The 121240-nt window shown below is 42.1% G+C and overlaps 4 protein-coding genes across 31 annotated transcripts in view; all 4 read right to left on the bottom strand.

The window, feature by feature from the left end:
* Positions 1-2874: 2874 nt before the first annotated feature.
* On the bottom strand, positions 2875-76888 carry LOC105022927 (sodium channel protein type 4 subunit alpha). 4 transcript variants are annotated; one of them, XM_034291479.1, is made up of 29 exons: positions 76349-76888; positions 63111-63417; positions 60115-60233; positions 53318-53407; positions 51545-51673; positions 47260-47351; positions 46700-46942; positions 43351-43414; positions 37340-37481; positions 35947-36144; positions 35622-35630; positions 35275-35454; positions 34542-34952; positions 34184-34328; positions 33404-33642; positions 31457-31630; positions 30640-30996; positions 24565-24999; positions 17732-17849; positions 17391-17545; positions 16765-16938; positions 9004-9126; positions 7901-8173; positions 7694-7747; positions 7453-7590; positions 7129-7233; positions 6846-6998; positions 5531-5648; positions 2875-5308 (listed from the first exon to the last, which is right to left on the bottom strand). In XM_034291479.1, exons 2-29 carry the CDS (start codon positions 63375-63377, stop codon positions 3996-3998), a joined length of 6018 nt encoding a protein of 2005 aa, XP_034147370.1. In that variant the 5' UTR covers positions 63378-63417; positions 76349-76888; the 3' UTR covers positions 2875-3995. The 4 variants fall into 4 exon arrangements, with proteins under 4 accessions (XP_034147370.1, XP_034147371.1, XP_034147373.1 ...); XM_034291480.1 differs by having other exon boundaries at positions 34202-34328; XM_034291482.1 differs by having other exon boundaries at positions 34202-34328; positions 34563-34952.
* Positions 76889-77997: 1109 nt separating this feature from the next.
* capsla (calcyphosine-like a) lies at positions 77998-80310 on the bottom strand. Of its 3 annotated transcripts, none has more exons than XM_010891684.4 (5): positions 80222-80310; positions 79646-79747; positions 79179-79356; positions 78689-78898; positions 77998-78301 (listed from the first exon to the last, which is right to left on the bottom strand). In XM_010891684.4, the coding sequence occupies exons 2-5, from the start codon at positions 79732-79734 to the stop codon at positions 78200-78202; spliced, it is 579 nt and encodes a 192-aa protein (XP_010889986.3). In that variant the 5' UTR covers positions 79735-79747; positions 80222-80310; the 3' UTR covers positions 77998-78199. The 3 variants fall into 3 exon arrangements, with proteins under 3 accessions (XP_010889986.3, XP_034147402.1, XP_034147401.1); XM_034291511.1 differs by lacking the exon at positions 80222-80310 and adding an exon at positions 80178-80201 and having other exon boundaries at positions 79272-79356; XM_034291510.1 differs by lacking the exon at positions 80222-80310 and adding an exon at positions 80178-80200.
* A 520-nt stretch (positions 80311-80830) lies between these two features.
* On the bottom strand, positions 80831-94176 carry LOC105023692 (neurturin). The gene is made up of 5 exons (XM_034289705.1): positions 94022-94176; positions 93787-93941; positions 91122-91176; positions 84176-84485; positions 80831-82878 (listed from the first exon to the last, which is right to left on the bottom strand). The coding sequence occupies exons 4-5, from the start codon at positions 84453-84455 to the stop codon at positions 82397-82399; spliced, it is 762 nt and encodes a 253-aa protein (XP_034145596.1). The 5' UTR covers positions 84456-84485; positions 91122-91176; positions 93787-93941; positions 94022-94176; the 3' UTR covers positions 80831-82396.
* Positions 94177-103483: 9307 nt separating this feature from the next.
* The window catches only part of LOC105022906 (receptor-type tyrosine-protein phosphatase F), a 205079-nt gene continuing 187322 nt past the window's right edge, over positions 103484-121240 (bottom strand). For 9 of the 23 annotated variants that reach the window (XM_034291382.1, XM_034291381.1, XM_034291383.1 and 6 more), the window contains 14 exons: positions 119451-119483; positions 116579-116676; positions 114015-114138; positions 113721-113896; positions 109341-109460; positions 109131-109142; positions 108835-108989; positions 108314-108599; positions 107711-107889; positions 106134-106260; positions 105279-105404; positions 104937-105091; positions 104655-104790; positions 103484-104430 (listed from right to left, as the gene is read on the bottom strand). In XM_034291382.1, the coding sequence (XP_034147273.1) occupies positions 104362-104430; positions 104655-104790; positions 104937-105091; positions 105279-105404; positions 106134-106260; positions 107711-107889; positions 108314-108599; positions 108835-108989; positions 109131-109142; positions 109341-109460; positions 113721-113896; positions 114015-114138; positions 116579-116676; positions 119451-119483 (1796 nt within the window). In that variant the 3' untranslated portion in view covers positions 103484-104361. The remainder of the gene's footprint in view (positions 104431-104654; positions 104791-104936; positions 105092-105278; positions 105405-106133; positions 106261-107710; positions 107890-108313; positions 108600-108834; positions 108990-109130; positions 109143-109340; positions 109461-113720; positions 113897-114014; positions 114139-116578; positions 116677-119450; positions 119484-121240) is intronic. The other 14 variants (XM_029118703.2, XM_029118704.2, XM_034291391.1 and 11 more) reach the window with 3 other exon arrangements.

The following is a 121240-nucleotide window of genomic DNA, read 5'->3' as shown; positions in this document are numbered from 1 at the left end:
CTCCTCCTCCCACAGAGGGCGGGATACTTTTTGTTTCAATCAACATCAAGAGACCCCATTAGGACCAGGTTGCGTCGACAAACTGGATAAAACAATGACAGATCTGCCCTGACTATTTGCAAACAGTTGGATTGAGGTCAGCTTCAGGTAAGCGTTAAGGTTAGTGTAAGGTTAGGGGTTAGTGTTTTGGTTAGGGTTTAGGGTGGGGACAAGCACAGACTCTGGTCCTCTCAGAGCCTTAGGTTTAAAATCTAAGGTCTGCCCTCTCCACTGAGTCAACAAATCACATTAATTTCTGCCTTTAGGGCAGATCTGTCTCAAAGACATGAGCAAATAATCTCCCACATGCTTTCCTGAATATGGCTTATGTGGCTACACTACAGTTTACAGAACAACTTAGAATGATGATCCACAACACATTAGTATTAGATGTAAATGTTCCACCTGCTACTGTGCCATTTTAGAGACAATAATCTGTAGGGAGTAGACCCACAATTGATCCAAATGAAATGAATAGAACGAAACATTTAAATAACAGGGCTTATAGTACCATTATTCAAATGAAATGTTCACAGCCCTTTACACTTACAGCTTAGAGTACAACTGTACTCACTTGAAAACAATAATGCAAAAATGAATTACATTCTAGTGTTGTAGGCTATGTAGGATCATGTTATTGTTGCTAAACAATAAAAAGGCAGAGCTTATTGTGCTGCGAGTCTTCTGTACCTGGCCTCTCCATTGCCAGTTTGCACCTCCTCTATGTGCATTTATATGAAATAAATACTGATATATTTGGATTAACCCTTTGCAAGTGTAGGATACAACAATGCCTCGTTTCCCCTGGCAGGGAAGAAGGCAGACTGGTATACTAACAGACAGAAAAGCGTAGCGCCTTAGGGGAGTTGCATGCAAGCAGATGAGGACATTTCCCTAGGATAAAAAAAAAAGTATATAATCAAAACTGCAAACCTGCAAACTAGTGAAACACTAATTTCACTGTGTCCAATAATACTAAGAAAAAACAATCAAGCATAGAAACATTGGCGTCATTATGATATGATGTGATGGTGGGTCAGTGGTCTGGGGTGGGTCAGTGGTCTGGGGGGGGGGTCAGAGGTCTGGGGTGGGTCAGTGGTCTGGGGTGGGTCAGTGGTCTGGGATGGGTCAGTGACCAGGGGTGGGTCAGTGGTCTGGGGTGGGTCAGTGGTCTGGGGTGGGTCAGTGGTCTGGGGTGGGTCAGAGGTCTGGGGTGGGTCAGTGACCAGGGGTGGGTCAGTGACCAGGGGTGGGTCAGAGGTCTGGGGTGGATCAGTGGTCTGGACCCCTGCCTTGGGTGCACATATACTGCTCCAGACCACTGTTGGTTCAGCAAAAACTCCTCCATCTTTTCCCACTGTCAAATAAAGCATAACAACTCCCCCACGAAAAGTATAGAACTAGAATGAATATGATCCAACATGTCATTGAATTCCATTGAATTAAATTCCATTTGCTTTAGATCCAATTAAATATAGGAATTGGAATGAAAGTGCAATTAGCAATTAATTTCAGAATTGAACTCCACACTATAAAGCGTTCTAGAAATATTTTAGAATAGTAAGAGGCCAAGGCTGGATGACATTGTTTTGTGACTGGCTTTAAAACCAAATGACTTTCATTCATCCATGTATCATAGATTAGTAATAACCCAATACAATATATATTAAAATATACATAGATACAAAAATAAACACAAAAGGCTTAAAATTATTTAAGATTCATAAATGTCTGTTTTGTTCTTGAGGGGAATATTTCTTAATGCATTACAGTGACATTGTATTTGAATGTTTTACAATGTGCCCTAGCTGGTGCATTTGAGTAATTAGAAGTGCATTTTTAATCTTTTTTTAAATGTTTTCTCTCTGATGAACAGATTAATCCCTGCCACATGTCCAAATGCTTAAATATCAGATCAATTACCAAGTCACATCCATTCAAGGCACATCATTTTTCTGCATTTTCTGCACAAACAAATTAAATCAAAGCATCTGCCTGTAATGAGGCTTGATGAAAAAGTATGTGTGTGTGTGTGTGTGTTGCTAGAAATGTGTGTGTGTGCCCATTCACAGCTGAGTGGATGTTTGTGTGTCTGTACGTGTTGCTGGAAGTGTGTTTGAGGTGTGTGTGTGTTGCTATACGTGTATGTGTGTTTACATTCACAGCTGTGTGTGTGTGTGTAATTAAAACAAGTGATTTTTTTTACACACAGATTATCCCTTTTTCCCAGCTGGTGCTGCTGGATTTGACCATCCTAACTCGACCACAGAGGAAATCTCTTTGGGGATAAATCCAAATTGGCTCCCCTGTTGACTGTTTTTTTTTCTAAAACCAAATATTTTGGAGGGTTAATCTAATAACTCAGTTTCAACCTTCAAATCAAAATACAGTATGCATAACATTTCTTTCTACATAACACTGTGCTAAATTGTGCATGATAAGAATGACAAAAAGAGTCTGAACCTAACCTAGAAAGATTTTAAATAACCTAAGTGGTTCCAGAGATTCAGTGGGAGCCATGGGAAAATCAACAACTCATTTTAAATTGCCTGCCTATATTTCCTACATAATTTCATAATTGTTCCTGGAACACTAGTTTGTACAGATGTAGTACCTCAACTTGAACCATTTAGCTACACCACAAAAATAATCCTGCATTCACAGGAATTATAATGTCTGGATATTTTTGTGGGAATTTATAGATTTTCCTTAAGTATGAATTGACCAGTCATTCACTGTAGATCTATCTAACTGAAAAGTAATTAAAAAAACTAGCAAACAACATCTACCATTTGTTAACCAGCAGTGTCTGTACATTCACTTTCTTTTTTGGAAAAACATTTTTATTATCTTTTGATATAGTGAACCATAAAATGATCTACTTAATTACGGAAAACAGGTTTTCAAGGAAATATTGTATAATCTTTCATACAAAAAGATTGAATACATTTGTATACACATAATTTGATTGCTCTGGCTATGATCCATGTACTGTATTTTTGGATTGTCATGGAAATAACTTTAACATATAAATACATTATAAAGGACTGATACACATTTGCTTGATGTGCATGATCCCTTAAGTCTTTACACATAACCTTATAAAATATGTTTGTACTGGGGACTTACACATCCACAAGTCAAATTAACCGCCTAAAAGGGATTCCAAACATACAGTAAGTGTGTAGGAGACAGAAAACCAATATTAGGCACATTATGCTGTAGTTAGTACTGAACAGTCCTTTGTCTTGTACTAATTGTACATTTTGAATTATTAAACAACATCAGTTTGACAGGGAATGTTGACAGTCATAATTCCTATTAACCCCACTTTGCAATAACTCAATTTAGTGCATTTAAATAGTATAGGTTAATTGGTTAAAAAACGCACATTAATATAGTGCTGATGTATTTATAAAATATGAAAATATACTGCATTTACTATATTTTTCATAAATATAATTTTAACAAATTAACTTGTTTTTATATTAAAGATGATTATTTATCATCCTTCGTGAAGCATCAGTATCAAAACGAGAACCATGACTAAACTCTCCATATTTGCTCCATAACACTGTGTAAACAAAATGTAACAATCTAACTCCAAACGTCATTCAAATCTGATTGATTGTCATATACAGTTCTTGCTGAATTGCAGACATCAGAGAATAAATTAAATCAAGCATTTAATTGGACTTTCTTATACTTTGGATACAGCTTAATATATATTTAAAGTGGTGCCTGTATGGGATTCTAAACATTATGCATATGATTGTTCAATTGACAATGAGGGTCTGTTATAAATAATGTAAAAAATCCATACTTGCATTTTACCATGAAACACCTGGATATTTCCTGCTATAAAATGTTATATCGTGTACTGAGAGAGTTGTTTGAGCTATGATACTGTAATGCTGTAAACAATAACAAAAAACATATTTCCTAAAAATATTACCTCAAAGAAATGTCTCTTCATATGTTTGTGAGGGGCTTGGATCCCCATATGTTTGTGCTGTTGAGGGGCCAGACTCCCCAAGGTCTAACATTAAGTCCTTTGGCCTTTCTAATCGTTCTTTCGGAACAAGGTGACTAGCCACTTCCACCATGGTCACACAGTCATAAGATGGAGGTGAGGAGAACAGAGTACTTTCTGTGACTTCCATGACCTCCAGCAGCTCCTCTGGTCCGTAGTGTTCCTTGATCATGGAGGCGATGAGGCCCTCCCTCTCCGGGGCCATCTCTATGTCCACTATGTGTTCCTGAAGGTTCAGGTCGATCTGAGGGTTCATCTGTCTGTAAAGGAAGGAGGCCTGCTTCATCTGCCGTTTAACCAGGTGGCGTCTGTAACAGCGCTGGATGATGGTGGCTGAAACGTCTTCTTGCTTGCGACGTAGGGTCGTAGTGATTGGCTCGTGTGAGATCTTGGAAGGGTTGGCCATCATGAACTTTTCCTCCATTTGCTGTTTGAGGGCATCCATCTCGCCCGTCTCCCCCAGCACTCGCTTGGTGAAGGCGAACAAGATGTCCAGACAGTGGATCTTGTCTCCGCTCACCATTGGCAAGTCCATGGATATCAACTTGATCTTGTTCGGCTTGGCAATGCGCAGCGGCTCAGACAGGTTGTCCGCGAAACTCGACAGCTTAGAGAACTCAATGAACTGCGTGGCCTCCACATCAAACTTCTCCCACACCTCATAGAACATCTCAAAGTCGTCCTCGCTCAGCGGCTCGGTGCTCTCCTCAGTGGCCACGCTGAAGTTCTCCAGGATGATGGCGATGTACATGTTCACCACAATGAGGAAGGAGATGATGATGTAACTGACGCAGAAGGCTATCGCCACCGACGGGTTCCCACAGTTGCCCCTGACATTGGTGCCGGTGTTGGCCACATGCGCTTCACACTCCTCCGGGGAGTTCGACATGATGGGCTCCAGGATGTTATCCCACCCGGCTGACGTGCTGATCTGGAACAGACAGATCATACTGTTCCCAAAGGTCTCAAAGTTGAACATGTCGTCTATCCCTTCCTTTTTCTTCACGTAGGCGAAGTTGGCCATTCCAAAGATGGCGTAGATGAACATGACGAGGAAGAGCAGGAGGCCAATGTTGAACAACGCAGGCATGGACATCATTAAGGCAAACAGTAAAGTCCTTATCCCTTTGGCTCCACGTATAAGTCGGAGTACGCGTCCTATCCTTGCCAGTCTGATGACACGAAACAGAGTCGGAGACACAAAGTACTTCTCGATGATGTCAGCGAGAACGATACCTGCGAGTATTTTCCGAAAAAAGAAAGGTCAACAGCAAATTTAATACTAAAAATGTTAAAACCTTTACATTAAATGTAACTTTTAGAAGACCATCAGAATCAGGCTCTAATTAATATAATTGATGGAAAGATTAAGTTAGTGGTAGACAATGTGCAGTATACAGTGTATGACTTGACAGAAATATGGGTTTTGAGGGTTGGGGGTTGTATTGTTCCACCCACCTACGATGGAGAGAATGATGACAACAAAGTCAAATATGTTCCATCCGACGGTGAAGAAGTAGCAGCGCAGGGCAACGATCTTGATGAGGCATTCAGTGGTGAAGATGACGATGAAAATCTGTATGGGTTAGGGGACAGGACACTGTTATGTCATCTTCAGGACATTATTTATTTGAAGAAAACAGGATTGGACTCATGAATGTTTACTAAAAACATTGGTTCAAACGATTTTCTGAAATGGCTATCTATTAGCTTTTCTCATAGGCCAAACTGGCAACAAAATACTGAAATGAAGATTCAGCCAGTTCATCTTGCGCGTGTTTCATTGAGAACATCCCTGTTGCAGTATTGTCAGCCTCAATGATAAATCACACCAATTAGCCTTGGTATGTTTGGAATGTTAGCAACTGGCAAGCTTACTAAATCAGCAGTTCACAATGTTATTTTCTACCCACAAACTTGTCGTAAATTCGTGAAGCAGCAGCCCTCCTTGTAGAAGTAGCTGAGATAACCTATGAAAATTACAACATCAAAAAATACAAAATATTTTTTTATTATTGACCAGCTGGTCATCATAAAAAAATGCATACATCTTTATTGCGAGGTACCAATTTGCTGGGCAAAGTTTGTTACTCTTTAAGGCTACTGTATCGTGTTATATCTTTGTGAAAGTTTATCTGTAACTAAAAACCATATATTAATGATGAATGTGAATCCAATAATATTTTTCAACAAGATGGTTTCAGTCCCATACACATAATAATTAATATTAAAATGTTATGTAAAAAAATGTATAAACATATTCAAAGTATAATGACCACTGCAATTCCCTGTGGCTCCAACTTTTAATACATCTGGAACAATCTTACATCGAGTTTGTGAGTTTCAAACCAGTTTGGGGCAGGATCATTTTAAAAAACAAAAAACTGCTGGTCCTCGAGTTAAACGCAACCTATAACTCCAGACAGAAGAGCTTCGATGATCACTGCAAGAGTAAGCTTCTTCCAGGTTTGCTAATGAGAAAAGCTAGCAGCTAGTAGTTTCAGAAGCATAGTTTAAACCAATGATTTTAAACCAAAGTTGCATAGTTTAAACCAAAGTTGTACAGAATATTGTGAGTATTGCAGTTATACTGTAGTAGAACATGATGTGAGATGTTGTACAGAGAATGATGGGTCCTGTAGCAGAACATTAAGCTAGAGACCATATTGTTGAACATTATTTGTACTGTAGTGGATCATATACAGAGCACTGTTGTTACTGTAGTATATGAAATAAAGGGCATTAAATGTACTGTAGCAAATGAGATACAGACCAGGTTGATCTTGTTAAGGATGGATTCCATGCGGGCGGACTGATCGTTTGTCTCCACCATCATGGTCACCATGTTGACAATGATCAGCATCATGATTGTGATGTCAAAGGCTTGCTGTGAAACCAGGTCAAATAAGAAGCCTTGCAGGATATTCTGTAAAGAAAATGAATGGAAATAATGCATGAATCCAACTAGTGATCAACTTATTGTCTTAATTGGATTTTTTTTTAAATATTAGATTCACGATCATGTTTGTCACGGTTCATCAGGGTTTGTTTTGTACCATAGGTCTTGGAATTGGCTTTTGTGGCTTTTTAGAGCCTAACTTCTTCATTGCGTTGTAGTACTTCCTCTGCTCATCTGTCATGAAAATGTCTTGTCCACCTAAGTATAACAACAATGCATTCAGCGTTATTCTTCACTGTAAATGTCACACACAGACACCTGAAATACAACAGTGACAAATGACCAGGAGGAAAAAACAAGAACGTTAAAAAACATGAAAGAACATGAACAAACATGAAAGAACGTGAAACAACATGAAAGAACATGAACGAACATGAAAGCACATGGAAAAAACATGAAAGAGCGTGCTACATGTACTTATCTTTCTTTTTTGCTGGTTAAAATTGTCAATGATGACTCCAATGAAGAGATTGAGGGTGAAGAAGGAGCCAAAGATGATGAAAATGACAAAGTATAAGTACATGTAGAGGTTGATCTCTCTAATTGGTTGCTCTTCCACCTGTAATCAAACAAACGTATTTTAGTTGATCCCATTTTCATAAACGACCATTTAAAATATTCAGTCAACACAACTCTCTAAATTTGTAGAGATAGATACTTACGCCACGGGAATCAACAGCTGCGTGCATAACTTCCATCCACCCCTTGAATGTGGCCTTACGGACAGAAAATACACAAATTTGACAGTTATATAAAATGAATAGAAATTATAACAACATAACATAATTTATTCATAATGACATGCTTTCCACAGTTCATATAAGAAAAACAGTAAAACAGTAAGAAATAGTACGATCTGAAAAACTCACAACTTGGAGTAACGAGAGATAACCCAGTCCCACGTTGTCAAAGTTGACCTTGACTTTAGTCCAGTAAAACTGTGTGTCGTTCATTGCCAGGCATTCAGACTTGTTGTTAACAATAGATGCATTGTGGATGAACCCTGTCCGGTTCACGCATTTACCAAACTTCCCTGCGAATAGGTTGACACCCATGATGCTAAAGATGAGCCAGAAGATCAGACAAACCAGCAAAACGTTCATGATGGATGGGATAGCTCCAATCAGCGCATTTACCACCACCTGAGTAACACAAAACACAGGCCAGATATCATTTCAGACAGTGTAGAAGCATAATGCGCTGCTTGATTTGATTTAGAAGACAATCATTTGTAGAGTCACAGTTAACATGGAACAGGTATGTGAAGGTGGACTAACTGTTAACATGGAACAGGTATATTGAGGTGGAGTAACTGCTAACATGGAACAGGTATGTGGAGGTGGAGTCACTGTTAACATGAAACAGGTATGTGGAGGTGGAGTCACTGTTAACATGGAACAGGTATGTGGAGGTGGACTAACTGTTAACATGGAACAGGTATATGGAGGTGGAGTAACTGCTAACATGGAACAGGTATGTGGAGGTGGAGTCACTGTTAACATGAAACAGGTATGTGGATGTGGAGTAACTGTTAACATGGAACAGGTATGTGGAGGTGGAGTCACTGTTAACATGGAACAGGTATGTGGAGGTGGACTAACTGTTAACATGGAACAGGTATGTGGAGGTGGACTAACTGTTAACATGGAACAGGTATGTGGAGGTGGACTAACTGCTAACATGGAACAGGTATGTGGAGGTGGACTAACTGTTAACATGGAACAGGTATGTGGAGGTGGACTAACTGTTAACATGGAACAGGTATGTGGAGGTGGACTAACTGTTAACATGGAACAGGTATGTGGAGGTGGACTAACTGTTAACATGGAACAGGTATGTGGAGGTGGACTAACTGTTAACATGGAACAGGTATACAGTGCAAAGGGAAAACATTGTGAAAACATAAGGCACCTATGACTGAAAACACAAGACACCTATAACAGAAAGAGTGCACGGTGTAAGAACATCTCACCCTCATGCCCTCGAATCTGGACAGGGCCCTCAGGGGCCTCAGGGCTCGGAGGGTCCTTAGTGATTTGATGGCAGCAAAATCTGAGTAGCCAAGAGAGTTAGCTACCAGGCTCACCAACGAGACCTTGAAAGGGCACAGAGAGACATACAGTCAGCTAAGACCTCGGGATCACTCTTAATAACATTTGGGGATGTGGATTTTGCCATTCATGTACTTAAGTACAAAATCGAGATCATCTTTCTGTTAGACCACACCTAGCCCAAATCCCCGCCATTATCCTCAGGCTGATCTGGAGAATGCACATACGCACACACACACATATACACACACATATATAGACATACGTCTGTTTTTCTACCTAACCCAGAAGTCCATGTTCCCAAGTCCTAAACCCCATCTTAACTTTAATAGCCTAAACTTTATGCCTGAACCTAACCTAGCCCTAACAACTATGCCTAAACCTAAAAGGAACCCAGTAATTTCATTATGCCTAATGGTAGGTTATATCCTAAACCTAACACAGAAATCACATTGTTTGTAGAAGGGACCTACCAAAAAACCTTGTAGGGACCAATTTTTGGCAGGTTATACTATGTTTGTGAGGACTTCCACAAGTACACATGCACCTGGATCACATACAAACACAGACACATATCCACGGGCACATACATACACACATTTTCTAATTGAAATCCTTGTGGGGAGACGGCAATGTATTTTCCTTCAAAACCCTATTTGGCATAACCTAAACTTAACCCCAGAAAAATAAGAGACCTAACCCTAATTCTAACCACTAACTCTAACTGTAAGTCTAATCCCTTAAAAGGTGTTACTGTACCCTGGGGTAACTATTCAAAAAGGCTCAGTGGCTCAATAGTATCCTCTACTGATTGCCTAACATCTTGTTAAACGTGTAAGCAAAACATTTTGCAGATATCAATCTGTCTTCAGAGACAAAAAATACATTTGCAATTAAACCTCCTACTGGGATCACTCTAGACCACTTTCACTCATTATTTTGTCTGTAAAGACAGCTTTTTATCCTGAAAAGTAGAAGAGTGGATGATGTCTGCTCCTTTTTTGTCTACACGTTGACAAGATGTTTGGCAATAACTTTAGGGGACTAAAGTAGTCCCCACAGGGTACAGAAAAACACTATGTTTCTTAGCCCACTGCAGTAACAGCTTAAACACAACCCCTGAGATGAATAGAGCATTTCCCTCATGAGGAGAGGTGAAATGTACAAACAAGATTACATTTTGCTCATTTTCCAATCCTTCTGAGTATTTGTGGTTCTCACCAGCATAGTAAAGTATAGTAAAGCGTGGACACGCGCACATGCATACAACACAAATGGATCTAAAATGTATTATACATAATATTTTCAGGTAAATACAGTTACAACTGAGTAAATAAAATGTATCAAAACTTCCTAAATCAAGAATAATTGCTGAAAACAAAATCATGAAAGAGTGACAAACAGCGAGCCAAGAATATCAGCGCCAACATTTTAGACTGTAGCAGTGCTTTACATTGGGACATTCCACAGTTAGGAACACAATAAATTAACTTGTAGTCATTTTGAATTTTGATTTTGTGGCATCTTTTTAAATAAACGTTTGAGACTTCCACTCTATTCTACATCCAAAACGGACAAAACAGTATGGTATTCCGCTGTCGAATGGCCCGAGGGTGATAGCTATGATTCAAAATGGCATGATTGATGATCTGTGGATAATAGATTTACTGACAGAATGACTGGGATGGAATAGGGATAAAACACTGACAAGGACGAACATACTGTATGTACAGTCAATGCACATGCGTACATACTCAGCTATATATGCATAATAAATATGCATATATGTGAAATAGAGTGAGGTTTTATAAAGAAGCATAACAAAATATTCTATTCTTCTTTTTGTTAAATCAATGGTTTAGCCAAATCTGATTGTCCAATTTGCACTTCATTCTAGTTAAGTGCTATTATGGTCCCAAACATTGTTTTTTAAATAAAAGTATATTTTAAGGGATTTTGTTGAACATATCTAAAAAAGATACAGGGAAAATCAAATACACTAATAAAACTACTTGGCTCCAAGTACACAGAAAAAAAACGATACAATAGGCTGAAGAGTTGAACAATAAACAACAAAATAAGGAATAGTGTTGAAACAGTCATTATCCTGTAATTCCTTCACCCATCACAATCTTAACCAAGCCCATTATTGAATGATTAATTGATTGGATCTTGTGAAGTTATCATTCCTGAAGCCATCACAGTCTTATCCTAACCCAGCCACATGTTGATAAACAATAGAGACGATAGACAGACAGACAGACAAACAAACAGACAGACAGATGAACCTCCTCAGTTTTAGCTTTTACTACTACTGACTACTGTCTGCATACAGAGCCAAACATCAGACAGCTTTGGTTTCTGCTGACATTCTACATACACTACAAATGATTTAAACCTTTTGAATTCAGTCTGTTGATAAACAATGACAACCTATGAAACAATGTGTAAAGTAGTTCAGTAACATTGGGTCTTCTATAGACAAACCTCAGAATACATGGCAGTGCATTTGTATGATATAAAAGCCAAGGTCCGGTGTGAATTCTAAGTGGGTTGTGGCTTGGACTTTTTCGGGATCTTTTGTCTGCCAGAACATCATTTTTGTCAAAATGATATATTTGGCCTTGAAGATTCAAACTTGAAAGGGTCCCCTTGGATCCCCTTGAGATTACATAAATATTATTTTCAGCAGTTTTCTTAAGGGCTGAGTTTTATTTAAATGTCATATAAGACTTAATCTGACAGCCAAATCTATTTTTGCCATAGTTTACAGTATACTTGCCAGCCCAGCCATGAAGCCAAACTGAATAGGGGCCAACAGTTTTTGCATCTTACATTTTAATCCAGCAAATTATTATCATTTTCTATCTTTCTATTGGCCCTAAAAAGACCACTCAACCCAGAGCCAGCAGTATAAAAAATTTACTTGGCAAATGCTCAAAATCCGGCTACCCATTTTACCAAAGAATATATATTTTTATGGCAGATTTATGGGTGCAATTTAGAAAACAGGTAGTAACTTAGCTTGCTGAAAAGATAACAAAAGAAAAAACAAAAGTCAGAAATCTGACTCAGTTTCAGTGGAATTTGAGTCCGTGGAACAAGAGTCAGACAAAAATCACAGACGGTGATGGAAGTTTCCCTTAATAAACATGTCCTGGAGGCAGACCTTCCCTGAAGGCAGAAATTAATGTGAATAAATGTATATGATTGGTTGACTCAATGGCGAGGATGGAGCTTACATTTCAACTCAAAAATTACATTTAAAAATGTTTTTAATGGTTTGGGTAAGGGTCAGAGTTAAGGTTAGGGTGGGTTAGATTTAGGGTTTAGGGTAGGGACAAGCAGTAACCTTGTTCAAATGTCTACCTAGACCATTCAGCCTATTTCAAAGTCTCGCCCCCTCCATTGAGCCGACCAATCATATTAATTTCCGCCTTCAGGGCAGATCTACCTCCAAGTCATGTTTGAATAAGTGAAACTCCAATGTGCACCTGAGACACATCTCTCAACATGTAATTTTATCTTTCGTCTTTCAACATGCCATCCACGTGGGCAGCAAGACCTTCCCACCTCAGTTTGTAAATATTGATTAGAAACCTGCATCGGTCTTCCGAGGTGGAAATGTAACAAGAACCTCTGCTCTAAGGCGGACGGAAATAGGTAAAATATGGGCGTAAATGAACTCTGGTGTGGGACAATATTAAAGTAAATTGAATCTATGTCTGTAAGATCACATACTGTATCAGTATTCTACATAACAGAACCTAATATAATAGCATAGTATTACGTTAATGCGAGACAAAAATACTTCATTCAATAATGAATGATTATTATTGAAAAAGAAAATAAATGATTACTGGCTGAATTGTAACCCAGGAGACGTTAAATCATTTTCATGGGGCCATGCATTTAGACATTCTTTAGTTATTGAGTGTTGTTATGAATGATGTACAGCGAACACAGATGGTTTAAATAAACAGTAGAATAGCCTACCTGTATAATCTCCCTATCGGCGGATGTTGTTGGACTGATGGCCACGTGAGAGAATTTTTAGTGTTTGTCTTATAGTAAAAATATAGTATGCTATTATACACTCACCTAAAGGATTATTAGGAACACCATGCTAATACTGTGTTTGACCCCCTTTCGCCTTCAGAACTGCCTTAATTCTACGTGGCATTGATTCAACAAGTGCTGAAAGCATTCTTTAGAAATGTTGGCCCATATTGATAGAATAGCATCTTGCAGTTGATGGAGATTTGTGGGATGCACATCCAGGTCACGATGCTCCCGTTCCACCACATCCCAAAGATGCTATATTGGGTTGAGATCTGGTGACTGTGGGGGCCATTTCAGTACAGTGAACTCATTGTCATGTTCAAGAAACCAATTTGAAATGATTCGAGCTTTGTGACATGGTGCATTATCCTGCTGGAAGTAGCCATCAGAGGATGGGTACATGGTGGTCATAAAGGGATGGACATGGTCAGAAACAATGCTCAGGTAGGCTGTGGCATTTAAACGATGCCCAATTGGCACTAAGGGGCCTAAAGTGTGCCAAGAAAACATCCCCCACACCATTACACCACCACCACCAGCCTGCACAGTGGTAACAAGGCATGATGGATCCATGTTCTCATTCTGTTTACGCCAAATTCTAGCTCTACCATCTGAATGTCTCAACAGAAATCGAGACTCATCAGACCAGGCAACATTCTTCCAGTCTTCAACTGTCCAATTTTGTTGAGCTCGTGCAAATTGCAGCCTCTTTTCCCTATTTGTAGTGGAGATGAGTGGTACCCGGTGGGGTCTTCTGCTGTTGTAGCCCATCCGCCTCAAGGTTGTGCATGTGGTGGCTTCACAAATGCTTTGCTGCATACCTCGGTTATAACGAGTGGTTATTTCAGTCAAAGTTGCTCTTCTATCAGCTTGAATCAGTCGGCCCATTCTCCTCTGACCTCTAGCATCAACAAGGCATTTTCGCCCACAGGACTGCCGCATATTGGATGTTTTTCCCTTTTCACACCATTCTTTGTAAACCCTAGAAATGGTTGTGCGTGAAAATCCCAGTAACTGAGCAGATTGTGAAATACTCAGACCGGCCCGTCTGGCACCAACAACCATGCCACGCTCAGAATTGCTTAAATCACCTTTCTTTCCCATTCTGACATTCAGTTTGGAGTTCAGGAGATTGTCTTGACCAGGACCACACCCCTAAATGCATTGAAGCAACTGCCATGCGATTGGTTGATTAGATAATTGCATTCATGAGAAATTGAACATGTGTTCCTAATAATCCTTTAGGTGAGTGTATTTGTTGCAGTTATGTAGAAAACTGTGATCCTTTATATGATCTTGTAGATTCAGATTTGATCAAACTTTATTAAAGGGTTTTCCTCACTACAGCATAATGAATTATACACATGTACAGAATGTGATATACACAAGCGCAAAAGCCTTAGGAAGCTTCAGATCTTTCAGTCCAGCGGAATAAAGATCCTGAATAAAGTAAATGAAGAAACATACATATTTGCAGTGAATCCATTTTCTGCTGATAAGGGCAAATGTTGTTTACTTTTGAGTGTGGACAAGACGGTGGCTTTTGATATCTCAACGAGAAGCACTTACAAGTGAGGAAACACAGAAGCTTTTTTGATGCAGAAGATGCAGCTTTTCCAACCTGGATCCCATACTCACCTGTCCACTCACTACTAACACTTACCCTAACAGCTGCTATAGACACGTCAGTGCCGATCTGTGAACCAGCGGGCAAAATCAGAGGAAGCAAAGTAAGGGCATGGACATATAATTCTAGCCTTTACGGCACTATCGGATAGAGTAAGGGAGATATATTACTAATCTTTATTGCACATTGTTTATTTATTTCATTCTTTTTCGCACTTTGACGGCAGTTTTTCTCTATCCCGAAATTTGTGATGTCCAATTACTGATTATGGCAAGCATGTTTGGAAAAACCTTTGAGACCATGGACCATGAAGATGTCCTCGGATGCCCATCTTGCCAAGCCGTTCTATGTCTTTTCATATTGCTTGCCCAACCAGGAAGTATTTACCGGAACTTATGAGCCCTGAAAAACTTGTATTCTCTGGCCAACAATTTTGATTGAGCTTGCAGGCGTCTGGCCAGCAACAAGTTGTCACTAGTGCGCAACAGGGCATGAAACCTCTGTCCAAAATCCACCTGACCAAACCCAGACGGTTCTGGTAGGCACCGAGCACAATTCTGCAACCAGGATTTTAACTCCTTGCTGTAATGACACAGCAATTATGCAAGGCAGGGAATTTACTGCTACAACCTATGGCACGAATTTATTAGATATATATAAATAGTTAAAATGAAATTTAAAAAAATCACATTACCATTTGACCAAAATCCATAGTATATTTCTTTAAGGTTGCACTGAGGTGCCAATAAAAATATTTATCTCGAAAAGCCAAGTAAACCGGTTTCAATACGAGTTCTCTTCACCAGGTATGTTAAGAACAGATTAATATTTACAGCAACAGCCTGTGAGCAATGACATATCTCCCAACCTCAAAGGAATGCCACCCTACAGCAATTGATTTAGAGAATTGAAAATATGAGAGAATCGGTCAGTGGTCTAAATACTTTGGCCAGGTGTATCTATATGATAAACAGGATATGTCCCACGTCTAGAATTGCACATGCATAGGAAGGTGCCATTTTGTATGAAGGAGTTTCCTGCATGTCAGAGTTGGCATGTTCAATGTAATCAGCGAACATAATATTACATACTACGAAACATAACTACTGCGCTTTTAACAGAGTTCAGATCATCCTGGATATAATCATTGTGTAAAGTTCTCCGAAACAAATGGTTAGAGTACAGTATTGTTTCATGGGGTAGAACCCTATGTCAACAACAAGGCCTATGCTTAGAATAGCGACCTTAACACTGATCATCCTTGTCAACAGGAAAATACTTCTTGACATAACAGATAAGGTGTTAGTTTGACACTGAACCCAGGTTTAAGTCAGAGTCAGGCATAAACCCAAAGTTAAGACGTTTACATGGCGGGCACATAGAGTTGGGTGTTTACCCTAGTAAAACACATCTTGGAGGCTGAATTGCCCTGAATGCAGAGATGTTTGTGATTGGTTGGCTCAATGGGCTTACAGTCCAACCCTGATGTCACTCAGTGTAACTTTTACACTAAAACATTTAGGGTAAGGGTTAAGGTTAGAGTTAGTTAAGGGTTAAGGTTAGGGTTAGTTAAGGGTTAAGTTTTGGGTTAGTTAAGTGTTAAGGTTAGGGTTTGGGTATGAGTACTAACACTGGCCAAATCTCCTCAGTGCATTAAGCCCATATAGAACGTACAGCCCACTCAAAGCAGTCAACCAAAGAAATACATGTCTACCTCCAGGGCATGTTTGAGTAAGTAAGACTATAATGTCCGAGGCATTTTGTGCAGAGAAGAGATACCTTTTTGACACTTGAGAGGGATTGTGGTGGTACCCAAAAACAAAATTAAGGTGCAAACTGGCAATGGTAGGACACCGTTGGTTTGGCTGACTGTACAAAAGACCTTTCAGGGTACAGTACAGTTCACAACAACCTTTAGATCACCCACAGTTAAGTTAGTATGCAATATCTACCTGTCCACCTCCTTCCATAAACATGCCTGGCCAACACTTACGTCAACGATGAGGAAATCCAGCCAACACCAGGCATTTGTGAAGTACTTCTTGAAGCCATAGGCGATCCATTTGAGGAACATCTCTAGGACGAAGATGTAGGAGAAGACCTTATCGGCGTATTCCAATATAACCTTCACCACTTTCCTCTTCTCTATGTAGATATCCTCAAATGCCTAAAGCAGAAGGACAAGACAGAAGCTACAGATGATTCTAAACCACATTGTATACAGAAACAACGCCTCTCTCCACAATGTTACTGTTGTTTTTAAGGACTACTAGCTAGATTCAAACAGTCCCAGTGTTAAATTAGCAACAATTGCATATAAAACGTGGCCTTATGGGCAGACTCTAAGAGGTCAGGTGAGAAATGAAGGTTGCAAGGTCAAATAAGAGATTAATTCTGAGAGGCCAGCTAAGGGATGAAGTCTGAAAGGTCAGGTAAGGGATACAATCTGAGAGTTCTGGTAAGGGATGAAGTCTGTGAGTTCAGGTAAGAGATGAAGTCTGAGAAGCCTGGTAAGAGATGAAGGTTGAGACGCCGGGTAAGAGATTAAGGCTGATCGGCCAGGTAAGAAACAAAGGCTGATCGGTCAGGTACGACTGAGGACAGTGAGGGTAGTCTCACCAGAGCACCGCTGCTCAGTAGGATCATGAAGATTATGAAGGTCTCAAACCAGCTGTGTTCAACAATCTGGTAACAGGTCTTCCTCAGCCTCCACCAGGTCTGACCCAAGCCCTTCGTTGTGTTGACCTCACAGCACTTACAGTGTCGCACGCAGACTGAGACAGAAACACAGTGCTTTAATAACGACATCACAATGGAACACACTGACTGGAATATAAAGGGACAAGCACAATTTATGCAGACTGAGACACAAAGACACACAGATTATATCGCACACGCGCACACAAACTGGAATTACACTCCTTTTCTCCTGTCCACACAGGTAGCTACTGTACACATACATTCAGGGAAGCATTCGTCTGGCTCCATTGCCTCTTCAGCAGTCACTGATAAGTCATCCTCTTCCTCCCCTGGCTTCCTCAGGTCGACCGTGCTGCCTTCTGATAGGCTCACCTTCTCCTGCAACACAAGAACAAAAAAGTTGCACCATATTCCTACAAGTTTACCCGACCTATAGACTCTGCCACCATAATCCACAGAGAGGAGTTATTTCTCTGCACACTAAGGAACCTGTGTGTAGCCTTTGTCGAGAGATAAACTCTCCTGGCTCCTTGCCCTTATACAGCCCCTACTGGGGACCAGGGTTCAATACCCGCCTCCACCCTTCACTTCTGTGCCTCCACCTGTTCGGTGAAATGACTGGTCACTCCCCATTTATGGATGCAGAAAGGTTAATCCAACAGCCTCTCAACAGCCTTAGCTGGCTGTTTATAAATCTATAATGACTCACAGAATATCATCAACATTAATGGCATCAACCAGTCACATACAGTGGGGAGAACAAGTATTTGATACACTGCTGATTTTGCAGGTTTTCCCACTTACAAAGTGTGTAGAAGTCTGTAATTTTTATCATAGGTACTCTTCAACTGTGAGTGACGGAATCTAAAGCAAAAATCCAGAAAATCACATTGTATTTTTTAAGATTTCTAAGTAATTAATTTGCATTTTATTGCATGAAATAAGTATTTAATACATCAGAAAAGCAGAACTTAATATTTGGTAAAGAAACCTTTGTTTGCAATTACAGAGATCATACGTTTCCTGTAGTTCTTCACCAGGTTTGCACACACTGCAGCAGGGATTTTGGCCCACTCCTCCATACAGACCTTCTCCAGATCCTTCAGGTTTCAGGTCTGTCACTGGGCAATACGGACATTCAGCTCCTTCCAAAGATTTTCTATTGGGTTCAGGTCTGGAGACTGGCTAGGCCACTCCAGGACCTTGAGATGCTTCATACTCCTTAGTTGCCCTGGCTGTGTGTTTCGGGTCGTTGTCATGCTGGATGACCCAGCCACGACACATCTTCAATGCTCTTACTGAGGGAATGAGGTTGTTGGCCAAGATCTCGCGATACATGTCCCCATCCATCCTCTCCTCAATACGTTGCAGTCGTCCTGTCCCCTTTGCAGAAAAGCATCCCCAAAGAATGATGTTTCCACCTCCATGCTTCACGGTTAGGATGGTTTTCTGGGGGATGTAATCATCCTTCTTCTTCCTCCAAACACGGCGAGTGGAGTTTAGACCAAAAAGCTCTATTTTTGTCTCATCAGACCACATGACCTTCTCCCATTCCTCCTCTGGATCATCCAGATGGTCATTGGCAAACTTCAGACGGGCCTGGACATACGCTGACTTGAGCAGGGGACCTTGCCTGCGCTGCAGGATTTTAATCAATGACGGCGTAGTGTGTTCCTAATGGTTTTCTTTGAGACTGTGGTCCCAGCTCTCTTCAGGTCCTTGACCAGGTCCTGCCGTGTAGTTCTGGGATGATCCCTCACCTTCCTCATGATCATTGATGCCCCACGAGGTAAGATCTTAAATGGAGCCCCAGACCGAGGTAGATTGACTGTCATCTTGAACTTCTTCCATTTTCTAATAATTGTGACAACAATTGTTGCCTTCTCACCAAGCAGCTTGCCTGTTGTCCTTTAGCCCATCCCAGCCTTGTGCAGGTCTACAATTTTATCCCTGATGTCCTTACACAGCTCTCTGGTCTTGGCCATTGTGGAGAGGTTGACATCTGTTTGATTGAGTGTGTGGACAGGTGTCTTTTATACAGGTAACGAGTTCAAACAGGTGCAATTAATACAGGTATGTGTGGAGAACAGGAGGGCTTCTTAAAGAAAAACTAACAGGTCTGTGAGAGCCGGAATTCTTACTGGTTGGTAGGTGATCAATTACTTATGTCATGCAATAAAATGCAAAATAATTATAAAAAAATAATACAATGTGATTTTCTGGATTTTTGTTTTAGATTCCGTCTCTCACAGTTGAAGTGTACCTATGATAACAATTACAGACCTCTACATGCTTTGTAAGTATGACAACCTGCAAAATCAGCAGTGTATCAAATACTTGTTCTTGAAGTTTTCTGCCATTAAAATATCCACGGTGACACAACATAATTCTCTCAACCAGACTTGGGTTTATATACTATTTTAAATTATGTCAGATATTTCATCTGAGCTGAATTGGGTTTGCCTTGATTAGTAGACCAATAGAATTGTCCCAACGTGACTCACACTGCCCATCCGGCACACAGAGAGGCTAGGATTTCAAACAGTATTTGAACCCAAGTCCGTAGTAATCTCAGATTGTCAAAGTATAAAACAATTTCAAACAGTATTTGAACTTAAATCCATAGTAATCTCAGATTTTCCAAGTATAAAAAACTATTTAAAAGAGTATTTGAACCCAAGTCTGTAGTAATCTCAGGTTCTCCAAATATTAAAACAATTTTAATGAAACAGTATTTGAATGCAACTCTGCGTTAACCTGAAATGCTTCAAGAATATGAAATAATGTAAATAGTATTTGAACCCTTGTCTTCTGTAATCTCGTTACAGTAGGGGGTCATAATTCAGTGTGTTGTCTGGCCTCTGTCTTCTATCACTTAGGTCTTAGTCCAGGTCTGATGAGATTTCACAGGGTAGTAATGGAAACATACAGTATTTAACATGCTTTACTGAGATTATTGGGACCGAGGTGATGTAGAAATCCAATAAAAAGCGTAAAGTGTAATCCAGTGTATATGTGTGTCCGTGTAGGACCTAGAGACAGGATTAATGTCAGTATCCTTTTTAGGGCAGATAGAATGAGTGTAGCATTTGGCTCAATTGAAAAGTATCAGAAATGATCACTTCAGCACCATTATTGTACTTGTATCCATACATACAGTGTGTTATTGTCATTCAGTAACAGAGTGTCATTGTCATTCAGTAACAGAGTGTCATTGTCATTCAGTAACAGTGTGTTATTGTCATTCAGTAACAGTGTGTCATTGTCTTTCATTAACAGTGTGTTATTGTTGTTCAGTAACAAAGTGTCATTATCATTCAGTAACAGTGAGACAATGTCATTCAGTTACAGTGTGTCATTTTATTTCAGCAAATCACTTTAATCAACAAATTTGTTAAGGATTACTAGCAAATGTGTTGTGTGACCTAGGATAGTCGAACTGTCTAAGCCACTACCTCTGGAACAGCAACACTCAGATTCCCGTCCACTAATCCTTCAACAAACAGTCACCTCTTTTATCTTGATAAAGCATACCATCTCATTAAAATTGGTTGCTAACTACTGGCTTGTTACTTAAATCCAAACTGAATGTAGTTTATTGTTGTTTTCACATTCATGTGTAAAGCACATTCCTTTTTACAGCAGAGTGCACTGCAGATACCAGCTAAGATAATGGATGGGATTTTTTTATTATCTAACATATATTATAATTTCCATTTTGGCTAGTGCCAAAGTCTTGTGTAGGAAGCATGGCCCAGTATCGCCAAGGAAACAGGGCATGATGAGAAGGCCCGGCAACTGCCCGGCAGCTTAGCTCCACCCCAGCCCACCCCGCTCTGGCTACGGCCCCAACACAGCATGCCGAGCAGACCCCCCTTCCCCTGCCGTGCCAACACACCCTGCTCCACCACTCTGCTCACTCTGCCCATTTAATCTAAAGGGCCTCGGCAGCTCTACAACAACAGCTGTACAACTACAGCTCTTCACCACTACAGCTCTTCACATAAAACTCTGGAAAGAGAGCTCCACAAAGACGGCTCTTCAACTACTGCTGTAAAACTACAGCACCTCACAACCACAGCTCTTCAACTGTGGTCGTGCAAGTACTGCTCTACAACTTATCATTTTCCTACAGTAGCCTGGTTCTCCCTCCCAACCCCTCAGTGCAACAAAGAGAGAGATTAAGAGAAACTGGACGAGAGAGAAATATAGAAGAGACAGAGACAAAGAGAGAAGAAGGGACAAGTATTCCAGTGAGAGTGATGTGACACTTAGCAATCTAATACAATTGATCAAAAAGCCCTAGAAGAAACAGTCTGACATCTTAAAGCATCCACATGTTGTCTTGACACATTGCCATCTGACTTTTTCAAAGCTATTTTTAACTCTATAACATTTGTTCTGCAGCAAATAGTTAATGGCTCCCTACAATCAGGTATTTTCCCAAAATCTCTAAAAACATCTGGCATTAAGTCTCTATTAACAAAGAGAACACTGGATGCATCTATATAGATCAACTATAGACCTGTATAACATTTCCCTTTCATAGGCAAGATCATTGAGAAGGTTGTCCTCAATCAACTCAGCAATGTTTTAAACTCAAGCTGTCTTTTAGACAAATTTCAGTCAGGCTTCCGACGTCACTACAGTACTGAAACAACTCTGCTATAAGTGTTAAATTATATAGAGCTGAATACTGATTTGGGTAAACTTCGGGTTCTGGTTTTATTAGATCTCAGTGCTGCATTTGACAGTGTAGATCATAGAACGCTTCTGGATAGGCTGGAAAATTGGGAACAGTCCTTAATTGGTTCAGGTCTTATTTAGATGGCCAGAGTTAATTTGTCCCCATTGGGAATCACAAATCTGATAGGGTGGCTATGACATGCGGAGTTCCCCAGGGATCAGTTCTCAGACCGCTTCTGTTCAATCTCTATATGCTACCTCTGGGCCAAATTCTACAGAACAACAACATTAACTACCATAGCTATGCAGATGATCCTCAAATATATATGGCCCCTGAATTAATACAGCTCAATAGACTCACTGTGTCACTGTATAGAGCACATAAATACCTGGATGAACCAAAATTGTCTAAAATTAAACCAAGATAAAACCGCTAATTGTGTTTGGCAACAAAAAAAGAGTACTTGTATTAGTAAAGAGCTGGATTCTTAGGCTCTATACACCAGGGACCAAGTGTTTAATCTTGGTTTTCTGAAAGACTCAGATCTCACGAATCAAAGCGATCACCAAAACAGCATTCTATCATCTTAAAAATATAGTCAGAATCAAGGGCTTGATGTCCCAAAACCACTCTAATGGGTTCTTAACTGGACTCCCTAAAAACACTGTAAAACAGCTACAGCTCATTCAGAATACTGCTGCTTGAATGTTAACCAGGACCAAGAGGACAGAGCACATCACTCCAGTTCTTAAATGTTTGCACTGGCTCCCAGTCAGTTACAGATTTGGTGCATTTAATTTATTAATCAGTGGTTAGACCCCAAATACATTTCTGATATGTTTAAAAATGATAAACCGAGCAGGGCTCTTAGATCCATGATCTCAGGTCAGCTAGTACAGCCATGGCGAAGATACATTTAACAGCTATGCTGCATACAACTGGAATAAACTACCAGAAGATCTTAGACGTGCCCCAAACGTATACTTTTTTAATCCAGGTTAAAACACTTCTCTTTTCACGTGCCTATGACTAAGAGTTTAAACGTCACCACACTATTAGCCTTATAGCTTGTATAGTTACATAGCTTGTATAGTTATCTACCAGTTTAGTATATGTTTTAACTCTGTCGTTTTTTTTAGATTTAAATCTTTTTTTATTCCAGGAAAAATCACACTGTATTGCCTATTTAATGTATGTTTTTATTCTAGTATTTGTTTTTATTCTGCTGTATTTTTATATGTTTTCTTTTCATTGTTTTCTTTGTAAAGCTCATTGGATTGCTTCTATGTATGAATTGCACTAAATGAATAAACTTGCTTGCTTAGAGCAGAGGGTGTCCCAACATGGCCACTGTACTTCAGAGGGAACCGGTCAAAAGGACACCAATGTCAATGACATTGTGTTGATTAAATTAGCAGAAAGAGCATACAATTCTATGAGAATAATAAAGCCACTTACAATATTTAAATGCGAGACATTTTTCCTTGTAACCTAGCGGTGTTCGTTCTGTGAAAATTCTAGCAGATGTTTTCAAGCTTAACAGCCTCTGCATGTCTGGCCAAGGCCAACCAGCCTACCTACAGACACCAGATACACACAGGCTGTTCCAAACAACCTTCTTCAAATGTTTGCATATTATTCATCCCACAACCACTTTGGGCCTGTCTGATATGTACAGTCCTATTCTAGTGAAAATTTCCCAGAAGAGCAACATATATAACCATACCAACAGTCATACAAACAGGAATCAAAATCACTCTGTCACCGTTAGTTCAGTCAGGAGTGCTTTGTCCCATTATCAAGTCTGGCCATTATTGATAACACTCACAAAACCATTCATTTCATCTTTCTCTACCTGACCCTCTGACCACAAGAGAAATATCTGTGAAAAACCCAAGTCTGAAAAGAAACATGTTCTACAGTCCTTGAGATATGTGTGTGTGTGTATTGCCTTACGTAGCGTTGAGTGATTATGTAACTAAATCTGTGTCCTGTCACCAGAGATCACCTTGTCTGCCTGGCTTACAGATTAACAGATTATGGACCCGGAAAGCCTCCATTCTGCTCCGGGTCCATTTATTCTGTAGTGCTGGTACTACCCGCCTCTATAATCTACCATATGGCCCCCTGCAGCTCATTGACTCCCGATCTCACCCACTTTTCAGTGACATGAATACCACAATCATGATATAGTAACAGTAATAACAATAGTAAGATCGTACTTAGGGGCTTTCTAGAATAATGAAAATGTGTTCCTTGCACATCCTAACTCCTCTGACACACTGGCAGCAAGTCGGGTCAAGGCCAGGGTCACTACTGTTCAGCCCGGCGCTCCTGTGTATGGGGACTTAGGATTGTGTTGCTTTGATGTCCAGTGTGGTCTGTGACCGGCGCGAAAAGTCTTACCGGCTTGTTATCTTCATCCTCTGAGGACTCCGTCTCCTCCTCCTCCTCTCCTTCCTCGGGGAACTCCACGTCCGACTCCCCGGGGGCGATGGGCACACTGATGGTCAGGTTGGGGTTGGTCATGTAGCTGTCCTCGTCCGGGACGATGTACTTCTCCCCGTAGCGGCCAATCACCCCCGCCACCCCGCCGTTGCTCTCCACGTGATTGGCTATAGGCGTCAGCTTCACGGAGATCTGAACGTCTTTGGTCATAAGACGCCTCTTTTTCAGGTTTCCGTTGAAGAGGTCGGCCATGTTCCTCATCAGCCAGGCGAGTCCCGCGTTGATGCGGGCGACGGCGACCTGGATGTTGTTCATCTCTCCATCCTCGTCCGGAGCTGAAAGGTTGTCTGAGCTGAAGGAGCTGAGCAGCAGGGCCAGGAACAGATTCAGCACCTGCAGTCAGTCACACGTAGAATGTACAGTTACTTCGACCAAATCCCCTGTACTGCATGCTATAACCAATGATCGTGTGTTAATGTGACGCATGTCAATTTGGGATGGCAGGTAGGATACATTACATACTGCTTCAGACAAACTTCGGGCTTGGTCAGATTTTCAAAGTGAAATAAATACTTCATGGCAGTTCTTATGAATGAAACTCTCTCTAAGTGCTTTCCCAATACTGAGGCACAAGACAAGGTGGCTGTTTGTCTACCCTCCAGTTAAGTATCACTGCAGATCAAATGGAAGATGGACACAGAAAGACAACAGTCTCTTCTTTGAAATCCTTCACATGACACCGGACCCCAGAACATATATAGTCTTGTCTAAAAAAAAAATTATTCAAGAACCCCAACTAAATATTCACCCAGGCAAACCCAAACCATACACTCATATATGCACAAATAGTCAATTCTGCAGCCACATGTAGCCAAAGATCCCAACAAAATCATCCCATCCAATCACCAGTAATCTATCAGCCTGCTTAGAGAGCATAGTAACATGGAATCTAAGCTCCAGCTATACCCCTGCATTGGTGGTGGATCATCTCTGAATCTGCTGCCATGGGTTGAGGGGAGCAAGTAAATTGATGATAGCTGATGAGAACACATTGACCTCCTTGCCTCTGAGCATTCTGGGTGATCTGCTGCATATGAAACCTAGGAAACTTTGCTCTAAAATATGATACAAAAGATATCTGAAAACAAACAATTTATGGTCTGGTGGTACTTTGACAGTAGGGACTGATGGTACAATGACAGTAATGCCTGGTAGTACTATGACAGTAGGGCCTGGTGGTACAATGACAGTAGGGCCTGGTAGTACTATGACAGTAGGGCCTGGTAGTACAATGACAGTAGGGCCTGGTAGTACTATGACAGTAGGGCCTGGTAGTACTATGACAGTAGGGCCTGGTGGTACAATGACAGTAGGGCCTGGTAGTACTATGACAGTAGGGCCTGATAGTAATATAACAGTAGGGCCGGGTAGTACTATGACAGTAGGGCCTGGTAGTACTATGACAGTAGGGTCTGGTAGTACCATGACAGTAGGGCCTGGTAGTACTATGATAATAGGGTCTGGTAGTACTATGATAATAGGTCCTGGTAGTACCATGACAGTAGGGCCTGGTGGTACTATGACAGTAAGGCCTGGTAGTGCTATGATAGTAGGTCCTGGTAGTACTATGACAGTAGGGCCTGGTAGTACTTAGACAGTAGGGTCTGGTAGTACTATGACAGTAGGGCCTGGTAGTGCTATGACAGTAGGGCCGGGTAGTACTATGACAGTAATGCCTGGTAGTACCATGACAGTAGGGCCTGGTAGTACTATGACAGTAGGGCCTGGTAGTACTATGACAGTAGGGCCGGGTAGTACTATGACAGTAGGGCCTGGTAGTACTATGACAGTAGGGTCTGGTAGTACTAAGACAGTAGGGTCTGGTAGTACTATGACAGTAGGGCCTGGTAGTACTAAGACAGTAGGGTCTGGTAGTACTATGACAGTAGGGCCTGGTAGTGCTATGACAGTAGGGCCGGGTAGTACTATGACAGTAATGCCTGGTAGTACCATGACAGTAGGGCCTGGTAGTACTATGACAGTAGGGCCGGGTAGTACTATGACAGTAGGGCCTGGTAGTACTATGACAGTAGGGCCTGGTGGTACTATGACAGTAAGGCCTGGTAGTGCTATGATAGTAGGTCCTGGTAGTACTATGACAGTAGGGCCTGGTAGTACTTAGACAGTAGGGTCTGGTAGTACTATGACAGTAGGGCCTGGTAGTGCTATGACAGTAGGGCCGGGTAGTACTATGACAGTAATGCCTGGTAGTACCATGACAGTAGGGCCTGGTAGTACTATGACAGTAGGGCCTGGTAGTACTATGACAGTAGGGCCGGGTAGTACTATGACAGTAGGGCCTGGTAGTACTATGACAGTAGGGTCTGGTAGTACTAAGACAGTAGGGTCTGGTAGTACTATGACAGTAGGGCCTGGTAGTACTAAGACAGTAGGGTCTGGTAGTACTATGACAGTAGGGCCTGGTAGTGCTATGACAGTAGGGCCGGGTAGTACTATGACAGTAATGCCTGGTAGTACCATGACAGTAGGGCCTGGTAGTACTATGACAGTAGGGCCGGGTAGTACTATGACAGTAGGGCCTGGTAGTACTATGACAGTAGGGCCTGGTAATACCATGACAGTAGGGCCTGGTAGTACCATGACAGTAGGGCCGGGTAGTACTATGACAGTAGGGCCTGGTAGTACTATGACAGTAGGGCCTGGTAGTACCATGACAGTAAGGCCTGGTAGTGCTATGACGGGCCTGGTAGTACTATGACAGTAGAGCCTGGTAATGCTATGACATTAGGGTCTGGTAGTGTGATGACAGTAGGGCCTGGTAGTACTATGACAGTAGGGCCTGGTAGTACTATGACAGTAGGGCCGGGTAGTACTATGACAGTAGGGTCTGGTAGTACTAAGACAGTAGGGTCTGGTAGTACTATGACAGTAGGGCCTGGTAGTACTAAGACAGTAGGGTCTGGTAGTACTATGACAGTAGGGCCTGGTAGTGCTATGACAGTAGGGCCGGGTAGTACTATGACAGTAGTGCCTGGTAGTACCATGACAGTAGGGCCTGGTAGTACTATGACAGTAGGGCCGGGTAGTACTATGACAGTAGGGCCTGGTAGTACTATGACAGTAGGGCCTGGTAATACCATGACAGTAGGGCCTGGTAGTACCATGACAGTAGGGCCTGGTAGTACTATGACAGTAGGGCCTGGTAGTACCATGACAGTAAGGCCTGGTAGTGCTATGACAGTAGGGCCTGGTAGTACTATGACAGTAGAGCCTGGTAATGCTATGACATTAGGGTCTGGTAGTGTGATGACAGTAGGGCCTGGTAGTACTATGACAGTAGGGCCTGGTAGTACTATGACAGTAGGGCCGGGTAGTACTATGACAGTAGGGTCTGGTAGTACTAAGACAGTAGGGTCTGGTAGTACTATGACAGTAGGGCCTGGTAGTACTAAGACAGTAGGGTCTGGTAGTACTATGACAGTAGGGCCTGGTAGTGCTATGACAGTAGGGCCGGGTAGTACTATGACAGTAATGCCTGGTAGTACCATGACAGTAGGGCCTGGTAGTACTATGACAGTAGGGCCGGGTAGTACTATGACAGTAGGGCCTGGTAGTACTATGACAGTAGGGCCTGGTAATACCATGACAGTAGGGCCTGGTAGTACCATGACAGTAGGGCCTGGTAGTACTATGACAGTAGGGCCTGGTAGTACTATGACAGTAGGGCCTGGTAGTACCATGACAGTAAGGCCTGGTAGTGCTATGACAGTAGGGCCTGGTAGTACTATGACAGTAGAGCCTGGTAATGCTATGACATTAGGGTCTGGTAGTGTGATGACAGTAGGGCCTGGCAATGCTATGACAACATTTTTAAGTAACCTTTAGTTAAATAAAAAAAAAGAAGTGTCAGTTGAATTATAATTAGTAGTTTATACGTAACAGAAAACCCAGGTTCTATGTAAATCAACCTCAATAATGACACAAAATACAGTTCAACAGGCCTACTTCTGAATTGTGGTAGTCGTACATAAAGACTTAATTTATTTCTGTAATGTTCATCCAGCATCACTACTGTATACGAGTGGATGAATGGATCACTGAAATGCTGTGGTCTGTTGCTTGCCTGGGCTGTAGTTCTAGGAAAAAGGTTGTGATCCCTTCTCATGAAATGGTACTTCACAGGACACAGATGGATAACAGACCAACATCTGGGTGTCCCAACCCATACTGTGTTGATTCGGCGCCAACTGACAGTAGTTGCGTGTAAACAAAGCTGTTACTTGAATTAAATGCCTTTTATGTAAACAGTTCCGGTTCTTTTCCCTCGAGTCATAGAGGCTTTGTTTCATAGTTTAAAACCAAACTGCCAATATTTGCTGATGCCAGTTTATATACAGCAGCTACCGTAGCTACCCCTGGCACCACGCCGTAACATTCTCAGGTTAAGTCTTCTGATATTGGATACTGAACAACTTGGATGCAGTTTTCAGCTCATTAACAACTAATTAATTAGCGCTGGATTAAGCCTTATTGAATGTCCATCAGTATAAATGCACCACAATCACAAAACATAGCTTCTCTTTCTCTCATAAAAGGCCTGCTTACTGCAAGAACTTTCCGCCATAGCTGAATTAAAATTTGTGACACTGACCCAGGTTTTTGCTGAATAAAATTCAACCTTTCCTCACACAAGAAGCAGCACAGTTCCCTTACATTTGATCTATTCGGCATTGGCTCATATCCAGAGCAACGTACCGTTGTCAGTGCATTTATCTTAAGATAGCTATAGGACAAGCCAACAACCAAGTAGTGTTGGGGTATCCAAAAGACCAGAGATGACAAAGTGCTTGGGTTTGAATGTAAGGTTGGAGCACAGCATGAAGATAAGGAGACTCAGTTTCCCCTGCTGCAATCTAGCAAAGTACCATGGTCTTGTAGTGGATGTGAGCTTTAACTGGAAGCCAGTGAAGTGCAAGCAGGAGCGGGTGACATTAGAAAACTTGGTTGGAAGGTTGAACACCAGGTGTCAGTATGAGTCTATGTACTGTGGAAAGGTCGAACAGCTGGTGGCCTGGTGCAACCTGGAGCTCAAGACAGACATGAGGTTCTGTGTAAGTGCTTGTGGACTTCAGGAAAAGCAGCACACCTTTCCTCTCAGCTGTGAGATCAGCTGGGTCATTCAAATTCCTTAGGGACCATCATCTCTCAGGATATCAGGTGGGAGTACATCCCGGCAATCACCAAGCAGGCCGATCAGCAGATTTATCACCAATGGAAAATCTCCTAATCTATCCTGATTGGCTCGTCAAATCAATTCCAGAGTCCATCCACACATCCCCCATCACCTCCTGGGATGTGTCTGCCTGCTGCAGAGGTAAACTGCAACGAATCGGACGCTATCTTTACTGACCCCTCACGCTGTTATTATGAAGGAAGCATGCAGTCATCAAGATCTTTACTGACCCCTTATGCTTTTTATCCGAAGGAAGCACGCAGTAATCAAGATCTTTACTGACCCCTCACACTGTTTATATGCTGTTCCAAAGATGATGTGAATTATGCCGCTATTATATATTGTCTATTGCAGCCAACGCCATTATGTGTAAATGTACTTATTTTGATTATTATTTAGAAAACAATACACCTTGGAAACGCTTGCAGACAACCTCTATTCTGACTCCTCCCCAGCGCAACCACATCCATCCAGTAAGTTGCACTGAACAACCAATCAGACCACCTAATAAAAATGCACACTAAAAAAACTCCAACAAATTGCAATAACCCAGTTCTATCCTATGCCTTCTGTATAATCTATAACCCAAATATTCCCCAAAATACTACCAGGTGTGTCAACTTCGAATGCTCGTCATAGTTTTTTTCTAAATGAATAAATGAATTAAATCGACAAAATGTCTATTTTGCTAAACTGTCGCGCAAAATAGAACCCAAAAGATGGGTAAACAATAACAACCTCCTGCTAAACCACTCAACACAGCCATTAACGTGACTCACCACCAGGTTTCCTATGACCATGACCAGCATGAAGACCAAGATGCAGAGCGGCTGTCCGGCCACCTCCATACAGTCCCACATGGTTTCGATCCACTCGCCGCACAGCACCCGGAACACGATGAGGAACGAGTGGAAGAAGTCCTTCATGTGCCAGCGGGGCAGGGTGCAGTCCTTGGAGATCTTACACACGCAGTCCTGGTAGTTCTTCCCAAACAGCTGCATGCCCACCACGGCGAAGATGAAGACGATGATGGCCAGCACCAGGGTCAGGTTGCCCAGGGCGCCCACAGAGTTGCCGATGATCTTGATCAGCGTGTTCAGGGTCGGCCATGACTTGGCCAGCTTGAACACTCGCAACTTTACGAGAACAAGACAGAATAAGTTAGAAATGCCAAGTTGATTATGCTGAGTTATGCTGAACATAACCACAAAAAATAAATGACCGCATGTGAATAAAAGCTTTAGTCCCCTGGGGTAGTACAATTTAAACGCTCTGTATGGCTTAAAGCGATGCAAACAGTGTCTCCGTGATACACCATTGGATTAGCTCCATATGTTTGACACGTATTTGATAAATGTTTACATTGCGAATTTAAATGGGTCACCCACTCCGTAAATCTCATTGATACCACGAAACACAATCACAGTAATGCATATCATATTATACTGCTGTGTCGTTGGGGGGGGGGGTCATGGGATCATCTGAGAGGGAACTTTTGTTTTGATGTAGAATGTTTATATAACAGTCAAGTTATATAAAACTAAAGGAAGACAAACCGAACAGATCACAACAGAAAATGTGACATTGTGACATTACCAGTCTGAAGGATCGCAGGACAGACAGTCCCTCTACATTGGAAAGGCCCAGCTCCATGAGGCTCAGACAGACGATGATGCCGTCGAATATGTTCCATCCCTGCTGAAAGTAGAAGTACGGGTCCATGGCGATCAACTTGAACACCATCTCTGCTGTAAAGATCACCGTGAACACCTGGGAGAGCACACAGATATTAAACAACTACCACATAACCGAAAAGTAGCTTGTGCTGGGAATGACTCTTTCAATGCTCCTCTCCACTAGGCTACTGTATGTACAGTGGGGCAAAGAAGTATTTAGTCAGCCACCAGTTGTGCAAGTTCTCCCACTTAAAATGTAAAAAGAAAATCCAGAAAATCCCATTGTAGGATTTTTTTGTAAATTATTTTGTAAATTCCTCGATAAAATAAATATTTGGTCACCTACAAACAAGCAAGATTTGTGGCACTCACAGACCTGTAACTTCTTGTTTAAGAGGCTCCTCTGTCCTCCACTCGTTACCTGTATTAATGGCACCTGTTTGAACTTGTTATCAGTATAAAAGACACCTGTCCACAACCTCAAACAGTCACACTCCAAACTCCACGATGGCCAAGACCAAAGAGCTGTCAAAGGACACCAGAAACAAAATTGTAGACCTGCACCAGGCTGGGAAGACTGAATCTGCAATAGGTAAGCAGCTTGGTGTGAAGAAATCAACTGTGGAAGCAATTATAAGAAAATGGAAGACCACTGAAAATCTCCCTCAATCCGGGGCTCCACGCAAGATCTCACCCCGTGGGGTCAAAATTATCACAAGAACGGTGAGCAAAAATCCCAGAACCACACGGGGGGACCTAGTGAATGACCTGCAGAGAGCTGGGACCAAAGTAGCAAAGGCTACCATCAGTAACACACAACGCCGCCAGGGACTCAAATCCTGCAGTGCCAGACTTGTCCCCCTGCTTAAGCCAGTACATGTCCAGGCCCGTCTGAGGTTTGCTATAGAGCATTTGGATGGTCCAGAAGAGGATTGGGAGAATGTCATATGGTCAGATGAAACCAAAATATAACTTTTTGGTAAAAACTGAACTCGTCATGTTTGGAGGAGAAAGAATGCTGAGTTGCATCCAAAGAACACCATACCTACTGTGAAGCATGGGGGTGGAAACATCATGATTTGGGGCTGTTTTTCTGCAAAGGGATCGGGACGACTGATCCATGTAAAGGAAAGAATGAATGGGGCCATGTAGCGTGAGATTTTGAGTGAAAACCTCCTTCCATCAGCAAGGGCATTGAAGATGAAACGTGGCTGGGTCTTTCAGCATGACAATGATCCCAAACACACCGCCCGGGCAACGAAGGAGTGGCTTCGTAAGAAGCTTTTCAAGGTCCTGGAGTGGCCTAGCCAGTCACCAGATCTCAACCCCATAGAAAATCTTTAGAGGGAGTTGAAAGTCCGTGTTGCCCAGCACCAGCCCCAAGACATCACTGCTCTAGAGGAGATCTGCATGGATGAATTGGCCAAAATACACGCAACAGTGTGTGAAAACCTTGTGAAGACTTACAGAAAACGTTTGACCTCTGTCATTGCCAACAAAGGGTATATAACAAAGTATTGAGATTAACTTTTGTTATTGATGAAATACTTATTTTCCACCATAATTTACCAATTAATTCATATAAAATCTTACAATGTGATTTTCTGGATTTTATTTCCTCATTTTGTCTCTCATAGTTGAAGTGTACCTATGATGAAAATTACAGGCCTCTCTCATCTTTTTAAGTGGGAGAACTTGCACAATTGGTGGCTGACTAAATACTTTTTTGCACCACTGTACATTTTCAATTGGACATTTCAGTTCACTTAAGTTGCCCACAGTCATAGTGCTTCAGGTGCTATGTGTCCACAGTTGCCATCCTTGCAGAATGTTTGTGGCTATGCAGTTAGGTTCTGGCTTTTCTCACCAGGTTTCCAACGGAGAGCACGTTGTTGAACTCGTCCGTCATGGGGTAGTGCTCCAGGGCCATGAACAGGGTGTTGAGGACGATGCAGATGGTGATGGCCAGGTCCAGGAATGGATCCATCACAATCATTTTCACGTACTCCTTCACCTTCAGCCACCATGGGCAACAGTCCCAGATAAGGTAGGCCTTGGCAAAGTTGTACCAGCATGTGGGGCACTTCTGACGAGACTCCTCCAGCTCTGGAATGGCAGGCAGGTGGTTAGGGTTGGGAAGGATTTCAGGGTGGCAAACACTTAAGTTCCTGGAGTTTTTCCAATTTTCTGGTCATTTCTGCCTGGTTCTGATTTAAAGAATTACAGACTTACAGAAATATTTCAGAACCTCTGTGTTTTTTTGTGTAACACCTATCAATATGTTTACTTTGTTTACTTTCGTAAAGGATTTATAAATGTTTTAGAAGTCTTTTATAAATAGTTAATTAGGAGTTTATTGGAAACACTAGTCTGTTTATAAAAAGTTATGAGTCATTGGTTATATTGTGTGCTAGTCATTTAGCTGTTTGTCATGTGGCTTCACTGGTAATGCTAACTGTTATGGTTTTAAATGCTTAATATGATTTGATTCTACATTACTATTATAACTCTTTTAACAATCCAGTTAAAGTTAATTAGCCATCTGTTAGAAATGACTAAATTGAATTAAGTTATAATAATTTGGTTATGCATTTGCAATGTTGAATAAGCTGGGCGTTAAAAGAGCCTCTGTAAGTTGACCTCTGACCTCTGAATGTACCCTCACCATCCATGGCATCGCTGAAGAAGCTAATGGAGCTTAGACCCCGTTTTCTCCGGTGGTGAGGAACCTCTGTAGCTTCAGGGGACAGCAGGGCTGGTGTGGGGTTTGAATGCTCTATACAGGCGGGTTCCTGGAAGGTATGTAGCACTCTACCAATTAATCAATCAACACAGGTGGGCTACTGGTACAGATATACTTTAATAAAATTGAACATCGTCAATAAACCAGTTGTTCCATTTCAATCACACTCCATTCTGGACCTCCCAAAAAGCAAACAGCAGCACTGCGACAAGGACAAAGGACAAAGGACAAACTCCCTGAAACGAAGAAACCAGTGACCTACTGGAGAATCCTCTCCTCTCACCGTGTCTTCTTTGACCTTCTCCATGCTGCAGGTGGGCAGGGATGTGGGGGTGTGCAGGCCAACGGCGGTGACTCCATTCTGGTCCAGGGAGACATTGAGGCGTCCATTGATGTTGAGGCTGGGGGTTAACACCTGAGAGCCATGACTCTTCACACTGCCCGTCCTTTTGTGCTTGTACCAAGCAGGGCCGATGGTGGAGCCCGCCCGGCTCCTCGCAACAGCATCGCCGTGAACGCTGACCTCGTCGTCCCCGAAGTCGGCCTCGGACACAGCGTGCGGTCGGAAGGAGAATATGCTGGCCTGGCTGCCACGGTGTGTACTGAGGGGGTGGCAGGACATGGCAGCCAGGAGAGGGTGTACAGGCCTGGGAGACACAGGAGGAATGGGAGACTGGAGGGAGAAGGGAGACAGAGAGTGACATGTTGGTTGCAGAAGTTCTGTCAGCTGGGATGTGCCTTTCAGACATTCTTAATGCGTGACATACTTGTCTTTAATACGTGACATACTTGTCTTTAATGTGTGACATACTTGTCTTTAATACGTGACATACTTGTCTTTAATACGTGACATACTTGTCTTTAATACGTGACATACTTGTCTTTAATGTGTGACATACTTGTCAACGTACAAATATTTTCCGATCAATGTTTTGTTCAAGAAGTATACAAGAGTTTCATTATTTTTGGGCAAAGTGCCAAACAATGTAACTTACTACCCGGTCCTCCAGTGGATCAAACTTCTCGTCTGTCTCCTCCTCCAGATCCTCAGACAGCATTCTGTGTGATCTTCTACTGGGCGTCCGTTTAAAACTCCCGCCCAACTTCAGTTTGAATGGAGACAGTTCTGGAGACCTGACTGATTCTGTTTCTTGTTGGCTTCTTCTTGCTGCCATCTTCAGAGACAAATTTAAGTTCACTTCATGAAGACAATAAAATCACAGGTAATGGAAGAATCTTCTATTTGTGTGTGTGTTACCATAAAATTTAACAAAGATGTTAGCTATATGTTAGTAGTGCTACAATCACTATTATGATAGTGTTCCTAAAATTAAATACATACTTTAATTTCCTGATTTTGGCAAAAGAGAAAGGAAATGAGGAAAGGAAAACAAAATGAGTAACATTGATATACACTTACCAATTCATAGTTAAATGTATTATAATCTAATTGTTGAATATAATATGCCACCGCAATACCATTACAACCTACCAATTTAATTAAAATCCACCCTCTGAATGCATGCCTACCCTTGGAATTCAACCGCCTGAATACAAACATACCCTCTAAAAACTGTCTGAATAATAACCAAACAATAATAATAAGAATAAAATAAGAATAAAATTTAAAAAAATTAAATAAATATGGCTGCCTAGATAAAACACACCCTCTGTTCCTTGCGTAATTGCTCCATGGCCAGCTGGAACTCCCTCTCCTTCTGCCAGGCCTCCTGGATGGTGGCCTGGTTTTGCTCCTCATAGGCCATGGCCACTACAGCTAAGATCAGGTTGACAAGGTAGAAGGAACCCAGGAAGATCACCAGCACAAAGAATACCATGTAGGTCTTCCCTGCGGACCGCAGTGTCTGGGAACAGAGGGAGATATACAGTAGCTTGTTAACACACATTTTACTAAATGTATTTCCATTCAAAATACTACTACACCTGACCCCTAACCCGAAATCTTAACTTAACCATAACTCTGAGATGGGAGTGGTAGAAATATTTTGGGCATATTCTCATAAAGTGAAGTTTTCCTGCGGCACATGTAAGATAGAAGACCAATAAAAAGCTGCTCCTAATGGCAACACAGCAAGAAAATAAAAGGTTATGGAGTGCTGGGAAACCTGTTTAGAAACCTGTAAGATTTAACATGACTAATTTGTTATTTTAAATAATGTATCTTCCATTTTCCCTTATGGACATAGATCACAGGAATTAACATTACTGTCGGTGTGCTAAAGCCTGTTGATTAGGTATGTCATGACGTTCAAAAGATTAATCAACATATAGTCTGGCTCCTCTCCCACTTCCAGAAGGACCAGAGCATTTTGGATAGAGGACTTCCTTCCTGACCGATCCAAACAAGTGTTAGTAAACGCTTTCATGTTAAAGAAGCTCATTTCCTCCACCACATTCCCCAGCCAACAACCATGATTGAACGCGCTGACACCCAACCCACCACAAGGGGTCACTAGAGTGCAACCTGATACAGCAGCCCAGTCCGACATCCTACCCAGGTCAGCGCTGACTCAAACTGCACCATGACGTAACAGTTTTATTATTCTAGGACTACAACAATTCTTATTGTTCTCATGGGAATGTTGGTTGTTGTCATGTTCCTCTTGTTTTGACTGATGAACCTGTATGCAGCACGAATTTCATAATTTGCACAATAAATAGATTGATTGAACGGAATGCAATATAGGATAACAGTTCTACGTTGAAACCAGATACCTTTTTTACTGGATAGGCCTAGATTATTATTACTATTATTATGACTGGGTGTACAGTCGCCTAGGATAACTGTATAACCTATACATGAATAAAGAAATGTTCAACTAATAGGATGAACTTTCCTGCCCTCCAGTGGTACTTTAGAAAATGACAACAACTTAAAAGGCAGTAAATATAGAACTTAAAATATATAGCCATTTATTAGTCTCAGAATGATTGAAAGTGTTTCAGTACTTCCTTGAGTTGGTGGCAGCTCAGTTATCAGTAGTTATGTGGTCACAAAGCACGATTTTTACATTGCAGAAGAGCATGGCTGTGTTGTACCTGATGGTACAGGTTTTCCCAGTAGTCTTGTGTCATCAGTCGGAACAGTGCCAGGAAAGCCCATCCGAAGCTGTCAAAGCTGGTGTAGCCATAGTTAGGGTTCCTCCCAATTCTCAGACAGTCAAATCCCTCAGGACATTTCCTGCAATACCCGACAGCTATGGTTAACACACGACAACTTGGCACAACAGTAATATTTTACACATATGTTAATGCCCCTGAGGATGTTACAGTAGTGGCTCATCATAATCAAATCAAATGTTATCAATTATAAAGTAATCACCGGTGAAGAAAAACGAACATTTGAAGTAATCTATATGGAGCTATATACAGAGCTATATACAGGGCTATATCCAGAGCTATATACAGGCCAGGGCTATATACAGAGTTATATACAGGGGTATATCCAGAGCTATATACAGGGCTATATACAGAGTTATATACAGGGCTACATCCAGGGCTATATACAGATTTATATACAGGGCTATATCCAGGGCTATATGCAGAGCTATATCCAGGGCTATATCCAGAGCTATATCCAGAGCTATATCCAGGGCTATATCCAGGGCTATACCCAGGGCTATATCCAGAGCTATATACAGAGCTATATCCAGAGCTATATACAGGGCTATATACAGGGTTATATACAGGGCTATATCCAGAGCTATATACAGGGCTATATCCAGAGCTATATCCAGAGCTATATCCAGGGCTATATCCAGAGCTATATACAGGGCTATATGCAGAGCTATATCCAGGGCTATATCCAGGGCTATATCCAGGGCTATACCCAGGGCTATATCCAGAGCTATATCCAGGGCTATATCCAGGGCTATATCCAGGGCTATATACAGGGTTACATCCAGGATTATATCCAGAGGTAGGGTGTCTGACACAGTGACAGTGATACCTGGCTACGAACAGGTGTAAAGTGGTCTAAAGGCTGTCGACATGTGGCTGTAAATCCTCAAAGGGGGCAAAACAAATGTAAAGTACCCTTACTACACTACCAACCTAAATATGATTAGAACTGAAGAGGACAGTTGGAATTCAGGCCAGAGAGGAGCTTCTAAACTAAAACACAACACTGGAGCAAAAAGGGATTACGTCCATGCCAGATGGATATCAAGTTGTGGTGCACTTTGTTTTGTTACTTTGATGGCCTCCATTTCTGATCTTTATTGTTAACAGGGTCCGATTGCATTTCTGCAGATGTTTCAGTCCACTAGTAGCCGAGAGAGATAGAGAAAGAGAGAGAGAGAGGACAGGCTGTGTCCATGCCAATCTGATAGGAGAATAATTTTAGTAATTGCAGTGAAACAGCTGGGTGGAGGAAGAATCCGTGGGAGAGCAGCTGTACACTGCACTGTGCAGGCCTAGCCAGGCTCCCTCACACAGGGAGGGGAATGCTCTCTGCTTCACAACGCAGACCGAAACCTTCACTGTCCTAGGGTTCTCTACATGCTGTACGTCCATCTGAGAGCAGTCCTAGACCAGTCGTTTTGACCACTTCAAAAGGAGGGCTGTTGAACAAAACAAACTGTAACACCTCTAGTGCACACACACACACACATACACACACATGGCTGTTTCCTACTACTCATCACAATTGTGTGATTAATCCCTTGTTGTGTTGTCATTGTGTTATTGTTAAATGACATGTTTTATTCTTGAAAAATCACAGGTGCATGTTACACACACACACACACACACACACACTATTTATAGACTCAACGGTTCAGCAGCCTTATCATGTACTGTCCTGGCCCAGTCTACTGAAAGGGTTTCATTAAACAATCAGGTCAACAGTGTGTTTAAGCTGTAGAAAATACGGAGGCTGAATCAGATTGAATCTCACCATCACCTGAATATGCTCATGTCACTGTCATGTCAAAGTCATCTGATGTGTACAGTATCACGTCATGAGACATTCCTATAAAAACAAGATAAGTAAATATGGAGGTGCTTTTAAAGGCACTAAAACTGTCCATATTAACTGTTCCCTAGGATATTCTCTCTGGGTCTGTCAGCTCTCTAAATTGATGTTTAGTGTCTCTCTCTCATTTCATCTCTTGCTCATTAAGAAAGACATAAGAAAGGCCAGCAGGCTGAAACCTGACTGCTACAAGATGACAGAGCGCATCATAATAGGTCAAGTGGCAAATGACTGATAAATCCACAAGATTACCATAAAAGAATAATCTTTTGTTAAGCCAGCCATCTCATTGCATGGACTGAAATACTCCATTCTTTGTCTTCACAGAATCATTGATGCATAGTGGCTAAGGCTCCGTCTTAAATAGCACCCTATTCACTACACATTACACAGAGTTAAACCCACTTGGCCCAGGTTAGCACTGTCCATCAAGTCTGACCACTTGGGAGATAAACATAGCTAAACACAAAGTCACAATTTAAGTTGAAGAGAAAAAAGCTAAATGAGTATGTGTGTGTGCATGTCATTACAATACATTTTATACTTTGATTTGGAAACTCAGAGATTACATGTTGGACTATACTCAAAAGATTAAACCCCCTCTACATTCTCCATCCTCCTGCTTCTGACCTGCTTACAGTAATGTCTTCCCTCATGGATGACCACACAAAAGTTCAGCTCAAATGGAACAAAAGGCATGAAAACAGATATTTCTTTATGATTATGTTCCAAGAGTATACTATAGCCAAATCATAAGCAGCTGTAATGCACTGCAACCGCAGCCTGGCTTTTCTGACCAGCTGTCCTCAATCAACATGCCATCTGATTTATCTGATTCAACAGGAATACAGGGCTGGTCCCAGGCTTTTAGGGGCCCAGAGTGAAAGGTGTAAGTAAATAAAAACGTGCCCATTTTGCCATGAGTTGGGAAAAAAGTTGAAGCAGATTTTCAGCTTGTTTCCTGTAAAAATAAAATCAAAACAAAAGATCTGCTAAATTATTCTTAACAATAACTTTGGTAAAATGGGTTTGGCCCTGAAGTGCTTGTCAGCACCAGCGACAGTTAAATGGCCTACTATAAGGAGTCATCTAGATCATAGGGAGTCGGGACAACCGTTGACTAGCATTAACCACACCAACCGTGAATGCGCCCAGCCAATTAAAACCAGCACATGCCAGACTCCTGGGCATTATCTATCAGCTGTGACTAGGAATCAGACTGTAATGACGGAGCGGTACCGCCAGGGAAAGACTTTAACGCTGCAGCACATTCAGAGTCCCAAAATTCCTGGAATCCTACAACAACCTGGTAGAATTCAATGTTGCCATTATATCAAACAAAAGGGACTGAGAAAAACCTCGTGGAGGTCATGGACAACTGGACACATTACCTTTTGCCTGGTCAATACCAGTATTATCAGATAGCTGGGCAGATGGATTAATCAAACGAAACATATTTAGCTGTCGGTGTACATTATGGTCACCCTAGCAGGCAAGGATCCTAAACTAACATTTAAGTTGCTTGTTAGTAGGGACATTCCTGCCACTCATTTTCCCCTCTCCCTGTGTCAATGTCTTTCCCTTATCCTCCCTTATCTGTTGTGATCGAAACAGCCATTATCAAACCTCTACCAACCCCAATGCAAAAAGAGACCTACAAGGCCAGGTAGAGATTAAAAACAGACTCAGATGTGAATTAGGAGGGAATTCCATCTTGTTAATCATGTTTCCGTGTGTTTGTTATTCCCACAAATGCTTCAATTCCAACACTGTGTGAGCTAGAAATGCATGTACATATTACATTTACATTTTAGTCATTTAGCAGATACTTTTATCCAAAGTGACTTACAGTAAGTACAGGGCCATTTTCCCAGAGCAACATAGGGTGAAGAGCAGGAGGGACAACACTGAAGGTCATGGCTAGAAATAGACTGGCATCACTGACATACTTCACCAGGTAAGAACCAAATGATGTCACCCTCTCCGTCATTCTGTCCTCATCTATCCTCTTTTCCCTTTAACTTCAAAACAAATTATTGGATCATTTTTCCCGCATCAGATTAAGCCTGAGGCTGTGTGTTTGTTTTTGGGGGATATTGTGAGAGATTAAGTTCTAAGTCAGTAGAGCCGGCAGGGCCCTGGCCCCCCTCCCTGTGTGTGAGTGTAAGAACGTCTCGCCGTTCAGACAGGGATGCTTACAACAATACAAGACCCTTGCAGGAATTCCCTCAGTAAAACAAAACCAGATACATACAGGGTAAGCACAATTAAGTTCAATTCACCAGCATTACAACCAAATAAACCGGCACATGATTAACTACAACCATTTAACAAGTCTGCAATTAAACATCGCATAGCATATCATTTATAAAAACATTTTAATATGGAATAAATGCCAGGGAATGTAAACAGAATGAGGTATTGTTGTTAAACCTTGTTCCCAGACTGCTTACACGGTAAGGATACCAATATGTCATTTTGTCATTTGTGTGAACTATCCCTTTAAGCGATTAACAGAAACACCTAATATATAAGCCATTAGTTGAAAAATCCTGGGATTTCAAATTCCCAGATGGGTATTTAGTTTGATATAACCCCGGGGGGACACACTGGCATGGCCGGAGTCATAGGTCCCTCCCGTTGTGACTGTTTCAAAAGGCTTCGGATTTATGGGATTATAGAGAGCGTGGGCTGAGTAGCCATATTTGGAAGGTTTCACACTGTAGCCTTTGATTGGGAATGGAACAGGGACCATCCGACCAGAGACAAGATGACTCCACTGTTAAAATGATTCTTCATGTTCACAGTTGACATGCATTATATCTTCTATGGCATAATTGTATTAAAAAAAAAAGCTACTGTCCACTACAGAACCTGGTTCCATACAGAGATCACAGTGCTGTAACCTACAGCTACTGTCCACTACAGAACCTGGTTCCATACAGAGATCACAGTGCTGTAGCCTACAGCTACTGTCCACTACAGAACCTGGTTCCATACAGAGAACACAGAACTGTAACCTACAGCTACTGTCCACTACAGAACCTGGTCCCATACAGAGAACACAGTGCTGTAACCTACAGCTACTGTCCACTACAGAACCTGGTTCCATACAGAGAACACAGAACTGTAACCTACAGCTACTGTCCACTACAGAACCTGGTTCCATACAGAGAACACAGTGCTGTAACCTACAGCTACTGTCCACTACAGACCCTGGTTCCATACAGAGAACACAGAACTGTAACCTACAGCTACTGTCCACTACAGACCCTGGTTCCATACAGAGAACACGGTGCTGTAACCTACAGCTACTGTCCACTACAGAACCTGGTTCCATACAGAGAACACGGTGCTGTAACCTACAGCTACTGTCCACTACAGACCCTGGTTCCATACAGAGAACACAGTGCTGTAACCTACAGCTACTGTCCACTACAGACCCTGGTTCCATACAGAGAACACGGTGCTGTAACCTACAGCTACTGTCCACTACAGAACCTGGTTCCATACAGAGAACACGGTGCTGTAACCTACAGCTACTGTCCACTACAGACCCTGGTTCCATACAGAGAACACGGTCCGGTAGCTAGGCCAGTGTACACACCACAGGACTCTGGTTAACCTAATCGTGTCATAGAGCTTTTGAAATGATGAAATCCCAAAAGGATCCAGCCCCCAACCCCCTCCCCAGCTGGCAGGGCAGCACAGGCTGCTCTGCGGACCACACAGAGAGGTTGTTCCCATGGAAGAGCTAGCGATTAACCGCCACATGTCATCTTCCGTGCTTCCCCTCACACGGTAGATCAGGGCTATAGTATGACACGCTATATAGGCTATACCCACACTAGCACAGTGTAAGGATTGGCTCTGGCTCGCTGAGGGGGAGGACAGACCATGTAGTGGAAATGTGGACAGAGAAGAGCTGCGGCATTATCCGATCTGGACAAGCAGAAGACATGGAAACTGTGCCTGACTCTCACACGCTGCACCCTCTCCAGCCTCTCCCTATGCCTGAACAGAAGCCATGCAGAGACAGACGTCATAACAATAGCCAGTACAGGCGAAGACTTACCCAGCATCCTGTCCATATCCACATATTAAGGCATCCTTTGCACCTTCAACTTTGTAGAAATTATCTGAAGAGGAAAAAAGGAACATTACTGCCACCACATTTAAAGACAGAGACATTTGGCCAGTACAGGTGAACTTAACCAATAGAGGTGAATCTGACTAGTAGATGGTAAACCTGACTAGGGGACGTAAGTCTGACCAGTGGAAAGTGAATCTAACCAGTTGAGATCAATCTGACCAGTAGAAAGTGAATCTGACCAGTAGATGGTGAATCTGACCAGTAGAGGTCAATCTGACCAGTAGATGGTGAATCTGACCAGTAGAGGTCAATCTGACCAGTAGATGTTGAATCTGACCAGCAGAAATTTAATCTGACCAGTAGAAAGTGAATCTAACCATTTGAGATCAATCTGACCAGTAGAAAGTGAATCTGACCAGTAGAAAGTGAATCTGACCAGCAGAGGTCAATCTAACCAGTAGAGGTCAATCTGACCTGTGAATGGTGAATCTGACCAGTAGAAAGTGAATCTGACCAGTAGATGGTGAATCTGACCAGTAGAGGTCAATCTGACCAGTAGATGGTGAATCTGACCAGTAGAAGTCAATCTGACCAGTAGATGTTGAATCTGACCAGCAGAAATTTAATCTGACCAGTAGAAAGTGAATCTAACCATTTGAGATCAATCTGACCAGTAGAAAGTGAATCTGACCAGTAGAAAGTGAATCTGACCAGCAGAGGTCAATCTAACCAGTAGAGGTCAATCTGACCTGTGAATGGTGAATCTGACCAGTAGAAAGTGAATCTGACCAGTAGATGGTGAATCTGACCAGTAGAAGGTGAATATGACAAGTAGAAGGTGAATCTGAGCAGTAGATGGTGAATCTGACCAGTAGAAGATGTATCTGACCAGTAGAAGGTGAATATGACAAGTAGAAGGTGAATCTGAGCAGTAGATGGTGAATCTGACCAGTAGAAGATGTATCTGACCAGTAGATGGTGAATCTGACCAGTAAAAGATGAATCTGACCAGTAGATGGTGAATCTGACCAGTAGAAGGTGAATCTGACCAGTAGAAGATGAATCTGACCAGTAGAAAGTGAATCTGACCAGTAGATGGTGAATCTGACCAGTAGAAGGTGAATCTGACCAGTAGAAAGTGAATCTGACAGAATTCACCTCTGAATGTGATCGGTGATGCAGACAAGTGATAACTAAGGCAGAGCAGGGAACTGTCCATTATATGCATGGTGCTGAAACATTACTCAGCTGTCCACGTGCTAATATGAATCCCCAAAAATGACTAACATAGCAGGAGGAATAAAAACATGTATGATTGTGGAACATTGTACACCACTGTGCATTGTGGAAATACATTGAAGGGAGTTACACATTTCAGGGTTTGATTTAGAGTGAAAAGTTTTTGAAAGACACCAACCGTGTGAACCTGAAAAATGTGACAAAGCATATAAAAGCATGATGTCAAGGCTGCAAAATTGGCAACAAGATCATTGTTGTTTGTTTTCACTAGTAACTTTCAACCATTTGTGAGATCAGATTTCATTATAGGACTTTTCCACACATAACCAACGGGGCTGCGACGTTATTACCTCTTTAGTTACACCCAGTGGATTCTTGGGAATATCGATAATTAATGATGATACATTTTTGAATATATTTTGCCTTTTAAGATCAGATTTACAGAAATTAGCATTTAAAGACAATTTAAATAAGGATTCATATATAAAGTTTATGTACAAATACATACCTATAAAATACCAATTCAAATTGCAATGTTGCAGAACTTATGGACATTGTAAACCAATTGCATATATTAGCTTAGTCCACTCTGAAAAATAAAGGAATAAGAAATGTACTGGCCAGTGCAGAAATCTTTATACATTTCATAAACAACTGTTCCAGAAACAAATAACACAACAGTAAAACAGTTGACCTACCAGCATTATCACTGTTGATCTCTACTCACCTGCCAACCTACCTTCATTATCACCGTTGATCTCTATTGACCTGCCAGCCTCCCTTCATTATCACCGTTGATCTCTATTGACCTGCCAGCCTCCCTTCATTATCACTGTTGATCTCTATTGACCTGCCAGCCTCCCTTCATTATCACCGTTGATCTCTATTGACCTGCCAGCCTCCCTTCATTATCACTGTTGATCTCTATTGACCTGCCAGCCTCCCTTCATTATCACTGTTGATCTCTATTGACCTGCCAAACTAACTTCATTATCACTGTTGATCTCCATTGAACTGCCAACCTACCTTCATTATCACTGTTGATCTCTAATGACCTGCCAGCCTCCCTTCATTATCACTGTTGATCTCAATTGACCTGCCAAACTAACTTCATTATCACTGTTGATCTCCATTGAACTGCCAACCTACCTTCATTATCACTGTTGATCTCTATTGACCTGCCAACCTTCCTTTATTATCACTTTGGATCTCTATTGACCTGCCAACCTACCTTCATTATCACTGTTGCTCTCTATTAACCTGCCAGCCTCCATTCATTATCACTGTTGATCTCTATTGACCTGCCAACCTAACTTCATTATCACTGTTGATCTCAATTGACCTGCCAACCTAACTTAATTATCACTGTTGATCTCTATTGACCTGCCAACCTACCTTCATTATCACTGTTGACCTTTATTGACCTGCCTGCCTCCCTTCATTATCACTGTTGATCTCTATTGGACTGCCAACCTACCTTCATTATCACTGTTGATATCTATTGACCTGCCAACCTTCCTTTATTATCACTTTGGATCTCTATTGACCTGCCAACCTACCTTCATTATCACTGTTGCTCTCTATTAACCTGCCAGCCTCCATTCATTATCACTGTTGATCTCTATTGACCTGCCAACCTAACTTCATTATCACTGTTGATCTCAATTGACCTGCCAACCTAACTTAATTATCACTGTTGATCTCTATTGACCTGCCAACCTACCTTCATTATCACTGTTGACCTTTATTGACCTGCCTGCCTCCCTTCATTATCACTGTTGATCTCTATTGGACTGCCAACCTACCTTCATTATCACTGTTGATCTCTATTGACCTGCCAACCTTCCTTTATTATCACTTTGGATCTTTATTGACCTGCCAACCTACCTTCATTATCACTGTTGCTCTCTATTGACCTGCCAGCCTCCATTCATTACCACTGTTGATCTCTATTGACCTGCCAACCTAACTTAATTGTCACTGTTGATCTCTATTGACCTGCCAACCTACCTTCATTAACACTGTTGACCTTTATTGATCTGCCAGCCTACATTAATTATCACTGTTGATCTCTATTGACCTGCCAGCCTACCTTCATTGGTGATGAAGTCATTCATGGAATTCCAGGTCCGGTTGTTGCAGATGAACGTGTCATTGACGTTGTAGGATGAGTTTACACAGTGTGCAGCACTGCGGACACACTTCTGTCGTAGGATGCCCATGAAGAGCTGCAGTCCAATGAGGGCAAATACGCTCAGACAGAACACTGTCAGGATCATAACATCTGCCAGCTTTTTCACTGACTGGATAAGAGCACCTACAATAGTCTTGAGACCTGAGGAAGATACAAACACTAGGTTATACAATGCCCACTATTCACTTGTTAGTACATTATTTCTATAAAACTCTTCATAACATAATCGTCCCAACTATTATCGTAGGTTTACAGGAAAAAGAGATGAGTCCTTTGAAGGATTTTGATCTACATTTGATCTTTATCAGCTATGCAATTTTCTGCAAGGCTTTAGACTTATCAGAGACGGACAAATTAGACATTGTCCACAGTAAAAGAGGCACTGAAAATACACCACACAATATAACTTCAGTTTGGTCAAAGCAACCAGTTTTTCTCCTTCTCCAAGTTTCTCTCACCTGGGATGACAGAGATGGTCTTCAGTGCTCTGAGGACTCTAAACGTTCTCAACGCGGAGACGTTTCCAAGGTCCACAAACTCTGTCAGATACCTACAACATGATGAAAGGCAGTGAAGACGATGCAGCACTGGCTGACTGAGCAGAGATCAGACGGATTAGGAGTATCCATCATGGGGTTCAAAGACACCGGATGAACGGACACGTGGAACATCAAAGGTCTAAGGCAATCCACAGTATATTCAATTATCTCTGTCGCTTGATCAAATAATGAATCTCCAGCCCCCTCATACGTCAACTAGAGTAGAAGGGATTCTGCGTCATTATACAGCAGAAGTGGTAGCTCTATATATCTGGAAAACAGTGTTGTACAGATCAAAAACAAATCACACCCATTTGGAGAAGCAGTAATAAGCAGCTGATACAATAAGAACCTCTCCGTGCCTTTGTTTGTGTAAAAAGCTGAGTGTTGAGGCTGAAGAAATGTAACCCCTATGAAATTCATTGTCGGAGCTATGGATGCAAGGACTGACTATCCATGATATCTAAATGTAACCATGTTTTCGACCAAGTCTGGCGCTCAATCCTCTAATCAGGGACTTATTTAGACCTGGCCTGAGACACCAGGTGGGTGAAATGAACGATGAGGTAGAACGTGAAACAAAATACAAAACCGTTTCTTTGCACAACGGTTCAACTCTTCTTCTTTGCACAACTGTTCAATCAGCAATCAGTTCTTATTCATGCATAAAAGAGGTCACCCTTATGTTGCTATTTGCAACAATGGACCTAGCAAGGGGGCGGTGAAACGGGTAAAGATGTGTGGCGGTGGAGTAGCTCAAAGGGGAAACAAAGAACTCAAGTTTTAGATGGAAGGTGTCCCACAATTATTGACCATGTTGTCAATCATGGCCTTTTCATGACAGAGGCTGGGCAGCACAAGAATGGCAATTGGTTATAGTTACAATGCTTCACCACACTGTACCCCTACAGTTCAATACAGTGGGGAGAACAAGTATTTGATACACTGCCAATTTTGCAGGTTTTCCTACTTGCATGTAGAGGTCTGTAATATTTATCATAGGTACACTTCAACTGTGAGAGACAGAATCTAAAACAAAAATCCAGAAAATCACATTGTATGATTTTTAAATAATTTATTTGTATTTTATAGCATGACATACGTATTTGATCACCTACCAACCAGTAAGAATTCCAGCTCTCACAGACCTGTTAGTTTTCCTTTAAGAAGCCCTCCTGTTCTCCACTCATTACCTGTATTAACTGCACCTGTTTGAACTCGTTACCTGTATAAAAGACACCTGTCCACACACTCAATCAAACAGACGCCAACCTCTCCACAATGGCCAAGACCAGAGAGCTGTGTAAGGACATCAGGGATAAAATTGTAGACCTGCACAAGGCTGGGATGGGCTACAGGACAATGGGCAAGCAGCTTGGTGAGAAGGCAACAACTGTTGGCGCAATTATGAGAAAATGGAAGAAGTTCAAGATGACGGTCAATCTCCCTCGGTCTGGGGCTCCATGCAAGATCTCACCTAGTTGTGCATTAATGATCATGAGGAAGGTGAGGGATCAGCCCAGAACTACACGGCAGGACCTGGTCAATGACCTGAAGAGAGCTGGGACCACAGTCTCAAAGAAAACCATTAGTAACACACTACGCCATCATGGATTAAAATCCTGCAGCGCACGCAAGGTCCCCCTGCTCAAGCCAGCGCATGTCCAGGCCCGTCTGAAGTTTGCCAATGACCATCTGGATGATCCAGAGGAGGAATGGGAGAAGGTCATGTGGTCTGATGAGACAAAAATAGAGCTTTTTGGACTAAACTCCACTCGCCGTGTTTGAAGGAAGAAGAAGGATGAGTACAACCCCAAGAACACCATCCCAACCGTCAAGCATGGAGGTGGAAACATCATTCTTTGGGGATGCTTTTCTGCAAAGAGGACAGGACGACTGCAACATATTGAAAGGAGGATGGATGGGGCCAAGTATCGCAAGATCTTGGCCAACAACCTCCTTCCCTCAGTAAGAGCATTGAAGATGGGTCGTGGCTGGGTCTTCAAGCATGACAACGACCCGAAACACACAGCCAGGGCAACTAAGGAGTGGCTCCGTAAGAAACATCTCAAGGTCCTGGAGTGGCCTGCCAGTCTCCAGACCTGAACCCAATAGAAAATCTTTGGAGGGAGCTGAAAGTCTGTACTGCCCAGCGACAGCCCCGAAACCTGAAGGATCTGGAGAAGGTCTGTATGGAGGAGTGGGCCAAAATCCCTGCTGCAGTGTGTGCAAACCTGGTGAAGAACTACAGGAAACGTATGATCTCTGTAATTGCAAACAAAGGTTTCTATACCAAATATTAAGTTCTGCTTTTCTGATGTATCAAATAGTTATATCATGCAATAAAATGCAAATTAATTACTTAAAAATCATACAATGTGATTTTCTAGATTTTTGTTTTAGATTCTGTCACTCACAGTTGAAGAGTACCTATGATAAAAATTATAGACTTCTACATGCTTTGTAAGCGGGAAAACCTGCAAAATCGGCAGTGTATCAAATACTTCTCCCCACTGTATATGTGTAAAATATATTTTTGACATAGCTTTGTTTTTTAAGTGATTTGTTACCTTAATGTAATATATTATATATATGTTGCTTCAATTATGATTGAGAAAAGAAAGAACTCAAGCATGTGTAAAATATTTTACTAAAATTGTAAATATAATATATTGTGATATTGTAATATGTAAAACAATATTGTAATATTGTCGACTTTTGTCATTTCCATCCATATTTCCTAATTAGAAAATGTGCATTAAAAGGCATAAATAGAAATATCTGTTGTCCCATTACATATTAAAATGAATTGTCCTTGTACATTTTAACTGACTTAATTAACTGAGCAGTGAAACGTTTTGATATGTGAGGAAGGCTATTTCAAAAAACTAGGCTATAATATTTATAAAAGTTAACAATTTAGTGGTAGTTCCAAAGCCGAACAAATCTGCACCGCCCTGGGCGTATTTTGGTTTTAAGCTAAATGAAAGGTGAGCCCAATCATTGTGAGGTGGTGAATTGTCAGATTTTGTACTGTACCAGAAAGATGCCGCCCAAAAGCGCAAATAACACATATCTGAAGAACAACCTCTCGATACATCACCTGTCGTTTTAGGTCGACAATATTATTTGGCTTACACTATAGGCTAGCAGTGGCAAACAATTTACCATATAAACAATTACATTGTTAATCACTATTATTTGTACAACAATTAATCGTCAACTAAAATGTCATAATCTTGACAGCCCTATATATTCATAAGTTTAATAAGTTGTATTGGAGCAAGTGGTTGATTTGGTTTTATCCATTGAATGTTTTGAGAGTGTTAGTACATTTTCATGTTTTGAGAGTTTTAGTGCAAATTAAACTTTTCATTTAGGACATCAATAATTCAGTTTTGGCCAGCATGTTTATGCATGTTTTGAAAAAGTGAATTCTGTTTGGACAAAAGTACATAAGCAATTGAGATTAAAAAACAATCATACTTTTTTTCATATAGTTTTGCGGGTGAAATAGAGTTAATGTAAAACTATGCTCCTTATAGGTCATTGTGCTTTAAATTTAATACAGATTCAAACAATGCCAACAACCCAGTGGGAACTGCTGTACTTCACATGCAGGGTCTTACAGAAAACATATCACACACAGTTTATCACACAGTGTATCACACACAGTACATATCCTGAAATATAAACAACCGAACACTGAATACTGACCCACTTACAAGAGCGTTACTAATGATGACAAGGATGATGTGGACTTTACTTATTCTGGTTGTTCTGGTTGTTCAGCAATTTGGAAATAATTTAACTACAGTAGTTAGATACCCAGTGACCAGTATTGTAACAGGTGTGTAGCTGAGCATCATTTAGAGAGTGGCAGCTTAGTGAACCTGGCCCAAGCTACTGCCTATCCCCCTGGCTCAAGCGGTGTAAAGCAGCATGGAGAGGTCGGTACCCATTAGTCCATGCCTTCATTCATAATCCTCCCTGACATCCTTTAGTTCACTCTCAGACCTCCATTCACAATGCAACACTGTAACCCACTGTGTAAAAAAAAAAGGATTGAATCACATTGTTTCCACGTCATTTCAAACAAGAATATCTCTGAGATGTATCTTGAATCAACGTGGAAACAATGTGGATGGCAAATACCAAAGAAGTTGTAAAGATAGTAAGATGGGAGAGACTGGATGATACTTACGCCATGGAGATAACACTAAAATCTAGCCAGTTCCATGGATCTCTCAGGAAGGTGAAAGGTCCAACACAAAATCCTCTTGCAAATATTTTTATCATGGACTCAAAGGTGTAGATACCGGTGAACGTGTACCTGAGAAACATTGGTGCATATAAACAACAATTTAAGGGAAAAGACTGTCAGTAAGTGGGAAAACTACAAACAATCTGGGATTGTGTGCAGTCTGGGGGCAAATTTCAAGCTAGTGAAAAAAACACAGATCCCTTTGTCCACAGGTGTTTTGTAGCTAGCTTCACATAGCAAAGATGTAGAATGCAATGCAGACATGGACTCCATAGCGATAGTTAATCTGGGATAACACACTGGCCTGCGGCTTTATATGGTAGCTAAGACATTATCTACCTAACATCAGTTGAAAATGCAAAACCTTGCTTGCCTAACATCTAATATGTTAGGCAAACCTTGCTTGCCTAATATCCTTCATTTTCTTAAAGTTTCCTAAGAAGTTTAACTACCATTAATGTCAAGCAAATTTGACCTGAATCTGGATTTTGTCAAATACAACTCACTTATAACACGTTTTCTTCAATGTCTATGCTACAAAATCATCGGCACATGACTTCCTTGAAACCATTTTCTTGAAACAAGGGGCCTTGCTCATTTATTCCCTATTGACTGGAATTGGAATGGAATTGGCCTCAACCATGATAAACAACAGGACATGAGGCAATGGATTAACTGAAGACAGATTTGGTGAAAAACATAGTATTTTGAGTGACTCCGCATGTACTCAATCAACTACTGAAAGAAAAATAAAGCATTCATCATATTCCAATTAACAAAATATAACTCAGCACAACCTGATGAAAACATTACTGCACCATGGCAAGCTTTCATTCTTATGTGGCATTCCAAAAGCCCCCTACCTCGCTTAAAAGGATAGGTTCACCTAGCTTCCTATTTGGGTGAAATTTTGCTTACCCTGAGTTGTTTCTGAGTGCTCGTTTCTCACAACAAGCCACTATTCACCTCAGTCCCAGTCTGGAATTAGCATTATTAGCATCATCCAAATTCATGTATTGAAACTGTGTGTCCCGAGCAACAAAAGCTGCATTCCAAGCGGAAACCTACTCCAAAAAACACTTCAAAATGTTGTATTCCTAAATCTAATATTAAACTAAACTGACACTTCCTGTATATACCGGTCAGTTTTGTTCACAAAATTGCATCAATATCCCCTTTTAGTTTCAATGTAACTTTGTGAGCAACTCCAGAATAACCACAAAGCATTCGCTAGCTACTGATGACATCATTGTCGAATAACAGAGGCTTTGTGACCAAATTCTGATGACTGTTTCGTCAGTATGCATTAAACAAATCGATGCTACTGCAGTGTGACAGATTACTGAATTTTTTGTTTACTGAGTTTTTTTTGTTTGTTTCCACTGCCAATGCAGCTTTTGTGACTTGGGACGCACAATTTAAATTCATGAATTTGGATGATGCTAATAATGCTAATTCCAGGCTGGGTCAGAGGTGAATAACGGGTTGCTGTGAAAAATGACTCCATTGGCCAAGAACAACTCAGTGGAATTTCGCCCAAATAAGCCAAATTTTACACATATATTAATCTAGGTCAAACTATCCCTTTAATCTAGGTTACATGCATTTAAAATAACTTACCAGTCAAGACAGTTGAAGTTCCTATCATAAGAGAACAAGTGACTTCACAATCCAGAGAAAATCACCCTGAGTAGGGGTGAATTGTATACTTACTCTAGATACTTGGTCCAAGGAGCAGGGTCGGACATGGCCATGAAGAAACAGTTGGTAAGAATAGTGCACATAATGAACAAGCTGAATAATGTGAAGAAAGGGTTAAGGAAGAAATTGAAGAAATGGTGTGTCAATGTTATCACATACTGCACAAACCACTTAGTGCTGTTTTTTTGTTAGTAATGTAATTCAGGGAAGTAGCTGTGCTTTCAACGAAAAATAATCCTATGAAATATGTCCATAAGGATGATAAACTCACTGGCCTTACGGGCCTGATGCATTACCACTATGTCCAGCTTAAAACATGAGGACTGCACGAATCTGCTGAAAACTCCACAATAACACCTCAGTAATTCAACAATGCAGTGGGCAACTCTAATATATACTGATAGAAGAAAACACATAAATGGACATTTATAGTTGAAAAACGTAATAAATCGATTCTACGATTATTCACAGAAACATCTTCATAAAAATGACATTTAGGATTTAATGTTGCGTGGATGACAATGTATTCTTACTTTTAAAATCTTCACTTCTAATTAGGGAGGGATTTAGACCTGGGATACCAGGTGGGTGAAATTAATTATCAGTTAGAACAGACAGCCCCCGGATAGTGAAAGCTCAGCATCATTCTAGATATACCCTCCAGTACTGTACAAAACCTAGAGATACCCTCTAGTACCATATAGAACCCACAGATAAACTTCAGTACCATACAGATCCTATAGACACCCTCCAGTATCGAACAGATCCTATAAATAACCTCCAGTACCGTACAGAACCTAAAGAAATCATCCAGTACCATACTGAACGTATACTATATATATATATATATATATATATATATATATATATATATATACACTCCAGTACTTTATAGAACCTATAGATACCCTCCAATACCATACCTAACATTGAGATACCCTACAGTACCATACAGAACCTATAGATACCTTCCAGTACAGTACAGAACCTATAGATACCCTCCAGTACCCTACAGAACCTATAGACACCCTCCATTACAGTACAGCACCTATAGATACCCTCCAGTACCCTACAGAACCTATGGATACCCTCCAGTACAGTACAGAACATATAGATACACTCCAGTACAGTACAAAACCTAGAGATACCCTCCAGTACAGAACATATAGATACACTCTTGTACGCTACAGAACCTATAGATACCCTCCAGTACCCTACAGAACCTATAGATACCCTCCAGTACAGTACAGAACCTATAGATACCCTCCAGTACAGTACAGAACCTAGAGATACCCTCCAGTACAGTACAGAACCTAGAGATACCCTCCAGTGCCCATACATATTTCATTCATTAGAACAGTGGTCAAAATCCTCTCCTTTGGGTCCTTAAATGTTCTCACAGATCTGATTAACAGTGAACAAGATGAACTGATTCACTATTCAAGAGCTTAAGAATCATTTGACGAGTTAAATTAGGAGTGCTATAGCATAGGAATTGTTCAAATATGGAATGACTGAGTAATGGGGGCGTGCAAGAAGAGATTTGAAACTCTGCAGTAGAGAACAGGAAGGAGGGATCCCGTGCATGCAAAGGACAAGCAGGGCCGGCTGTCTGAGAACTAAGAGGCAGCCGTCACGTGACATAAAATCTCCTTGCTCTTATTTCATTTTGGAGATTAAGAGCGGCAGATCAGGGGATTTGATTGGCGATGCCAGGGAGGAACATCACAAAGCTGTTTCAAAAATGTGACTATGGTAAAATCCAATAGGATCCTACCAGGGGAATTTGTAAATATTCTAAATTGGCTTATCGTACAGTGTAACAGAGGTTCCCAAACTGGGTGCAGTGGTACCCTGCAGTGCAATGACGACAGGCAAGGGGTGCCATGACCAATCACTACTTATTATAATAATTAACTGGCTTTGTTAAAAGAATGTGTTCAAGGTTACTTTTTTCTAAATTAAATAAATATCCATCAAAATGAATCAGTTTGAATGATTTGGGAAAAAAACATGTACATTCAGTACAGTAAGCCTATATCAATACTAAACAGGTATGGTGCAAATCATTTTGTTTTGTTTTTAAAAGTTGGGGTCCCTTGAAAATCACTATGAAGGCGTGCCATGGTTTAGAAAAGTTTGGAAATCGCTGTAGTATAGCACACTATGACAGGATGTGGCTTTTGTTATTATTTGGAGACAAATTGGGATTTTTTATATACAGTGGGAGAACAAGTATTTGATACACTGCAGATTTTGCAGGTTTTCCCTCTTACAAAGCATGTAGAAGTCTATAATTTTTATCATAAGTACTCTTCAACTGTGAGTGACGGAATCTAAAACAAAAATCCACAAATCACATTGTATGATTTTTAAGTAATTAATTTGCATTTTATTGCATGACATAAGTATTTGATACATCAGAAAAGAAGAACTTAATATTTGGCACAGAAACCTTGTTTGCAATTACAGAAATCATACATTTCCTGTTGTTCTTGACCAGGTTTGCACACACTGCAGCAGGGATTTTGGCCCACTCCTCCATATAAACCTTCTCCAGATCCTTTAGGTTTCGGGGCTGTTGCTGGGCAATACGGACTTTCAGCTCCCTCCAAAGATTTTCTATTGGGTTCAGGTCTGGAGACTGGCTAGGCCACTCCAGGACCTTGAGATGTTTCTTACGGAGCCACTCCTTAGTTGCCCTGGCTGTGTGTTTCGGGTCGTTGTCATGCTTGAAGACCCAGCCATGACCCATCTTCAATGCTCTTACTGAGGGAAGGAGGTTGTTGGCCAAGATCTCGTGATACATGGCCCCATCCATCCTCCCCTCAATCCCCTCAAAACTTCAGACAGGCCTGGACAAGCACTGGCTTGAGCAGGGGGACCTTGCGTGCGCTGCAGGAATTTAATCCATGATGGCGTAGTGTGTTACTAATGGTTTTCTTTGAGACTGTTGGTTTTCCCAGCTCTCTTCAGGTCATTGACCAGGTCATTGACCAGGTCCTGCCGTGTAGTTCTGGGCTGATCCCTCACCTTCCTCATGATCATTGATGCCCGACGAGGTGAGATCTTGCATGGAGCCCCAGACCGAGGGAGATTGACCGTCATCTTAAACTTCTTCCATTTTCTAATAATTGCGCCAACAGTTGTTGCCTTCTCAGCTATTGTCCTGTAGCCCATCCCAGCCTTGTGCAGGTCTACAATTTTATCCCTGATGTCCTTACACAGCTCTCTGGTCTTGGCCATTGTGTAGAGGTTGGAGTCTGTTTGATTGAGTGTGTGGACAGGTGTCTTTCATACAGGTAACAAGTTCAAACAGGTGCAGATAATACAGGTAATGAGTGGAGAACAGGAGGGCTTCTTAAAGAAAAACTAACAGGTCTGTGAGAGCTGGAATTCTTACTGGTTGGTAGGTGATCAAATACTTATGATCTCTACCGGTTTTGTAAGTAGGAAAACCTGAATAATCGGCAGTGTATCAAATACTTGTTCTCCCCACTGTATACCCTCCAGTACTATACAGAACCCATATACACCCTCCAGTACCATACAGAACCTTTAGATACCCTCCAGTACCATACAGAACCTATAGATACCCTCCAGTACCATATATAACCTATATTTACCCTCCAGTATCATACAGAACCTATATATATACCCTCCAGTACTATACAGAAACTATAGATAACCTCCAGTACCATACAGAACCTTTAGATATCCTCCAGTACCATACAGAACCTATAGATACCCTCCAGTACCATATATAACCTATATTTACCCTCCAGTATCATACAGAACCTATATATATACCCTCCAGTACTATACCGAAACTATAGATAACCTCCAGTACCATACAGAACCTTTAGATATCCTCCAGTACCATACAGAACCTACAGATACACTCCAGTACCACACAGAACCTGTAGATACACTCCAGTACCATACAAAACCTATAGATACTCTCCAGTACCATACAGAACCTTTAGATACCCTCCAGTGCTATACAGAACCTATAGATACCCTCCAGTACCATACAGAACCTATATATACTCTCCAAACCGTACAGAACCTATAGATACCCTCCAGACCATATAGAACCTATAGATACTCTCCAGTACTATACAGAACCTATAGATACCCTCCAGTACCATACAGAACCTATAGATACTCTCCAGACCGTACAGAATCCGTAGATACTCTCCAGACCGTACAGAACCTATAGATACCATCCAGTCATGTACAGAACCTATAGATAGCCTCCAGTACCATACAGAACCTATAGATACTCTCCAGACCATACAGAACCTGTAGATACCCTCCAGTACTGTACAGAACCTCTAAATACTCTCCGGTACTGTAAAGAACTTATATATACTCTCCAGTACCATACAGAACATATATATATATACTCTCCAGTACCATACAGAAACTTAAAATTATCTCCAGTACCGCACAGAACCTATAAATAACCTCCAATACTGTACAGAACCTCTAAATACTCTCCGGTACTGTACAGAACCTATATATACTCTCCAGTACCATACAGAACATATATATATATATACTCTCCAGTACCATACAGAAACTTAAAAATATCTCCAGTACCGCACAGAACCTATAAATAACCTCCAATACTGTACAGAACCCATAGATATCCTCCAGTACCATACAGAAACTTAAAATTATCTCCAGTACCGCACAGAACCTATAAATAACCTCCAATACTGTACAGAACCTATATATACTCTCCAGTACCATACAGAACATATATATATACTCTCCAGTACCATACAGAAACTTAAAATTATCTCAAGTACCGCACAGAACCTATAAATAACCTCCAATACTGTACAGAACCTCTAAATACTCTCCGGTACTGTACAGAACCTATATATACTCTCCAATACCATACAGAACATATATATATATACTCTCCAGTACCATACAGAAACTTAAAATTATCTCCAGTACCGCACAGAACCTATAAATAACCTCCAATACTGTACAGAACCCATAGATATCCTCCAGTACCATACAGAAACTTAAAATTATCTCCAGTACCGCACAGAACCTATAAATAACCTCCAATACTGTACAGAACCCATAGATATCCTCCAGGACCATACAGAACCTGTAGTTACCCTCCAGTACCGTACAGAACTTATAGATCCACTCCAGTACCGTACATAACATATGGATACTCTCCAGTACCGTACAGAACATATAGATACACTCCAGCACCATACAGAACATATAGATACCCTCCAATAATGTACAGAACCTATATATAACCTCCAGTACCATACCGAACCTAAAGACACCCACCACTACTATACAAACCTTACAGATCCAACATAAAACAATAAAGATCTGGCTTGCTTTCCCAAAACAATGACATCCCTTGTTTAAATATTGTAAAAGTTTACTGGCCAAACATGGCACCACATTAAAATGTGATCCACTCAGCATATTTCCAAAGTTCCAGACACTCACAGACAGACAGACGAGTGAGTCTGTCAAAAAGAATGGAAAGAAAGACAGACAGACAGACAGACAGACAGGCGGAAAGACAAGTGAGTCCGTCAAAAAGAATGGAAAAGAAAGACAGACAGACACTATTGCCAAAGCCTAAACACTAGACTGTTCCCTTGGCCACCCAGACACTAGACTGTTCCCTTGGCCACCCAGACACTAGACTGTTCCCTTGGCCACCCAGACACTAGACTGTTCCCTTGGCCACCCAGACACTAGACTGTTCCCTTGGCCACCCAGACACTAGACTGTTCCCTTGGCCACCCAGACACTAGACTGTTCCCTTGGCCACCCAGACACTAGACTGTTCCCTTGGCCACCCAGACACTAGACTGTTCCCTTGGCCACCCAGACACTAGACTGTTCCCTTGGCCACCCAGACACTAGACCGTTCCCTTGGCCACCCAGACACTAGACTGTTCCCTTGGCCACCCAGACACTAGACTGTTCCCTTGGCCACCCAGACACTAGACTGTTCCCTTGGCCACCCAGACACTAGACTGTTCCCTTGGCTTCTCCAGCAGGCAGTACCAGAGCATGAGGTCTCCTAGAGTTCCAACAGGCTATTACACAGCTTCCATCACCAACGGCTAACAACCTGCCCCACCTGTCCCACAGACTATCCCACACTCCTACCTGACTCAATGCCCATCCATAGGCCTCTATAACACAGACACGTTATATACACTAGGCGCTCCCACGCCTACACTGCTGCTTTCATTATTGCATTGCTACAACGTTATTATTACCATTGGTCAGGATCACCATGAGTATTTATTAATGTGTCCTGCTAGCAGTCACTTAAACTTGTTTCCTTGCTTCTAATACCATAAGCATTAAGTATTCCACCAGTCCCTTTTTATGTGTACCTTCTTTATCCACCTGTGTCCTTTGATTTGTTATGACACCGAACTGTGTACACGTATTTCTTGTGTTTAAGCATTTAAAAAAAGACTATATATATACATTTAAATATATATATTTATATATATATACAAATAATAAGATATACAAATAATATATGTTATTATTTGTATTACTTGTACTTTGTACGTTAAGAAACATATTTTAAGCATTTCACTGTTATACATCTGTTGTATTTTGTGCACGTGGCAAATAAACTTGCCAGAGACTAGACAGAAACAGACAGATGGACCAAGCAGCAAACAGACAGAGAACATGACAACAGACAGACAGACAAAGAGAAAAATAAGTAGAGAAAAAAAGATTAACAGGTAAACAGACTGACAGTAGCATTGTGAAATTATAAAGGATATGAATGGACTAGAACTTGGATGGCAAATCTTCTGAGAAAGGTGAAGGGAGTGAATATATAGAGAGCTGATGTGGCACTGAAGCGAAATATGGCCTTCCCTTTGTTTACTACTATAAAAGTCTGAGAAAAGAAACACATGGGAAACTTTATTAGTAATAAAAGGCAGAGTTGTAGTTACAGGTAAAATCACATTATAACAACTATTTTTACACAGCAGAGCTGGGCACCAAACCATTAATCCGTTAATCATTAATTAACAATGTTAACATTTTAATTAACAATATACTGTTTAAGTTAACTGTGAAAATCATTATCGGACTAATTAGTTCTGTTACATTTAACTTCTGTTAACTCCAATCCACTGTCCCAAAAGTCATAAATATATTAATACATTTATATTATTTATAATTAATAATAAAACCCTCTAAAATCTAAGCCATTTTTTTTGTATGTGGAACAAGATCAAATCCCATGCTTGCTGTGCTGAATATCTAGATGCTATTTTCAAAGTAAAAATGTATCATCTGTGATTGGCCAACAAAGAATATCTGTAGTATTTGTAAAATAGATTGAATATTCATTGTGATGCTGGGACGAGACCTTCCAAAATGAGAGTAACTTCAGCGTCACTTTACATTGCCTTGCCTTGATGGAAATGGACAAACGTAAATATGTGAGCTTCTAGCACGTACAATTAAAAAAAATATTTTGAATTTTGTTAGATGTTTTTAGGTGTTTTAGAGCAAAAATATTTTTTATAATAAAAATGTACGTTAATGTTCATCGCTAAAGTCTGTTACATTTTTTAGGATTTAACTGATCAAATGTTATTGAATTATACGTTTTGGTGAATGGTTTAACGGTTAACGAAGTAAACTTTTTGATTAACTGTGCCCAGCTATGATGCACAGGGCCATCTAGTCAGCTATATACCGTAGTCCAGTCAGCTATTTTGTTGTGATCATGCTCCAAAACCAACTGCTCCTGTAGGCCAGGTGCCCAGGGCTCTATTCTCAGCAAACTCGCATCCTTTTTTAAAATGTTCTCTAAAACTTGAATTACAGAAAATAAACATTACGACCAAATTGTTTGCTGTAAGGTGAGAGTGTCCACAACCAAATCCCTCTCAGGGACTCTAAACGGCTAAACTGGACCATGATGACAGATTACCTTGTTAAAGGAAATCAATAGGAAGGTATTTCTAGGCTGGGGTACTGTATGTTTGAATCATTTTCCACTTTTTTTGCATTAAGAAAAACAACTTCTCTTAAGTATAGCCAAACATATAATAACTGTGTCCACTGGACAGGATTAAATAATGCTGACAGTCTATATGTCTACCATCTAAGATGACACTGACGGTAAACAGCATCAAAGCAGCCCTCCAAGCATGTAGTGAACTCCTCCCTGTCAACAGAGCCAGTCAGCGCACGGCCAGCCCAGTCCAGCTCAGATAATGGAGGCGACTGTACTCCAAAGCAGGCTGAACCTTTACTGAACAGATGTGGCTGCATTTATTTATATATTTATTTGTCTTTGGTTAATCCCACCATCCAGCGTCCAGCAACATCAAATGCCAAAATGGAGAGAAAGAGAGAATGAGTGACTGGCATGTCCTTTATTCATCCCTCTGTAAAGACTCTGGTAATGGACAGGGAGGGCTGATCTACCCACAGACCCATGGACTGACGGATGGTCACTGCAAATCAAAATGTAATGTTAATCCCATGACACAAACCGACTCCAAGGCCGGAAAAGGTGCTCCATCATCCATCACACCACATGGATGGAGTCACTACATGTCTAAGGGCCATTTTATATAAAAAGTGTTAATTATTTTTTAGCAATGGCGAATGGTGGTTTGTGTTTTGCAGAGGTGTAGGAGTTTGATTTGGGGGGGGCACATTTTATATTTTTCTCAAAATGTTGTTATTATTGGGGGGGAATTTCCCTGCTTCTAACATTGGGCGGGGGGGCTGATCCCCATGTCCCCACTGCTCCAATGCCCTTGGTGTTGTGGTCTTGGGTGAATAGCTGAGTCACTTTGGACAGGCATTATTCATTCAACATGTTTTTAATCCTACGCCATTACAGTAGCTCTATTTTGTCCCCACAGTGCAGCAGATAGTTTCTACGGGGGACGCTCACAAGGTCCACCAGTCCACCCATTCCAAAAAGACGTCCATTTTAATTGGGCCGTTTGTTTAACTGATAACTGTCTGAGCTTAATATTGGATTTGACTTAGGATGAATACTCATTTTAGTGCTGGGGCTATAACACTAGAGTAAGCCTACTTTACTCCCAGACCAAACAGGAGATTATTATATAGAATTAGTCTACTTCACTCCCAGACCAAACAGGAGATTATTATATAGAGTAGGCCTACTCTACTTTCAGTGCAAACAGGAGATTATTATATAGAATAGTCCTACTCTACTCCAACTGCAAACAGGAGATGATTATATAGAGTAGGCCTACTCTACTCCCAGTCTAAACAGGAGATTATTATATAGAGTAGGCCTACTCTACTCCCAGTCTAAACAGGAGATTATTATATAGTATAGGCCCACTCTACTCCCAGTCCACACGTCAGATTATTACATTGAGTAGGCATACTCTACTCTAATACTAGAGTAGGTCTACTCCCAGTCCAAACAGGAGGTTAATATGTACAGTAGGTTTTCTCTACTCCCAGGCCAAACACCAGATGATGGTATTATCCTAGAGTAGACCTACATTACGCCCAGTCCAAACAGCAAATGGCGATGCGATAGGAGCAGTCAACATCAGAAGTGGTGTTATCTGTAATAGTCTGGATCAAGAGCAGATCTTTCTGAGAAACGGCAGTACTCTACCACTGTCTGTTGTTGATTTCCATCTGGGGAGGCTTCTACAACAGCCAGACCAAATGGTGCAAATGAGAACTGTCCTCCCCCCGACACACACACACACACACACACACACACATACACACACCCACACCCTCCCTAAATTACCCTCTGGTTCTTAAAGTAGAAGGGGTCCATGTCATCAAGAGGGACCCCAACCAGTCCTGGGGGAATGTCACCATAGATGCGTGGGAGCTGTTTGCCGGCCTCCAGGTCCAGCCTGGGCTTGGGCAGTTCCACGTTGCCCAGATCCTCCTGGTAATCCTTGGAGTGCTTGGCCTGCTCCTCGGCAATCCGCTGCTCGATGCTGGCCAGGGATTCGCGAGTGAACCGGCGCAAGCCATCGGGACCCGTTGGTAACAGCATGGCTGCCATCTTTTCATCCTGATTCTCCTGTACTAGAATTTACTTACAGCTGTTGTGGCAAGAGGTGAGAAAGAAGAAGGGGTAAAGGATGACAGAAAGAGAGAACAGAACTGTGAGTATTAACTCACAGTTCTATCGAATATTACTTCCATTACTGTGGTGAATGCAATTTATTGTTTGATCTAAACTTGGGTTAGAAATGAAGTGCCAAAACACATCCAAGTTACTTAGACAGTATATGAATAGGAATGAACGTCATCATTTACACAGTGGGATCTGCTTCCTATGCGCCATATAAGAGAGCTCAGAATTAGCCAGTTTATTAGGTCCAAGCATGGAGTAACCAGGTTGGGCCACCTTTGGTACCAGAACAGGGGTGTTATAACTTATAAACTGGCTACTGAGGGTATATATACATTTATTCTTCAGTTGTTAAAAGGAGAGAAGGGTGTACACAACTGACATAATTTGGTGATATTACACAACTGACATTATCTCGTGATATTACACAACTGACATAATTTGGTGATATTACAAATGAACCCCTGAGGACATTCAGAGAAGTGAAAACAGACAAGAGAATATTGATGTGACAATGATTGATTTTAAAATGCTAACATACAGTGTTTTTAAAATTCGATGGGCTAGCACTACATCTCCTTGAACCAGTAATACGCTGAGTACAGTGTGTTGTCAATACGGATGGAAAGAGCAACACTCCTTGTTAGAATAAAACAAAATCTAATCATTGGTAGATGATGCTGATCACGACGTCACTGTGAGGTGGTAATCTGTAACTGCTCTACAGTACGGGATGTGTCGCATTCATCACTGCTAATACGTGATATTGACAGAATGCTGAGGCCTGAAAGCCGGATCGACTCAGCTGTTCAGATTGAGAGGGAGAGAGGGAGTTCCACTCAGCGGAAAGAAAGACATGTTTTAAGTTCTTTACCAGCGCCAGCTTCCTGTTACTCAACCATCTCTGTCAAAGTAGGCCAGTCATAGTCATAGAGTCAGAGGATTATACCGCCCCGGTCACTAGTGAGCTCTGACATTGGGGCTGGGGTTTGGGTTAGGGCGAGGGTTAGGGGCAGGGTTAGGGCTAGGTCTTTGGGTTGGGGCTCGGCCAAGGGCTGGGGTCCAGGTGTGGCATGTCACTCCCATTCAGAAGGAAGGCGGAACTGTCTCAATTGGCACCATAATAAAACTGACTGAAATGGCACCATAATAAAACTGTCTCAATTGGCACCATAATAAAACTGTCTGAAATGGCACCATAATAAAACTGGGTGAAATGACATCATTAGGCATACAACCAGAAACTGTCAAAGATGATGTCATCGTTTGGACTGCATTTAATCCAGCCCTTCCTGCTATGGGTTGATATTGAAGAGTGTTTGCCACTTGCCTCAATCACACTGGATAAAAGTATGTCTTAAATCATTTGAGCCATTAAAATAGCCAGACCATGGTATGCATGCCAATGCAGAGCCCTCGTTTTGCCAAGATGCATAATTTAGTCAAATTCAGAGCGGTTCTGTCTGCAATGTTATATGTGACTAATTAATGTCAGTCGATAACAATAGTCTCAATGGACCATTCAGGTAATTGTTGGATGTATGTGGCCAAACAGATAATTTATCCAGGATTCATCAAAATGGGACAACGATGTCTGAGATACTGAGGATGATGTATAAACAGAGGGCAACAGATCAGCAGGACAGTAAAAGAGGGCTGAGGGCCAATTCCAGAAAAGGGAAGCTGCTGTTTGACATGCACATACACTCACCTAAAGGATTATTAGGAACACCATACTAATACTGTGTTTGACCCCCTTTCGCCTTCAGAACTGCCTTAATTCTAGGTGGCATTGATTCAACAAGGTGCTGAAAGCATTCTTTAGAAATGTTGGCCCATATTGATAGGATAGCATCTTGCAGTTGATGGAGATTTGTGGGATGCACATCCAGGGCACGAAGCTCCCGTTCCACCACATCCCAAAGATGCTCTATTGGGTTGAGATCTGGTGACTGTGGGGGCCATTTCAGTACAGTGAACTCATTATCATGTTCAAGAAACCAATTTGAAATGATTCGAGCTTTGTGACATGGTGCATTATCTGGCTGGAAGTAGCCTTCAGAGGATGGGTACATGGTGGTCATAAAGGGATGGACATGGTCAGAAACAATGCTCAGGTAGACCGTGGTATTTAAACAATGCCCAATTGGCACTAAGTGTGCCAAGAAAACATCCCCCACACCATTACACCACCACCACCAGCCTGCACAGTGGTAACAATTCTGTTTACGCCAAATTCTGACTCTACCATCTGAATGTCTCAACAGAAATCGAGACTCATCAGACCAGGCAACATTCTTCCAGTCTTCAACTGTCCAATTTTGGTGAGCTTGTGCAAATTGTAGCCTCTTTTTCCTTTTTATAGTGGAGATGAGTGGTACCCAGTGGGGTCTTCTGCTGTTGTAGCCCATCTGCATCAAGGTTGTGCATGTTGTGGCTTCACAAATGCTTTGCTGCATACTTTGGTTGTAACGAGTGGTTATTTCAGTCAAAGTTGCTCTTCTATCAGCTTGAATCAGTCAGCCCATTCTCCTCTGACCTCTAGCATCAACAAGGCATTTTCGTCCACAGGACTGCCTCATACTGGATGTTTTTCCCTTTTCACACCATTCTTTGTAAACCCTAGAAATGGTTGCGCGTGAAAATCCCAGTAACTGAGCAGATTGTGAAATACTCAGACCGGCTCGTCTGGCACCAACAATCATGCCACGCTCAAAATTGCTTAAATCACCTTTCTTTCCCATTCTGACATTCAGTTTGGAGTTCAGGAGATTGTCTTGACCAGGACCACACCCCTAAATGCATTGAAGCAACTGCCATGTGATTGGCTGATTAGATAATTGCATTAATGAGAAATTGAACAGGTGTTCCTAATAATCCTTTAGGTGAGTGTAGCTAACCTGATGGGTATACAAAGAGGACCAATCATCATCTTTGTTTGAAAATACAGCCTTTTCCAGTTCATATGAATGGTTTAGCCTCTAGCATTCCCTATTGAGAATCGATGAGATTGTCGTTTCCATAGCATTGCATACTGTCCTGTTTCTTGTGCTGACCAAAGCCTGAGACACATTGATGCCTACAGCCACTGCACAGCATAGCACCGCCAGACAGATATTAGTAGTTATCTCTCATCTGCTTTCAATTGATCTGCTTATTTGGATAGGGTCGGTCTCAGATCAGCCCCACTTATTCCACTGACTGGATCCAACCAACTAGATCACTGACTGGCAATGGCATTCAGCAGATTTGCCCCAATTTGGGACCCAGGGAAAAAAGTTCTGTTCTCCAATGGCAGTATAAAACATACTGATAGAGTGACTTCAAAAATACTGATAGAGTGGGTTCGCATCCAGTGATTGACTGTGCTGCAATCCCAGATCAACAATGCAGAAAAGCCAACAGTCCTAAAGTCAGTCCTGATCTACCTCTAAACCTGATGTCATGTTCCTACACATATCTACATTAGATACGATACTGTGCCTCAAAAACACCAGCAGGACTGAGTCATGACTGTCCAAAAAGCAACTCAGGGAGTGGAGCTCTGGGAGGAGAGTGGCGCCCATGTGAGCTCTGTCCATTCAGCAGAGGGCATATTGGGGGTAGGTAGCACACATGGAGGAGGCCAGCCAGGGGAAAAGTCTTAGTTGAATGAACTGATTATATATACGATTATATATATGATTATATAGTCCAGGACTAGGTTTAATGTCCCTATGTCACAAAAACAAATGTCTGCTAGATGTTTTTTTCAGAATCTCTAGGATAGACCCGGCCTACCAGGACGGTGAGATCACCATAGGTTCTATGGAATTCCCACTGGATTCCCACTGAATATAGAAAAAACGTTTATTTAGATTTGCCAGTTGAGTTAACAATAAATAGACTAGGTTAGGGTAGAGCTTCACTCTGCACCATAACACCAGGTGGACAGGGTAGGGTAGAGCTTCACTCTGCTCCATAACACCAGGTGGACAGGATAGGGTAGAGCTTCACTCTGCTCCATAACACCAGGTGGACAGGGTAGGGTAGAGCTTCACTCTGCACCATAACACCAGGTGGACAGGGTAGGGTAGAGCTTCACTCTGCTCCATAACACCAGGTGGACAGGGTAGGGTAGAGCTTCACTCTGCTCCATAACACCAGGTGGACAGGATAGGGTAGAGCTTCACTCTGCTCCATAACACCAGGTGGACAGGGTAGGATAGAGCTTCACTCTGCACCATAACACCAGGTGGACAGGGTAGGGTAGAGCTTCACTCTGCTCCATAACACCAGGTGGACAGGATAGGGTAGAGCTTCACTCTGCTCCATAACACCAGGTGGACAGGGTAGGATAGAGCTTCACTCTGCACCATAACACCAGGTGGACAGGGTAGGGTAGAGCTTCACTCTGCTCCATAACACCAGGTGGACAGGATAGGGTAGAGCTTCACTCTGCTCCATAACACCAGGTGGACAGGGTAGGATAGAGCTTCACTCTGCACCATAACACCAGGTGGACAGGGTAGGGTAGAGCTTCACTCTGCTCCATAACACCAGGTGGACAGGGTAGGGTAGAGCTTCACTCTGCTCCATAACACCAGGTGGACAGGGTAGGGCAGAGCTTCACTCTGCTCCATAACACCAGGTGGACAGGGCAGATTAGAGCTTCACTCTGCTCCATAACACCAGGTGGACAGGGCAGATTAGAGCTTCACTCTGCTCCATAACACCAGGTGGACAGGGTAGGGTAGAGCTTTACTCTGCACTCTGCATCTGAAGATAAGCTACAAAAAATACTTCAACGAAGATGGGGACAGGGTATCATAAAAAAAAGGCTTTTACAAGGCAATCTAGACTATTTATGCCAGGTACACATTTTGCCTAATTAGGCCACTTAAATATTTTGCATAATTGGGCCAGGTAAATATGTCTTCAAGGTTTTTCAACAATCCTCCCCATATTGGACAGCCCATTCACAACAGTGAAGTTCCTTGTGTTCCCCTAGTAGCTTTTATTTTAAACCAGATGAAAACACATAAAGCCAAAAAATACAAATACATATGAATCACATTGCATATGAATGGTCATTTTTAATCATGTTTATCTATTTTCTTCACCTGTCTACAACACGTATCAAACATATAATCAGGTGGGTCCTGTATTTTGCAATGTTTCCACTTGTCATGGGAGCATGACATCTCTTTCTCTTTGAGAATGACTGTTTATAAAAAGGGCTGAAAATAGTGCATCTCTTAATGGATGCAAAAACTGGATTTTGTAAAGTTTGTTGGTTGAGGTTAAAAAAGGACTCCAAAACTACAGATTGCAATATTAGTGAGATAAAGATTCTATTTGGGATCTTGTGCATTTGCGTGATATGTTGTGAACTGGTAACGTGTGATACATTGCACAAAATATGTTTTACCTGCAGCTGACCTGATTGCACAGACTCAGGGCAGAACAAGATAATTCTTCATTCATTAACACCCATCCATTGTGAAAAAACTGCTAGCGGTTAGCTTTTCTTTTGTATTATTAAACAGGTGATTTGAATCCTGAATACTGACTGGCTGATAGCTGTGGTAAGCAAAAAAGGCATCTCAAGGGTTTGTGGTATTTTGCCAATATACCAATGGCTATGTGTTGCAAACAGGCACTCCCCAATGTATCTTGCAAAATTATTTTCCTATTTATTACATGAAACAGATGATCAGAAAAACCAGTGTGCCCTATTCACTAACAAGTTGTGTTTACCAGAAACACCAGCAAGCACCAGCAAGCACTCTGACAGGTCCACAGTTCCACAAATTTGCTGCCCTCGTTTTCTTGGAATAGCAGACAAAATTCCAGACGACCACTCTAAAAAGCAAAGGTTCTTGGAGTATCCTTTACTTTTACATTTTTTTTGAAACCCCATAAGTTCTTCAATCAAATGGTATTGCAAGGAACTATTTATACTTGTTACCCAAAGAACCATTTGAAGAACTGTAACATCCTAACCACACAAACACTGACCCTCAAAGTGAAGTACCCCAACACACCCTCCCAGAGTGTAAGCTACTGTAAGATAATTAATAAGGAACATATTTCAAATTTACCGCTATGCTGAAACATGTAGGCCGAGACCCATGAGCCCGCTATGCAGAAACATAAGGCCGAGACACATGAGCCCGCTATGCTGAAACATGTAGGCCGAGACACAAGCCCACTATGCAGAAACATGTAGGCCAAGACACATGAGCCCGCTATGCAGAAACATGTAGGCCAAGACCCATGAGCCCACTATGCAGTTGTGATCCGTGGTGTCTACAGGTTTTTTCTTTTTACTGTAAATCAAATCTGGATTGTAAACGTTTCACATGGGTGGTCCGAGTGGACCACAAGCCACTCTTCGAGTTATAACAGACTGTACTTTATCCCTAATAATAACCGAAACACTCATGACCATAACACCTGTCACTAGGTGTTAACACCTGTCACTGAGAGGACACCATTGCTATTATACATCAACATAAAATCCCTGTTAACTATAATCCTGACATTTTGTCCTATTCACTTCCTCCCTGGTTACAAAGCTGCCATTCCCAGAGCCTGACACACCGGCAGGCCCCTGCCACTTGAGGACTAGTTTAAGGCAAAGCATGACAAAATCTATCTTGTGACAAAACAAAACAGCTCACAGAAGTCAACAGTTTTGTATACCTTGTTTTCTGAGTGAACCCAGATGAATCCTGTTCTACACCGGATTCAAGGACTATTAACCCCTCAAAGCTGTTATCCATTATCTAGAGCCCACAACAAGAATATACTGAGGTGGACAGGTGCAGAGATCAAGAGATCTCTGCCTTCTAAATGCTGATTGCCTGTATGCTTTATGTTAAATCTGGGGAGGGAAGCCGATAAGTTCATTGAGAGAAAATATAAATGGGTTTTATAAAGATTTAAAGACCTATGTATACTTGTTACTCAAAGAACCATAAGAACAACATACCCACTCACAAATCTACCCTAAATGGTTTTTCGGATGGTTCTTTGACGAAGCATTTAAAAAGGGGTTATTTGAAGAAGCTTTTTAAAGGGTTCTAATAGGGGGTTGCCCAGATTTTCAGGGTGAAGAATCACCAAAAGGCACTCCAATAACCATTTCTGTAGGGTGTAAAGTATGTTGTGTTGTTAGGAAAAGATCCAGCTACGCTCTTCAGTGTGTCACCGTCTACTGTTATTAAGACGATCACTACCCGTTGACCAACTGAAGAATGATCAAAGGTGTTTATTAAGCTTTCATACAACTGCACTACATTCTTTTCACCATTTGCTTGTCTAATTCATGGTTTCTCCATCCCCTTCTTCAACCTCCACAGATATTTCATTTGTTGTCATACTAAACAGGCACACCTGATTCAATTGGAATTGAATCCGGTTAGCCAACTTTGGGCTAAAAGATACATGTCAGTCAATCCAGTACGAGGTAGGAGCCAGAACCAGCAGACATTGGGGACCTCCATAAAATGAGTTTGACACATGTGAATAACCTTCTGCATTTACCAAGTTGCCTGAGTTAGGAGAAGCCTGTATTTCTGTGATGTTAAGCTTATCAATCTTTTGCATTCACACCCATCAGCATTGCCATGTTTTTCAAACAGTTACACTTTTATATTTTTTTTATATTTCACTTTCATTCTCAAGTGTCAGTCAACAAGCGAGTTATGCAAACAACTGAATGAAGTAGACACTTATTCATGGCAATGACCCCAGGTAGCACCTATCAGTGTGACTTGTCCTTTTACATTTCAGGGCTGGCAGGAAAGGCTCAAAGTAGTAGTTGTCCAAATTCGACTTCATGTCCGCCCATATTTCATTGTCAACATGCACACGTTCAAGAAGATAATCATTGCTGCATTTCACAAAAGTCACTGACTGTATCCATGATACAGCACTGCCTCTTGTGCCTCATTGCTTAATCAAAGGTAATATGTAACACACAATGAAATAATTCAGTACTGTAATATTGTCTAATAAGTTGTTTTTACCTTTTAGAAACTACAGTGTTGTGTTAATTACTGTTAGTTACCATTCTAGTTAGAAACAAGCTAGCAACAACCTGGGTGGAAAAACATGTATACATCATCTTACCTTGTACATCGTGAATATAGCCAATCCTCAATCCAGCTACTACATCCTTTTGTTTAACTGCTTATGGAACTCTAACATCTTCATCTGCTTATTTGTTGATTAAACACAACTATTCTTTTGCATTCACACCCATCAGGATTGCCATGTTGGGTATGAATCCAATTCATACTCATGCCATTGTTGTAGTATTCTTGCACTACCAACATCAGCAGATTGCCCCTAGGTTTACTAACCAAGCCTCACTTTCATTTCAAAACGGTGCTTGCATGACTAATCTGTATTGTCCTTTCACCTATAACTTCAAGCCACCTGGATACTTAACGACGAGAAGCAGTAGGGCGTGTGTCCTCCCAATTAACTTATTTGATATTAAACATTTATAATGTCAAATAAAAAAATATAAATGTAAACATGTTTATTTTTAATTTGTGTTATCCCCTTTTCCTATCTGTTTGTGTCCTCAGTAATATTAAAATGCTGTGTTTGTCTATTTGCATATATGCATATGCAGCATATATGTTTTATACGGCACATATATGTATGTCTTATATCTAAAATGATGTGTGTTTTCAGTGTACTGTCTGGTCTTCAGTTTGAATGCCATTTGGCCAGGTCATCAGAGAAAATTATAAATAGTTCTCAAGTGACTTCCCTGGTTAAATAACAGTTAAATAAATACAAAATAAGATTCTAGTAAGAGGTCCCTTACAAGGCAACCTTGCCACCGGGGAGTGACTCCACTGAGCAAAGTATTGGTCCTCTTTTGATTTGAGCAATATGGTCATGATCATATGGTATTACTGATCATGCAAATTAACACTTAGATTACATTCAGTCTAGCTCGAGCCAGCCACATCATAATTAAATAATAAAGGGCCTGTGGTGCATGGCCAATACCACAAAGCATTGTGGAGTGCCTTGAGACAGCACTTGTCCATGGTATCTTGGCTATATTCTACAAATGCCTGTGAGACCTTGTTGCTATAAACCGGTCACCAAGGCATTAACAACTGTAAAAAAGGATGTGATGTCATACCAATGGGATGTGTAAGCAATAAGACATGAGCGGGTGTGGTATAAACCACGGCCAAGAGCTGTTCTTCGGCAGGACGCATTGTGGAGTGCCTCGACCCAGCCCTCCCCCGCAGTATATTAGCAATATATCACAAACCCCAGAGACGCCTTTTTGAGTATATAAACTGGTTAACAATGTAATTAGAGCAGCAAAAAGTGATGTGATGTCATACTTGTGGTATATGGTCTCATTTCCCCCAGCAATCAGCCAATCAGCATTCAGGATTCAAAACACCTTGTTTGTAAATAAGCAATAAGGCAGAGGAGGTGTGGTATATGATCAATAGAGCATGTCAAAGAGCTGTTCTTAGGCACTGTCTTAAAAACCTGATGGTTTGAATTTGGTTAGCCATGGTATAATGTATGTAAGCAATAATGTACAAGGGGGTTTGGTATATTTCCAAAATACCACAGCTAAGCCAAATCAATTTCTATGTAATTGTGTATGCATTACCTGATCTCATTGTGTCTACCTGAATCTTCTGCCTTATCTCTTAATCTGAAATACAACAGTATATATATCTTATGATATAGTATAGATCTACTGCTGATTCATTTCATTTGCCAATTCCTACTCCGTCAGCGTTACGGTTACCAGAGCTGCCGACACTCCCGCCACCGCCCTGTGAAAAGCAGCACATTGAAGCGTATGATTGGTCTAGTTATGTAAAGGGATCAAGGGGATTGGATGCGCATTTTAAATAAATGCTCCTCAAGATTCGAGTGGAGCAGCAAAAGATCGACCTGAATAGAGGCTAAGTGCTTTTTTTCTCATCTGAGTTTGTACAACGATGAAAAGAACAGCGATGATGTAAACAACATTAATTAGTTTGTTGCAAAATGCTGCCTTTTGACAGCATGTAGCCTACTCAAGTCCCCGCACTGTATCTTGCTCCACCTCGCCTGGGTTATGGGTCTGATAAATTCACGCATTCCCGAAGTTCGGCGCTGGTTGGCAAGGCTCTAGAATTGCTACAGTCATCGGAGTCACGTTGGAGCGATGAAAGGAAACGTAAATAATTGAATTATTCAGCCATTCACAGAATCACTCTACCGGCCATGTGTACTTAGGCTTGCATGGCTTAATCTTTGAGTAAGGCATATGCTACTGGCCGGATCAACCAGGTATCCAATGCAACATAGAGGTTTTTGGTAATTGGCATTTAAGGTTATGCTAATGTGACTGTAACAATGAAAAGACAGCAGACTTATGTCAACTTAAAAGTTTGACAGGGACCTAAAAGTAAATATGAAAAGCAACAATGTATGTTTGATTGTAGATGGGGGAATACATGTAATAAACATTTAGTTGAGGGTTAGGAACAGATTTATGTGATCTTCCTGAGATTTTAGAATCTTTAAAATATGTAATTCCGCTTATCAGTTCATTAAGGTGCACTGTGAACAAGAATAGTATTTATTTCAATAAAATACACTACGCAAAATCTGGAAGAACATCAAACAATATCATTAAGGTGTTATTCTTTTCTGTCAAAGTTTACCAGAAGGTCTAAACATTTATAACTTTTCTTATCACTTTTTACTAGTTGAGTATTTTCTGTGGGTTCCTTTTACTTATGTAAATTGCTAATGAAGGTACTTTACTTGAAGAACTGATTGCCAATTGTCATCTGTAAAACATACTCTTAGCTTAGAAATTTGATATGTCATCTAAGTTGACTTTAAAGGTGGGTTCGTGTATTTAGCGTCTATTAAAAATATAATGTTAAAAATATAATATATCCAATTAAAGTTTTGTAGGAGATAGCAACATCTGAAAGAGACATCATCTTCAACTCCACCTAGATAGCGCTTTCTCATTAACTGGTGGAAAGCTGGTTGAAATTTCGTCATCAACTTGGTTTTAAATGTGTTGTATTGTGGTCCTTTTAGTAGTTCATAAAGTGAAAGGAATTGTATTTAATAACACCTTAAGCTTTTTGGTTTGGGGTTTATTCTTCTTTGTTTTTAAGACAGTTTTCTCTATAATATTTTAATAACGTTTATGTTAAAGAGGCAATTAGCAGTATAAACAATAACAAAGCATTGCCCCTTTTATGGTAAAAGCCAAGGGATATGGCTGGAGAAATATATATAGACAGAGCTATCTGTATAGACAGAGCTATCAACACAAGGACTGATCAGCACTAATATAATGTACACTTTTAGTCATGTATATAGTGGTTTTTTGCATGTACTTTGTTTGCAAGCATTGAAGGAAAGAAAGCTTACATTTAAAGTATGACAGTTGAATTAAGCTCATGATGTATAGATTCATAATAAAAATTCTTCAATAATGTATATTTCTAAAGCTGAAATGTATTAAGGAAGTGCATTTGTCAAATGTCCTGGTGCTTGTATTTGTGTTGTTTTTCATGAATGATAGAGATTCAGAAGCACCTGCCCATGTTAACAGTAGACAGACACCAGCCCCTATGTTAACAGTAGACAGACACCAGCCCCTATGTTAACAGTAGACAGACACCAGCCCCTATGTTAACCGTAGACAGACACCAGCCCCTATGTTAACAGTAGACAGACACCAGCCCCTATGTTAACAGTAGACAGACACCAGCCCCTATGTTAACCGTAGACAGACACCAGCCCCTATGTTAACAGTAGACAGACACCAGCCCCTATGTTAACAGTAGACAGACACCAGCCCCTATGTTAACAGTAGACAGACACCAGCCCCTGTGTTAACAGTAGACAGACACCAGCCCCTATGTTAACAGTAGACAGACACCAGCCCCTGTGTTAACAGTAGACAGACACCAGCCCTCTATGTTAACAACGCATCTCCGATTCAGAGCAGGTGATCTAGGAATCAAGACCACACTGGCCATGTCATCTTATTATTAAAAGTTAAGACAGTCCTGCATTGTGACACATTGGTAGACAGGACAAGGCCTGTTTCTTCATCATGGCTTGGGACCATGGTGTCTGTTCACAGCATAAGCTACAAACGTCAGCTGATGTCTATATGGTCATGTATGTACAGGATGTGGGGCGATAAACCAGAGCACCAGTTTGTGTGTGTGGGCCCCAGGCTAGAGCATCAGGTATAGCTGGTACCGCTGATCTCCTGTGTGACCTAATTCTTACTATCCTCAAACCTTTTGCAGTGATTACTGCAGACAGCACTGAATCACCTAAAAAAATACACAACACAGATACAATTATTTCAGCACAATTAGACAACACTGCGGATGGGAAATCATGTCAATCTGAAAAAATAAAAGGTATGACACTAATGAGAATTGTTAGAATGCCTTGGCATATTTTAACTCCGTCTCTTAGTATTTGAGATGACGATTAAACGGCTTTTCTTAGGGGCCTAACAGGTCTGACACACTGGTTTATAGTATAGAAAGTAAATATTCTGACACTGATTATTTGTTTTTGCAATAAAATATATGGCACTTGTATGGCATTTATCTGCTGTTGAAAAAAAATAAACTTAAAACTGCTGTTTTATTAAAACAAACTGTTATTTCAGTCTACCGGCATAAGTGAACATTAAACTTGGCATTTTATGAAAGGTTAAGTTAGGCTTTCATTGATTTCGAGAGTTCTTTCCTTCCATATTAAGCAAACATAAAAAAAAAATAATGTAGAGAAGTTTGGTCAAATAAATATTATGCGCTCTTTCTAAGCGTGTCAATGCACTGAATATACACTATTATAAGTGAAAAATGAATACTTACGTGTGAAACTCCATGTTCTGTAGCATAGCTTCCAGAGTTAGGTTTTTCAGCTTTTAGAGAACAAAACTGACAAAAATCCCTTGTAGAATCCATGTTGCAATTTGTCTCCATGAAGGTTCTGATAAATATTCACTATATCAGCCTACTCCAATAACAAGTAAAAAGGCCGAAAAACACGCGTGTTTTGTTGCGAGGGCGAATCCAGAGGTTATTGGCAAAAAATGACTCCAGGATCAAAGCCAGTTCTGAAATCCAGAGATGTTAGCCATTTTTAACCGCGCTTCACTTGGCGCTACAGGTGCGACGACTGACTATGGACGCCCTCAAAACTCACTTCCCCCGTTCCTTTCCATTTGATTGTCCCCAAATCTCGGTCCAAACTGAGAAAACTTTAAATTGCATAAATATAACATAGAAAGCACACAAGAAATGCCGCACGGTTGTAATTCACACGTCTTTCTGAGCAGTGAAAGGGAAAATATCCTAAACCCCCGTTTGCCCTTGAGCTGCTGAGCGGCTGGCCAGGATGTGGAGGGAGGGAGGGATGCTTCGGATTAAGCTACTGCTACTGCTTGACATGTCATTGCACATTGAAAAGTTGATCGGGATTCGGGAAGCCTTTCCAAAAAGATTATGGTTTTGATGGCCTGCCCCTGTAGTATCAAGACTTAATTATTATTTTATTCTACTTCTGAATAAAATATGTACTTTTTTTCTACTTCTGAATTTGTAAAAACAGCATGTTTCATGTCAACATTGTACAACATTTTATGAAGATTAGTAAACATAAAGAGAAATCTACTTCAGCATTTAAAGAAGTGAAGGTAAATGTGGGCATGATTTACATTCTAATTCTAATAATATAAATCATAAAAAATGATAACAATAATAATAATTAGCTCTATTGCCCCCTCTACAGGAACAAAATGTAATACAATCAATTCCAGGGCTGAGTATGAATGAATGATGAACAGCAACCTGTAAATTTGACTTTTCGCCAAACTGTCCTTAATCATCCATAACCAAACCCAAAGAAAAGTGGAAATTAGGACTCTGAGTAAATACACGTAGAGATGCTAACAATTAATTCCATAGAATGTAGTTCTGTCTTTTCCACAGGAGCAGCAACTTTTATTTTAAAAGTGAGCAAGAAAAGGCGATAATAAAGGTCACCTTCTGGTATACATAGAGAACTATATATACAGGCATTGCATCAACGGATGGTTGTGTTCCACATCAGTAACTGGAAAGCGGCCAGGCAGACTGTAATATCATGTGATTTTAGATTTGTAAATTGTGTACATATTGTTAAAATGTTTCTATCTTTTGTATTTAAATGTGTATATTCATATATTTAACTTTTCTACACAATACGGTTAAAAAAGGGCCCATAAGGATTTCTCTATTAGTCCACACCTGATTTTTTCAAAGCAAGAGATGTACAATATGATTTACATCAGGTCTAGATAGCTATTTTGTGCATTGAACACCAGGGGACACTATAGATCATTTGACCAAGGAAAATATTGTATTAATTAACTCTTTCAAAAGCACATTGCTTTTGGTAAGCATGGTATAGTTAGCTACATAATTCTTTTTTATCTGAATCTATTTTGATGGTGCCGTATTTTAAGAAACAGTCACTGCACTACTACAAAGAGGGTTTATTTGGCAAAGATTTACATGATGATGATGTAGCTACAGGTGTATGGCAAAAAATCAACAACTACAACAACTACTGCCTTCATTTGCCTTCTGCGTTTTGATTAACTGTTTGGATTCACTTCATGATAGTGAAACAGAATGTACATTTGCAAGATCAGAATGATCAAACAAGGTTACACTTTGTGTCTACAGCTTCCAGGCATTCTGCATCATAGTAACAAAGTATTCATCGGTGTCGATAGATGCACTCACTCCACTGTAGTAGTTCAGGAATTCCTCTTGGGTCACCTGTGGGAGATGGAGAAGACCAAACTTACACTTAAAATTCAAATAACATAGAACACTAAGTAACTAAGCCAAATTATACGCTTCTTTATTCTATGTACTGTTTTCTTTCAATTTTCTAGAAATCCTGGCCTGTTTGCATTAACATTCCACTCTCAAACTAAATGGTATCCTCTGTTCTCCTCAAGTTCATGGATGATATAGGGCAGATTTCTGTGACACAGACTTATCTTACCTTGATATATTAGTCCTAGACCAGGCTTAAACGTTTCACAAAACCAGTCCAAAATGTTTGGCTTGACAGCAAATGGCTATGAGGGGAATGTTAGCACAAACAGACTATTACCCAGGCTAGCAATAATATCAGTGGATGACAAGTGTGTTTATTACCTTGCCGTCTTTGTCGTTGGGGGAATCAAAGCTGTTGAGGAAGGTTAGGAAGACCTGCTCCTCCGTCCACTCCCCGCTCTTATATTTCGGGTGTTGTGAGACATTGTAGACACCACACAGGTCCTGCACCGTCACCACCCCATCCCCCGTCCGGTCCAACTTCTTAAAAGCCCGATTAATCACAGTGATCCTGGCACTGGACATAGGAGGCTGGTGAATACAGAACCCAAACCCATTAAAAGAGCATTATAGAGCACTGTACCTTCATCATGCACGTTTTAAAGGTACTTTGAATTGTTGAAAGCCCCTTCAAAACGTGTTACTGTAATTATTGTATAGAGAATAAGTTGTAGTATTAGAATTTATATTATTGTTAGTAGTAGCAGTTATATACTTTGTATAACTGGACGAGGATTACTCGGGACAATGAATAAAAACATGTTTAATCAATGTTCTTTCGTGTTTTTTCTGTCACTAACTTTACCCATACCCTCAGATTCTCTAGAAACTCATCAAAGTTGATGGTGCCACTCCTGTCCTTGTCACACAGTTTAAAGACCTGCTGGGCCTCCTCTTTGCTCACCACCAGCCCATAGTCCTCCAATCCCTTTGTAAACTCCAGAAGGTCCAAAGACTTGTTGCCATCATCATCCATTATGCGGAATGCCCTTCACGGGCGGGAAAGAACAGAGGAATTTGGAATGAACAAGCATATAACTTGACTATTGGTCCGCTTACAGTATGTTCATGTTATTTTTACTTGTGACTGTGATAAGACATGTAGATGGAGAACAGAAAGAACAAAATCCTTTATTCTATGCGGGTTTGGGTTTGTTTTGGGTTCTAACCCCGTATGTGTTTTCATGTGCATTTTCTTTGTCAGTACTTTGTTGTAATAATATGTTAAATAACATTTCAGTTGTTATTTGTTTTTATTTGTTCTATGCATCTACTTGCCTTCCTAGTCCCTTGATCCCAGCCGCTCCCCTGGCAAGACATTGCTGTCTGAGTCCTGCTAGCAAATCAGTAGGCTTGTGTGAGGCCATGTCTGTTGTCTTACTGGAAAATATCGGATAAAATTATATTATAAGTATATGCAATGCAGCAAAATAAGTAACATAAGCAAAAAAAAATTTTTTACAGGCCGCTACACCATGATCACTTGCAGTTGCCACCTGGTTACCACCTGGTTACTAACAACCATAAAAAGAACATTGTCTCAATAGATGGTAAAGAGACATAATTTCGATCATGTCCTTTATGTATTCATAGGCTACATATTTTGAGGTTTATAGACAATACACAGTTTCACTGTAGACATTATTACCCCAACAAATAAATTCAGTGCTCAGTTTCCCAGACAACACATATCAACAAAACCAGATCCTTTTTCAAAACCGCCCAACTATTCCACATACGATGTAAAACAAAAGCATTAGCTTGTTCTGACAAAACAAAGCAATGATTATAATGTCAATACAATACCAACCAATATAATATGTTCATGTGTGAGGCAAAAGCATTTTCTCTCACCTTGAGCTCTCACCAGGTCCGTTCTGTAAATGTGCAAAACAATGATCGTATGAAAAAGCGTACCCGCCTTCATTTAAGATCTACATTTTAGACCTGGCCCACTCTTGTCATCACCCGTAACGAATGATCGTGTTCGATTTTCGCGGAATAAACGGAAATCGGCAATGTTGGCTTGTACAAAAAAACTTCCAGGTTTTACGTATGTTGTTTTGATCTGGTGATTAGTTAGTAACACTGGCAACCTGTTTAGTATTTTTATGAATATATGTTGCCTATTAATAATAATTGTTAGAAGTGGAAGGATTAGCAAGAATTACTTATGGTTAGGGTGTGGATGTTGACAAAGAAGGGCTGGTTGTGGGTGGATCCGATGATTCAGTATGACATAGAAATGGGAAAATCAGCTGTTAGAAGAATACATTATCTTCAAGCTGGAAAAGGAAATGTATAGCATCAAAGGGCGGAATTTGTCCAGTAAAGCAGATGGTTAAACGATTAAACCCAAGGGATCTAAACAAGATGGAGAAAAATATCTGTGTTTAGAAAAGTGTGAAATAAATATTGAGCACAGAACTCTTTGAAATTGTAAATGGTTTATTTATCACTCAGTACAATTTAGAATGTTAGTTAAAACATTTTTTGGCACAGTTGCTCTACAAATGGATCAGCTGTCTGGGTCTGCAATGTCAAATAAATATTCAAACCATAATTCACTTCCCAATAAATACACAGCAAGAATCATTGCCTGGAGATGTCCATGCTCAGTAAAAACAGACCCCTAGATATGATCTACAATAAAGATGGACTGCTTCACTGCTACTCCTGCTTGGTTTCTAGGCCAACTGTAACATATCTAATAGTTATGTATTTTACTGTTCATTATTTTCTTCAAAATGGCACCCTATTCCCAATGCAATAAGTAGTGAATTACTTGTGTTAGAAGTAGTACACTACTAGGAAACCAGTTTGGAACAGAGCAGTATGTCCTCTTTACTAACTTTACCCAGAGACCACACCTCTCTGGTCAAAAGCAGCGGACTATATTGAGAATAGTGTTCTATTTGGGGTGAATCCAATACAATTTTGTTCACATTTATCAGGGGCGAGTATCCTAATAGAGAGCAGAACAATGGTTAGGTTTAGTATTTATCTACAATTTCATTCAGCACACAGTGTTGAAGACTATTGAGAGAGGTCTGAAAATGGAAACAATCATTCGTTTTTTATTAGAGGGGCATTTAAACCCATGCATATGTTGTATTCACTGTCTAATCAATGTCTATATATACATTTATTAGTAAAACAATGGATGCAGCAATCGGCCATTCAAAAGTAATCTAAACTCTATAAAACTTTGGCAATGCTTAGAGAAAAATTCTGTCAGATTATTACTTAAAGTCAGTTTTAGAAAATAGATAAATGCCTCAGCTGAAAAAAATTAAAAATAATATGATGGTTGTGTTTTTCCCAGAATATCCCTCACAAAATCTAAAAGTTTCAGAACAGATAAGAAAGAAGACATTTTTGGACATCTCTATGGAGTCAGAGGGGAAAGGAACAAAAGTGTTCCCTTAAAGTTGATTGCTAAACCAATTAATATTCATATTAATAATATATCTTTCAAATACAAAAATAAGTGTCAAGCATGATGCTTGGAAACGTTTCAATTGCCTTCTGTATTCAAAGACAACATTTTCTCTCTTAACATTGTATAAAACTGTTCAGAAGTGTCCTCCTAGTGACTTCATACATACTTAATACTTTTTTTTCCATTTGGTAACATAAAGCTGTCTTCTTAAAGGGCAGTACAGGTGTTGTTCCCTGCCTCAACCAAGTCCATGCAAGGGGTCCATAAAAGCTTTCGCCTCACAAAGTCCGAAACTGGCTGAAGTGCATCCACCCGGCCAGAGAGGTCGTCCTGTTCGGCTGTCCTCCAGTATACATTGAGGGAGAGAGCCGAGCCGCTCTTCATGCGCAGTGTGGGTACTACCCTCGTCACAATATATATTTCCAATATATATTAAAACCTGGCTCATCGTGAGGTCATCCTAGGTGGAACTAGAAGACCTGTCTACGTTGTACACGCCAAGACATCCTCCTCGTAGGCGGTCACCAGTCAGACAGGCAGTCAGACTGACAGGTAGTTCAGTGGATGTGGTCCGTCTCGCTTGACCGTCACGTGCATTTACACTCCCGGGCCGACACTTCCTGCACTGTGTGGTACTTACTGCTGTTATCCAGGAAGGAGATATCCTTCTCGTATGTGATTGGCCGACAGCACGGGCTGTAGCGCACCAGCTCTCCGCTTTTAATGAGCCCCGCCTTCTTCATGTGTTCCAGGGTGATGTCATAGTTGCGTCGACGCGTGTTGCACCTGCCGCTGCAGTACCTGAAGAGGAGAGTCTCGTCACTGTGGTAACCCAGACCCAGTTCCCCCACTGTCACCTCCACCTGGCGCAGAGCACACGGCCTTAACCTTCTCCTTTTCCGTCTCCTCTTAGCTTTACTAGTCCTCTCGGTGTAGTCCTTGCTCTCCTCCAGCATCTCCTCCCTGCTGCTCCTGCTACTCCTCTTGCTGTTCTTGGTGCTTCTGTCCATCAGAGTTGCGATCAACTTCTTCAGCTCCCCCTCGGTGAAGCTCTGGAGCAGGTAGGTGACTGGGGAGGTGGAGAGAGGACACAGTCAGACACAAGCAGAGGGATGGCAGGGAGGGACAGAGACATCAGGAGAGGGGAAAATGAGTCAGGGAGATAGACACAGGGCAGAGATAGAGACAGTGTAAAATGAGTCACGGAGACAGACACGGCAGAGATACAGAGGCAGTGTAAAATGAGTCACGGAGTCAGACACGGCAGAGATACAGAGGCAGTGTAAAATGAGTCACGGAGACAGACACGGCAGAGATACAGAGGCAGTGTAAAATGAGTCACGGAGACATACGCGGCAGAGATACAGAGGCAGTGTAAAATGAGTCACGGAGACAGACGCGGCAGAGATACAGAGGCAGTGTAAAATGAGTCACAGAGACAGACACGGCAGAGATACAGAGGCAGTGTAAAATGAGTCACGGAGTCAGACACGGCAGAGATACAGAGGCAGTGTAAAATGAGTCACGGAGACAGACACGGCAGAGATACAGAGGCAGTGTAAAATGAGTCACGGAGTCAGACACGGCAGAGATACAGAGGCAGTGTAAAATGAGTCACGGAGACAGACACGGCAGAGATACAGAGGCAGTGTAAAATGAGTCACGGAGACAGACACGGCAGAGATACAGAGGCAGTGTAAAATGAGTCACGGAGTCAGACACGGTAGAGATACAGAGGCAGTGTAAAATGAGTCACGGAGACAGACACGGCAGAGATACAGAGGCAGTGTAAAATGAGTCACGGAGACAGACACGGCAGAGATACAGAGGCAGTGTAAAATGAGTCACGGAGACAGACACGGCAGAGATACAGAGGCAGTGTAAACCAAGGCAGGGAGACAGACACAGGTCAGGGATACAGATACAGATTTACACTGCGTAAATCAAGTCAGGGAGATGTGTCTCATGGGAATACAAAACATTATGAGCCTAATACAAATCTTTGTTGAGAGCTCTTTTACATTTGTCTTGCACTTCCTGTCTGTATTCCTGTTTCACTGCTCTAGGCCAAACAGCTTCTGGCAGTCAGGTGAGGCATGAGGTGACAGCACATTACTGTGAAGCCTAACGACGTGTTTCTAATGTCAACAACACAGAGGCCATAGACAGAGGATGCGCTCCAAATGGCACCCTATTCCATAAGTAGTGCACTTAGTATTATTAAGTCCATAGGTCTCTACTCAAAACTAGTCATTCTCATAGATTGCAGGGTGTCATTGGGAACACAGATGGAGTCCCTAAACGCAGGCGCCAGTGCCATGACAACCCTTCCCTTCCAACTAACACGCTGGTCTTTAAATCCTTACACTGGGAGAGGAGGGAGCCGATGGTGTCCACCTCCCGCGCTGTTCTGTGGAGACCAGCCTTCATCCTGGACGATGGGGTTGATGAAGGTGGCGGTGGTGGTATCGGCTTTGACGCCGCTGGACTTGAGAACGATGGTGTTGAGGATTTTGATGTTGATGAGGATGTTGATGATTTGAGCCTTGAAGGTCCAGCAGTAGCCATGAAGTTCCTAGTGAGGTGGAGGGACAGTAACGTGCCACAGAAGACGCAGACAAAAGTGACACCTTTCCATAACTTCATCTTAGAACATGGAGGGGCATTGAAAATCTGCTGTGAGAGAGAGAAAAAGAGATAGAAAGAGAGTCAGCCAGTTAGTCAATGCATTGTTACATCAGTGAAAAACATAGGTAAAACAGAGATAATGCTATAAACCACTATGAGATATTTCTTCAGTGAGTGAAGCTTGTCTTTACATAGAATCATATCTGTTTTTTTGAGACTGAACAAAGACTTAACTGTTTCTTCATCTTTATTTCTTTCCAGCTGGAAGTTATTTAGTTTTCAATGCTATAGTAATTGTAAGAATACACATCTTAAAGCAACAGTTGTCAGCCTAAATTAAAATAGCTGTCAGTTTGTGCGCAGAATGAGTCACACTAGTTCTGTTTGCGATCTGTAAAATAATCCAACATTACTTTGACATGCAACATTTTGGAGCATGACATATTACAAGCCACGTGCTAAAGTGTTCTCCACCCGGACTCTGTTGGCCACACCCCCATAGTTTCCTTCTGCAGGGTCAATAATGTGTTCTCCACCCGGACTCTGTGAGCCCCCCCACCCATAGTTTTCTGCAGCAGGGTCAAGACCTGCAGAGGGGCTCTGGTTTCCCATGCCAAATGCCACGCAATTACAATTGCAGTAGCTCTGGTCAGAAACAAGGGCACAATCTAGGGAATAAGTGCCTTTTGGGACCCGTCTGTGACCATGTCTGTCGTACAGTAAGCTGTTACCATTCTCTCTCTTCCCTTTGCCCTGCACCTCCTTCTCTCCTATCCTTTATCCCCACTTTCCTATCCTCTATCCTCCTCTTCCTCCTACCCGACACCTCCTCTCCTTCCGTCTCCTCTCATTACCCTTTTCCTGCTCTCTTCCCCCTCTCTGCCCCGTACGCTGTACTAATAGAACTGTAATAATTGCTAGTGATTTCCCTTCAAAAATAAGGCAATGGTTATACAAACATAGCTACGCGCTTGAAAACACCACCATGGCAAAATGTAGGAAATGTATAACAACTGCAGCTGTGCAAAACCTGCTGGGATAATGCCGCCCAGTGAGAAGGGTGGGTTGAGTGGCAGAAAATCTCCAAGGATCACTGTTTGAGAAGTTGGTTGCATCCTGGGGTCGCCAAGTCTCCAAAACTACAATGAAACACCATCTCCATGCCAAAACGTTATTTGGACGGTTTGTCAGACGAAAACCAATGCGGTCATCAAACCACAAAGTGCCTGGAGTTTGTTAAATGTCTTTAGACCCTTGACTGGAACCAGGCCATATGGTCTGATGAGACTAAAATCCTAATCCCCATTGTGAAGTATGGGGGTGGATCTGTGTTGTTGTGGGGCTGTTTTACTTCCAAAGGCCCTGGGAACCTGGTTAGGATACATGGCAATATCTATTTCCAGGGGATTCTAGGCCAAAACCTGCCTGCCTCTGCCAGGAGGCTAAAACTGGGTTGTCACTGGATCTTCCAGCAGGACAACCTTAACCTCTTCATCACTAGGCGCCATGTAAAAAGAAATCAATATATTTTCAAGTGGTTTGATTCGATCAGCCACTACTTTTGGTAACAAAAACAACAAAGGCAAGACGCAGTTTGTTGTTTTAAATAAAAAGAAATATATGGTTTTTATTGACGTTCTTTGATTAATAGTTTAGTAAATGTTGGTCACATAGGAACACGGCTATCACTGTTGGAATCTGTGAAGTAGCAGCTTTCGAATGCTGTATCTTTTGCGTAGATAGGTTGAGAAAAAGAAGTTATCTGTCTGCATACATATGGGCATGCACGATTTTAAAATACAGTACAGGTTTTGCTATATGATTATATATTTGCTTGGAGTCTGAATATTATTTCATTTGGGCAACCACAGTTTGGATAGATTCACAGTTGAAACGCTTCTTGTTCCAGTAGTGTATCGCATTCAGATATTTACACGTTTTAAAAACCATACTACGTCATTGTTGGAGATTGCGGGAGGAGTACCCCTCCTGGGGTTTTAAGCGCCTAGACTGGGGTGAGCTGAAGAGGAGAGTCCACAAGTGAGGACCATGGACTCTGAAAGGTCTAGGGAGTTTCTGTATGGAGGAATGGTCTCATATCCCTTCCTGTGTGTTTATCTACCTCATCAAACATTATGATGCAGGAGACAACAGTAAGCTGTTATCTTAGCAATGGGAAGGTGCAGAAAGTGCTAAATGCAGTGGTGCCAAAAATTGTGGCATGCTTGTTTTTGAATAAAATAGTTATTTTTGTAGTTTTATTCTTTTAACAACCTCCACTCAATTGAAAGTTAGATTAATCAGATTTTTGTGTAATTTAAAGCTTATAAACTACAAAGATATTTTTTTCAGAGCTTTTTTTGCTTATATTTATCTAGGGTGACAATAATTATCTAGGGCATAGAGTGTATAAATATTTGGTAAAAATAACCTTCATATTGTATTTAGATTTCTCCTCAAAGTTATTTGTAGGGTAAAATACTTGTTGACATTTTCAGGTTATAATCATCTGATGACTGCTAAATAAACAAGATATAATTACCAACTCAAAACTAGATATTTTCTGATGATTGCCTTCCTCAATACAAACGGACTTATTTGTGATTAGCTGATTTTTTGTCATGACTGTGTCCTTTCTCTGTTTATCGTGCAACACAAGAAGATAAACTCCTTGTTCTTGACTGAATAAAATGTTTATGAAGTTGACAATACCATTTTGGCACACATATTCTAAAATTATATTAATGTGCCCGTGATTAGTGGCCCTGAGTAAAAGTTATGATTTCACCTTTACTGAGGATTGGTTAGTTTTTTTATTCAGATTTCAGTTGTTTTAATCTTTAAAATGTTGATTTCAATACTTTTTATTATCTACAGGAAAATTTAATTAATTGGTTTAAAAGTGAGAAATCAAAGGTTCTGCAATGTTTGCAATAGTAACTATACCATTGTTACTATAAAAATTGCAAAAGTGACTAGCATGAAATCAAATAGCAACACGTCCGAAGTGTATAGTTGATTTCTGAATTGCAGTGCCTCATGAATTTTACTATAACAAATGGGGCGTTTGTTATTAGTGAAACAGAATAACAACTAATTACAATAAGAAGAGATACTAGAACTTTTGGAATAAGTATTATTATGGAATCCACTCTTACTAGTAAACCTGAAAATCCTTCTAGTAACAACTGGATCAGTTACCAGTAACTAAAGAAAAGGTAGTAGAACCTAATCATCTTTTACTAGTACAACTAAAAACGTTTGTTGCAACATATTTTGTAGTTACTATAGAATAAGCGTTAGTAGCTTTAAAATAATGACTAGTAGATTTCAGGGAATCTCTCTCACACAAACACACACACACATAAACAAACACAAACAAACACTCACACTTTGTCTGTCAAGCTCAAGAAGCTTTCTGAGGAATAGTGCAGTACAAGATCATAATTTTTTCATCTGGACAGCAAAAAGCAAAACATTTCCCCAGACCAGGAATGAGTAAACTGGCAGTAGCTAAGAGCAAATCCAGACAAGATCTGACTAAAGTGGTTCGCCAGTCATGACTGATGTGAGTGTATGTGTGTGTGTGTGTGTGTGTGTGTATGTGTGTGTGTATGTGTGTGTGTATGTGTATGTTTGTGTGTGTGTATGTTTGTGTCTATGTGTGTGTGTGTGTGTATGTTTGATAAATGTGTTGATGTAAACTGAAATCAAACTACACACTCCACAATTGGAAACATATCCTCTCTCAACTTACAATCTTTTCTAACAGGTTCAAGGGTACATGGATAAAGAGAAGTAACATGTTTATCTTTATTGCAGTATAATTATGTTATTTAATCGCTCGAATCGATGGAAAACTCTTGCTATAGGTTTTGAAGCTGCACCAACGTTTAATCCGAGAGCTTAGTCCTTTCTGTTTGCTTGCGTTCTCTCTGATTGTGATGGAAACAGTCTCTTCCTGAAACGACAGTGCCAGTTACGAGAAGTTCAGCTAACATCCAAATCAACAACTCCTTTTCACAGTGTAATTACACAGTAACAGAGTGCCTGGTTGTAGCCATGCCGCTGCTCTGTTCACTCCGTCTATAGAAATAGGGTTCCATTATTTTCCCCATAGGACCTGAATGCCTCAGTAACACTATTCATTTTGTACTTATCCACTGCCTTACAAAATAAGAAGCAGGTGTAGAATTGAGAGCACGGAGGCTGAATTCTTGGCACAGGCGCTCTGCTCCTCTCCTCACATCGCAGGGAATGCACTAAAACAGTATTCATCAAAACATGTTGTAGCCCTATTTATTTTATGAATATTTGTTTAACACGGGGAGTCAAATATGTAATTGATAATTCCTTTTTTTTTTTTCACTGGAGCCCTGAACCGTTTTCTGAAAAGAATCATTTAACCCCAAAATGTTCCATTTCAGGAAGAGATGATTTCCATCTGCTGTGGAGCTGATGGTACTAATAACACTGGAGTCAGTCCACTTCAAAAAGGAAATAGGATTTCAACACACACCATTGTTCAGAAATTGGTTTGGTAGTTGGAAACAGATCCCTCAAGTAATTCAAATAATTGGTCAAATCCGAAATCCCACACTAAGGCTACCCAAGGGCCACTGTCATTTTTTTCATGTTTCACAAGAAGTACACAGTTGTTAGTTGGATTATAGTTTATTCAACTTATGAAATGTATTTTCATAAAATAATTTGTTTATGTTTATTTACAATTTTTTTTGGAGAAATGTGTAATTAAGTTATTGAAACACACACATGGCCTATCATACAACCTGACATTAACAGGTTCTGATCTCTAGATGGTGCTGTTTCTGATTAACCAGCTCAGAATTTTACCCAGTTAAAGGTTCCCAATAACTACACATCCGATACAAATGTATAGTTAGGACAAGGATTGGTTGAGATTTGGAATAGGGTGTATTCAGAGTCTACAGAGAGTTTCCTTGGACTTCATGGTTTGTTTGTTATTAGCTATGACATGCACTATGCACTATGCACTATGATGTGAAGGACTGTACAAGCTGTGTGCCTTTTCTAAATCACAGGCATTCAACTGAATTTGCCATAGTTGGACTATGATATAGTTCTAGGGACATCTGAAGGATGATCAAAAAACTCAGGACCTGAGATCAATTTGGAGTGTCATGGCAAAGGGTCCAAATAATTACGTACATGAAATATTTCAGTTTTTCATTTTCAATACATTGGTACACATTTCAATACTTTAGTACACATAAAGATGTTTTAGTTTTGTCATTATGGGTTTTTGTGTATAGATTAGTGAAAAAGTACCATGTCCTCTATTATTCATTAAATCCATAACACAAATAATGGGGCGAAAGTGAAGGGGTCTGAATACTTTTCAAACACACTGGATATGTTCACAAACATACTCTCCATGCAGAGAGACTGTGTCCGTATGTGTGCATGTGTGTGTTTGTTTGTGTGTACATCTGTGATTGTGTGTGGGTGTGTGTTCATATATCACCAGATCATTATCAGATCATCTTCGATCCTAATCCAGCAGACTACTGGCTGCGCAGGCTTTCGTTCTCACCCTACACTAGCACCATAGATAATCCCACTGTTTTTCTTAGAAAGAGACAATTTTCAGACCCGACATTCAGCTTCAAAAGCTGCTGTGTGCATGAATAATAGAAGGTCCATTCTGCTTGAATGTCCAGTATATTGTCAGAGAAGATAATTGGACCACCAGTCATACAGCTGAAGTTGCTGTAATTTTACGTTGCCTGGGCCTTCGCTCACATGCCAGATGCTCTTTGCTTTGGCTCTCACAAGTGGGCATTGAAACATGAAGAATGTCAGACAGAGAGATAAAGGAAATGTCCATCAGTGAAAATGGAAAATGTAAACCAGGACTGTGTGTATGTGTGTGTGTGTGTGTGACAGAGAGGGAGCACTGTCAAGCCTGCAGACATATTCTATGCCATAGTGATGATTATGAATGAAAAAGTCCTTTGTGCCACAAAAAACAGATCTACTGTAACATATTGCTGGTACCATTACTGTCATATTGTGCACAGTATGACACTGCCTCTCACTCTCTCCCTCCCTCTTTCTGTCTCCCCCTCTCCCTCTCTCCCTCTCACACACATAATATAACAGTGGGCCATCCAGGATTGCATCTCAAATCTGAACCCATTGTACTCTGATCAAAAGTAGTGCACCCCAGTGGGTTACACTCCCTGACCTGGTTGGGTCATTGGTGTTGTTGTCAACTACCTACAGACGCCACAGGCAGATCATTCAACACACATCGAAGTGGAGCTATTGACTTTAAACGACAGCTTACTGCTGGGCAGTGTAAATTACACTGAGGGGGTTTGGAAAAATAAATGGGCATCGCTGAAGTACGGAGACAGTAGGAAACAACTTTGCAAACATCACGTCATGACAATGTTTGTTATTAGCTATCGAAGTCAGTCAGAGATGATAACGGTGCTAACCTTAGCTAGCTCTAATGTGAGTGAGGGAAGTGGGAAGGGAGGAAGTGAGCCATAAGCATTTACACAAAAACGCACACACGCACACACACATACACACACACACAAACACACTTCCAAATGTACTGTCTAAAATCTTCCAAGTGTACTAACTTAAAAAAACTACATCAACCCACTGATAACAAATAGAAAGAAAACCTACTGTTTTTACTTCTTTATTGCAGTGAAAGGCCCTGTCTTCCTTTCTCCTGTCCTGCCTGTATGTTGAGCACCAGAAGGCATGAGGTTAGGTTTTAGAGACAGACAGACAGACAGGAGCTTCTCTGTAGGCTCCGAAGGAAACACCACTCTGAAGATCAGGGCTGGATTACCCTCTAATGCTCCCGGTTTATCTACCACCACGTGGGTTAACACCTGTGTAAGCCTTTGGAGCGGTGGTCTTGAATCCTGGTCAGGATTTCGTTCCAGCCCAACTCTGATGTAGTGTGGTCCCAGATAGATTTTTGCCAGCATGCCAACTCCCTGCCATGCCAAACAATACGGCAGGATGAAACAAAAACACAGGTACCCAGGCTAGCTCTAGTAGAGTTTAGAGAAATTGCGAGAGTCCCCCATCTCCTGTATATGTACCCTGTCCTTTTAAAGCAGAGTACACTAGCCTGGTAGATAAATCTGGGTGTCATCAGTCATTTGTGGGACTGATTGAGGGATCTTCTGTCACTGAAGATATCCTGATCTGTTTTCCTTGCACCCATACCTTATTTACAGAGAGGACTATTTTTATCTCCTCTGAGGGACATTATTAGCACCCCCCAGGTTAACGCAGGTTAATCACTGTTGACCTGATGGGCCAGATAGGGCCAGGCAGAGATACATCTAATCCCTCAGGCCGCTGCTGAGACCAGCCGCTGATGTCAAGGGTGACATATGACATATGGGATGACGTATGTTGACATATAATGACAATGGAGATACGTATGTTGACATATGATGACAGTGGAGATACGCATGCTGACATATGATGACAGTGGAGATACGCATGCTGACATATGATGACAGTGGAGATACGCATGCTGACATATGATGACAGTGGAGATACGCATGCTGACATATGATGACAGTGGAGATACGCATGCTGACATATGATGACAGTGGAGATACGCATGCTGACATATGATGACAGTGGAGATACACATGCTGACATATGATGACAGTGGAGATACGCAGGCTGACATATGATGACAGTGGAGATACGCAGGCTGACATATGATGACAGTGGAGATACGCATGCTGACATATGATGACAGTGGAGATACGCATGCTGACATATGATGACAGTGGAGATACGCATGCTGACATATGATGACAGTGGAGATACGCATGCTGACATATGATGACAGTGGAGATACGCATGCTGACATATGATGACAGTGGAGATACGCATGCTGACATATGAGATTCCAAACGTCAACACGACGTGATTTATCTGCTGAGTAGGAGGGCTAGGATTTAGGATAGGAGTGCTGGGATCTAGGATCTTGACCCCACTAATCTCATTTTCAGGCACTTCCACCCAGATACACAGAGGGTCTGGTGGAACAATCCATCCAACTTGGCCTTCATTACCCAGTAAGAAAGTTGCAAGAATGTTTGGCCTCAATAGTCCTTATCTTAATCGGCTTAGTCAACTGACCAATCGCCTCCACCAAACACCTTCCCCTAAGTGTCTTGTACAACAAGGCACCTTGGTACCGTGTGACATTGTTGGGGGACAGCAGAGCATACAATGCAGTTAAACTGTCTCCAGACTGTACTGACATGGCCAGAACAAGGCAGATACTTCATAATTGTGTGAAATAATTAGAATACAATTGCTATCTAATTAAACGTGCATTACATTCAGTAACATTTGTTAGGTTACTTGCTTGTTAGATTCTCTTTTGAAATAGTGGCTGATTCAGGTTAGACTGGGTGTAATGGATGAATGTGTTTTTACATTTATCAAACATATGAAATGGCTCTCCATTTGGAGCCACAAGGTGCAGTATTATAATTAGCTTAAATCCAAAATTACAGATACAATACTCTGGACCAGGACATTAACAGAATTACTAGAATTAAATGAACACTCCCACTAAGGCCAACTTCCAATGGTTGCTGAGCCAGGATGTGTAGGGGGCGGGGCTGCTTCCTCTTTACAGTGGGTACAGCTGTAGTGATCTTGGACAGAACTGTTCCCAAGTCAGTAATACTCTGAGCTACTTTATGAAAAGGGGACCTGTTTCATTGCAGTAGCTAAGCTCACATAACTGTCCACGCCAGAGCTCCCACCACACTTGGTTTTCAAAAAACAAAATGTGTCCGAGATGGATTTTCTTCACTTTTAGATTAGACCTTGTTACCTGTCACACTAATTCAATACATCATTAGGAGTATTTAAAAAACGGTTTGAAGCTCTTAACTACTGGACTATGTCTCACAGTTTGATTGTGTACGTCCATTATGATGACTGCCACTTGACACAAGTTGAATACCACTATCGTGGGCATACTTAAGCCTGTAAGAAAAACAAGTATGACACCTACAGCCTGAATCAAAACACAGTAGTTCTCTGAAATAATCAGCACCAGTCTGAAACCAGGGGCTGCTTTCATCGAAATTCCGATATAGGATTCATCATTCCTTTAATATAACACTTGACATATCCAGGCCCAGTAAGACTTTGCTGAAGACATTGTTGATATGAATCTAATCCATCCCAGCTGACGCACTGACGCCTGATAAAGTGTACTGACACCACGTTCTGTGACACCTAGCCCCCTTCCCACTAAGCCTCCAGCTTATACTAACAAAAGCTGTGTCCTTACCGTCCGCCTGTGTCTGCTAATCCACAGTCATCTGCCTGGTGTCGTCTCCTCCAGCTGATCTGTGGAGTAAGCCCGGCATCGTGGCTTCGGTTCAGGGAAGGAAACCAGTTACTCTTTATCCTCTCAGCCTTTCGGGTCCATGTGTCCTGCAGACTCTGAAGTGATTGAGCTGTCAGTCCCTCACGCCTCCTCTAATGAGGAGTCCTCTCCTTATTGTTAGTAGAGTGGCCCTTACCACAGTACGACAGTTTCTCTCCACCGTCCACTCAGAGCCCGGATAGAGCAGGCAGGGCCCCAGCGCAGGGAGAGTCACAGATGGGATGGGTAAAGAAAAATAGTTTACTGTAGCGTTGGGTTTCTGTGATGCTTCCCTTCCAAACTGTTGCTCCTCCTTCCTGTCGTCCTCACCCCTCCTCCTTGTCCTCCCTTTCCCCTTATACTGGCGCTCCTCCCTCTCTTTACTCTCCTCCTGCTTTTACACCTTTTTCCGCCTGCCGCCCTTCTTTGTAGTTGGTCTCATGGGCCAGGCAGTTCAGATTACTGTTGACATGCTAATCGCCTGAGTGTCTCTGGCGGCCAGATAAACGCTGTGTGATTCGTTAGCCTGCACGCGTGCCCCAGATGAGACCAGGGATTCCTTTCTGTTTGGGTTTTCACAGAAAGTCAACGTAAAATGTCAGTAAATATGTTTATTCGTTTCCAATCTCACTCTCATTATCTTCATGGCCACTTAATGAACCAAGGTTTCTAATTGGCTTATTCAACCCTCTTTCCCCCTACTTAACAATTCGCCAGATCAATGAGGAAAATCAGTGATCTTATTTAAGAAGGTAAATCAGTCAGTTTACCTTGTAAAATAAGGGTAAAATAAAACATTACATCAAATGAAAATGGTAAAGTAAGTGCATATGTTTGGTAATGAAGCAGGGTGTTAAAGTGCTTCTTGCTATTTAACACCTTTCAGCATGTATCTTAAACTCAGTTTCATCTGAAGATGAACGGTTTTGGATGAAAATACTTCAAGAGAACAGAAGGAGAGGCATTCCTTTTTTCCAAAATAGAACATTCTGGAGTTCTGACAGCAGTGGAAAAAAACATAGATCTTATTAGCTTGAAGTATGGCATTAGATTGTCCTCAATATTAGCTACTAAGAGAACTCCCGAGATAACTTTAAAGGATTTACGGCCTAACAGATGAAATATATCATTCCAATTTACTAAATTCTGTTTTTAGCGGACATATTCCAATTACCCCACGATTTAAAAACTCTTATTTATAAATATTTTATGAGAAGGGTGACTCACTCTTGGCTAGTGAGAACAATGTACATCTTGTTAAATTACCCAGACCTGAAAAAAACGTTAAAAAAGTTAAATACAACATGCATGGTGAGGCCTTGAGGAGCAGTGTAAGCAGGCTCCAGTGCAGATGTAAGCAGGCTCCAGTGCGGATGTAAGCAGGCTCCAGTGCCCATGTACTGCTTCTTCGTCTGTTTGAATCTGACCTTTATCCCTGTTGAAAAACCTCACCTTCCCTCACTACTTTCCTGTCCAATAAAGCATATCGTACCAAAGAAATGTATTGCAAAAATATAAATGATCAAAAAAGTGTGTTGGTAGAATTGTGTCTGTAAGTTTTACAGTTGAGGATCATACTGATCTTGTATGTATGTGTGTCGAATGCAACACTCTCTTTTTACCATCTGTTTTGTGTGAAAAGTCTTAACTCACAGAATGTCACAAAATCCTTCAACTCCTCAGCAAGGCTTTCAGCAATTCAGGGCAGCAGCATTGCAGAATCAAGGCAGAACATGTTTTTGGCACGGAATGTTTTCAGATATTCAAGCAAAACCTGGTCGGGTATCTAATGTAAAGCACTTTGAAATGCCGCTAAACAAATAAACATCTCTTACCTGGTGTCCTGTTCACATGTACTGCTACAGCATAGGTATAAAACTGGCACACCGCTCTTTCAGCAAAAACTTGCTCCTCTATCACTCACCTCTTTCCTGTCAAATAATGCAAAAATAACAGAGTTTTTTATTCTTTATTAATAGCCATCCTGTATGGTAATACACAGTACTGAGACAATTGGCTTGTCAGGTGATTCTTATTAGTCAATGTTTTGTCACATCATTTTCGCAGCAATATGAGAGGTGTCAAAGTATACTCTTGATTCTAGGTATTGTTTTTAACTTTGGAGTTCGCTACTGGTGTCCAAATGACCAAAGACCTGTCACTGAAAGTCAATGAAGCCATTTGATGGCATTTTGGTGAGCTCAGCAATGAAAAATGGAACCAGGCCGAGGAAGACTTCAATAGGTGGTGACCACCATAAATAACAGAAAAAAGGACAGATCAGGGACACTGTCTAGGAGGTTGGTGTGGATGTGTCAGTCATTACTACCTGCAGAGGACTTCCCCAGCAGAAATACAGAGGCTACACGTTAAGGTTCATACCACTAGTTAGCCTTCAAATAGAAGTTGGCTGGGTAACAGTAGAAATATAACCCTGCAGCTAAATGTCTGGCATTGTTGTGGTAGTGTGATGTCTTCAGGATGCTTTTTTGCATGAAAATCCTTGAAGACTTGACATGATTGAAGGAACCATAAATTGTCTGTATCAGAGAATAAAAAATAAAAAAATTCAAGCTATTCGTGCGTGAGCTGAATCTGAAGCACACCAGGGTCATGATAAAAGAAAATAATCCCAAGTACCCTCGCACGTCTGCATTAGAATGAAAACAAATGATTGGAATCACTTGGTCAGTAGCCCAACTTAAACCTAACTGAGAGTTAAAACAAGTAGTCCATGCTGAAAACACTAAATAAGTTGCTGAGTTAAAATCATTTTGAATGGTAGACCGTACAAACACCTTTTCACCATTGGTTGCACAACATCATAAACTGAATGAAATATGTATAAAGAATGTTTTCATTTCTAAACGTGGAAACCATTATGTACACAGGTACCTTTAAATAATGATCATATATACATTAATCTACACATTAATCTTATAGCATCAGCCTCCTTTTAAGTCCCACCTTTTGGAATGTAGAGCCAAAATAAGTTAAGAAATGCTCATTAATGACCTGGGGCACTCTAGCTCACATATCCATCCCATAGAAGACATGTCGTCAGGGGTCTATTCACAGTCCCCAAGTCTGGAGCGTTGTAGCTGTTTCGACAAATAAGCACAAACATAAGGCTCCTTACGATACAAACTACTGTTTAAACACTAACATAAACCACCTGAAGTTATTTACTCCTGTTTAAACACAAACATAAACCACCTGAAGTTATTTACTCCTGTTTAAACACAAACATAAACCACCTGAAGATACTAACTACTGTTTAAAAACAAACTACAAAAAATTACCTGAAGATAATTACTACTCTTTAAATACAAAAATAAACCACCCAAAGAAATTAACTACTGTTTAAACACAAACATATACCACGTGAAGATATCAACTATTGTTTATACACAATCATAAACCATCTAAAGATATTAAATAATCTTTAAACACAAACATAAGCTACCTGAAGATATGGAACATATTTAAAACATGAGGATTTCTTTTATTTTTGTGTTGCTTGCTTCGAATAATGCAAGTTCTTGTGCTATCAGGTGAATAACCACTGTGTAAATGTAACAATCTGCTGCTGTGTTTTTTTGTACTCTCTGTGATCATTTTGTTTGGTCTGGTTTGTATTATTTCTTAATCATTGTGCCTAAACTGAATGTGTAAACGTGTATGCATGGCCCAGCTATAAAAGAGACATGGCTCTAAGTCTGTGTTCTTTGTTGAAATTAAGGGTTAAGAAAGCACAATCATAAGCCATCTCAAGATATGAACTACTGTTTAAACACAGATATAATTTGTTTACCTTTATTCATACAGGGAAATCAACTGAGACTAAGGTCTCTTTTACAGCTGAGCCCTGTATTACAACAATAAAAACACATACAAAATGGAAATAAAACATACATTAGGAAAATAAATCATAAATTACAATAAATAGATAATTTATACAACATTTAAAAAAATGAAAAGGCACTAAAACATTTAAATGAAGATCACTCTGAATGGCAAAATATTCAAAAGTAGTTTTACCAAGTTCAGAATAGGCCTGTGATTTCTCCAGCACTACCCAGTCTTGAGAGCGTGTTTGACAACTTTGTTCTTTCTACTTATTTTCTCTTTTAGATAGTCAGGAGGTCTTTGCATGACTGCCTATATAAAAACAGCGACCAATGTCTGGCCCTTCTAGATGTCAGTGACTTCCAGCCAACATATAACTGACAGTGATGAGTGCAAAAGTTTGCACCAGTAATTAAACACAGAATGATAGACTTCATCCAGAAATTTTAGTACAGAAGCTGTGACATGAATATATAACACATCCCCATAATCTAGCAGGGACTTAAGTTGCTTGCACAATATATTTTCTATGTTGACTTGACAGACACAATTTGTCTTCTTCACCACCATAGGCCTCTTGAAGATATAAACGACTGTTAAAACACAAATATAAGCCTCTAGATAATAATCACATGAGAATTCCCCCCTGAGTGGGCTGAATGAAATTTTATGGGCTGACTGAAATGTACTTGGATAAAAACAAGCCCTGGGCAGAACAGCGAGGATTGCTTGACAGAAGCCAGGGTTCAACACCAGTGTAAAACAGACCTCAGTCTGCAGTTCTGTGAAGGGTGACTATTCAGCTAGTCCGAGTAGTCGTTCAAGATTCAGTGTGCAGTAGGATCACGACAGTGTGAAAGTCCAGTGTGGCTGCAGTGAAACAGTGACAGACCTGTACAGTCTTTCATGCAGGACAACTCCTCTCTACACATTCATTAAACGGTGAAGACCGTGGGCATGTACATAGACACACCAGCCTCTGGTTTTAAGTAGTTAACTATGGGTTGAATATTAGACAGGAGGCTACACTGCCCAGGCATATCCATGACCACGATGGAATATTTACATTGTGGTACAAACCAGTTAAAGGCAATTCATCTCAGTCTATCTCAGCACAGTGCATGTGTTTCTATATCATATTAAACCAAGTCAGTTTTATTTGGAAGTGTTGAAAAAACGGTTTGGCATTAAAATGTTAACACATTACATCCTAGTCTTAAGATTGAATACTTGCCATGCATATGGTCACTGTAGTTTCAGTTAGTATCCTCGTAAAAGTATGAGCCCTCAAAACTCACAGATGTTAATGAGCTGGCATCAGTGGTGAGTATCATTTAGTTCAGGCTGACTGAGGAGTGGACAGGCAGTGTACATTACAAAGCTTCATTAAATGCACGCGCTGAACCCTCACAAACATCTCTGGAATTACATAAAAAAACATACATTCAAATGTGAAAACATTTAGTAGGAAATACAGGGTATTCATTCCCATCCCAAATTATACCCTGTTTCCAACATTACTTGGGCTTTAATGAAAAGTGGTGCAATATGTAGCGAATGTGGTCCCAGTTTAGGGGAATAAAGCCTTAGTGAATGTGGGGAACATTCAGCATATGGTTGCTCTGTTGCGTCACAGCATACATACTGGTTACGGCTTAAGAATGCATAACATTAATTGTGTACATTTGGGGGCTACTAAGTGGGAACTTTACGTTGTTTGGATTTGGGGCTAATTGCGAGGAGGTATTCAGTCACTACTTCCATAAGCCTGTCACTGAGAGTCAGGTGCCATCTGTAATTCAGTGGGACCAGAATGACCGCTGGGCTCAAGGTGAAAACGTGGTTATTGGAGCATTTGGTCTAGGCTTACAAGGCCTTCTGTAATTAACAGTGCAGGAACCAGATACGTAACCAGGTGCCTTACTGCAACATGTGGTATAATGGCTGGACTAATGAGTCGCTGGAATCAGTGGAATGGTTTGTTAAAAAGGCAGACACTAAGAAGACCCCCTCACACACAGTGCTTAGTTTGAGCTGACACCTATTTTCTGGTATCTGTCGCCCATTATTTGTCTTTTCCCAACACTGTGAGCGCTTTGCATTGTAAACATTCGACTAAAAGCGATCAGAGTTCAGACATGTGCCTGTTCGTGCAGCCAGCTGTTTTAGCCTCAGCACCGCATTCAGTGAAAGAAACATACAAAAACTGCGTGAACTGAAAAGCAGACAAATATTTTAAGCCTAGCGTAATGATAAACGAACAGTCATTATTCAGTCATCATACTCTCCCCGAGCACAGTGGTTTGTAATTCTATCAAGCAGGACATTACTGCCCCCGTCTGCCACTTCTGTGTAACTACATCAACAGAGCAATTATTCACCAAACGCTAACAAGGATATCTCATAAAAATTATGTTTGGATTTCTCATTAAAAGTATGCCAACATTTTGTCACAACGATTAACAAACAAATGAACACAGATCACATACATTTAAACGGTCAGACAGACAGATGTCATCCAGAATTGTTTGTTGTTAAGCAGACGGACGAGTTACACCTCCTCTTTTCCCTTTCCTCTACAGAAGCCCTTGGTGGCGCCGGGTCCCACGGGCCGACGCAGCACCACAGCGGACAGAGCCTGTCTAGGCAGCTGGCCCGGGGCCTCCGGGTGGGGTAGAGCCTCACCAGCAGCCATCTTCCGGCGCAGCACCCAGGGGCAACCTACTTTCTCATTGTCATGGTCCCCCCAACACCTGCCCCACCCCACACCTCCAGATCTTGAGCCATGGAGCTCAGACAGGACCAGGTTGGAACAGGCCGTGACTGGGTCTGGGCTCTTCAGTGGCTCCAGGCGGGCGGGGTGGGACGACCTGGCCCCCTTCAAGGTCTCAAACTCCACCATGGCCCAAATCCTGACGTCATTGGAAACCACAGACTCTTAATTCAAAAAGAAAGCAATCAGTAAAGAGTTGAGCATTTAACAGCTGTGGGCTGACCATCTGCGACATCAACCGTACACTCTTAATCATGGGTTGAAGGCTGTGCTGTTTGTAATTCCAGTTTTAAATGCGAACAGAATTAAGAGAAATAACTATAACCGTGTAAGATGGCGCCCCTGTCTACTCAGAAGTGCCTAAAGTCGGGAGCTTGGTTCATATAAGCTGCCCTTATACTTGACAATGTTGGTGGAAATCCAAGAGACCCTGTCTGTGGTTGTACCTGCGGCCCAGCTCAGCGTGCCTCCCGGGCATGGAGCCGCAGCGCCGCAGGATCCAGAGCCAGGCCACGACAGCGTAGGCACTGAACAGCTTCAGAGTGTCCCCCCAGGACTCCCGGCTCGAGGTGTCACCTTCTGTGTCGTCTCCAGACAGGTTCCAGGCTAGCAGGTTTTTTGCCCCTGAGGGAGTTCATCAGCCAATCAGGCAGGGCCTGTCTTCGCCGTACTTTGGTGCCTTCCAAGTTGACCTCCAGTGAATCAGAGCGCAGCGCTCTGGCCAGGGTGTCGTGCCGGTCTCTCGTCAGCTCCTTTACCTGCGACACGGACGTCGGAGAACACTTACGTGGATGCAGGCCTCGACATTTGGTAATGTTGAGATCACATATGCGGTGTAGAAAGGACATGTTGTTCATGTGTTTTTTCAAACCATAAGTGGAACACATACTATATTGGGTGATAATTAACTGCACAGCAAACTGGGTAATGTTGATGACCTTTCAATACATTTTAAATGGTATGTTTTCATGAAGATTTATAGAACCTAGATTTTGTCAGACTTGCTCAAGCACTGTGAATTTTGGGAATGGATGGTAAATATAAACCTTGTCTCTGATTTTAAAAGCTTTACTGCAGTTGGCTGAATCAGAGTGCTTCCACAAAGTAATAACTCCAGTGTATGAAGACGTACAATCAATACATCCTCTGTTTTATGTATTTTTATGTCTTTCATTTCACTTTGAATATGTGGAATAGGTTCTATAGAAACAAATAATTCCTTTTAATATGCAGACTGTCCTAAGGTGTGTAGACCTGTCACACATGATATTTCTGATAAAGTAAAGAAATGATTTAAAAGTATTTTGCATGTTAGAAGTACAACAAATTGAAAACATTTATAATATACATTAGTACAATACAAAATGTCCTGAAGTCATTCAAGGACATATTTCAAGCACATGAAACAGAAATGCTGAATATCTCTGGGACTGGGCTAATATAATATTCAGAAGCAAGTGGCTGTAAGGAAACCATGACGAAGCAGTGAAGTTGGCCGTACCTTCTTGAAGGATGTGAGCAGTTTGAGGCTGACATATCCCATCCTGTTCCTTTGGATGTGTTTGAGCAGGAAGCCATCTTTAGCCAGGTGTTCATTGGACAGGTAGAACTCCAGCTGGCACATTATCTTAAGTTGCAGGGTTCTGTAGTGTCATCAGGTATGGTGGACTCTACAGCTGGTGATGCGACAATGCAACACACTGTTGCCACCTCACATGCCCTATGTCAACTCTTTTTTTATTACTGTAATAGCACATTTACAGTAAGTATACTCACCAATTAAAACATCTGTTAGTGATGATAACAGCCATTAAGCATTCATGAACTTTCTGATGAAATGTGAAAGCCATATAAATTAATAACCACATCTGAGATTGAGAAATAAATATGCCGAATACTGAATTTGTAAAAAAAAAACAATTATTCAACTTTATTAACATTAACAGTTTTTCTTCTTAGCAACATATTTTTTTTATCCCAATTCTTTATTAACAAATAGAAAACACGTGTGTATACAACAGATGGGACCCCTACAGCACTAAGCATTCACAAGGTCAAAATGAACACTGTGGTTTATTCCAGCCATCATGCCTGTCTCAGTCCCGTTAGGGTCAGATGTCGTTGTGCCCCGCGGCATTGTGGGTAAAGATGTGCTTGAGTGGTATAATGGCGACTGTCCGGCTGATGCAGGCCGGGAGTGGTCCTCAGTTAGGGCTGTGCTGATCATCTCTCCTCTTTTACTAAACCTCTCGCTCTCTTTAATAGAACGACCACCCGCTATCTACAGTATCTATTCATCTCTATCTATCTACCTATCTGCAGGTTAGAGTTAATTCCGGTTTCATCAAAGTTAGTTTCAGTTAAAGTTAATTGAATTGGATTGAACTATTGAAACTTCCTGAAACTGACTGGACTGCAACTGGAACTGACCCCAACTGGTCTGTCAGGTTGCTATGGTAGTACAGGAAATACAATGGTGTAATACACTCTTTCTCTTCCCATCTCTCTCTTCACTTTCCTCTACGCCAGTACAACAAGAGTGAATCATTTTAACAATATATTTCGAAGCTGTAGTATATATCTATGTATAATTGTACATATATATAATCATCATTCATAATTATATATATTTTTATAATTTCTATTTCTGTATAAAATAATAGCAGGTCAGCTGAAGAGTCCAGAGGGTTTGTCTCTCTGTGTCCCTCCAGTGGGAATGGTACTATTCTGTACACAGGGGGCCAGTGTTAGTGGCTGCTACTCCTCTCCCCACCACCATGAGGCGCCGTTCCTGCTCTCCCTATGGTCCAACCCCCAGGAAGTGGATAGGCAACGGGCTTAGAGGCATATAATATGATTCATATACAGAGTTTCAAGAGTTGATTTTCAAGTTCAACATCCGTTGGGTGTAAAAGTGTGTTTGTTCCACTCCAGATTGAATTACTGGTTAGCTTAATGTATTGAAGGCCTCAATGCCATCAAGGCTTCTCTCTGTTGAAATAATCATGTGCTCTTTGAGTGTCTGTACAATGGAGATTTAGTTGTGATAAGTTGATTCCAGGATTCTCACTAGCTATTGTAGTTTATATACTCAGTACCTCTATTGTGGTTGGTGTACGTTTTCAAATGATTTTGTACTTCTTTTAAAATCCTTTTTTATAAGAAAAAACAATGTGAAAAGGCTTATTATCAAAGTTAACCCAGCTCCATATTAAAACAAATAAGACTGAAAAATACATGAGAATAATAAACAATAAAATCAGGGTACAAAGATAAACCGACAGCAGCTTCAGAGAACAAACAGTGGCTCTCCTGTGTTAGTATCTAGGAACAAGTTAAAAATACAGGTCCTTTGTGCTAACATAACCTAGAAAATAAAATGTACCGATTATGGAAAAACTAAAATGCAGGACCACAGCAAGGCCATTAAGACAAAGGAAATGCCTGATGTATTAAAATGATTATAAAAAAACAACTAAATAATGAGAACAACATTATTATTCATAATAATTTGTCATGATAACGATAATAAAATAAGAAAAGAAAGGTCCTCTCTTAGTGCTACCAGTAGAACATATGGCATATTTTAGAACAGAGACCAGAACTCAGTGGTAACTGTCACTCGCTCCAGTACAGTTGTCAACGACAAGGTATTCTTTTGTTGTTGGATCTCGTCAGTGTGATGTTCTTAAGTAGTAGACCTCTGGGATTGGTTAAATGGTTGAACCTGTCGCTAGGAGACAGTGGCCCCTCCCTTCTTCCCCTTGATAGGATAACTGTGGCGGGGTCAGGTGACATTTCAGGCGGTTGGTTTGATTCAGGTACGGTGGATGAGATGGGACACAAAGTGCCAGAGGCTGTTCAACTCAGAGTGGTTACGTTGCATAGTGGTCAAAACTGCCCAGGTACTCCAGAGCTGCTCTGTAGCACAGCTGATACTGATCCTGGAGAGGGAACAAGGAAACACACTTCAGTCACTTCACATGTATCAACTGCACCCAGAATCATTTGTCAGCATTAATCCCCTCAGAGACGCACGTTATTTTCCCTGACCGAAACACATTCAACTGATTTCAGCGATAAAATGTGAGGAGGGGTTGGGGAACCCAATGTAAACATAGCACCCAAACGACCCGATCAACAGCCGGTCCGGCCTAGCGGTCTATACCTCAGTCTGCACCATGGCGGGTCTTTGAGTGCGTAGCGTCTTCACCGTCTGGAAGAGGTCCACCACGCCCTCGTACCTCATCCTCTCCAGGACGATGCTCAGCGTGATGAACACGCCTGTCCGGCCCACCCCCGCACTGAAGAACAGGAAGACACACATTACACACCCGTAATCTGGCTGTGACAGGACGCCACAAACAAAGGCTAGGGAGGGGGCTCTGTAATATGACAACAGTGGGCGTCTTCCATGTCTTCAAGGCTCATTTTATTGGCAGTGGCTCACCTGCAGTGAACAGTGATTGGTCCATCCTGTCCAAACTGCTCCTTGGTTTTATGAACTTGGCCAATAAAATCAATGAATCCTTCACCGGTCTTTGGCACTCCTTGCTCTGGCCAATCAGTGAACTGAAATTGACGGATCGTCCTGGATTGGCCATCCTGAGGGAACAAAAATGAGTGTGAGAAGATCAGTTCGGAGACGTCTGACGGTTTCTCTGCTGAAGATTGTTGTTAGTTGGTTTATGTAATGTCATTCACCAGACACTCCTACCCAGACACTCATACAGTCAGCGCGTTCAATCAATCAACATTGTTAATAAAACCTTCTTCCACAGGACCCACTCACCCTGGCGTCGGTGACCTTGAACTCTCGGAGGATGTACTGGGGCATGTTGTACTCAGCCATGGGGTCCACCACAAAGTACTGGTAACGGGCTGAACGCTCCGCGGGCCAGTACTGATGACACTTCTCCTGCGGAAGGACACACAACCAGCGTTTGAACAGGTGTGTGTGTGTGTCCCTGTGTGTGTGTGTGTCTCTGTGTGTGTATGTGTGCATGTTGTGTTTTGTTGTGTCCCTGTGTGTGTGTCCTTGTGTATGTGTGTGTGTGTATGCGTGCATGTTGAGTGGTGTGTCCCTGTATGTATGTGTGTGTTTGTGTGTGGTGTGTGCATGTTGTGTGGTGTGTCCCTGTGTGTGTGTGTGTGTATGCATGCGTGTTGTGTGTCCATGCGTGTGTGTGCGTGCGTGCGTGTTGTGTGGTGTGTCCCTGTGTGTGTGTGTGTGTGTGTGTGTATGCGTGCGTGCGTGTTGTGTGGTGTGTCCCTGTGTGTGTGTGTGTATGCGTGCATGTTGAGTGGTGTGTCCCTGTGTGTGTGTGTATGCATGCGTGTTGTGTGTCCATGCGTGTGTGTGTGTGTGTGTGCGTGCGTGCGTGTTGTGTGGTGTGTCCCTGTGTGTGTGTGCGTGCGTGCGTGTTGTGTGGTGTGTCCCTGTGTGTGTGTGTGTGTGTGTGTGTGTGTATGCGTGCGTGCGTGTTGTGTGGTGTGTCCCTGTGTGTGTGTGTGTGTGTGTATGCGTGCATGTTGAGTGGTGTGTCCCTGTGTGTGTGTGTATGCATGCGTGTTGTGTGTCCATGCGTGTGTGTGTGTGTGTGTGCGTGCGTGTTGTGTGGTGTGTATGCATCCGCGGGCATCTTACCCGTCCCATCTCCCTGAGCTTGGTGAGCATGACCACGATGGTGGAGTTGTGTTCCCACAGCATCCTCCAGAAGTCCTCCGTGGTCTCCGCCAGGGGCCCCTGGGTGGCCAGGTAGGCCTTCTGTTGTCTGGGGAGAGGGGCAAAAACACTCTGAGAAACACCCAGAGAACCAACCAGCCAACCGCCGGACAGCCTTGGGAGACACACCTCCCCGTCTTATTTCCCCACCAACGCTCCTCTTAATGGTTACGTTGTCTGGCTCTGCCATCAAGCTTCCACTGATTGCCTACAGGTGGCAGTAGAGCTCTGGAGGACACAGGGTGCAGCCATGAAACGCGCACGCTGGAATGCTCGCACACGCGCACACGAGAGGAGGGAAAGAGAGAGAGGGTGAGATAAATAAGGGGAGAGAAAGTGTGAGGGAGCAATGGAGAGGGAAAGAGAGACAGCCACGGGTGAACAACTAATGAAGGGGCTGCAGGCTAGGCAATAATATGGAAGCAGGAGATTAGTGATGCTCTGGCCTCACTACTCACATTCAAATAAAGAAACAACGACAGGGGAGGGAGGGAGGGAGGGAGCGAGGGGGAGAGGGAGGGGGGGAGGGAGGGGGAGGAGAATAGGACACTCTTTCTGCGAACTGGAGAGCAAAACTCTGTCCTCTATCTGACATTAGTCATATACACACACACACACACACACCAAACTACCCTGTGGCTAAGGTAAGACAGTCTATTACTTCCACCTGATGATAATCCCATCTACCTGTCAAGATGTGTAGCATAACCTGAGTAACATAAAGCAGTCAAACACACACACACACACACACACACACACACGTGCAGTGTCTCACACACCAAATTTAGATAGATTCCATCCATTCCCTCACTGTTGGCGGTACATTTAGTGTTGTCTCCCGCAGGCTCAGATGGCACTTGAGGTGCCTATTTAGACTGTCCATGTACCCCTGGTTTAAACAATGCTCACTGACTAAATACAGCTGTTGGACACAACACTAACGACAGGTCCCAGGGCTGAGGTCCCTGGGCTGAGGTCCCTGGGCTGAGCTGCTGAACATGGAATGAGAGAGAGAAGGGGAGGGAGAGGCACAGAGAGAGAGATAGAGGAAGGTCTCTAGAAAACGTTTTATTAACTCACGCACGCATTCGCAACCTTTATTTAAATACACCTTGTAGTGAGTTGGAGCAGTGGTCATTAAGCTGACAAAGCAGCCTGGGACTCTGGAGAGTAGCTTTCATTAACACTCAATGGAAAGAGGAAGAACACGCTGTGTGTGTGTGTGTGTTTCAATGTGAGTGCATTTCTATGCGTTTGTGCTTATTAGGAGGAGGAACAAGATGGGTCTTGAGCCTTCAGCTTTCTTAGAGACCACCACACAACTCCCTCTACTCCTTCCCCCACCTGAGTCTGTTCTCCTTCCTCCGCCTCTCCCCGTTTGAGCCTTATTAGGTTGGAAAGACAGAAACCCCAGATCTGCCTCAGCAGCTACCGCTAGTTCATTCACCATCACCATTTCAAACTTCATGTCGTCTTAGTCCGTGGCGTTGCTCTCTAACCTGTATCCATCGATGCAGCTGGCGTTGATGTAGTCAGACCCCTCCACTCCTCTGATAGGCTGCAGACACACGCGGGTCGACTCGAAGGGCATGATGTTCACCAGCCGGTTCTTGAACTTGTTGCAGGGCAGATTGGCACTGATGAACCTGGATGTGTGTGCTTTGGAGTTGGCCAGTCTCTGCGAGGAAGAGGAGAGACAGAAGCAGAGAGGGAATTGGGGATTACTATCGCCATCTTCGCCGCTGATCCAACACGATGGAGGACTTCACGAAGACTCAGACGACAGAACTAATCCCAGAGGGAGGGACGGTAGAGGACCAATCGGGAAACTACCACACTGTCACCGCCCAATCACACGGTAGGGACTGGGGGGGGCCTCCCAATCGCTGCACTGTAAGCAAGGCTGTGGAAAAGCTGACCAGCATGTAGTCACCGAGCAGAACAGACTTCAAATTGGCTAATGTTTCCGCTAATGTTTCCGCTAATGTTTCCGCTAATGTTTTCCGCTGGAAAAAAGTCAAATACCTCAGAACTCGGTGGGTGAGAAAGCGACAGATGCAGTAAACATGGAGAAAGCCCTGGAGCGTGAAATGCTGATTCACCTTAAACTCCAGCTCCATGGCGGTGACGGTCTCCCCGGCGGCCGGCTGGGTGAGCTTCTGGATGTGGGCGTACAGGTTGCGCGCGGGGACCTCCGTCAGGCCGCAGGTGGCTGCCTCCAGCAGGGCCTCGTGGATAAACACGTACTGGTCCTCCGTCTGCACCATGTAGTTCCTCTGGGCCCTCATACACGTCACATGACCATAGATGTCCACAGACTTCTCGTGCTTCATACGCTCCAGCATGGCCTCGATCACAATCAGACAGCCGGTTCTACCCACGCCCGCACTGGGGAGAGGCAGAGGGGGAGAGGGGGGAGGTTAATTCATATGACTTTCTGATTAGTACAGTTGACAAACCCCCACCTGGAGAGAAGGGGACAGAAGGCAAATGTTAAACGGTATAGTCCCAGAGGGCTGGTACACATTCACATCTGGGAGCAGTACAGCCCGTCTCTACACCTCTAGACTCTCCGGTGCTTCGGATGTCTGCCTTCAGTCTCCACACCTCCAGTATAACCCACCTGCAGTGGACCACCATGGGCCCGGCGTCAGGGGGGTTGCAGGCCTTGACACGGCGCAGGAAGGCCAGGATGGGGGTGGGATACTCTGGCACTCCGTGGTCTGGCCACGCCATGAACTGGAACTGACGAATCTCGCGCTTCTCACTGGACCCATTCTGGATGAGGAAGACCGTTAAGAAGATTGCGCGCGCGCGTGTGTGTGTGTGTGTAAGTTTGTGTGCATGCAGGTGTGCGTTTTTTTTTTTTCAGCAGCAGAAGGGTTAGAAAAAAGAAAAGTAAGAAGGAAACCAACCAACCTTCACGCCGGTCTGAAATGTGAGTTAGTAGAATGATACATTGTGATCAAGGTGGAACGCAATGGAATGGAGAGAAGACAAAGACAAGAAAGGCAGAACAGAGGAAATAAAACAGGAGATAGCCACTTCCAATGGAAATGAACACACTACAACCCACTACCAAGGAGAGAAAGAAAAAGAGCAGAAGAGCGAGAGCTAGATAATGGTTACCTTGTAGAGGGCGAAGGTGCGTACGCTGTATGTAGCCAGCTCTACTGTGTCTAACATGGTGACCTGGATCATTCCGTATGTCTCTGTCCCTCGGACCGGCCAGTACTGGTCACACTTCACCTGGTCAGAGGACACAAACACCAAGTTAGACTAACGGGCCAAACCTGGTCCGGAACACCTCAAGGCTCTCACTTCTGCATTCTAGTCGATTAGCCGATGCTCTGGTCCAGAGCGACTTTACTGTAGTTAACGCATGCATTGCACGTACAACAGAGACTGGGTGAGGAGGTCAGTGGAACTCAAGCCCCTCGGGGGAACAGAAGAAGAATGGAGTTAAATATTGTGAACTAACAACGTGGATATCTGTCAGATCTGACACCATTTCGTTTTATTGTAAAAGGCCCACACGCTGGCATTCTGGGATGTGCCCTCAGGTCACATGGTGTCCTACAGCCTATAGGGGGGCAGCTGACAAACAGTGTGAAGCTTCTTAGTAACAATATTGGCCAACCAAGACACAAGGTGCCCCAGCTACCACTATCCTTGTGGAACAGTCTGGACATACCACACAGACAGACTGGGAGCTGTGCGCTCTGTTATTTTCAATTAGCTGGCTGCCATCTGGACAGTAGTGTAGTGTAGTATACAGGACACGCCTGGGGAACAGGGGGCTACACGGGAAGCAGGGCGTCCTTGGGAACGCGTCCAGTGTGATGTATACTACATCCAGCAGAGAGGCCCCGTGGGACAAACCTCAGGCCCGAACCAGGGCTACACACTAGGACCCAACACTACACACTGGTGGCAGACACAGGCCAGGACCAGGGCTACACACTAGGACCCAACACTACACACTGGTGGCAGACACAGGCCAGGACCAGGGCTACACACTAGGACCCAACACTACACACTGGTGGCAGACACAGGCCAGGACCAGGGCTACACACTAGGACCCAACACTACACACTGGTGGCAGACACAGGCCAGGACCAGGGATACACACTAGGACCCAACACTACACACTGGTGGCAGACACAGGCCAGGACCAGGGCTACACACTAGGACCCAACACTACACACTGGTGGCAGACACAGGCCAGGACCAGGGATACACACTAGGAACCAACACTACACACTGGTGGCAGACACAGGCCAGGACCAGGGATACACACTAGGAACCAACACTACACACTGGTGGCAGACACAGGCCAGGACCAGGGATACACACTAGGACCCAACACTACACACTGGTGGCAGACACACGCCAGAACCACGCACAACCCTGCCCACACCTGGCTTCAATAGGATGAATAGAGGGCCAAAGGTTTGTGGTTTGCATTTTCGGGATAATTCCGCAAGCTCAATCAAGCATGACAAAAATAATCTGGTGTGCTTTATACACCGTGATATGACAGATTCAGTAGAACAGGAAAAAGGCCATGAAGTACAATGACTGTCTGACATAGTCCACACTAGCTTCAATGTGGTGTTTAATCTTTCCTCAGAACATAACGACCAAAGGCCAACCAGACAGGCTGGCTTTTCAGCCCAAACAACACCAGATTCCCTATATAGTACACTACTTTTAACGGAGCCCTGTGTGTCCTGGTTAACATTTAATGTAGTATACTGGGAATAGGATGGGCTTTGGGACAAGCCAGAGGATGCTGTTGTCTAGCATCAATCTCCATACATAAGGTCAAAGTAAATGTTGAAATGCCAGAGTTGTTAAAAGCTACTAGGCCACGCTCTCACATTGATCCAGGATACATCAAGGAAGGATTGACAAGGACTAATGGAGGGAAGGAGGAAGAAAGGAGGGACAGAGGGAGCATCCAGACTGAAAGTGTAAAGCACAATTGAGAGCTGACATTTGGATCTAGGTGACTGCGAGACATTTTTCTTCTCTCAGTAGAACCCCTTGATGTAGACTCAGACAAACAAACTGAGGTAGAACCCCTTGATGTAGACTCAAACAAACTGAGGTAGAACCCCTTGAGAAAGACTAAAACAAACAGACTAAGGCAGATCCCCTTGTTGTAGACTCAGACAAACAGACTGAGGAAGAACCCTTTGATGTAGATTTAGACAAACGGACTGAGGTAGAACCCTTTGATGTAGACTCAGACAAACGGACTGAGGTAGAACCCCCTGATGTAGACTAAAACAAACAGACTGAGGTAGAACCCCTTGATGTAGACTAAGACAAACGGACTGAGGTAGAACCCCTTGATGTAGACAGACAGACCGACAGAGGTAGAACCCCCTAAAGTAGACAGATGGGATGTCAAAATGCTTTCACACTCAGCAACTACCTACACACACATAACACCTGCCATTAACGTGTAAGGGTGTGAATTATCCGTTATCATTCACATCATCAAACTGCTAGTCTGTCTGTTTTACATCTGTTATCTTCTATCTGACCTTTGCATGTACAGCCTTATCTGCCTGTCTGTCTGCCAGCCTGTTTTACATGTCTTCTTATCTTCCATCTGACCTTTACATGTGCAGACCTATTTGTCTGTCTGTCTGTAGTGGGAACAATTCTCCACCTCTCCAGTGCACAGGCACAGAACAGGAGTAATGGTCCCTCTCTGGGTCACAGCTGATGGAGGACAGCAGGGTGGATGTTAAGGACAGATGCAGAAATCTGTGGCGGTAGTCACAGTCACTTTTGAGAGGAATACAGTTGTTGAAGATGGCGTGAAGACATATTGGTAGACATACGGCTGACATCCATACAAGCGTCAAAGGTTTTACGTCAACATGGCGTGAAATGCACAAGGACACAACAGCCTAAATGCAGACATATTTCACTCGAAGCCATCAGTCGATTCAGGATAGACCCCCCACGGAGTCTTTCCATTACCGTGACATCATTAGGGAATCTATGACTGTTGTAATCATAGCAACGGCCTAAGAACTCTTAGAACCCTCCAACCAGCAGAGACATAATTGAGCCTCTAGTCATGTACCAGTCATGTATCTGGTTTATACAGGGGGTCTGCTGTGTCCTCATCATGGCTACAGGACCGTCATGTATCTGGTTTATACAGGGGGTCTGCTGTGTCCTCATCATGGCTACAGGACCGTCATGTATCTGGTTTATACAGGGGGTCTGCTGTGTCCTCATCATGGCTACAGGACCGTCATGTATCTGGTTTATACAGGGGGTCTGCTGTGTCCTCATCATGGCAGACATGGCACTAGTGACTTTCCAAATGCCTGAGCAGTGACAGGGCAAGTAATCAAAGCAAGAGGGCAGATCAAAAAACACAGGATAAACAATAATAACATGCAGGCAGCTAAAGTGCTAGAGAGATATATTATGAATAAATACATTTATTGCAGAATACAGTGAGAACTAGGGTCAGTCTGAATTCTGTGCTGAGATATTGTCTCAGATCTAAGGAAGGCTCCATCTAATTTCCCATGTGTCCTTCCGAATATTAACTGGACCTGAATCCATGGACTGTGCCTGAATACCTGGTTTGACATCTGCTAGCTGACTCCGCCCAAAGTCATAGTCACTGCCCACAGCCCTCCGGGTCGTCCCTGTCTACCTGGTTGTGCAGCTGACTTGGATTCTGCCTGAGTACTCTGGACACAGCTTACCTGTATTTATTGACCTGCTGGTCATCTAAACATGAATGTGGCCCAAAAATGTCATGCGCTTTTATAATCTTACCCTGCACAGAGGATGACTGGCCACCCCTCAAAGTCTGGCTCCCCTGTAGGTTTATTCCTAGGTTTCCAACCCTTCTAGGGAATCCTAGCCAATGTGCATCAACTCTGTGGGTATCTGTACAAGCACTTTGTGACAACTGCTAATGTAAAAAGACCTTTATAAAATACATTTGACTGACTGAGATAAAGCAAGTGCTAAAGCTCATTTACTGAGAAATTAACTGCTGTTCCAGCCAACCATCATTCAGGACCCAATCTACCAGGTCTGTAATGTGCATAAAATGACTGTATGACATAAAATTACTGCCTGACATAAAATTACTGCCTGACATAAAATGACTGTATGACATAAAATGACTGTATGACATAAAATGACTGCCTGACATAAGATTACTGTCTGACATAAAAAAACGTGATTTTGCATTGTTCCCAAGAAAAGCCACTAGCCGAGGTATAATGGTTAATGACACCACAACCTGTGAGGCTTTATTGGTTAAGTACACCACACCCCCTGAGGCCTTATTGGTTAAGTACACCACACACCCTGAGGCCTTATTGGTTAAGTACACCACACCCCCTGAGGCCTTATTGGTTAAGTACACCACACCCCCTGAGGCCTTATTGGTTAAGTACACCACACCCCCTGAGGCCTTATTGGTTAAGTACAGTATTCAGTTGTATATCTGCTCACCCGTGACTTCTCCTCCAGCCGTGTCATCATCACTATGGTGTGAGCTCTCTGCTCCCACACCATCCTCCAGAAGTCGCTGAGGGTTTCAGGAAGTGGGCCCTGCGTAGCGATGTAGGCGTTCTGCTTCCTGTAGCCGTCTATGTAGTTGGCGTTGATGTAATCGCTACCTGGGACAGCTGAAATAATAGTTTTTCCTTATGATTAATAGTATTTTTATTAACAGGGTGCTTAATATCCCGATGGCAGACTGGCTTAAAGTGATGATATATGATACCACAAGTTAAGGGCTCTCACCGTCCACAGATGTCAGGACAACTCTGGAGTGGTCGTAGGCTATGACATTGGCATAACGGTTCTTTGGCTTGTTGACCTCCATGTTGGAATTCTCCCAGGTGAACTGTTGGGCTGGATCTATGGACTGACGGACAGAGAGAGAGAAAAGAGGAGGAGAAATAAGGATGGAGTGAAAGGAGAGCGAGAGCGAAAAGCAGAGGGACGGATGTATTAGATCCTCTGGCTGCAGAATGGGTAACACGGCCTCATCACTCCAACAGTCATTCCATTCCAACGGCCTCTTTCTGTCCAGTCCCAGTGGAATGGAATCAGCACTACTGCTGACCTCCCTAATCACATGCACAGATCACAGCTAATGACCGATCTTGCCCTCTCCCTTACTTTAACTACACCCTGCCCCTGCCTCTCATCTCCTTTGTTCTCCCTGTCTGTCCCTCGGTCCGTATTTTATCCGGAGCTTGACGGTGGGTGTTGAGGGCTTGGGTACTGGATACGTATTGATGTCTGGGTGATACAGAGACTGCCCCCGCAGCCCTCCCCACCCCGCTGATGCCACCGCTCGATAATGTCACAACGTGTCTTGTGGTTTTGCATTTATTGATCAAACAGGCCAATACCATCACCACGTCCATCAGTTACTCCACCGTCCTCTATCACCCAGGTAACACCATCACCACGTCCATCAGTTACTCCACCGTCCTCTATCACCCAGGTAACACCATCACCACGTCCATCAGTTACTCCACCGTCCTCTATCACCCAGGTAACACCATCACCACGTCCATCAGTTACTCCACCGTCCTCTATCACCCAGGTAACACCATCACCACGTCCATCAGTTACTCCACCATCTTCAACCACCCAGGTAACACCAACACAACCTCCATCAGTTACTCCACCATCCCCTATCACCTGGGTAACACCATCATACTCCTCTAGGTACGCCACGCCTTCAATTCAATTAGCACAGTTTGAATGTGTATATGGGTTCTCTATTAGCAGAAAAACCAGTCAATTACCCTCACATAGTTCAATATCCATTAGCCTTCTTGTGTTTATGTGTCCTTGAGGCACATTACCGTTAGGACAAATGATGGCTAATTTCAAGCTTCCGGTAACTGTTACTCTTAAACTGAGGGTCTCTTTCGGATGTGGTTGCAGTATGAGCTCCAACAAAAGACGTAATTCATGTCAATAGGGTTGCCAAATTGCACTGAGCTCATTCTGAGGGATTATACAAATCCTTTGAAGTTCTCAACCTTTCCATTCAGTTAGAAAAACTCGTGCAATAGATTCCTGAATACTCCAGGGAATTTTGGCAACCAAACAAGTCAAGTGTTTCTGTGGTTTCTGGAGTCTTCCAGTCGGCCCACCACATGAAAAACCCTCAGAAGATGCTAGGGAGAATTGTTCCACTGACACAAATTGTCTTCCTGCTTTCACAGAAAACAAAGGTAGTCTGTTACGGAGGCAAAATCACTGATGAGGGGAAGCGCTACCTCACCGCCACACACACACACACACACACACACACACACACACACACACACACACACACACACACACTGACTCTTCATGAAGGGCCATTTAATTTGCTGTCAAAACATCTCACAGGCAATCAACAGTTACGTGAAGACAGCAAAGAGCGGGTGTGCTAGACTGAGGGCTGCTGGAAAACGTTCAGGTATTGGGGGGGGGGGGGGGGTAGCAAAGTGCCAAGCTGGCACCCCTCTCTCTGACATGTTGCTGAGAACAGGAGAGCGCTGGATGCAGCTAATGACAGAGCCGTGAGTGAAGGCTAGGCAGCAGGTCTCTTCTACAGGGAGGACACAGCCTTTCTGAGACTTCACCTCGTGATTGACAAACACTGCTCATTATACCAGAGTAGTGATGACACCAGCCGGCCCGCCAACTAAACTTCCAGGGTACTACCTCTGGGAATCAGCCCGGCACCACCTTGGATAAACAGACACTGAGCCAGCTCAGGCTGAAATGCGGAACTGTAACATCACGTGTTGGGAACAGCCAGGGCCTGTCCAGACTCTGTACGCAGGCGGGGAGGGTAGCGCACAGCGTGAAACGGCCAGTAAACGTGACGCAACACAGCTACCACGCGGTATCCCCTGGCACCAACACCCACACATGCCATCTGTGACACCAGCGAGGGGGTGGTCCCTGACTAGAGGAACGGCTGGGACCTCCTCCCACATGACACCCAGTGGAATAGGGACTGACTCCTGAGCCGGGCCTGCAGTGTAGCACACAGGGAATAGGGATCCATTTGGGAGGCCCCCAGAATCCCGCTGTTCTGTGTCCTCCCAGACCCACAGGCAACTATCCCCCCTACTCCCCCCCCGTTGACTTTCCTCTATAAATATGTGCCTCTTAATGTCAAAATCTCTTCTTTTAAAGAGACAGACTGAAGATGGCTAATCCCTCGCAGAGTTTCCTGAGAGACTTGACATTCTTCTAGGAAAGGGCAGCCGCGCTCAGAGCAGCCTGTGGGCTGCCTAGTGTTGCTATGGGCAGCTGGACCGGGGTCCAGACCGAGGCGGCCATCTTACCTCATACTCCTGTGAGAAGCGCAGGCTGTCGTTGGCTTTGAGTCTCTCTATGTGGTCTGCCAGCTCACTGACAGGGATGGGAGGGTGCTCCCTCATTCCTGGTGAAAGACAAGAGGACCAAAAGACAGAGAGACGTTAGACATGGCTGGGGGCAAATCAACAACCACACACAACAAACCCACCTATATACATTTATACACACACAAAACCACAAATACACACACACCCACCTATATACTGTACATTTATAGACACGCAAAACCACAAACACACACACATATATTCATTTATACACACACATAACCACATACACACACCCACCTATATACATTTATACACGCACTGTATCTCTCTGACCACAGAGATGGATGACACTGCCAGCAGAACCAAGAGAGCACATCACGACAATGAATGAGGGAGACAGAGACAGAAAATGAGAAGGAGGAAAGAGAGGAAAGAGACAGATGGAGAAGGAGAGGGAGAAGAGAGACGGAGATGGGGAAGGAGAGGGAGGAAAGAGAGAGGAGGAGAGAGACGGAGGAGAATGAGAGGGAGAAGAGAGAGGAGAGAGACGGAGATGGAAAATAAGAGAGAAGAGAGAAGGAGAGAGACAGAGATGGAGGAGGAGAGGCAGGAAAGAGAAGGAGAGAGACAAATGGAGGAGGAGAGGGAGAAAAGAGAGGAGAGAGACAGATGGAGGAGGAGAGGAAAGAAAGAGAAGGAGAAAGACAGAGATGGAGGAGGAGAGGAAAGAAAGAGAAGGAGAGAGACGGAGATGGAGGAGGAGGAAAGAGAGGAGAGAGACAGAGATAGAGGAGGAGAGGGAGGAAAGAGAAAAGGAGAGCGACGGAGAAGGAGAGGTGAGAGAAGGGAGGCCAGACAGAGAGAAGGAACTGAGAGTTGATAAAGGTCTGACACTGTCATGCTGGGCATGGCTGTGATGGTGAGGCAGTGAGGACATCACATCATGAGTGAACTGAGCATGCTCTGTGTGGAAACAGGAAGCAGACATCTCCTGGAACGCACAAGGCTACCGTATGGTGTTGGCAGCGGTGGACCCAGGGTCATATCCACTACTACCATTACTGCCGCCTTACTTCCCTGAAGACTCAACACATCCGTCACACTGTCACTTCAATAAAACTCTAAACACCCGAGCGGTCACCAGCAAACTTATTTCCATTTAAAGTCCACTTCTCACAATAGATGGCCTTAAAGTTGTGAACGGATTTAATCCCAGGGAGTGAAAAAAAAAACACCCCACAGCAAACCTCCCCATGGCGCTCTAGGCCAGTGTCCCAAATAGAGGTTTATTCCCTACGTAGTGCAATTATGTGGACTGGGGCTTGGTTCAAAACTGGTGCCCTACATAGGGAATACGGTGCCATTTAGGATTCAACCTGAATTTTCTCATCGCTGGTTATTGGATGATTTATGACTAATCTACCGACACAAATTCCCAGAGCCTCTGAACTTAGCAAGGCTCCCTCCGTGCTTAAATGGATTTCTACTAAGTTGCCTCATGCGTCACGCATTCCCACTGTAAGCGGCGCACGTAGTCACCTCTTCGATGCTCCGAAGCCATCAAGAGACTCGTAAAACCTCAATGTGGCCTAGCTTACACTGTTCCAAGTCGTGAGAAGACCCAATACACACCCTAATCAGGTTCAAAAGTAGCCCAGCTACTATTGTTCCAAACTATGTCAACTAATGAAGTTTAAAGGCAGACTAGCTAACACGGTTTCACACCATATCAACTAATCATAATTTAAAGTGGCTTAGCTTACATTGTTCCATACTATGTCAACTAATGAAGTTTAAAAGCAGAGTAGCTAACACGGTTTCACACCATATCAACTAATCATGACTAAAAGTAGCTTAGCTAAAATTGTTCCACACAATATCAACCAACGAAGTTTAAAAATAGCCTAGCTAACACGGTTTCATGCTATATCAACCAATCATGCTATCCCAGCTTACAAGTTGACGTAACTTGTTCACATCACTAACCCTGATGAAGAAAACAGGCGTACACATATTAAAAGGTATTCCCAACTAGCATGAACTAATAAGCCTGTTGGGAGAATGAGTGTCATTAAGGCTAAGCTAGAGATGGTTGAGCCTGCTTCAGAGTGTAACAGGTCGGCGTCTCGGATGGCTTCCAGCTACAAGATCATTATAGCCACAACGCTGAACACTAATGGTTGTTGACGGTATGGTGCCCTTGTCACTGTGCAGTACACTACATTTGAGTAGAGTCTTATGTTCGGATTAAAGGGAATCGGGGTGCAATTCTGGACACAGCCTGGACCTTAATGGAGGCCATTGTCATAGCAGCTACACTGAACGCTAATGGGCTAACCGCTACCACTGGCCTTTCCTAGTGCAGGAGAGCACACCCCCAATTAGACTAATGGAACTGTAGGATATTCTGAGATGAGGCCTGTCGCAAATGAACTTAAGGGTGTGTGAGCGTATGTGTGTGCGTGTGTGTAGGCCATGTTATCACTTTTACAAAGAGAGAGACGAGAAGGCAACTGAACGTCATGCTATTTACAATCAGAATATAGAGGCTCACCTCTCTCCTCTAGTAGGGACAGACACAGCCTTGTGGACCAAATGGGACCCTAACATACTACTATAGTCACACCCTGCACTACACAGGGAAGGTCTCGGACAAAACCAAAACAAGACCTTCAAACCGCCACAGTAGACACAGAGGTTACAAGGTTGCGGGTAGAGATGTCCGTCAGTGATAGCAGGAGGGGAGGGGAGGGGAGCGGGGAAGGGTTTGGTGAGGGCAGACCAGGGGAGGAAGTGAGACAACACAGAGGAGGAAGACAGCAGTAGGGGAGTCAGAGAACAGACTAACTTGGAGTGTTGGGGCAGCGCGGAGAACTGGGACCTGCAAAGAGAAGATGAAGGGAGGAATAAAGAAAGACAAGAAAAGGAGAAAGACAACAGGTTGCTAGAGCCAGGACAGGACAGGGTTAATGCTCCACTACTAATGATACTATAGAGGGTCACTGTGTCACATCTCAGCATCACTGGGTTCTCTTGAGGAACCAGCCTGTGTGTCTCAGCATCACTGGGTTCTCTTGAGGAACCAGCCTGTGTGTCTCAGCATCACTGGGTTCTCTTGAGGAACCAGCCCGTGTGTCTCAAACCAAGACTGCACCTTCTGTCAACTGAAATGCTGACCAAGAAAAACCTGCCAAAGATCAGGACATCTACTGGAAGTGTATATGTATCTATATTTAACCACACAGCTCAGCCCACTTGTGTAGTGTAGTTATCTGCCTCATTGGTTCTGAATGGAGCTGGTCTGGGTACTAACAGCTGGTGGATTTGCACATAGGTACTGGGGGATATCGACTGGATCAGAGGACAGGAAGGGGGGGCTACTGAAGGAGAAACAGCTTGTTGAGGACAAAAGAAAGAAAATAGAAGAGAGAACGATTGTGGGGAGGAGAGAAAAGCAGAACGAGAAAGAAAGAGTGAAGAAGAGAAAGATGAGACGGGAAAGAGACAGGGAGAGAGAAAAAGGGTGATAGAAAATGTTTGTTAAACAAGAAACCAGGCAAGCCTAGTTCAGCCAGACCACAATAGAAAGTATTGCCCTCTTGAGATTCAAACCCGGTCCCCCACGTGAAAGGCTGTGTCACTAACCACTAAATCACAGAGTTCTACCTTCAACGCCTGTCAGTATAGCCTCTATCCTGAACTAATCCTTGTTTGCCACTGGCCGTTTAAACAGCTTATTAGCCAGTAATAGGCTTTACCAGTATCTACTAACTTACTGGAATAGTCATAGGCATTGAGCAATTGCTAGCGAGTCTGCCAAAGCTATTTCATTTTAGGGCATACGAACGTATTTTTTTCTTTCATGGCATAAAAACGTACTTTGTTCTTTCATTTGTGAATGACATTGATACAATAACTATAAAGAAAGGTGACGATAACTAACCTTTTCATCAAGTGAAACGACGAGAGAATCGTGGCAAATAAAATAAATATATGTCGTTGTTCACAATAGATTTGAACTTGAGCCTTGCACGTGAGAGGCACTGTCTTTAATCATAACACCACAGCATTACGCATTTCACCAGTCGCTAACACTACTGAGCATTGTGTTAAACAGACAAACGTTTCTTATTAAGTTCACCTCCTCCAGAAATAGCGTCTATGAGCTGTTAGCTTGTGCCACTGGCCGTTTGAACAGCTTATTTGCCAGCAATAGGCTTTCTAGTATCTACTAACTTCTTAGGAACAATCATACGAATTGAGCAATTGCTAGCGAGACTGAAGATGAACTTTTCCATGCCAGAAACAGTCGCAACATAACCGTATACAATTTCAGGTTTAGATGTTTTTGTCAGCACGGAATGATTCACAATGCGTACTTCACTTCGCCTGCGAGGAGATACGAAATGGGGACCTACAGTTCACAAGTCCGCTTCTCTAACCACTACGCTGTTTAACAAGGGGCAGCTATGCAGTGGGTCACATTCGCTCTTCTTAGCCGGCTCCGCTTACGCGGTCCGGCAAAAATTAAAAAGAGAAAAAAGGGAGATGAACTGAGGGTCAGAGAGGGAAGAAAGACGTTGATGATAATAAACGTGAAACAAAGGGAGTTGGAAGGACATATAAAAGAACAATCTG

Source organism: Esox lucius, chromosome 3 (genome assembly GCF_011004845.1).
Source record: "Esox lucius isolate fEsoLuc1 chromosome 3, fEsoLuc1.pri, whole genome shotgun sequence".
In the NCBI taxonomy this organism is placed as follows: domain Eukaryota; kingdom Metazoa; phylum Chordata; class Actinopteri; order Esociformes; family Esocidae; genus Esox; species Esox lucius.
The sequence above is the reverse complement of the archived record's forward strand: the minus strand, read 5'-3'. Positions and strand labels throughout refer to the sequence as shown.

Coding starts and splice junctions, on each gene's coding strand:
- LOC105023692 (XM_034289705.1), bottom strand. CDS start 84,455: ATGAAGTTATGGAAAGGTGTCACTTTTGTCTGCGTCTTCTGTGGCACG. Junction 82,879..84,175: donor CGGCTCCCTCCTCTCCCAGT/GTAAGGATTTAA, acceptor CCACCTCCCCAG/TCACCTACCTGCTCCAGAGC.
- LOC105022927 (XM_034291479.1), bottom strand. CDS start 63,377: ATGGCAGCCATGCTGTTACCAACGGGTCCCGATGGCTTGCGCCGGTTC. Junction 17,850..24,564: donor AGGATGAAGATAACAAGCCG/GTAAGACTTTTC, acceptor CTTGTGTTGCAG/GAGAAGGTGAGCCTATCAGA. Junction 5,649..6,845: donor TCCTTAACAAGATCAACCTG/GTCTGTATCTCA, acceptor TAACCCATACAG/ATTTTCATCGTCATCTTCAC.
- capsla (XM_034291510.1), bottom strand. Junction 79,357..79,645: donor GGGATCAAGGGACTAGGAAG/GCAAGTAGATGC, acceptor CCGCCCGTGAAG/GGCATTCCGCATAATGGATG. Junction 78,302..78,688: donor CCAACGACAAAGACGGCAAG/GTAATAAACACA, acceptor CATCTCCCACAG/GTGACCCAAGAGGAATTCCT.